Consider the following 144,179-nt stretch of genomic DNA (forward strand, 5'->3'; position numbering starts at 1 on the left):
GCAAATTACTTGAGATGTTCTGGGGAGTACTAATGTCTATGAGGATGACAACTTCAAAGAGTTTGAGATAGCACACACACAAAGATCCTCTGAAAATATGCTTCTGAACATGAGATGGGTGAGGGGAAGTGTGGGTGTGTGTGTGTGTGTGTGTGTGTGTGTGTGTGTGTGTGTGTGTGTGTGTGTGTGTGTGTGTGTGTGTGTGTGTGTGTGTGTGTGTGTGTGTGTGTGTGTGTGTGTGTGTGTGTGTGTGTGTGTGTGTGTGTGTGTGTGTGTGTGTGTGTGTGTGAGAGAGAGAGAGAGAGAAAAACCTCCACCAGATGATTAGAAAAACAGATAGCTTGTATAGGGTAATTGGTTTCAATTTCACTTTAGACTCCTTAAAATAAACACCAGGGCTGGGCTGTTTTCTTTCCTAACACCAGGGCTGGGCTGTTTTCTTTACTAACACCGGGGCCGGGCTGTTTTCTTTACTAACACCAGGGCTGGGCTGTTTTCTTTACTAACACCGGGGCCGGGCTATTTTCTTTACTAACACCGGGGCCGGGCTGTTTTCTTTACTAACACCAGGGCCGGGCTGTTTTTTTTACTAACACCGGGGCCGGGCTGTTTTCTTTACAAACACCGGGGCCGGGCTGTTTTCTTTACTAACACCGGGGCTGGGCTGTTTTCTTTACTAACACCGGGGCCGGGCTGTTTTCTTTACAAACACCTGGGCCGGGCTGTTTTCTTTACTAACACCGGGGCTGGGCTGTTTTCTTTACTAACACCGGGGCCGGGCTGTTTTCTTTACAAACACCGGGGCCGGGCTATTTTCTTTACTAACACCGGGGCCGGGCTGTTTTCTTTACAAACACCGGGGCCGGGCTATTTTCTTTACTAACACCGGGGCCGGGCTGTTTTCTTTACTAACACCGGGGCCGGGCTGTTTTCTTTACTAACACCGGGGCCGGGCTGTTTTCTTTACAAACACTGGGGCTGGGCTGTTTTCTTTACTAACACCGGGGCCGGGCTGTTTTCTTTACTAACACCGGGGCCGGGCTGTTTTCTTTACTAACACCGGGGCCGGGCTGTTTTCTTTACTAACACCTGGGCCGGGCTGTTTTCTTTACTAACACCTGGGCCGGGCTGTTTTCTTTACAAACACCTGGGCCGGGCTGTTTTCTTTACTAACACCGGGGCCGGGCTGTTTTCTTTACTAACACCTGGGCCGGGCTGTTTTCTTTACAAACACCTGGGCCGGGCTGTTTTCTTTACAAACACCTGGGCCGGGCTGTTTTCTTTACTAACACCAGGGCCGGGCTGTTTTCTTTACTAACACCTGGGCCGGGCTGTTTTCTTTACTAACACCAGGGCCGGGCTGTTTTCTTTACTAACACCAGGGCCGGGCTGTTTTCTTTACTAACACCGGGGCCGGGCTGTTTTCTTTACAAACACCGGGGCTGGGCTGTTTTCTTTACTAACACCAGGGCCGGGCTGTTTTCTTTACTAACACCGGGGCCGGGCTGTTTTCTTTACAAACACCGGGGCTGGGCTGTTTTCTTTACTAACACCAGGGCCGGGCTGTTTTCTTTACAAACACCGGGGCCGGGCTGTTTTCTTTACAAACACCGGGGCCGTGCTGTTTTCTTTACAAACACCGGGGGCGGGCTGTTTTCTTTACAAACACCGGGGCCTGGCTGTTTTCTTTACTAACACCGGGGCCGGGCTGTTTTCTTTACTAACACCGGGGCCGGGTTGTTTGCTTTTCAACCAAAGATGTCCAATACAGCAGGTCTCTTTGCGACCTTTGCCCTCACAAGGTTTTGCATTCTAATTTATTTAATTGTGTATTTTGAAGGGGTGAAACACCACCAGTATGGACACAGCCAATGACCTCTGCCCCAGGTCAGGTAAAATCATTCCACATTCATCCCACATGGACCAAGATGTGGCTGCAATTTAGATTTCTTATAACAACCCAATGTCTCTGTTTTGATTATGAAACATAAATTTCATGAATACATTCATATGAGGATATTGAAGTCACAAACACACGCATGCACGCACGCACGCACGCACGCACGCACGCACGCACGCACGCACGCACGCACGCACGCACGCACGCACGCACGCACACACACACACACACACACACACACACACACACACACACACACACACACACACACACACACACACACACACACACACACACACACACACATCCAGCAAATGATGAGTTATGGATCTGAAAACGCAGAGCTGTTGATTCAGGTGCCATCTGATTATTTTTGGCCACCAGGAGTGTCTGGAAAATCGGTGATAGATGTTCCAGGCTCACCTCTTCACCCCACTAAAGAAGCCCAGAGACAGTAAGGGCCCCTGCTGCACAAGGACTTTATGAATCTAACATCTGATACTGCCAGGGGAACCTGATCTTTTTGCTTTTTCCTGAGTTTCGACTAATCTCTCATTAAACGGGCGATAGTGGCTGAAACCCGAGGTGCCAGCAGAACAAAGGGAGAAGCATTAAAGAAGCCCCATACGGAAAAGATGAAATGCTGAGATACTGTATTATACGGGGCTCTTATGTTTTATATTTTGCTCGTCATAAGACAGGATGGGAAGGGAAGACTTTGTCGCCTTAAAGTAGCAAGGAGGCAAACGAGAGTCTAGCACCTCACAGGTTGTGCTGTAGCTGCACGACGGAGCCAAACTTAATGTGCTTCCTGTTGCAGTACAAATTGAATGTTTTTATCAACACCTACTGCTTGATTAATCCAGTGGTGTCTTTCCCCGTTCTTTCTCTGTGTGTGTCTGTGTGTGTGTGTGTCTGTGTGTGTGTGTGTGATTGTGTCTGGCCCAAAATAGGTTTAAAGACAGAAGTAGGCATCAACAGCTCTGTAACCTTACCCTCCCACACAGTAGGCATGAGACCCACCAGCTGTTGTTGTGAGAGGATACCGAGTCACTGTGTGTGAATGCCCACCATGAAATCTCACTGCATTTGAACAATGTTCTGTTTGAGAGCAGCTGTGAAATACCCCCTCTCCATTTTGTGGCTTCATCCGCCCCAAACCTCTTTTGATAGTAAGCAAATATCCAAATCTTTAATTTGCCAGTTAGAAGGGAGCATCTTTCTAACCTTTAAAAGGTGTTCCTATTTAACAATAGTGGTCACACAGGGGGGAAACTATTTAACTAACTTGCAGACTGGTAATCCTAGTAGAAATTAATTTCACATATTCGAGAAATAGACACTGCCATTTCTTATGTATGTTGTTGTTTAAAGTATCAGCCAATCAGCCGTAGCCTTGCTGAGTTGTTAGGCACACACAAAAAGAGGAAAATATATCCCACAGTTCATGCAACACAAGCACCACTGTGTGTGCAATGGAACCTAGCCATGACATCACTGTCCTGGGACTTAGGTTGGACTTTTGAAACGAGCCAAATTAATGTTTGGGTTGTAGTGTGAAGTGCTGAAACATATGTAGTCAGACTCTCAATCTCTAAAATAATCACTACGACTACCTCTGGCTATACCTCTCAACATAAAACTCCCAACATTATTGGTCTACTTGAGAATAAGAGCAAAACTATTGGATAAAACGTTGAGTTTAAAAGCCTGAAAACAGAGTATCCTAGTGGGAAATCTCGACTGGGAGAAATGTCGGGAAAACCCGCCAGCACTTTGATTTATCATACAAACATCAAAACCCAATGTAGGGCTAAATTCGGCAGTAAAAGTAGCCATTAAATGTGTCCAACAAACATTTTACAGAGCGGCAGCACCCACTTCATCATCCATCTACCTCTATACCGCATTGACATAGAAATGATCACAGATACAGGAGTAATGCCTCATTATAAAATGTCCACACCGCTTCGGCTCCGAACGATAGGAAATCAGTGTACCCTCGCCGGCGGCTAGAAAGTGATGCCTGTCCATCTCCTTTGCCTTCAAAGCTGACCCACCATCCCTTCTGAAAGCTAAGCAGTCCGGAGGACTGAGAAGAGCTTGGATTAATTGAGAACCCGGGAGAGTAAAGCCCTTCAGATGGAGAGGGTATGTATTATGAGGAAGGCTTGCCTTGACAAAGCATTCATCTCCTCAATGGTTTCCATTGGAGTATCCTCAGTGGAGGTGGTTCAGGTCAGATAAGGTTAGGTCACCCTTTCTCTAATGTAAGGAGAAGACTGACATAGCTCTCAGCACTTAGAACGTCCCTCAGAGAATGTCAGGAAGACCTCACGGCTTAAGACAAAAATATAAACAAGCTGTACTCCTTTTTTAAGCTGCCTTTCCCTCAGAGAGAGCTTTCTGCTTTTCTTGCAACATTTAGTGTCGATTTGAATAACAAATTCAAAATGCACAGCGCAAATATGTGATTTACAAAAAAATCCCCAAGGCACTTTGTGTCTGTAATTTTTTTATTTATATATCAAACATGGTCAGAGCTAATTTCCCCCCTAAATAAGCAGTACTCACTTTCCAACTGAGATGGTAATGTTGTTTTGTTTTCAAAAGCGTATTAGGAAGTGAACTAGTATAGGACAAACATAGGGTGTACTAGGTTGTTGTACAGTACAATTAGTGATTCCTCTGGATGGCTGCCTGCATGTCAAAAAAATAAATAAATGAAATGGACAGCACTCCAACATATAATCTTCAGTAATTTATTTATTGCCCTGCATGGACACATTTGTGACTCCAATTTTAGCACTCAAAATGAAATAGGCCATCATTATAATTGCCCCCCATTATCACCCATGCCTGTATGGTAAAAATGAAACCGAAATGGATTGTTATTGCTGTACACTCAAATATAGTTGAGGAAAACCATGAATGACAGACAATCAACGAGACACCAAGCAGCTACAACTGTTCTCCAGTGGTCTCCATTCAGTCTTTAGCAAACAGCTGGATGATCCTCTTGGACCTATGGGCACTACAGCCATCAGACGTCTGGCATTGCCATCAACCATCAGAGGGAGTGCTTCCTTTGAAATCAAAGAAAGCTGCTATACTGCCCATGTTGCATTGTGTCCAATGGCAGCAATCCTGCTGGACCTGTAGGCAGCCTTACACTGTGATCCAACATGGTTGACCGACCGGTGGTTATCTCCTGCCAGCTCTGTTTGGATGGATCATGTGGAAACTCAATTGGCTGCTGTCACCATTTTGGAGCTGAGCCAAAAGGTGGATCAATACAGCCCAAATGCATTTCCTGGACGACTGCTGTCATTGAATTAGGCGCTGGGCCATAAACTTCACACATGTCATGAAATAATCATTGTCCAAATTGAAGACCATGATTATTTGAATCAAGTGTGGAACCAACGCAGCTCTCCAGCACCAGAGTTTCCCAGCCCTGATCTCTGGATAGAAGATGCTGTGAGTCTCTGACACATTAAAGATGGACTTGAAAAATCAGTGTCATGGTAGTAGAAGGCTGTCCACAGCTTCATTTCGACTCTTCTCTTTGATATATTTTTATAGAGATTTTTATGTGCGCAACAAGTCACATGATATTCTAGACATTCTGTAATGCAGAACACCCATCCATCTATCCAACCAACCACCTCCCAGAGCCTTTATCCTCCCCCATCCCTCCCCAGTCATTGTTACTCTTAACAACAAAGTCATAATCCCGGGCTTGCGTGTTTCTCACAAAACAACCCACAAATGGACCAGCTGTCGTGGAATCTGGTAGTCTCCTCCAAGATAGCACCATACAAGAGCCAAGAATGGAAAAAAAACACGACTGAGAAAAGTGCTTTACAAACAAGATAGAAATAATAAACAGATACTGAAGCAGACAGCAGCAAATTATTATTTTAGTGCCGAAAGCCAAATATTATTTCCCCCCCAGGAGCGTATCTGTCTCCTATTATAGATTGTATATGAACTGTATCCATCCAAAACTTGGTTTTGTTTTAGCACCCCTTTTAATTACACATCTATTTTCCCTCTTGCATGTTTTCTTATCATTCTGTCACAGTGTAATTTCAAGCTTTATTGTGTGTAGGCCTATTTACAATTGTCTTCAATCTGAATAAACAATGCTGGCCTTGCCAGTTGCCACGCAAAGTTGGGATAATAAAACATAAAAAAATATTTAAATTCAACACCACTCCTAAAGTGCAGGGACATTTGTATGCATCTTGTTGAATTCAGTCAGACTATCTATTATGGTGTTGTTCATCCATCATTGTTAGTCAGTTTCACGTAATTGGTAGGTATATCTTATTTTCCAATCGGGACTGAGAAAGATTGGGAAACAAATAGTACAATATAACTTGACCTACATGCCTGTAGCATTGTAGAGGCGATATTATGCTGCGTGATTTTTTTACACGAGCATTGCATGTCATGTGTCACTGTCCCTTCCACTCTACGTAACCCCTTTTGCTCCCCCACCCTCTCCCATTCCCTCATGCTCACCTACGTCGCTCTCAGCAGTTAGTCCATCCGAGCCACTCTCTCTTTCCCACTTACCAACAGAAAATACGTTCGAAGAGGACTTGCTATCGACGGAGAAAGATCAGCGGCGGGCGACCACAAACTCTCACATACCTGATCCTAGATGTAGCCTAGATAACTTTTCAGGGTCTATAACACGTTTTACATGGTCGTTTTACATAACGATTACGCCCGTATTTTAATGTATTTATGTCCATGACATTTGATTAATCCATCCACTTTTCGGGAAACTTATGGAATTCTGAAACATTTAGTGAACAAGGAGTTTTTTTGGTTATCAATCCCTTTGTAACAATTCAGTCCACTTGTACAGGAGGATGTATTTGAGTGTAATTTCAAAGGTGTAGGTGTAGTGGTGCGTTACCTGGAATCATTTAAACAGAATTTTACATCGGAAATGAAAATGGATCTTTGGGGAGTTTACCTATTTCATCTCGTCTTCTTCGGTAAGTAAACAGGCGTATTTTCTACCTGTACTGCCCTACTAGATATTGCAAGGATTGAGTATTGATAGACACGTTCCTCTGATAAAGATTTAATGGGATACAGAAACCAAGGAGATTTTCAGTTTTGCAACCTGTTCGCAATATGCAGAAAACCCGCATATTTGGATAACTCTTTCTGTTGAGCAAATAGGCTACTAAAGTACATTTAGGAAAATCAAGTATGCTTTTCTTTTCTATCACTGACCTATGTATATTTCAATAAAAAAATGTTACCACTAGGACAATAATATATTTTGGTGGAAATTGATTTTATGGTAGAAATTATGTGAAGTGATTTAGTTGTTGCCGCGCAATAATGTAGCCTACATTTTAGTTGTCGGATATTATGTTTACGCCATTTGGAGAATCTGTGATTACTTCCTTGCAATGTATGCCACATTGAATCTCAATATCAGGTCGAAATTAAGTGACTGACTAGCACTTCATAAGTGTTCTATGGTGTCCTGATACCTAATATAAATAATTTATATGGCCCAATAATCCGCATACACCACTATGACGGGATATTGTCAACATGTAGGCTATTGTAGGAACTCATTGAAATTGTGTGTGTACGTGCATGTGTACGTGCGTGTGTACATCAACTACTCTCTGACAACATTAGGCTACAACCAAGCCCAAAGACCTGCATATGATGATAATGAGTTGTTTCATTTTAGCATTCAAACAGGGCCAGATTAAGAAATTGCCTGACCACAACCCCTGTAAACAAATCCATGCATCAAAATGCAATTCGATGGGTAGTACATTTACTGTTGAAGAAAAAGCCACTTTATAATAAAGCAATAATAAAAATCTGCCTTTTTACAAAAGCAGCTCATGCAATTCTACATCATTTACATGACAGAACACATTTACTGATTTTTTTTAATAACACAAGTTGATATAATGGCTGGTAAAAAACGGGGAAAATTCGCACACTTTTTTTTAATGAAACACCATTTTCCACCACCATGCAAGAGTGGCTAATGCTACTTCCAGATTTTGTGCCTGCTTTCAGCCAGGGGTAAACAACAGACCACTGCAACCTGATTGGCTGAACGCAATACGCAACATCCTGTGCTATCATTCCTAGGCATTAGCCACTCTGTCATTATTGTTGAAAATTGTGTTTCATAAAGAAAGTATGCATATTTTTCCAGATTTTCTTCTGCATTCTCGCCATTCAATCGAGTTAAGGAGGCAATCGAAGCCTTTGTAGCCTGAATGGAGAATGTTTAATGTACAAACTGGTCTACGGGGATACGAGTCTTGTCCAATCTAGCTGTAGCATTCATAGGACTCTATGAATCCTATATATCTCATTCTATCTAATCCTACTTGGGCATATATTTACTCAATTCAACAAGATACATCACATTTTTCCTTCACTTTATGAGTGGTGCTGGTGAAACCTTCACAATTTACTTGTACCCTCATTTACTGCCACTGCATTGAACTTTTCTACTGATCGTTTGACTACCACTGCACTGAACTGTTCTACTGACCGTTTGACTGATTTCAGAGTAACAGTATAGAAAAGGTGACACATTCCCCCATATTAATAATTTCAACCAATTTCACAGAGGTACCTGGGTGGCTTCATCATTGTTGAATGACAGACGCTCTCAGTGTGATTGGATGAAGTCGCAATCGTTTTTTTGCCTCTGATGCGTGCAAGTGAGAAAGGAGAGCCGCAAGTTGTAAACTATCAATGTCTATTAGTCAAGACAACACTGACATGTTAATCCTGACCTTGTTGCAAGGCGGGGGTAATACCATTATGGTTATTGACACGGCCATGGCACCAGAGTTGATAATTCCTATCTCAATTGGGAACTGGCATTCCCAACTCATCAACAGCTGGCTAACAGGAGAACAGCCATTTGCACCAAATCCTGCCTCAGTATTGATATTCTCTCCAGCAACTCCAGGACTGTCTTCATTAGAGAAATGAAGGGGTTGGAGGTGGGGAATTCTGAAAGGAAATTAATACAGTTATGCATTGAGAATCATAACAGGATATGATTCAATGTCTATTCAATTGGCATAAGGTGGAGAAGAGGTCTGTTTAAGCCAATTGGATGGTTTGCCATTTTCTTCTCTGAAAACGCAAGGTCAATGGTCTTAAAATCCTTGAAACTAACCACATCATGTAATTATGCACAAGCGATAGTTAGTTCCTTTGGGTTTCCTTTCAGTATACCAGCCTTTGAATTTGATTTTGAATTCAAGGTAAGGTAGCTAGAACTGATGAAGAAATTAGGTGTTTGCAGTTGTCATCGATAACGGATGGATCTTGCCGGTATGCATCCATAACTGTAGCTTTACCTCAACAGAAGAAAAATGGTGCAATTTTGCAGCTTAAGTATTCAAGCATTGTCTTTTGTTCTGACACAAACTTGCAGTATTTTAGGTGTTTTGTATTTACATTGGCACATTTCTGAGGTAATTGCAGTGTTGTTGAGCCACTTGTCCAAACTAATGAGCACAGGCAACAATTCAATCCATCAGGCAAAGTGTACATAGATCACAATTTCTGTAGATGACATTATGCATTTATGTGGCCTGCTGACGAGGCAGCAGTGTGGTTGATAAGACTGGGGTTTAACTCACATAACCATGTCAAACAACAGCATCTAGCCTCTAACGATTTTCCAAGATGGCGTAGCAGTCAGACGTCCTTTGTCCTCGTCTTGTCCCGTGTATAAATATTTTATATATTTTCATATTTTTCGTATATTTTTTTCTAAAAACTCAATTTCAAAACACTCTCCTGCAACCCGCCTCACCAAATGTGGTGCGGATCTGTTTTTTTACGAAAGTATTATTCACCTCGTATCTGAAATCCACAACAGAAGCTAGCCAGAGTTAGCCAGCTCACTAGCTAACGTAGTATTCAGCTAACCACGGCTAGCGGTCATCAGCTATCCTTTAGCTCGGAAAGCTATCGCCAGTTTTGTACAACGCGATTCAGACCAGAGCATACCTGACCTATTTTCTCTCCATATCCCCGGATATCTACCGCAAGCTCTGGACATTTACACCTGGATCTTGCAGCTAACTAGCTGCTATCCGAGTGACTATTGGCTAACGTCGATTCCGGAGCAAACACCAATTATCCCGGAGCTAGCCAGCTGAAGAGTTCCATCAGCCACTCCTGGGCTACAATCACCTATCCGGACCCGTTTTACTGCCGATGCGGAGCCCCACCGGGCCTTCACAACTGGAATACCGACGTTATCTGCCTGAGGGAGTTATTCAGCTGGCCCCTCCATAGCGACGTAAACTGAACGCCAATCTGCTAACTGCGGCCCGCTAATCGTTAGCTGTCTTGAGCATATCGACTGCTATCTGAACAGGTCTATCGAACAATCTTCTTGGGCCACTATAACTATAACTATTTTGACAATTGGATTGGTCCCCTCTACCACACGGAACCCCACTAATCTACTGACGGAAATGCACGGGGTGGCTAAAAACAGACCTCCATCTTCTGCTAGCTTGCTACCCATGGCTCGGCTAGCTGTCTGAATCACCGTGACCCCAACTAACCTCACTACTCACTACTCACTGGTCCCTTATGATCACTTGGCTAAGCATGCCTATCCTTAATGTCAATATGCCTTGTCCATTGCTGTACTGGTTAGTGTTTATTGGCTTATTTCACTGTAGATCCTCTAGCCCTGCTCATTATACCTTATCCAACCCTTCAGTTCCACCACCCACACATGCGATGACATCACCTGGTTTCAATGATGTTTCTAGAGACAATATCTCTTTCATCATCACTCAATGCCTAGGTTTACCTCCACTGTATTCACATCCTACCATACCTTTGTCTGTACATTATACCTTGAATCTATTTTATCGCCCCCAGAAACCTGCTCCTTTTACTCTCTGTTCCGGACGTCCTAGGTGTCCAATTCTCATAGCTTTTAGCCGTACCCTTATCCTACACCTCCTCTGTTCCTCTGGCGATGTAGAGGTGAATCCAGGCCCTGCAGTGCCTAGCTCCACTCCTATTCCCCAGGCACTCTCTTTTGATGACTTCTGTAACCGTAAAAGCCTTGGTTTCATACATGTTAACATTAAAAGCCTCCTCCCTAAGTTTGTTTTATTCACTGCTTTAGCACACTCTGCCAACCCGGATGTCTTAGCCGTGTCTGAATCCTGGCTTAGGAAGACCACCAATAACTCTGAAATCTCCATCCCTAACTACAACATTTCAGACAAGATAGAACGGCCAAAGAGGGCGGTGTTGCAATCTACTGCAGAGATAGCCTGCAGAGTTCTGTCCTACTATCCAGGTCTGTACCCAAACAATTTGAACTTCTACTTTAAAAAATCCACCTCTCTAAAAACAAGTCTCTCACCGTTACTGCCTCTCTAGACCTGACCACCCTCTGCCCCCAGCTGTGCTCTGGATACCATATGTAAACTGATTGCCCCCCATCTATCTTCAGAGCTTGTGCTGCTAGGTGACCTAAACTGTGACATGCTTAACACCCTGGCCATCCTACAATCTAAGCTTGATGCCCTCAATCTCACACAAATGATCAATGAACCTACCAGGTACAACCCCAAAGCCGTAAACACGGGCACCCTCATAGATATTATCCTAACGAACTTGCCCTCTAAATTCACCTCTGCTGTTTTCAACCAAGATCTCAGCGATCACTGCCTCATTGTCTGCATCCGTAATGGGTCAGCGGTCAAACAACCTCCAATCATCACTATCAAACGCTCCCTGAAACACTTCAGCGAGCAGGCCTTTCTAATCGACCTGGCCCAGGTATCCTGGAAGGATATTGATCTCATCCCGTCAGTAGAGGATGCCTGGTTATTCTTTAAAAATGCCTTCCTCACCATCTTAAATAAGAATGCCCCATTCAAGAAATTTAGAACCAGGAACAGATACAGCCCTTAGTTCTCTCTAGACCTGACTACCTTCAACCAACACAAAACATTCTGTGGCGTTCTGCATTAGCATCGAACAGCCCCCGTGAAATGCAACTTTTCAGGGAAGTTAGAAACCAATATACACAGGCAGTTAGAAAAGCCAAGGCTAGCTTTTTCAAGCAGATTTTTTTTTCCTGCAACACAAACTCAAAAAAGTTCTGGGACATTGTAAAGTCCATGGAGAATAAGAGCACCTCCTCCCAGCTGCCCATTGCACTGAGGATGGGAAAGTCTGTCACCACCGACAAATCCACTATAATTCAGAATTTCAATAAGCATTTTTATACGGCTGGCCATGCTTTCCACCTGGCTACCCCTACCCCGGTCAACAGCACTGCAGTCCCCACAGCAACTCACCCAAGCCTTCCCCATTTCTCCTTCTCCCAAATCCAGTCAGCTGATGTTCTGAAAGAGCTGCAAAATCTGGACACCCACAAATCAACTGGGCTAGACAATCTGGACCCTTTCTTTCTAAAATTATCTGCCGAAATTGTTGCAACCCCTATTACTAGCCTGTTCAACCTCTCTTTCGTATCATCTGAGATTCCCAAAGATTGGAAAGCAGCTGCGGTCATCCCCCTCTTCAAAGGGGGGGGACACTCCTGACCCAAACTGCTACAGACGTATGTCTATCCTACCCTGCCTTTCTAAGGTCTTCGAAAGCCAAGTTAACAAACAGATCACCGACCATTTCGAATCCCACCGTACCTTCTCCGCTATGCAATCTGGTTTCAGAGCTGGTCAGGGGTGCACCTCAGCCACTCTCAAGGTCCTAAACGATATCTTAACTGCCATCGATAAGAAACAATACTGTGCAGCCGTATTCATTGACCTGGCCAAGGCTTTCGACTCTGTCAATCACCACATCCTCATCGGCAGACTCAACAGCCTTAGTTTCTCAAATGATTGCCTTGCCTGGTTCACCAACTACTTCTCCGACAGAGTTCAGTGTGTAAAATCTGAGGGCCTGTTGTTCGGGCCTCTGGCAGTCTCTATGGGGGTGCCACAGGGTTAAATTATTGGGCCGACTCTCTTCTCTGTATACATCCATGATGTAGATCTTGCTGCTGGTGAGTCTCTGATCCACCTCTACACAGACGACACCATTCTGTATACTTCTGGCCCTTCTTTGGACACTGTGTTAACAACCCTCCAGACGGGCTTCAATGCCATACAACTCTCCTTCCGTGGCCTCCAACTGCTCTTAAATACAAGTAAAACCAAATGTATGCTCTTCAACTGATCGCTGCCTGCACCTGCCCGCCCGTCCAGCATCACTACTCTGGACGGTTCTGAATATGTGGACAAATACAAATACCTAGGTGTCTGGTTAGACTGTAAACTCTCCTTCCAGACTCACAAACATCTCCAATCCAAAGTTAAATCGAGAATTGGCTTCCTATATCGCAACAAAGCATCCTTCACCCATGCTGCCAAAGATGCCCTCGTAAAACTGACCATCTTACCAATCCTCGACTTCGGCGATGTAATTTACAAAATAGCCTCCAACACTCTACTCAACAAATTGGATGCAGTCTATCACAGTGCCCTCCGTTTTGTCACCAAAGCCCCATATATTACCCACCACTGCGACCAGTACGCTCTCGTTGGCTGGCCCTCGCTTCATACTCGTCGCCAAACCCACTGGCTGCAGGTCATCTACAAGACCTTGCTAGGTAAAGTCCCACCTTATCTCTGCTCACTGGTCACCATAGCAGCACCCACCCGTAGCACACGTTCCAGCAGGTATATCTCACTTGTCACCCCCAAAGCCATTTCCTCCTTTGGCTGCCTCTCCTTCCAGTTCTCTTCTGCCATTGACTGGAACGAACTACAAAAATCCCTGAAACTGGAAACACTTATCTCCCTCACTAGCTTTAAGCACCAGCTGTCAGGGCAGCTCACAGATCACTGCACCTGTACATATCCCATCTATAAATAGCCCAAACAACTACCTCTTCCCCTACTGTATTTATTTATTTATTTATTTTTCTCCCCAGTATTTCTACTTTGCACACTCATCTACTGTCAAATCTACCATTCCAGTGTTTTAATTTCTCTATTGTATTTACTTCACCACCATGGCCTATTTATTGCCTTTACCTACCTTATCTCACCTCATTTGCTCACAATGTATATAGACTTATTTTTCTACTGTATTAGTGACTGTATGTTTGTTTTACTCCATGTGTAACTCTGTGTTGTTATATGTGTCGAACTGCTTTGCTTTATCTTGGCCAGGTCGCAGTTGTAAATGAGAACTTGTTCTCAACTAGCCCAACTAGTTAAATAAAGGTGAAAAAATGTATAAATAAATAAATACAATTTAGATAGAACAGCCTGTTTGATCAAACTGCTCACATTGCACATCGCTAACACTGGGGATTCATAATGATGTCAATTTCCAGGAATGCAATAAAAGAGCACATACTGTACTAAAGGAAACACTCGGTCTGGGATGGAATCAGTGACCATCTGTAAGAAATAGACCTACACATATCACCATCTTTCCATTTCCATGGAGAGCATTATGAGAATATATGGTTCAATATAGAAGAATATTCTACAGCTGAAGATACAATGAGTGTACATGACATGAAGAATACCTGCTCTTTCGATGACAGACTGACCAGGTGAAAGCTATGATCTCTTATTGATATCACTTGTTAAATCCACTTCAATCAGTGTAGATGAAGGGGAGGAGACAGGTTAAAGAAGGATTTTTAAGCCTTGAGACAATTGAGACATGGATTGTGTATGTTTGCCATTCAGAGGGTGAATGGGCAAGACAAAATATTGAAGTGCCTTTGAACAGGGTATGGTAGTAGGTGCCAGGCGCACCGGTTTGAGTGTGTCAAGAACTGAAACGCTGCTGTGTTTTTCACGCGCAACAGTTTCCCGTGTGAAGAATGATCCACCACCCAAAGGACATCCAGCCAACTTGATATAACTGTCGGAAGCATTGGAGTCAACATTGACCAGAATCCCTGTGGAATGCTTTCGATGACTTCTCGAGTCCATCCCCCGACGAATTGAGGCTGTTATGAGGGCAAAAGGGGGTTCAAGTCAATATTAGGAAGATGTTCCTAATGTTCTGTACACTCAGTGTACAGTATATACAGTGCCTTCATAAAGTATTCACACCCCTTAACTTTATCCACAATTTGTTATGTTACAAAGTAGCAATCAAATAGATTAATTGTCATTTTTGTATTATCATTTTTGTATTATCATTTTTATTAATGGCAAATGAAACACTTCATTAGAGAAGTTTTCAACCCCTTGAGTCAATACATGTTAAAATCACTTTAAGCAGCGATTACAGCTGTGAGTCTTTCTGGATATGTCTCTAAGAGCTTTGCACCCCTGGATTGTACAATATTTGCCCATTATTCTATAAAAATGTGTCAAGCTCTGTCAAGTTGGTTGTTGATCATTGCTAGACAGCCATTTCCAAGTCTTGCCATATATTTTTAAGTTGATTTACGTCAAAACTGTAATTAGGCCACTCGGGAACATTCAATGTAGTCTTGGTATGCAACTCCAATGTATATTTATTTTCCTTTGTCTCTGAACCAGGTTTTCCTCCAGGATTTTTCCTGTGCTTAGCTCTATTCCGTTTCTTAGACTCCCTAGTCCTTACCGATGACACGCATACCCATATCATGATGCAGCCACCACCATTCTTGAAAATATGAAGAGTGGTACTAAGTGATGTGTTCTGTTGGATTTGCCCCAAACATAGCGTTTTATATTTAAGACAAAAAGTTAATTGCTTTGACACATTTTTCGCAGTATTACTTGTATTATATGTTTTATAATATTTTTATTCTGTACTGGCTTCCTTCTTTTCACTCTGTCATTTATGTTAGTATTGTGTAGTAACTACAATGTTATTGATGAATCATCATTTTTCTCTTATCACAGCCATTAAACTCTGTAACAGTTTTAATGTCACCATTGGCCTCATGTATAAATCCCTGAGCGGTTTCCTTTCTCTCCAGCAAATAAGTTAGGAAGGACGCATGTATATTTGTTGTGACTAGGTGTATTGATACACCATCCAAAATGTAAAATTAATAACTGCACCATGCTCAAAGTGATATTCAATGTCAGGTGTCCTTCTTTGCGGACCATACGAAAACCTCCCTGGTCTTTGTGGTTGTGTGCTTGAAATTCACTGCTCGATTTAGGGACCTTACAATTATCTGTATGTGTGGGGTACAGAGATGGGACAGTCATTTAAAAATCATGTTAAACACTATTATTGCACAAAAGTTAAGTCCATGCAACTCATCATGTGACTTGTTAGCACATTTTTACTCCTGAACTTATTTAAGCTTGCCATTACAAAAAGGTTGAATACTTATTGACTCAAGACATTTCATTTCTAATTCATTTCTAAAAACATAAGTCCTCTTTAACATTATGCGGTATTGTGTGTAGATCAGTGACACAAAATATCAATTTAATCAATTAGAAATTTGTAACACAGCATAATTTGGAACAGTCAAGAGGTGTGTGAAGACTTTCTGAAGGCACTGTGTGTATATATATATGCAGTATATATATATATATATATATAATATATATTTAATATTGAAATACCGTATCTTAGGTTACTGTAAACCTCAGTGATTACTCATTAAGACTAGCTGGTTTTGTGAAACTACAGTAATATCTACCTCTTTGGGTTCGAGAGAGATGTAGACCAAGAGGGATGATGATCTTCCGTCCAAGGCCTAGGGTCTCCAAGAAGACATTCATCTAACAGGAAGGCCAGATACTGCATTCAGATGAGTTGGAGCTCAGTGTGAATAACCACCTTGTCCACCCCAATGAGAAAAGAGAAGAATTTGAAAAGCCAGAAGAGACTGTCCAAGCATTGATCATATCTGCATGATGAATGTGCACAAGGTTTGCCTTTGACAGATCCATATGGGGGCCAAAATGATACAGGATTGAATACGTTTGTGCAATGCAATGTTCCCTTTTTGGTTTTTCTATTTATTCGCCCACCATGTTAACTTAGAGATACCATCTATGGTACATCAGTCAGATCACTACCATTTGATATTAAGGAGCCAAGTCCAACTGTAGCGCAAGGTGATTGCATTGAATATTATTGGTTCATATTGAATGGGTAAGAAATGATCTCTGGTGGCATTGAGACTAGGAACCATTTCAATTTGAAAATGATTGACAACTACTCCACAGCAGGAGTAAGAGTTTTGAATTGGTAGGGATTAATCTAATGGCTGAAAATTAGCTTTAAAGCTATCAAATTTATGACATTTCTGCTTTAGAAAAATACAACAGGCACTAATCACGGATAAATGAGCACTTTTAAAGTGTGTAATGTTCACTCCCGATTCTGTCTGCATTTCAATATGAGTCAGACAAACCGAAATGCAGACAGAATCACTTCTAATGGATTCAATGGGTTCCTCACTATTCTAATGGAGTCAATGGGTTCCTCACTATTCTAATGGAGACAATGGGTTCCTCACTATTCTAATGGAGACAATGGGTTCCTGACTATTCTAATGGAGTCAATGGGTTCCTTACTATTCTAATGGGGTCAATGGGTTCCTTACTATTCTAATGGAGACAATGGGTTCCTCACTATTCTAATGGAGTCAATGGGTTCCTTACTATTCTAATTGGGTCAATGGGTTCCTTACTATTCTAATGGAGACAATGGGTTCCTTACTATTCTAATGGATTCAATGGGTTCCTCACTATTCTAATGGAGTCAATGGGTTCCTTACTATTCTAATGGAGACAATGGGTTCCTTACTATTCTAATGGAGACAATGGGTTCCTTACTATTCTAATGGATTCAATGGGTTCCTGACTATTCTAATGGAGTCAATGGGTTCCTTACTATTCTAATGGAGACAATGGGTTCCTTACTATTCTAATGGAGTCAATGGGTTCCTGACTATTCCAATGGAGTCAATGGGTTCCTGACTATTCTAATGGAGTCAATGGGTTCCTGACTATTCTAATGGAGTCAATGGGTTTCTCACTATTTTATGGAGTCAATGGGTTCCTTACTATTCTATCATATAGGTAATGTGAGGTTTAAGGGTTTTGACATTGTGGGGCATGACCTGTGTCTTTAACGGAGACAGATAAGCCATCCCCAAGCATGCTATCACCAAGCATATTGGCTGTGCTCTTGTAAGGGATTTGTCACAAATCTCATTTGAGGCAGGTATTACCCATGATGAGCATATAGCAGATGTGCACGGCTTTCTCATGTGGGAGAAATGGCCAAGTCATTACAATCACATCAGATGCTCATATGTATCATTGTTGATGATAAAAAAAACTCTTATTGTTGTCTTCATAATAAGACTTCTCCTCAGGAGTGAGTGTGACCCTTTGTCCTTGTGAGGTAGAACAATAGAAAATGCATCACTGAAAACTGCAACTGATCTTCACATTATAAAGACATATTAGGAAGCAATCAATTTCAATATTGGATTATAATGCCTATAATAACCAATATAACAATATTATACACTGCTCAAAAAAATAAAGGGAACACTTAAACAACACAATGTAACTCCAAGTCAATCACACTTCTGTGAAATCAAACTGTCCACTTAGGAAGCAACACTGATTGACAATAAATTTCACATGCTGTTGTGCAAATGGAATAGACAAAAGGTGGAAATTATAGGCAATTAGCAAGACACCCCCAATAAAAGAATGGTTCTGCAGGTGGTGACCACAGACCACTTCTCAGTTCCTATGCTTCCTGGCTGATGTTTTGGTCACTTTTGAATGCTGGCGGTGCTTTTACTCTAGTGGTAGCATGAGACGGAGTCTACAACCCACACAAATGGCTCAGGTAGTGCAGTTCATCCAGGATGGCACATCAATGCGAGCTGTGGCAAAAAGGTTTGCTGTGTCTGTCAGCGTAGTGTCCAGAGCATGGAGGCGCTACCAGGAGACAGGCCAGTACATCAGGAGACGTGGAGGAGGCCGTAGGAGGGCAACAACCCAGCAGCAGGACCGCTACCTCCGCCTTTGTGCAAGGAGGAGCACTACCAGAGCCCTGCAAAATGACCTCCAGCAGGCCACAGCAGAACGTTCTCCACGGCGTCTCCAGACTCTGTCACGTCTGTCACATGTGCTCATGTGCTTAGTGTGAACCTGCTTTCATCTGTGCTTACAGCCCAACACCGTGCAGGACGTTTGGCATTTGCCAGAGAACACCAAGATTGGCAAATTCGCCACTGGCGCCCTGTGCTCTTCACAGATGAAAGCAGGTTCACACTGAGCACATGAGCACATGTGACAGATGTGACAGAGTCTGGAGACGCCGTGGAGAACGTTCTGCTGCCTGCAACATCCTCCAGCATGACCGGTTTGGCGGTGGGTCAGTCATGGTGTGGGGTGGCATTTCTTTGTGGGGCCGCACAGCCCTCCATGTGCTCGCCAGAGGTAGCCTGACTGCCATTAGGTACCGAGATGAGATCCTCAGACCCCTTGTGAGACCATATGCTGACACATGCACATTTGTGGCCTGCTGGAGGTCATTTTGCAGGGCTCTGGTAGTGCTCCTCCTTGCACAAAGGCGGAGGTAGCGGTCCTGCTGCTGGGTTGTTGCCCTCCTACGGCCTCATCCACGTCTCCTGATGTACTGGCCTGTCTCCTGGTAGCGCCTCCGTGCTCTGGACACTACGCTGACAGACACAGCAAACCTTTTTGCCACAGCTCGCATTGATGTGCCATCCTGGATGAACTGCACTACCTGAGCCACTTGTGTGGGTTGTAGACTCTGTCTCATGCTACCACTAGAGTGAAAGCACCGCCAGCATTCAAAAGTGACCAAAACATCAGCCAGGAAGCATAGGAACTGAGAAGTGGTCTGTGGTCACCACCTGCAGAACCATTCCTTTATTGGGGGTGTCTTGCTAATTGCCTATAATTTCCACCTTTTGTCTATTCCATTTGCACAACAGCATGTGAAATTTATTGTCAATCAGTGTTGCTTCCTAAGTGGACAGTTTGATTTCACAGAAGTGTGATTGACTTGGAGTTACATTGTGTTGTTTAAGTGTTGCCTTTATTTTTTTGAGCAGTGTACTATTGTCACAAGCGTCACATCATGAAATTATGTGATTTTGATGTCTTTGAGTAGGTCACATGAACAGATTTCATTCAGATCTTGTTTTTATACAGTAGTGGAAACAATTTCCTCCTCAGACTTGTATCATTTCAGTTAAGTACCGTTGCCATTTCATCCCCTGAATAAAAATAAAATAATCAAAATGATACATACTGTAGCATCCACCTAGTTATCCATCCATCCAGACCCAGTCATTAGTGTTTGAGATGTGATCATCATGATGTTCTTCCTGGTAGAACCTGACGTTAAAAGCCGTTAGCTGCCTCTGTTCCCTTGCTATTGTCTGGGCCTTGTAGATGCTTTAAAACCTATTGTCTGGGCCTTATAGATGCTTTAAACCCTATTGTCTGGGCCTTATAGATACTTTAAACCCTATTGTCTGGGCCTTATAGATGCTTTAAAACCTATTGTCTGGGCCTTATAGATGCTTTAAACCCTATTGTCTGGGCCTTATAGATGCTGTAAACCCTATTGTCTGGGCCTTATAGATGCTTTAAAACCTATTGTCTGGGCCTTATAGATGCTTTAAACCCTATTGTCTGGGCCTTATAGATGCTTTAAACCCTATTGTCTGGGCCTTATAGATGCTTTAAACCCTATTCTCTGGGCCTTATAGATGCTTTAAACCCTATTGTCTGGGCCTTATAGATGCTTTAAACCCTATTGTCTGGGCCTAATAGATGCTTTAAACCTTGCTGCCCGGAACTTTGCCATTTATCTAGTGTCAATCAGCTTGATGGCTTTGACCTTTCCTCCTGACATTATTCAATACTACACGTAATCATCTGCCTACAATATTAAACCCTACTAGCTCCAGACAGCACATAATGTAAGGAGTTAGGAGCGAGTCACAGTTGAAGAACTCCTGAGGTCCTTGGCTCAGGATTCATCTTTGTGGTGATTTGGAAATTACTGTTGATACCGGAGCTAAAAATGCGAAGTTGGACTGAAATGGTACTTGTTAAAAGTAGGGCTCTTGGTAGGGCTAAAAGCTGTGGCTCTCCCCTCACCAGGCCTGTTAAGAAATTCAGGAGATGGCTCTGGGGTTATAGACATACAGTGGCCTCCAAGGGCCAAACAGAGCCTCATTAGTTCAGAGTCTGTCGGCGGTTATCCAGAGAGAAAGCCTGTTCCAGACAGGTAGACACAGCTCCTTTGTGACACAACTTCAAATGGAGGGCTTAAGCTCGGCTACCAAATAGCTACCCAGTCTGCCACTGTGTTTCTGGGACACAGCTATCTTGGGATGACTGACTGAAGTTTTATTTAGGTAGATAGGTTTGTTGGAAAGAGAATGGCCGTCAATTGTCCAAGGACTTATATTTCAAAGTTCCTGTAGTAAGCTGTGAAATGTATATTTAGATTGCACAGATTGCACCTAATGCAGACAATATGGTCTTTGAGTGAGAATGAGTATGTTTACCTAATATTCCATCTGTGATGAAGAGGAAATGTGAGGAAGTGTTTCAAGGAAGACTGACCCCCTTCAGATGCGACATCAGCAGCCGGTTTACCTGCGTCAATCGGAAACAGAGCTACGGACCTGTGGTCCACTATAGTTTTGTAAGATCCTCAGAGAAATAATTTATTTAATTAAATGTCAGACTTGAAATTGCAGACTGTTACTGGTTTAAAAAAGGTGAGATTGGAGGTGAAACCATGGACCTCTTTCTGTTCCTGCTGGGATAAATTTGGACTATTTTGATAACTTTCATCATAGTGTTGTTTTAATGGAGTTATTTTTGTTTCATGTTCCTTTTAACTTCTCTTGCATCAGTAAACATGAGAGGTACTGTGTACAGTTGGTATCTTTAGGATGACATTTTTGTTTTCACCAAGTATCCCTCTCATCTTTACTACCAGAAAATCTAAAACAATTTATGACAGTATTCATCCTTTCTTCATCCCTTTTTAATCCCTGAAGTTTTGGAGATGTAAGCCAAAGAAACTGAGGAAACAGGGGGAAGAGTACACAAAATACATAATTGAAAAACGGGAGATAGAGCCCGGGAGTGAGCTCTAAGAAGACATCGCTGGCAAAGCCGTGATGGATGCAGCTGTCTAATTTCATTGTGGTCGCAACACAGCTTTTATGACAGGCAGGATGAATGGGATCCACTAACTGAACAGGTTTTATATCCATCACTATGCATGTATTATTTGGTTTGTTATTATTTTATTAAAAATAAGTGTGGCCTCAATCTCCATGGCATGTAATTACTATGGGGCCATTCAAATGTTTGCCTACATGCACAGTGAAGTGAATTACACTGCAGTTCAGCAACCCAATAAAATCCAGTCTAATCAGTAGGCACAACCAGAATACCAGTCAGGCCATGGCACCAAATATTTTTTTGCCGAAATGAATCCAGTGACGTTTATTTTCATGAGGGGCTCTTCAGTTAATCAAATCCATTAAACCAGTCTAGTGGCCTCATTGTGGTTGTTGATATAAAGTCTGATCTGAAATGTTTGTCTCCAAATAATAAATCGTATCAGTACTGTCTGGCCTGTACCAAGAAATCAGAGATCTTTGCTTGACAGCAGCCCAAATACAGGAAATGGCATAATGGCAACAAGAGACAGACATACCGGTAATCCTTTGACCCCACAGGCCGAACTGTCTTTACTCTGGCCACTCAGTAATTGTAGCCGTTATAAAGCAGAGTCATAGGACACCACTGCCAGCTTTGGAAATTCTGTATAACCTTGTAATGTGGAGATGATAGAGGTTGGAGTGGTGCTGCCTGATTTCTCCAGTGTTCCAGGAAAGGAAACAAACCATTACCAAGGCAGCAGACAGGAACCGGCTGGAGGGCACCTGTCTCTGGAAGATTCCGTGGATTTACAACATCTGGTCCATGCAGGAGAGGCTGCCATCTCCGCTCACCGCTACTTGATTCATTATTTCAGACTCAGGGAAGAGGAGGCAAACTGTAATTGCAAATCCTCTATGCACAGAGCAAGTCTTCCCCTTGTTCAACATTGGGATGTGTCCTAAATATTTCTAAAACTAAAGCATGGTATTTGGGGCAAATCATTCACTAAACCCTAAACCTCAACTAAATCTTGTAATAAGTCATGTGGAAATTGAGCAAGTTGAGGTGACTAAACTGCTTGGAGCTACCCTGGATTGTGAACTGTCATGGCCAAAACATATTGATACAACAATAGCTAAGATGTGGAGAAGTATGTCCATGATAAGGTGCTGCTCTACCTTCTTGACAGCACTATCAATAAGGCAGGTCCTACAGACCCTAGTTGTCGTACCTGGGCTACTGTCGTGTGGTCAAGTGTCACAGAAAAGGAAAATTGCAATTGGTTCAAAACAGGGCAGCACGGCTGGCCCTTGGATGTACACAGAGAGCTAACATTAATAATATGCATGTCAATCTCTCCTGGCTCAAAGTGGAGGAGAGATTGACTTCATCACGGCTTGTAGTTATGAGAGGTATTGACATGTTGAATGCACCGAGCTGTCTGTTTGAACTACTGGCGCACAGCTCGGACACCCATGCATACCCCACAGTACATGCCACAAGAGGTCTCTTCACAGTCCCCAAGTCCACAACAGACTATGGAAGGCGTACAGTACTAAATAGAGCCATGACTACATGGAACTCTATTCCACATCAAGTAACTCATGCAAGCAGTAAAATTAGATTTAAAAAACAGATAAAAAGTCACCTTATGGAACAGCTGGGACAGAAGTAACACAAACATAGGCACAGACACATACGCAATATACACACACGTACACATGGATTTTGTACTGTTTATATGTGGTAGTGGTGGAGTAGAGGCCTAAGGGCACACAGTCTGAATGTATTGTAATGTATTTTATTATTGTATAAACTGCCTTAATTTTGCTAGACCCCAGGAAGAGTAGTTGCTGCCAAGGCAGCAGCTAATGGGGATCCATAATAAATACAAATACAAATTTGGTCTTACTTTCAAAATGATTATGTCGCAGCTATGCTCTTTGTTTCAGTTTTGTGACTGTTTCACAAAGCCATGCAGTGCGTTCACAGCATTACTATAACTGTGATTTGAAATTGAAGCACTCTACCAAAGTATTACAGGGGGAGAAAGCCCAGATTTCCCACAGACGTCACCAGCAAATGTATCCTCTAGGTGAGCCAAGGCACATGACACGAGCCACCAAGTTCCTTCAGCCACCTCATTACTGGGCATCCTCTGAAATGCTGACGGTTGGATCGGTAAAAGGGTTGTGCCTCTGCCATCACTGCATACCCAATCCCGCCCATTCCCATAGCTTGTTAGGCCCTAATTAATTGGATTGAGAGAATGTCAGTAAGCATTTGACAGGTCTGTGTGAGTGGCGGCTAAGAACACAGGCCCACTACCAGGGTTCTGCCCCTGGAGAAGATCACTCCATATTAGGCCCATTGACTCTCTTTCTTAGAGGCAGGGGATATAACACAGATTTTGTGTTAACCAGTCAAATGAAGCAGCACCAACCACACTTTGTTTGCTAATGACTTTCATGACTGGCTTGCGATATAGGTATCAACATTTATGGTCTGGATGACTGGTCATAATGTTGGTAATATTAGAGGGCAGATACTGTATGCTTTTTTCATGCAAGAACAAAGTTTGTTGATAAAGTTCTACAGATTGTGTGATTTTGCACAAATGTATACTTTAATTGCACCGTACAGTCAGTGCTTCTGATCTTCTCGAAAGACGTGAGGAGGAATGACATTTCACAGATTGGGAGTAAGTTGTGCGTGACCAATCCTATGGTCCATATACAGTGCATGGCATCCATCCATATAAGGCAGTAGCTGAGGAAGTTTGGGAGGCCCTCGTGCCAGCCTGGGTCAGCCACCGAGTTAGACTCGATAACATTACCGGTAGGAGCTGTGACATCATGTGGGGAAAAGCCTTCGGCAACCAATCCTTTCATCAGCCTCCCAAAAATGGGCAGTGGAAACTACAAGAGCCTGAGTCTCAGTCCAAGTTTTTGGCAGCGTTGTTATTTCTTTGCGGGGGTTGATCCATTGCCCTGCATTGTAATGAGTCTGCACCTCATATTCCAGCTCACAGCATCACACTCAGGGAAAAAAGGGCGTGCAGTGCCTGAGCCATGTTGGAGGGAGGCAGCAGTGTAGATGAGCCATGTTGGAGGGAGGCAGCAGTGTAGATGAGCCATGTTGGAGGAAGGCAGCAGTGTGGATGAGCCATGTTGGAGGGAGGCAGCAGTGTTCATGAGCCATGTTGGAGGAAGGCAGCAGTGTAGATGAGCCATGTTGGAGGGAGGCAGCAGTGTGGATGAGCCATGTTGGAGGGAGGCAGCAGTGTAGATGAGCCATGTTGGAGGAAGGCAGCAGTGTGGATGAGCCATGTTGGAGGAAGGCAGCAGTGTAGATGAGCCATGTTGGAGGGAGGCAGCAGTGTAGATGAGCCATGTTGGAGGGAGGCAGCAGTGTGGATGAGCCATGTTGGAGGAAGGCAGCAGTGTAGATGAGCCATGTTGGAGGAAGGCAGCAGTGTAGATGAGCCATGTTGGAGGGAGGCAGCAGTGTGGATGAGCCATGTTGGAGGAAGGCAGCAGTGTAGATGAGCCATGTTGGAGGCAGGCAGCAGTGTGGATGAGCCATGTTGGAGGAAGGCAGCAGTGTAGATGAGCCATGTTGGAGGAAGGCAGCAGTGTAGATGAGCCATGTTGGAGGCAGGCAGCAGTGTGGATGAGCCATGTTGGAGGAAGGCAGCAGTGTAGATGAGCCATGTTGGAGGCAGGCAGCAGTGTGGATGAGCCATGTTGGAGGCAGGCAGCAGTGCAGATGAGTCATGTTGGAGGCAGGCAGCAGTGTAGAGAGCCATGTTGGAGGAAGGCAGCAGTGTAGATGAGCCATGTTGGAGGGAGGCAGCAGTGTAGATGAGCCATGTTGGAGGAAGGCAGCAGTGTGGATGAGCCATGTTGGAGGAAGGCAGCAGTGTAGATGAGCCATGTTGGAGGGAGGCAGCAGTGTAGATGAGCCATGTTGGAGGAAGGCAGCAGTATAGATGAGCCATGTTGGAGGGAGGCAGCAGTGTAGATGAGCCATGTTGGAGGAAGGCAGCAGTGTAGATGAGCCATGTTGGAGGAAGGCAGCAGTGTAGATGAGCCATGTTGGGGGGGAGGCAGCAGTGTAGATGAGCCATGTTGGAGGGAGGCAGCAGTGTAGATGAGCCATGTTGGAGGCAGGCAGCAGTGTAGATGAGCCATGTTGGGGGGGAGGCAGCAGTGTAGATGAGCCATGTTGGAGGAAGGCAGCAGTGTAGATGAGCCATGTTGGAGGAAGGCAGCAGTATAGATGAGCCATGTTGGAGGAAGGCAGCAGTGTAGATGAGCCATGTTGGAGGAAGGCAGCAGTGTAGATGAGCCATGTTGGAGGTAGGCAGCAGTATAGATGAGCCATGTTGGAGGGAGGCAGCAGTGTAGATGAGCCATGTTGGAGGAAGGCAGCAGTGTAGATGAGCCATGTTGGAGGAAGGCAGCAGTGTAGATGAGCCATGTTGGAGGAAGGCAGCAGTGTAGATGAGCCATGTTGGAGGAAGGCAGCAGTGTAGATGAGCCATGTTGGAGGAAGGCAGCAGTGCAGATGAGCCATGTTGGAGGAAGGCAGCAGTGTTCATGAGCCATGTTGGAGGAAGGCAGCAGTGCAGATGAGCCATGTTGGAGGGAGGCAGCAGTGTAGATGAGCCATGTTGGAGGAAGGCAGCAGTATAGATGAGCCATGTTGGAGGAAGGCAGCAGTGTAGATGAGCCATGTTGGAGGAAGGCAGCAGTGTAGATGAGCCATGTTGGAGGAAGGCAGCAGTGTAGATGAGCCATGTTGGAGGAAGGCAGCAGTGTTCATGAGCCATGTTGGAGGAAGGCAGCAGTGCAGATGAGCCATGTTGGAGGGAGGCAGCAGTGTAGATGAGCCATGTTGGAGGAAGGCAGCAGTATAGATGCGGAAAACCGGCTGCTGCTTGAGATTACCTGCCTCAGTAGTCTTGTACATGCCCTTCGAACCTGAGAATCACCTGTTTGAGGTGAGAGACAACATATGGCAGTGTTGTGCGAAACAAAAGGTCATCTTGAAATTGCTTAAGCTTGCTCCCTTTTCTGTAAGGCCATTGGTGAAGCAACAAACCTTCCAGACTGGTGTTCCTGCTCCTGAGAGCAACTCTCTCCTGAGAGTTCAGCATTCTTGGTCGATTGGAGAAAACAAACTAACAGTCCAAAATTTTAGAATAGCTATTTAAGAGTTGATTGCTGTTTACCATCATTTTATGACGCAGGTCTAATAACGGAGAAATGTGTCAGGTAAACTTAGGTTGCTGGCTAGCTAGCATTTGCTTAGATTCTTGCTGAAAGCTCTTGCTTTACCTCATTTGATGACTCGCTGTGGGCAGTGATGGACATTAATTTATCTAGTCTGTTACAATAATGCAGTCATTACACAAGTGGCAAAACTAAAACAAGTGAAATAGTCCCATATGTTCCTCGTTTGACCTGCTGTTCCCAAGGTTAGGTGAAAACAACTATATTGGTGAGAGATCCTTGAGTTAGCTAGTGACCTACCTAGCTTGCTAGCTGCAGAGGTGCACAAAGCAAGCTAACAATGAGTTTTCTCTCCAGTGAATAAAATGTGTGTGTGTTAGTAATGTCTTCTGCTGCAAGTAGCTGCGTTATAATCAACTCCGGGCTGTGCAATTAAATACAAATAAAGGCAACCATTTTGGGTTACGATTCGGCATAATTTCGGGGAGCCATATCACACCCGTTGTGGTATAGTTAAGCAAAAAGGTACGAGGGGGTGCGGTATATTTAAGCAATAAGGCACGGTGGGGGTGTGGTAAATGGCCAATATACCACGGCCAAGGGCTGTTCTTAGGCACAAACCCCCGAGGTGCATTATTGCTATTATAACTTCTTTGGGAACGGGGCAGGTATTGAGTAGCTTGGATGAATAAGGTGTCCAGAGTAAACTGCCTGCTACTCAGGCCCAAAAGCTAGCATATGCATTTAATTAGTAGATTTGGATAGAACACACTCTGAAGTTTCTGAAACTGTTTGAATGATGTCTGTGAGTATAACAGAACTCATATGGCAGGCAAAAACCTGAGAAAAAATCCAACCAGGAAGTGGGAAATCTGAGGTTTGTAGGTTTTCAAGTCTTTGCCTATCCAATATACAGTGTCTATGGGATCATATTGCACTTCCTATGGCTTCCACTAGATGTCAACAGTCTTTAGAACCTTGTTTCAGGCTTCTACTGTGAAGGGGGAGAGAATAAGAGCTGTTTGACTAAGAGGTCTGGCAGAATGCCATGAGCTAAGTCAGGCGCGCGGCCGTGAGAACGAGCTCTGTTGCTTTTCATTTCTAAAGACAAAGGAATTGTCCGGTTGAAACATTATTGAAGATTTATGATAAAAACATCCTAAAGATTGATTCTATACATCGTTTGACATGTTTCTACAAACTGTAATATAACTTTTTTGACTTTTCGTCTGAACTAATTGCTCGTGCACTGTTCATTTGGTTTACTGGGCTAAACACGCGAACATAAAGGAGGTATTTGGAACATAAATTATGGACTTTATCGAACAAAACAAACATTTATTGTGGAACTGGGATTCCTGGGAGTGCATTCCGATGAAGATCATCAAAGGTAAGTGAATATTTATAACGCTATTTCTGAGTTTTGTGACACCTCTCCTTCTTTGGAAAATGGCTGTATGTTTTTCTGTGACTTGGCGCTGACCTAACATAATCGCAAGGTGTGCTTTCGCCGTAAAGCCTTTTTGAAATCTGACACAGCGGTTGCATTAAGGAGAAGTTTATCTTTAATTGTGTGTTTAACACTTGTATCTTTTATCAATGTTTATGATGAGTATTTCTGTAATTTGATGTGGCTCTCTGCACTTTCACCGGATGTTTGTTTGAGACAATGCATTTCTGAACATAACACACCAATTTCAAATGAGGTTTTTGGGCATAAAGATGAACTTTATCGAACAAAACACACATTTATTGTCTAACATGGAGTCCTGGGAGTGCCATCCGGTGAAGATCATCAAAGGTTAGTGATTCATTTTAACGCTATTTCTGAGTTTTGTGACACCTCTCCTTCTTTGGAAAATGGCTGTATGTTTTTCTGTGAGTTGACCTAACATAATCGCAAGGTGTGCTTTCGCCGTAAAGCCTTTTTGAAATCAGACACTGTGGCTGGATTAACGAGAAGTTTATCTTTAAAATGGTGTATAATACTTGTATCTTTGAGGAATGTTAATTATGAGATTTCTGTTGTTTTCAATTTGGCGCCCTTCAATTGTAACGGTTGTCCTCCTCCTCTTCAACTGAAGAGGAGGAGTAGTGATGGAACCAAGGCGCAGCGGGTTGTGAACACATAATTTATTAAAAGAAAAGATGAAAAAACACGAACTTCACTATAACTAACAAAACAACAAACGGAGTAGACAGACCTGGACGACGAACTTACATTAAACACGAAGAACGCACGAACAGGGAAAAATAGACTACACAAAATGACGATGTACAAAACAAACCGAACAGTCCCGTATGGTGCGACAAACACTGACACATGAGACAACCACCCACAACGAACACTGTGAAACAACCTACCTAAATATGACTCTCAATTAGAGGAACGCCAAACACCTGCCTCTAATTAAGAGCCATACCAGGCAACCCTTAAACCAACATAGAAACAGAAAACATAGAATGCCCACCCAAACTCACGTCCTGACCAACTAACACATACAACAAACTAACAGAAATAGGTCAGGAACGTGACACCAATTTCATTGGCTGTTGGTTAGGTGGGAAGCGTCCCACATATCCGAGAGAAGATAAACTGATTACCAACGTAATTAGAGCAGTAAAACGAAATGTTTTGTCATACACGTGGTATACGGTCTGATAAACCATGGCTTTCAGCCAATCAGAATTCAGGGCTCAAACCACCCAGTTTATAATGGCCATTATATCGAGGCTAAGGACTGTTCTTACGCACGGCGCGAAGCGGAGTGACTGGATACAGACTTTAGCCGTGGTATATTGGCCATATACCAAAAAACCCTGGAGGTGCCTTTTTGCATTTATGAACTGGTTGCCATCATAAATATTACACTAAACAAGTATTTATTCATCATACCTATGGTATATTCAATGTTTTGTCATTCCCGTGGTATACGGTCTATCAGCATTCAGGACTCGAACCACTCAGTTTATAATTTTATAGAACTGCCCAGCTTGCTGTCTTAGAGTAAAAGGTTCTAAGTTATAGTAAATGGTTCTAAGTTATAGTAAAGGGTTCTAAATTATGGTAAAACGGGAATGCTCTGTGCAGGTCAGAATGTACTAGAGGCTATAGTATGAATACTACATACATTTTTTATGTTTTATCCACATACCAAAGGATGAAGAGGTGAAAATACATCAAGAGATGTTATTTTGTTTATATATATATATATGTTTATATGTATATATATATATATTTCTATATATAATTTTTTTTTTCAATCTTTTCAATTTCAACCCCACCACCCCTACCCTGATTGGAGTATACTAACGGACAACAACACTTATTCTGATGCTTACATCAAGAAGAGTTGAAGGTTTCAAAAGGTTTCACATAAGAATAGCATTATCTGTATGAATTTTAATTGACAACACGTCCCTTACATCATTAAAAAGTATCAAATGGGCCTCCCGGGTGGCGCAGTGGTCTAGGGCACTGCATCGCAGCGCTAGCTGCGCCACCAGAGTCTCTGGGTTCGGGCCCAGGCTCTGTCGCAGCCGGCCGCGACCGGGAGGTCCGTGGGGCGACGCACAATTGGCCTAGCGTCGTCCAGGTTAGGGAGGGTTTGGCCGGTAGGGATATCCTTGTCTCATCACGCTCCAGCGACTCCTGTGGCGGGCCCGGCGCAGTGCGCACTAACCAAGGGGGCCAGGTGCACGGTGTTTCCTCGACACATTGGTGCGGCTGGCTTCCGGGTTGGAGGCGCGCTGTGTTAAGTAGCAGTGCGGCTTGGTTGGGTTGTGCTTCGGAGGACGCATGGCTTTCGACCTTCGTCTCTCCCGAGCCCATACGGGAGTTGTAGCGATGAGACAAGATAGTAATTACTAGCGATTGGATACCACGAAAATTGGGGAGAAAAGGGGGTAAAATATATATATTTTTTTAAAGTATCAAATGAAGGAGGACCATATAAAATAGTATTATATACACAGATAACTTAGAACCCTAATATACATTCGAGTTTCAATACCCAGAATCATTGAAAGGCTGCAGAGGCCTCAAATAAATATGAGCTATAGCCTTGACAGCCTCTGTATTCATGGACAAAGAACCAATGCGGGAAAGCAATCTATGTGATTATCATAAAAATTGTAATATAGAGGCAAATTAAATTAAACCAACTAACCTGTCGGCTGAAGTACAAAATACAATTTTATAGATTTCATTTGAATAGAAGACCACATTTACATTGATTTTCTTTGTATAAGAGTTGGTTGGAAAGTATAGTACCAGTCATAAGTTTGGACACACCTACTAATTTCAGGGTTTTTCTTTATTTTTACTATTTTCTACATTGTAGAATAATAATGAAGACATCAATACTATGAAATAACACATACAGAGGAGGATATACAGTTGAAGTCGGAAGTTTACATTCTCCTTAGCCAAATACATTTCAACTCAGTTTTTCACCATTCCTGACATTTAATCCTAGTAAAAATTCCCTGTCTTAGGTCAGTTAGGATCACCACTTTATTTTAAGAATGTGAAATGTCAGAATAATAGTAGAGAGAATGATTTATTTCAGCTTTTATTTCGTTCATCACATTCCCAGTGGGTCAGAAGTTTACATACATTCAATTAACATTTTGGTAGCATTGCCTTTAAATTGTTTAACTTGGGTCAAACGTTTTGGGTAGCCTACCACAAGCTTCCCACAATAAGTTGGGTGATTTTTGTCCAATTCCTCCTGAAAGAGCTGGTGTAACTGAGTCAGGTTTGTAGGCCTCCTTGCTCGCACACGCTTTTTCAGTTCTGCCCACAAATTTTCCATAGCATTAAGGTCAGGGCTTTGTGATGGCCACTCCAATAGATTGACTTTGTTGTCCTTATGCCATTTTGCCACAACTTTGAAAGTATGCTTGGGGTCATTGTCCATTTGGAAGACCCATTTACAACCAAGCGTTAACTTCCTGACTGATGTCTTGAGATGTTGCTTCAATATATCCACATAATTTTCCTACCTCATGATGCCATCTATTTTGTGAAGTGCACCAGTCCCTCGTATAGCAAAGAACCCCCACAACATGATGCTGCCACCCCGTGCTTCACGGTTGGGATGGTGTTCTTCGGCTTGCAAGCCTCCCCCTTTTTCCTCCAAACATAATGATGGTTGTTATGGCCAAACAGTTCTATTTTTGTTTCATCAGACCAGAGGACATTTCTCCAAAAAAGTGCGATCTTTGTCCCCATGTGCAGTTGCAAACCGTAGTCTGGCTTTTTTTATGGCGGTTTTGGAGCAGTGGCTTCTTCCTTGCTGAGCGGCCTTTCAGGGTTTTTTAAATTTATTTTATTTCACCTTTATTTAACCAGGTAGGCAAATTGAGAACACGTTCTCATTTACAATTGCGACCTGGCCAAGATAAAGCAAAGCAGTTCGACACATACAACACATAGTTACACATATACATTTACATTTAAGTCATTTAGCAGACGCTCTTATCCAGAGCGACTTACATGGAGTAAAACAAACATACAGTCAATAATACAGTGAAAAATAAGTCTATATACAATGTGAGCAAGTGAGGTGAGATAAGGGAGGTGAAGGCAAACAAAATATATAATATATATATATAAATAAATAAAAATATAAAAAAGGCCATGGTGGCGAAGTAAATACAATATAGCAAGTAAAAAAATATATTAAAAAAAAACACTAGAATGGTTGGTTTGCAGTGGAAGAAAGTGTAAAGTAGAGATAGAAATAATGGGGTGCAAAGGAGCAAAATAAATAAATAAATACAGTAGGTAGAGAGGTAGTTGTTTGGGCTAAATTATAGATGGGCTATGTACAGGTGCAGTAATCTATGAGCTGCTCTGACTGCTGCTGCTTAAAGCCAGTGAGGGAGATAAGTGTTTCCAGTTTCAGAGATTTTTGTAGTTCGTTCCAGTCATTGGCAGCAGAGAACTGGAAGGAGAGGCGGCCAAAGGAAGAATTGGTTTTGGGGGTGACCAGAGAGATATACCTGCTGGAGCGCGTGCTACAGGTAGGTGCTGCTATGGTGATCAGCGAGCTGAGATAAGGGGGGACTTTACCTAGCAGGGTCTTGTAGATGACCTGGAGCCAGTGGGTTTGGCGACGAGTATGAAGCGAGGGCCAGCCAACGAGAGTGTACAGGTCGCAGTGGTGGGTAGTATATGGGGCTTTGGTGACAAAACGGATGGCACTGTGATAGACTGCATCCAATTTATTGAGTAGGGTTTTGGAGGCTATTTTGTAAATGACATCACCGAAGTCGAGGATTGGTAGGATGGTCAGTTTTACAAGGGTATGTTTGGCAGCATGAGTGAAGGATGCTTTGTTGCGGAATAGGAAGCCAATTCTAGATTTAACTTTGGATTGGAGATGTTTGATGTGAGTCTGGAAGGAGAGTTTGCAGTCTAACCAGACACCTAGGTATTTGTAGTTGACCACATATTCTAAGTCAGAGCCGTCCAGAGTAGTGATGTTGGACAGGCGGGCAGGTGCAGGCAGCGATCGGTTGAAGAGCATGCATTTAGTTTTACTTGTATTTAAGAGCAATTTATAGGTTATGTCAATATAGGACTCGTTTTACTGTGGATATAGATACTTTTGTACCTGTTTTCTCCAGCATCTTCACAAGGTCCTTTGCTGTTGTTCTGGGATTGATTTGCACTTTTCGCACCAGAGTACGTTCATCTCTAGGAGACAGAACATGTCTCCTTCCTGAGCGGTATGACGGTTGCGTGGTCCCATCGTGTTTATACTTGCGTACTATTGTTTGTACAGATGAACGTGGTACCTTCAGGCATTTGGAAATTGCTCCCAAGGATGAACCAGACTTGTTGACGTCTCCAATTTTAAAGGCTTGTAAGTAATAATTTCACTTGTTGTATTCGGCGCAACTATTTATTTTATTTTATTAGATATTTCCTTGACAAACACTGACCAGTTGGATCCAGGTGAAAGCTACAGTATATCAAAATGGGATTGACAGGTAAATACATCTTGTTAGGCTTTAGTGATGTTAACGATGGTGCATTTCTTTCTCTAAAACACACACACACACGCACGCACGCACGCACGCACGCACGCACGCACGCACGCACGCACGCACGCACGCACGCACACACACACACACACACACACACACACACTAAAACAGAAAAACTGACTATAACATTAACTAAGCAATTCACCCAGATCACAAAGGGGTGGTGAGTTGAGGCTTGTTATGAAACAGCTGTTGATGCTTTTCTGTTCATTTAACTGTCCTTTTCTGGGCATTCACAAAGATTTCTGGTTTCATTTTGCCATTCTGGTGCAAACTCTATAATTAGTCTACCACTTGAATGATTTTTAAATGTCTTATCTTGACCTTTACCAAAACACATCGATAGCGTTAAACCAACCACTTACGGTATCTGCTTATGGTAAAACTTAAGTTATTTTAAGCTACAATGTAGATAATGTGAACCGCCTACCATTACATAGCTGAGCTACAAGTACTATTATATAGCTGAGCTCCAAGTACAATTACATAGCTGAGCTCCAGGTACCATTATATAGCTGAGCTCCTGGTACCATTACATAGCTGAGCTCTAGGTACCATTATATAGCTGAGCTCCAGATACCATTATATAGCTGAGCTCCAAGTACTATTATATAGCTGAGCTCCAGGTACCATTATATAACTGAGCTCCAGGTACCATTATATAACTGAGCTCCAGGTACCATTATATAACTGAGCTCCAGGTACCATTATATAGCTGAGCTCCAAGTACTATTATATAGCTGAGCTCCAAGTACTATTATATAGCTGAGCTCCAGGTACCATTATATAGCTGAGCTCCTGGTACCATTATATAGCTGAGCTCCTGGTACCATTATATAGCTGAGCTCCAGGTACCATTATATAACTGAGCTCCAGGTACCATTATATAGCTGAGCTCCAGGTACCATTATATGCTGAGCTCCAGGTACCATTATATGCTGAGCTCCAGGTACCATTATATGCTGAGCTCCAGGTACCATTATATAGCTGAGCTCCAGGTACCATTATATAGCTGAGCTCCAGGTACCATTATATAACTGAGCTCCAGGTACCATTATATAGCTGAGCTCCAGGTACCATTATATAGCTGAGCTCCAGGTACCATTATATAGCTGAGCTCCAGGTACCATTATATAGCTGAGCTCCAAGTACTATTATATAGCTGAGCTCCAGGTACCATTATAGAGCTGAGCTCCAGGTACCATTATATACTTGAGCTCCAAGTACCATTATATAGTTGAGCTCCTGGTACCATTATATAGCTGAGCTCCAGGTACCATTATATGCTGAGCTCCAAGTACCATTATATAGTTGAGCTCCTGGTACCATTATATAGCTGAGCTCCAGGTACCATTATATGCTGAGCTCCAGGTACCATTATATAGCTGAGCTCCAGGTACCATTATATAGCTTAGCTCCAGGTACCATTATATAGCTGAGCTCCAGGTACCATTATATAGCTGAGCTCCTGGTACCATTATATAGCTGAGCTCCTGGTACCATTATATAGCTGAGACCAGGTACCATTATATAGCTGAGCTCCTGGTACCATTATATAGCTGAGCTCCTGGTACCATTATATAGCTGAGACCAGGTACCATTATATAGCTGAGCTCCTGGTACCGTTATATAGCTGAGCTCCTGGTACCATTATATAGCTGCACTCCAGGTACCATTATATAGCTGAGCTCCAGGTACCATTATATAGCTGAGCTCCAGGTACCATTATATGCTGAGCTCCAGGTACCATTATATGCTGAGCTTCAGGTACCATTATATGCTGAGCTCCAGGTACCATTATATAGCTGAGCTCCAGGTACCATTATATGCTGAGCTCCTGGTACCATTATATAGCTGAGCTCCTGGTACCATTATATAGCTGAGCTCCTGGTACCATTATATAGCTGAGCTCCAGGTACCATTATATAGCTGAGCTCCAGGTACCATTATATAGCTGAGCTCCTGGTACCATTATATGCTGAGCTCCTGGTACCATTATATAGCTGAGCTCCTGGTACCATTATATAGCTGAGCTCCTGGTACTATACTTTATTTTTCATTCTCTTTATTATTAGAAGGCAACACTCCTTGTCTGCTCCTTGCCGTTTGACATTATTTCGTTTTTTTGACGAAGAAAGCTCCAGTTAGAGATCAAAGAGGTAAAATATATAGCTAGTTCCATGTTGAAGTATATTGCAGTGAGTTAAAAAACAACAACAAACAAAAGTTGTTAATTTTCTGTATTGTTGGTGATTCTAGACTTTTCGCAAAACATATAATTGGGCCTTGGCATGTGAATGCATGGCTGCATAGTTGGATCGATGCTTTGTGTTTACAACAGACTATAAAGTAACTGTGAGATTAAAATTGAAAATCAATCCGGAGCCAGAAGATTAAAAAAACTACCCTTTCCTTTCATTTTTACCTGAATGGTTCACTTTCAGAGGCAAGTTCGATAATTTTGATTTATCATGTATATAATTCTGAGAAATGTCAATTATCTTTTTCATATAAAAAAAGGGGGAATAATGATATGCGTAGGAAATGATCCTGAAACTAGTCGTTAGTCGTTAGCATCCCAACAAAATGCACCGAAAATACATAGAGGAACAGTAACTCACCACCTGTCTTAAACTCACAGTGACCAGGTGGCTTCTGTCACATCTTCATGTTATGAATCACTTTCATATTATGCTAATGAGGAGAGGGGAAACTTTGGACTCCATTTTCTCTCTGAGCCAGTTTATGAGTCTGTGTCTCAGCATGCTTTTTATGTTTAACTCTCTGTGTTACAAAAAAATGTGTCACTCCTGAATGAGATTCATGTTTTCCTCCTTAAATAATAGAATCGGTTATCATTCATTCCTTAACTGCACCTTATGATACCGCACCACATTAAATAATCTGTTTGATCAAACAGCCCGATTGACAGACCTCTTGGCCAGACTTTAAAGAAGAGTTTAGAATGTCTTGTACAAAAGCTACTCTGACTCAACTTCTCTGACCTCTGATTACAGCTCGTATTGACTCAGTGAAGTACTTCCTTTTTGATCTTGAGGCTAAAGTTGTATTGGCCCTGCGATCAGTGCTTGACCCTTTCCGTGGGAGCTCTAATGCATTGAATCACGAGAGACCCCAGAGGGACCCCGTGATGGACAATCTCTTCCTCTATATGCCCTCCACTGGATGACCTCACCCATTGAGGGAGACATTGTTTCCTCCAGTGATTGGGCAACTCTCATGCCGTCTAACTGGTCAATTATCTTTTTTTTACCGCGTCCTGGTGTTGACCCAGTTGGAAATGATACTAAACAAAGTCCCAAGTTGAAGCTCCCTGTGCACAATAGGGTTGTTATATAGGGATGACGAGGTGTTGTACAGTAACAATGGCTTGTTAGATAGACAGTGGGGGACATGAGAATAGGAATAAAGCAATGGTGCTATGAGTGGATATTAAGGCCCTGGAATATCTTTGAGCTTTCAGACCGAACCAGATCAAGCCAGATTCTACATTGCCTGACCTCAATTAAAGCTGAGTGTCATCAAGCCTCATAAATGAAGAGTATCACAATTGTCCCTCTCTCTTTTTACCCCAAACACACAAACTTACATGTATTACCCTGGTTGCACTTTTTTATCTAAATGTATATAAGTCCAGGCAATCAAGTGAAAAGCTCTATCTCAAGATCCATGTGAGTGGCCTGATCGTTTCCCCTCACCCCACCATCACATTATGCCTGCTGCCGGTTCCATACCTTGCGGGCCCTTTACCCAGCATGCTCAGTGGCCAGGGGACCACATAGGGCTATGGCGGCGCAAAGTTAAGAGTCTCATCAGCAAGATATAATGGTGTCTGGCTCCTCCCTCCCACTGCAGCCGCAGCTGGAGGCCACGATGGCTCTGTCTTGACACATCACAGACCAGAAGGTCATCACTCGTATTGGAGAACTCAGGACTGAGCTTTTTTTGTGTGTGTTTGTGTGTCACAACCTGTGACATTAAATCATGGTTCTTCTTGGAAGTGATTGGAAAAATGTGACTGCACTGTGCCTGTCACATCACACACAGGGTGAAAGCAATTTACCAATTTAGCGCAAATGATGTTAGACTAAATCTATAACTGTTTAAATCGTGAAAGGTTATTTTATGAGTGTCATTCAGAAGACCCATTAGAGACCCATTGAGGTCGGAAGTGAATAGTGATTAGGCTACTCCTAATGGAATGATTAATGATATAGACAAAGATCACTTGTGGCATATTTTAGTGAGGAAACATAGCGGTCTCATTATAAATGTGGGTGTTAATTGCCCTCCGCTTACTGTATGTTAATATGTGCAAATGCTCTATTGATGATTCAGGGTTAGTGTGAACGTCAGATTCCGAAAGCCTTCATCTTGGCAGTCCAAATAACTGGTGCTCTGGATAGCATGTGTCCCTCTGTTTTGTGCTGGTGGGCGTTCAGTACTTTAACAGGAAGCAATGCGGTGAGTCACGCTCTCACCCTCACGAGCGAAGGACGATACGCTGATAAGTTAATTGCGACCATTACGAACCAATAGACTACGCTGTTATAATGTCACTGTTCCCTGTCTTGAGATAAAGTGCCTTTGTGGCGTGACATTGAGACTGAACTTGACAAGCCATCACACACACAGCATAAGAATTGGCCTTCACTTTCTGCCATCAGACACTTTTTATATCACTGTCGTTTTTAAAATACATCTAACAAAATTAATCAAATTAAAATCTGAAGAAAATATGCTCTATTTTGCATAGAAAAATTAATGCTTCCATGCTTTCACATTCTCATTAACGATTAGTTGTGTCTCCTCGTTAATAAAATGTCAGCAGCTGTTTCAATGTGAAAGGATCCAGGTAGCAATTACAGATATAATATCTGAATTTAAGCCAGTTTGCTACAGCAGGAAAATAATCCTGCAGCAACAGGAAATGTAAATTATTATGTGGATTATAATTCATGGACATTTTTGTAGGGGTTGATCCTTTTTTCGTAAGGGAAAATCAAGTCTGAAATTTCTACGAGGAAATCACACATTACAGGAGCCTTTTTAAACCTCAAATACACTACACGTTTTACATTTCCTGCGTTGTAGGAAATTTCTCCTGCAACAGGATGATCAGATTAATATCTTACATCTGTACTGTTGTTCTAGATGTTCTCTGAATATGTTCCTGTTAACAAATCAACAGGGCTTGAATGAATATCTAATCCAGGGCCAAAGATAGCATGCTAGCTTCACACAATACTCCTCCAATATCTCATGAGAAGAAACACCCTTAGCTTTATTATTATGTGACATTTATTTCATGTTCTCCGCATTGCATTGCTAATTCAGACGCTTCCTTTGCATTGACGTGCTCTGCCATGCCACGTAATGCTCTCATGTACCATTCTCTAGTACAGTACATAAACCATTGAGCCATTGTGCGCACCTGCTCTGTCCTCTCATCGCCTCATGTGTGCCTTTTAGACGGGGGAGATAAATGTTTGCTGTCACAGTCCAACCTCCTACCTATTAGCTTTAGCAAAATGGCTGTGAATGTAGCTCGTTGTCTCACCCTTCTAGGTAGCAAATTGTCTGTTGTTAATTGTATAGACAGGGTCCAGTGTGCCTATTCCAAGGAGACCGGAATCTTCCTTACAGGTCAATAAAAGCGAAGGTGGTTCCGAGAGTTATTAGCCTATCATCTCAGAATGAAGGCTAGGTTTGCTGATGTGCTTGTGTGAGTTGTCCTATGCTGTGTGTTTGACTCTGTTTGGCAACAAGCCCAGGGCACCCTGACCAGGAGCAGCCAGCCTGTGATATAAGCCCCAGGCAGTTCGGAGACCTTTGGAAAACACCTGAAGGGGAACTGGGGGTTAAGGCTTGGGCACACAGGTTGTTACTTGTGTGCACATATGGCAGACTCTACAAACACTCCAACTAGCCGTGCATGAGGCCGGTTACACGGAAACAGCATCAATCATTCATAATCTAGCGTTTGGATCAAGCTGACATGGATGCTTGTTTGAAGCACCCAGTTCAGGCGGAATAATAACCGACATCTCAAGAGTGTCTCTCAATATAATATTTTGTTTACGTTCACACAATTTCAAAGCAGCCAGGGCATTACAAAGCAATTTATAGGCATTTTTGAATGTGCACTGGGGTCTGAAATGTGGAATTTGTTGAATCTTATCAGGGAAAGCGTGCCATGTAGGAAATGAACAGGAAAAGATAGCGAGGTACAGGTGTTTTCTCCTCGTCCTAGAAGAGCCTAGTCTGTATGTATCGAGTCCTTCTTATGGTTGCATGAGATTATGGCAACGACATGCTCCTGCCTCCAGTGATGGGCCATGATTAATAACTAGGACCATGTTTGTCAATGCCAGAAAGCTGTGGGGAAAAGACATAAGAGCATGAACAGAATTAAAGGAGTGTAAGGGGGCGGAACGGCGGTTCATTCCCTGCTACTTGGTTTTTATTACCAAATCATTACATGGATGTGCAGTATTGTGCATTTTCAATATTGCTTATTATGGAAGGACTTGAATACCCCACGGTAATGTAACACAGCTGCACACACCCCGGGATTGTGCTTGTCTGCTCTTCCATCGTACTCCTTTCTGCGGACTCGAAGGTAACGTTTGGAGATACGAACGCTGTGTGTGTTTCAGGTCCGCTTCCTATTGACAAAACCATTGCCTTTCAAATGAAAGCACCTCTAAGCAAAGACTGGAGCTAGAGAGCAGAGATTAGCAGAGACCTACACAGTCGCCATTCTTGACATGATGATCTTATCAAGGTGGAGTGTAAAACGTCAATTAGGGGAATCAAGATCTTTCAATCCCTCTCATTCTTCACCGGATGTGTTGGGGATGTCTGTGGGGGTTTGTGTGAGTGCGCGTCTGGGCGCGTTCGTGTGAGTATGTGCATGTGTTGTTACGATGTCTCAAGCTGCCATCTTTTAAATGGGCCGATGATCTCAAACTTCTAGATTGCATGGACTACAGTACCATTTCATTTTCAGATGTTCAATCGCTTTGATTCATATGGCTGTCCATGCCCATCACACAGTCATCCTTCATTTCTGGATTGCCTTTGTACGAGATCAAAAGCATTGTAGCAATGCTGAAAGTCACAGCACCATTGAATGGATATACTTTATGAGTGCATCATTTTTTTTCAAGAAACTAAGCAATGTTACAGTTGACAAAGAGCTTTTTCGCAAATCTGCTGTGTAATGTCGCATGAGAACACATTTCTCCCTGAAAGTCAGCATGAAAAATAATTGCTTCTCTGTAAAAACAATGCCAGGTTAATCTCTCTTTCCTACCTCTCTCATACCAGAATATGTTTGATGTTGAATATGAAGATTGAGGAGAGCTGACCCTGCCTCCTTTTTAAGAGAACTTCAGTATTTTGCTGTCTCAGTTCTCCAACATCAATCTATTTGCCTTTGATGTCTGTAATTCATGTTTTTTTGTGCCAGAAATGCAAATATTGTTGTCTTATCCTGTGCGCTAATTCACAAGACTTAATTTACAAGAAACAACCCCCCCCCAAGTGAACCCTTTGTGGCCAGACAGTATCATATTACTTTACGGTAGAGAGGAGGTGCAGAAAACTCTATGCAGTAAGTCATTTGTTCTTTTGCAGCACCTCTTTACTGTAAAGTATCCTGATTGATTCATTGAATTCATTAAATAATTAAAAAGTAGTATGTTACTCCAGCCTGAAGACAATATTGCATACTTAAAAAATTATCAAGGACAAAAACACAACACAATAAAGACTGAAGGCTTTTTGGCCACTTAATACACTGTGTGTACTAAATATTAAGAATACCTTCCTAATATTGAGTTGCACCCCCTTTTGCCCCCAGAACAGACTCAATTTGTCAGGGCATGGACTCTACAAGGTGTCGAAAGCGTTCCACCGGGCCCATGTTGACTCCAATGCTTCCCACAGTTGTGTTAAGTTGGCTGTCTGGCTGTCCACAGGAAACTGTTGAGCGTGAAAAACCCAGCAGTGTTGCCGTTCTTGAGACACTCAAACCGGTGCCCCTGGCACATACTACGATACATGTTCATGGCACTACATATTTTGTCTTGCACATTCTCCTCTCCTTCATCTACACTGACTGAAGTAGATTTAACAATTGGCTTCAATAAGGGATCATAGCTTTCACCTGGGTTCCCCTTGTCAGTTTATGCCATGGAAAGAGCAGGTGTCCTTAATGCAAGGTTTTATTTTTAACAATCTCTACAGATTACATTCATGGGGAATTCAAACAAAAAGCAAATTAATGATTCAATCAAACATGCAGCACCATTGCGAGTTAGCATCACCAAATGGATTCAGGAACTGATATCAGGTAGACCCCTCACAGATGCTTCTAGTTCTCTAAGTTAGACACATGTCAGAAGGCACATAGCTAAATATCTCAGGAATCTGAAGTGGTGCTTGTGGATATAATTGTAGATTATGGTACCCATGATTAGATGCCTTTAAGCTCAAAGCATTCTGGGAAAGCTCAATAACCTTTGTAAGATCCATCATCAGTCACTCAAGTACTTTAATTTGTCTTTCCAGTGGCTTAATACAATTATTATTAAGGACTTCAATAAGACCAGCAGGAAATCTGAAGTTGGATTGATGGAAAGTACTAAGTACTTCCACCCCTTGCCATTGCCATTATAATCATACTGCATTTGCCGGTTGTGACAGCAACCGGAAGTTACTTTTCGTAGCAGGTTAGGATAGCATTTTAGCTATCCCTAACCCTTTTCCTAACCTTAACCTAAGCCTCCTAACCTGCCATGTTAATTATCCTAACCTGCTGAGTAAACTCTCTAACCTGCTACGAAAAAGTAACTTCCGGTCTTAGCTGTGCTTCCTCTGATCAAAATCTAATTTGTCAGGGCCCGGTTTCCAAAAAGCATCTTAAGGCTAGGTTCATCGTCAAATCTCCCAGCTTTTTCGGAAAAACCTGCTTTTCACTTATTTGTTGTAATTTAGCAGACACTCTACTTACAGTAGTGAGTGCATTCATTTTCATACAGGTCCCCTGTGGGAATCGAACCCACAACCCTGGCATTGCAAGCACCATGCTCTACCAACTGAGCTACACGGGACTGACATACAAAGAACTAGAAAACGCTCGTATTTCAACGAGACCACTCGTAGAACAGCTAAGCGTGTCCATTGATTATTTTTTGCCATCCCGTGTCACTTTATACACAGAAGATCTCCGCTAAACATAGAATCACATGGTTTATCCGTCTTTGTGACCGTCGATGACTACAATACAAAGTGGCCAATGTCTTTGCAAATGATTCAAACAAGCAAAGTATAAAAATATGCTTCAGACGAAAACCTAGATGACTGCATTAAAATAAACAGTAGGCTATAGGCCTATTTCAATCATATTGAAATACATTTCATGTTCAATCAATTGAGTTATATGTTGCTACTTGTAGGCTACTGTCTGTATTTGTATCAATATATTTCATGATGTGTAGTCTAATGTGAGCAATGATGTGCCAAATCTTGATGTAGTGCAATATCGTAAGCCTAAATTCCATCCCTATCGTTAAGGTCTCATTTGTCTTCTGACCTCAATGGGACTTCCTGTATAAATAAAGGTTAAAAAAAACGTTGACTTTTCGTGACATGTCAGATATTCACACGTGACATGACATAACGTAAACTAAATTAAATAAAATGACACACAGATCCAACATTGTTTATTTGCATTTGGATATTGAAGAAATATTTATCTCACTGGTACTCTATGTCAAAGTCGGTAATTGTATATTCAGAGTGTTGAAACTCTTTCTGATAGGCATTAAGTACACTGATGCATTACCTCTTCCTCACAGCCTTACTGCCTTGCAGGTATATTGTAAAGAGGGATAGGCTAGGCTTAACATTCCACCAGAGTTCATTAAGCTTCATTTTCCATTTTATCTCTTCTGAAGTGGGCCATTAAATGCGTCTGGGAAACTGATCGGCTAATCTCCCAATGATTTATGTGGCAGACAAACTGAGGACTTAACCAAGGCTCCGAAGGCATTGATTACTGACATGGTTAATTGGCTAAACCCACTGGTACATTGAGACGGGATTATTGGAAATGTCAAATCAAGCGCCTCATTTGCATTCCTGATGTATGGTGTCTATTCCAGCTTCTGCCCAGGAAGCACAAATTGACACAAACTATAGAGAAAGGCTGGGAGTTCTGCCTCAAATTTGCAACTGATCATCTGTCCTACCGAGATGTTGGCTCACTTTTGAGATTTCAAGTTTTTTTGTTGCAACAAGGGCTAACATCCCTCTGTACAATGAACTTAGTTGACTTTGGTTGAATAGAGGACAAGTGTTGGGAGTTTCCATGCTATGACTCAGGGTCAATACTCTTATAGGGGAACGGTGTTGTTACACTTAAACCTGACCATTTTAGGTGTCCTTCATCGAACAGTGTGTTGTTCGAAAATCGATAGAACTCTCATGGTGCAATTTTGCTCCACAATTACCCACAGTGTAGAATGGGAGGAAGTCCAGCAAACATGTTCAAATGGAGCATTGTTGTTGACAGGTGTATAAAATCGAGCACACAGCCAAGTCAGTTCGTCAAATTTCTGCCCTGCTAGAGTGGCCCCGGTCAAATGTAAGTGCTGTTATTGTGGAAACGTCTAGGAGCAACAATGGCTCAGCTGTGAAGTGGTAGGCCACACAAGCTCACAGAATGGGATCGCCGAGTGCTGAAGCACGTAGCGCGTAAACATTTTCAGTACTGAGTTCCAAACTGCCTCTGGAAGCAACGTCAGCACAACAACTGTTCATCAGGAGCTTCATGAAATGGGTTTCTAAGGCCAAACATCAGTGCCCGACCTCACTAATGCTCTTGTGGCTGAATGGAAGCAAGTCCCTGCAGCAATGTTCCAACATCTAGTGGAAAGCCTTCCCAGAAGAGTGGAGGCTGTTATAGCAGCAAAGATGGGACCAACTCCATATTAATGCCCATGATTTTGAAATGAGATGTTTGACGAGCAGGTGTCAACATACTTTTGGTCATGTAGTGTAGGTGGTGTTATTGTTGTGGCACCTCTTGTCATCTCAGGAAGTTACTGTAGTTCCACACAAGCTGTCTCACATGCCTTGAGGGCATGAGGTAAACTTTTGATTTATTTAACAATGTAACAAACTCGTCATCTAAAACTACATTTTTCTCTATAGATTTGGTATCCATAGAACCTCTGTGAAGTATGTGGAGCTTTCGTGACTGACTGGGTTCAACTTGATATCTGTATGCCACAAGACTTTGTAAGTCCGCTAAATGAATGACTAGACGTTATGTCGGGGAGCTAACCCAATTCTTCAGGTCTTCAGCAACACAGTACCACCTGGGTCCCCCCCCCCCCCCCGTTGTCCTCCACTTCACAGAGAACCATCTGGGTTACCCTTCACCCCACGTTAACCTCCACTTCACAGAGAACCATCTGGGTTACCCTTCACCCCACGTTAACCTCCACTTCACAGAGAACCATCTGGGTTACCCTTCACCCCTCTTTGACCTCCATTTCACAGAGAACCATCTGGGTTACCCTTCACCCCACGTTAACCTCCACTTCACAGAGAACCATCTGGGTTACCCTTCACCCCACGTTAACCTCCACTTCACAGAGAATCATCTGGGTCAAGGCACAGGGTATTGTGTTCGCCAGCTGAGCTAAAGCCTAGGCATGAGCTCAGGGAACTAAAGGCATGAGCTCGGGGAACTAAAGGCATGAGCTCGGGGAACTAAAGGCATGAGCTCGGGGAACTAAAGGCATGAGCTCAGGCAACTAAAGGCATGAGTTCAGGGAACTAAAGGCATGAGTTCAGGGAACTAAAGGCATGAACTCAGGGAACTAAAGCCTAGGCATGAGCTCAGGGAACTACAGCATAGGCATGAGCTCAGGGAACTAAAGCCTGCACTCTTAGAAAGAATTGTGCCATCTAGAACCTAAAATGGTTATTTGACTGTCCCCATAGGAGAACCCTTTGAAGAACCCTTTTTTTTAAACTTTAAAGTACTACTTAAGTCGTTTTTTTGGGGATCTGTAATTTACTTTACTATTTAAATGTTTGATAACTTTTAATTTTACTTCATTACATTCCTAAAGAAATAATGTACTTTTTACTCTATACATTTTCCCTGACACCCAAAAGTACTCGTAATATGTTTCATGCTTAGCAGGACATGAAAATGGTCCAATTCACACACTTATCAAGAGAATCAGTAAACACACATGCTTCGTTTGTAAATTATGTTTGTGTGTTGTAGAGTGCCCCTATCTATCCGTAAATTTAAAAAACAAGAAAATGGTGCTGTCTGGTTTGCTTAATACAGTATAAGGAATTTGAAATGATTTAGACTTTTACTATTGATACTTAAGTATACTTTAGCAATTACATTTACTTTTGATACTTAAGTATATTTGAAAACCCCGACAAAGGCTACTCTTAAATTAGACAGAGAAATACAAATTAAAAGAGTACGAAGAGTAGGTTAATGATTGTATTTGAAAATCCCTCATTAATATGCTTCAAAGCAGTGTGGAATAGAGAGGGAATGAGGAAGTCGGGTATAAATAATGCATTGTCTCATCATGTTTCATTTGATGAGCGCACCACCGGCCAGGGTTGTATCAAATATTGTTATCCCTCCTTAATCCTCTACACTCTTAGAAAAAAAGGTGTTATCTAGAACCTAAAAGGGTACTTTAGCTGTCCTCATAGGAGAACCCTTTGAATAACTCTTTTTGGTTCCAGGTACAATCCTTTTGTGTTTTATGTAGAACCATTTCCACAGAGGGCTCTACATGGAACCCAAAAGGGTTCTACCTGGAACCAAAATGTGTTCTCCTATGGGGACAGCTGAATAACCATATTGGAAACCTTTTTTCTAAGAGTGTAAAGAAACAGCAGATTCAGAAGAACACTCGAAGAAGATAGAAGCCTAATTTTTCCAGCTGTCATGTCGTTGTGTTGAGACAGATAGAGAGCTGTGAAAGGACTTGGGACAGGCTCCCCAAAGCAGAGATAGATTGTTATGGGGGAGTTGGCCCCACAATAGTATATGCATTGGTGGAAGCTCAATATTAAAATCAAAACACCCTACCATATCTAAGCCAATATGACACCAGGGTCGATGAAAATTTGATTGGAGGTACACAACACACTCCCTGCCTCTCAGCCATTACAGAGAGACACATACCGGATTTTTAACAGGGTCATTAGCATTAGGAAATATCTAGGCGTCAGATAAGAACGAGACTGCAGCGTCCATAGAGTGACGATTAGACTTGCCACCTTTCGGACTGAATAAGTTTGTAGGGGCAACAGTTTTGATTAAATGTATTGTTTATCACTCTCACGTGCTCATTTATGTTCATTAAGAACCAAATATATGCTACCTTTTTGTAGCATTTCTGACAAGGCTAAAACAAATTCAGCGGAATCTCAGATTTCTAAAACCAGACAAAAGAACTTGGGTTGTGCAGCAACAGAGCTAGTAGCTAGCTAACACCAGTCAAATGAGAGGCAAGCTACAAGCATAGGAAGCTAGCTATATTTGGCTATGGAAGCTTTTTCCCATTGCTGAAGTCATCTGTGTCAACTGTTGGCCTTGACACTTCCGTGTAATCAGAGCACAATCAAATAAGCACAGATAAGATGCCGAAAATCCTTGGCTGCTATTGCCAGTTAGCTAGCTACAAGCCAACAAGGCTGTAACGTTAGCTGTATGGACAGATCGCGATGCACTGGCACAACTCAATATTTACAACATCTCCCATTCTTCCACAAAGTACAGCTAGTTGCTAGCTAGGTAAAGCTCATAGTCAACACCAAACTTTGGGAAACTGCCACGCTCCTAGTGTATAATACATGCAATGGGCATTGCTCATTTAACGTTAACGTTAGCTAACGTTTCTCCATACGCTAATCAACCTGGCTTGCTTAGCAATGTAGCAAGCTAACATAACAGCCCTTACCTTATGCATTGATTCAGTCCACTCCCTCCTGTCAATGCATTTTTTTCTTGTCTTTATAATCCACATATGCGCTGACTGATTAACACAGTGTGAAGTTACTATGTAATGTATTCCTGAAAACCTGAAGTTGCCCTCCAAGTGAAAGGTAGCCAGTGGGGTGCAGGGGCAGCCAGGTTAAACACCACCAACATCATTGCTTGCTTGCGTGACCTTTGCCCAATCAAAATAACTTGGTTAGTTATATGACTGTTTTCAACACATCAACTGTTTAAGTCCCCCAAAAATTGCCAAGCAAAAGAAAGAAATGTTTAGTCAGTACTGAGTAATTGAACAACAAGAAAAGCTTCCTGTCATCACCAGACTGTCTCCAGATTATGCGTTCATGACAGTGTTCGTAGCATAAGCGTTAACGTCACCACCATGGAATCTGAAGGTCCATGGTTTGCCTCTCGGAGGAGATATTTTGACCATTGTTTTGACACCCCTCTCCCAGTCCCGTCACACACACACCGGCCCGCACACGCATGGTCTGTGCTTATTTCCCAACCCCGAGCACGCCATTGTCATGCTTGTGTGACACTTTTGATATTCTGGATTTCCCCTGATTGTCTATGCAATTAAAATGGAGGTCAAAATAAAAGGGAAATGAAAGTATTATCTGAGTTTTTGGGTGGGGCGAAGGACACTGTCTCCCGGTGTCCTATCTAGCTACCGGTTTTTGCCCCCACCTCCTACCTGCTGTGTACTGGAGTCCTTCTAGCTAGCTAACTAGCTGGCTAGCTAGTTAACTAACTAGCACACTGTGTCCTTTGCTCCCGCCTGTCCTCGCTGTTGTTAACAGAACTGCGGGAAAGCAGTGCCCGACAGGCGGGGGTAAAGGACACTGTCTACTGATGTCTTAGCTATCGTTAGTTAGCTAGCTACCTATCCCGCCTGCCCTGTACCGGAGTCCAAGCTAGCTAACTAGCACCCAGTGTCTTTTGCTAACGACTGCCGAACACCTGCCCTCGCCGTCGAAAACGTGCCCGAAAGGCGAGAGGGAAGGACACTGTCTACCATTGTCCTAGCTAGCTACTGGTGTTGTCGCCCCCTCGTCTTCTTCTGTGGTGTTTATTGGCGGTTAGCATCCAATGTTATGGTGCATTACCACCACCTATTATACTGGAGCCCTCCCGCCAGTGTACCGGGTCCTAGCGTAAATATTGACCAATTATAAGTATAAGTATAAGTATAAAGAGGGGTTCCTGCAGATGCATTAATGCCCACATGCAAGAACGCCCGGATTTGTTGGCTGCAATTGCACCGTTCTCTGTCTTGTTACTACGGAGGAGAGAACGGTGGAGAATGGAGATACCAACTCTCATCTCTCAAGTAATACGTCATTGCCCTCTTCCGTCAGATGCACTCTACCCCTACGGTACATCCCAGGGACACACTTCTTAATGTCAGGGTGGAGAATTCCCTGAAATGCATACACTGGCTGATTGACGGCACTGATTGCACTTGTTTATCTAATGGTCCCACTGGAACATCTAGCGCCTCTGCGCGATGTCAGAGAAGACCACTGTTGTCCCGGGAAACATTCGGATGACCACCTCTAAATCCACACACCTGCCGCACCAGTGCTGACCCCTTGGTGTATCCCAAGTCGTTTCTACCGAGGTGGATGACTAAGATGTCAGGGGGAGAAGCAGCACAGGCCCTCTGCTGGCCCAGAACACCGAGCAGTTTGTTCCATTTCATGCCTTGCTCACTGAGCGACCTAATGTGACAGTCAATAATGTATGTAAATAGTTAATGGGTAGGCTACATGTTGATTATTTGTGTATTTTCCAGGAGCTTTGTTGATTGCCTTGTTAAACGAGATCAGGGAAATGTTTTCCAGTTTTACTACCTATTGGCTTGAAGGGGTTTCTGTTTTTTGTCTTCCCTCTGGACAATCAGCTATTAATATCATTTCTAATAACTACATTATTTATGTTGCCATTTGTCATTATTGTTTACTTTTACTTAACTTGTATTGCTGTTAAGCTGTTGTATGAAAAATGTTGCATGATCACCTTCTGGTGTAAAATCCATGGCAATTAAAAACAAAAAGCTCAGTTTTAAGTGAGACGTAGGCATTGGTCTGAAACCAAAAAATAAAGGAAATTCACATGAGCACCACAATGCCTACTCCACCTATGCTATACCAAGGTTTTCCAGCACACACATTTGACCTACTACAGTAGTTATTTTGGTCTATTGTACTTGTTTACAATGTGTATGTAGGTTGCTTAAGTTTCAAACTATAGTTTTTTGTTTTTAATAACATATACAGTGCTGCTACAGTCATTATGTCCTCTGAATGCTCCGCAAAAAATGGTTGTCAACCCCAACATCCACTAGTGTCCTAATGTTTCAGCCCGGTTCAATCAGAGAGTCAGGGACGGGGTCAAATAGAATGTCTTCCTGTCACGCCCTGACCGTAGAGAGCTTTTTATGTCTCTATTTTGGTTTGGTCAGGATGTGATTTGGGTGGGCATTCTATGTTCCTTTTCTATGTTTAGTATTTCTTTGTGTTTGGCTGGGTGTGGTTCTCAATCAGAGGCAGCTGTCTATCGTTGTCTCTGATTGAGAACCATACTTAGGTAGCTTTTTTCCATATGGTTTTTGTGGGTAGTTATTTTCTGTTTTGTGTTTCTGCACCTGACGGGACTGTTTCGGTTCTCATTTATTCTTTGGTTATTTTTGTTTTTGTGTTCAGTTCTGAAATAAAAGCATGAACACTTACCACGCTGCGCTTTGGTCCACACCTTCTTCAACAGACGTTCGTTACACTTCCCAATGAGGATTTTTCATTCAACATGAACCAAATTGAATATTTAATTGTAGCTTAAATGATGGCATTAGAGTGCCACTCAGTCAATAGCTCTAAAACAGACATATTAAATCTGGGTAACTTACATTGCCAGAGAAATTCAGTGGGAGATTAGAGCAGAGGACTATGAAAATACAGCACATGAATATCTGTTAGAGGTGAAGAATACCTCATATATAGACTTAATTGATTCAGCCTCAAAGCTCTTTCCGGACAGATGAAAGGTTCCGGTGGTAATAGACCAACAGAGAAAGGGTTCTGGTGGTAATATTAGCCCAACAGAAAGGGTTCCGGTGGTAATAGACCAACAGAGAAAGGGTTCTGGTGGTAATATTAGCCCAACAGAAAGGGTTCCGGTGGTAATAGACCAACAGAGAAAGGGTTCCGGTGATAATACAGTAGACCAACAGAGAAAGAGTTCCGGTGGTAATAGACCAACAGAGAAAGGGTTCCGCTGGTAATACAGTAGACACACAGAGAAAGGGTTCCGCTGGTAATACAGTAAACCCACAGAGAAATGGTTCCGGTGGTAATAGACCAACAGAGAAAGGGTTCCGGTCGAAATAAAGTAGACCAACAGAGAAAGGGTTCCGGTGGTAATACAGTAACCCAACAGAGAAAGAGTTCCGGTGGTAATAGACCAACAGAGAAAGGGTTCCGCTGGTAATACAGTAGACAAACGGAGAAAGGGTTCCGGTGGTAATACAGTAAACCAAAAGAGAAATGGTTCCGGTAATAATAGACCAACAGAGAAATGGTTCCGGTGGTAATACAGTAAACCAACATAAAATGGTTCCGGTGGTAATAGACCAACAGAGATAGGGTTCCGGTGGTAACAGACCAACAGAGAAATAGTTCCGGTGGTAATAGACCAATAGAGAAAGGGTTCCCTGTGGTAATGAAGTAGACCCACAGAGAAAGGGTTCCAGTGGTAATACAGTAGACCAACAGAGTAAGGGCTCCGGTGGTAATGCAGTAACCCAACAGAGAAAGGGTTCCGGTGGTAATAGACCAACAGAGAAAGGGTTCTGGTGGTAATAGACCAACAGAGAAAGGGTTCCGGTGGTAATAGAGTAAACCAACAGAGAAATGTTTCCAGTAGTAATGGCCCAACAGAGAAAGGGTTCCGGTGGTAATACAGTAGACCAGCAGAGAAAGGGTTATGGTGGTAATAGACCAACAGAGAAAGGGTTCTGGTGGTAATAGACCAACAGAGAAAGGGTTCCGGTGGTAATAAAGTAGACTAACAGAGAAAGGGTTCCCTGGTTGTACAGTTGACCAACAGAGAAAGGGTTCTGGTGGTAATACAGTAAAACAACAGAGAAAAAGTTCCAGTAGTAATAGACCAACAGAGAAAGGGTTCCGGTGGTAATACAGTAGACCAGCAGAGAAAGGGTTCTGGTGGTAATAGACCAACAGAGAAAGGGTTCCGGTGGTAAGAAAGTAGACTAACAGAGAAAGGGTTCCCTGGTAGTACAGTTGACCAACAGAGAAAGGGTTCTGGTGGTAATACAGTAGCCCAACAGAGAAAGGGTTCCGGTGGTAACAGACTAACAGAGAAAGGGTTCTGACGGTAATACAGTAGACCAACAGAGAAAATGGTCTGGTGGTAATACAGTAGACCAACAGAGAAAGGGTTCCTGTGGTAATACAGTAAACCAACAGAGACATGGTTCCGCTGGTAATACAGTAGACCAAATGAGAAAGTGTTCCGTTGGTAATAGACCAAAAGAGAAAAGGTTCTGGTGGTAATACAGTAGACCAACAGAGAAATGGTTCCGGTGATAATACAGTAGACCAAACAGAGAAAGGGTTCTGTTGGTAATAGACCAACATAGAAAGGGTTCCGGTGGTAATACAGTAACCCAACAGAGAAATGGTTCCGGTGGTAATAGACCAATAGAGAAAGGCTTCCGGTGGTAATCCAGTAGACCAACAGAGAAATGGTTCCGGTGATAATCCAGTAGACCAACAGAGAAAGAGTTCTGGTGGTAATAGAACAACAGAGAAAGGGTTCCGGTGGTAATACAGTAGACCAACAAAGAAAGGGTTCTGCTGGTAATACAGTAATCCAACAGAGAAAGGGTTCCGGTGGTAGTAGACCAACAGAGAATGGGTTCCGGTGGTAATACAGTAGACCAACAGAGAAAGGGTTACGTTGGTAATACAGCAGACCAACAGAGAAAGGGTTCTGGTGGTAATAGACCAACATAGAAAGGGTTATGATGGTAATTCAGTAGACAGACAGAGAATGGGGTCTGGTGGTAATACAGTAGACATACAGAGAAAGGGTTCCGCTCGTAATACAGTAGACCCACAGAGAAAGGGTTCCGGTGGTAATACAGCAGACCAACAGAGAAAGGGTTCCGGTGGTAATACAGTAGACCAGCAGAGAAAGGGTTATGGTGGTAATAGACCAACAGAGAAAGGGTTCCGGTGGTAATAAAGTAGACTAACAGAGAAAGGGTTCCCTGGTAGTACAGTTGACCAACAGAGAAAGGGTTCTGGTGGTAATACAGTAAAACAACAGAGAAAAAGTTCCAGTAGTAATAGACCAACAGAGAAAGGGTTCCGGTGGTAATACAGTAGACCAGCAGAGAAAGTGTTCTGGTGGTAATAGACCAACAGAGAAAGGGTTCCGGTGGTAAGAAAGTAGACTAACAGAGAAAGGGTTCCCTGGTAGTACAGTTGACCAACAGAGAAAGGGTTCTGGTGGTAATACAGTAGCCCAACAGAGAAAGGGTTCCGGTGGTAACAGACTAACAGAGAAAGGGTTCTGACGGTAATACAGTAGACCAACAGAGAAAATGGTCTGGTGGTAATACAGTAGACCAACAGAGAAAGGGTTCCTGTGGTAATACAGTAAACCAACAGAGACATGGTTCCGCTGGTAATACAGTAGACCAAATGAGAAAGTGTTCCGTTGGTAATAGACCAAAAGAGAAAAGGTTCTGGTGGTAATACAGTAGACCAACAGAGAAATGGTTCCGGTGATAATACAGTAGACCAAACAGAGAAAGGGTTCTGTTGGTAATAGACCAACATAGAAAGGGTTCCGGTGGTAATACAGTAACCCAACAGAGAAATGGTTCCGGTGGTAATAGACCAATAGAGAAAGGCTTCCGGTGGTAATCCAGTAGACCAACAGAGAAATGGTTCCGGTGATAATCCAGTAGACCAACAGAGAAAGAGTTCTGGTGGTAATAGAACAACAGAGAAAGGGTTCCGGTGGTAATACAGTAGACCAACAAAGAAAGGGTTCTGCTGGTAATACAGTAATCCAACAGAGAAAGGGTTCCGGTGGTAGTAGACCAACAGAGAATGGGTTCCGGTGGTAATACAGTAGACCAACAGAGAAAGGGTTACGTTGGTAATACAGCAGACCAACAGAGAAAGGGTTCTGGTGGTAATAGACCAACATAGAAAGGGTTATGATGGTAATTCAGTAGACAGACAGAGAATGGGGTCTGGTGGTAATACAGTAGACATACAGAGAAAGGGTTCCGCTCGTAATACAGTAGACCCACAGAGAAAGGGTTCCGGTGGTAATACAGCAGACCAACAGAGAAAGGGTTCCGGTGGTAATACAGTAGACCAGCAGAGAAAGGGTTATGGTGGTAATAGACCAACAGAGAAAGGGTTCCGGTGGTAATAAAGTAGACTAACAGAGAAAGGGTTCCCTGGTAGTACAGTTGACCAACAGAGAAAGGGTTCTGGTGGTAATACAGTAAAACAACAGAGAAAAAGTTCCAGTAGTAATAGACCAACAGAGAAAGGGTTCCGGTGGTAATACAGTAGACCAGCAGAGAAAGGGTTCTGGTGGTAATAGACCAACAGAGAAAGGGTTCCGGTGGTAAGAAAGTAGACTAACAGAGAAAGGGTTCCCTGGTAGTACAGTTGACCAACAGAGAAAGGGTTCTGGTGGTAATACAGTAGCCCAACAGAGAAAGGGTTCCGGTGGTAACAGACTAACAGAGAAAGGGTTCTGACGGTAATACAGTAGACCAACAGAGAAAATGGTCTGGTGGTAATACAGTAGACCAACAGAGAAAGGGTTCCTGTGGTAATTCAGTAAACCAACAGAGACATGGTTCCGCTGGTAATACAGTAGACCAAATGAGAAAGTGTTCCGTTGGTAATAGACCAAAAGAGAAAAGGTTCTGGTGGTAATACAGTAGACCAACAGAGAAATGGTTCCGGTGATAATACAGTAGACCAAACAGAGAAAGGGTTCTGTTGGTAATAGACCAACATAGAAAGGGTTCCGGTGGTAATACAGTAACCCAACAGAGAAATGGTTCCGGTGGTAATAGACCAATAGAGAAAAGGTTCTGGTGGTAATCCAGTAGACCAACAGAGAAATGGTTCCGGTGATAATCCAGTAGACCAACAGAGAAAGAGTTCTGGTGGTAATAGAACAACAGAGAAAGGGTTCCGGTGGTAATACAGTAGACCAACAAAGAAAGGGTTCTGCTGGTAATACAGTAATCCAACAGAGAAAGGGTTCCGGTGGTAGTAGACCAACAGAGAATGGGTTCCGGTGGTAATACAGTAGACCAACAGAGAAAGGGTTACGTTGGTAATACAGCAGACCAACAGAGAAAGGGTTCTGGTGGTAATAGACCAACATAGAAAGGGTTATGATGGTAATTCAGTAGACAGACAGAGAATGGGGTCTGGTGGTAATACAGTAGACATACAGAGAAAGGGTTCCGCTCGTAATACAGTAGACCCACAGAGAAAGGGTTCCGGTGGTAATACAGCAGACCAACAGAGAAAGGGTTCCGGTGGTAATACAATAGACCAACAGAGAACGGGTTCTGGTGGTAGTAGACCAACAGAGAAAGGGTCCGGTGGTAATACAGAAGACCAACTGAGAAAGCGTTCCGCTGGTAATACAGTTGAACAACAGAGAAAGGGTTCTGGTGGTTATACAGTAGCCCAACAGAGAAAGGGTTCCGGTGGTAACAGACTAACAGAGAAAGGGTTCTACTGGTAATACAGTAGACCAGCAGAGAAAGGGTTCCGGTGGTAATACAGTAAACCAACAGAGACAGAGTTCCAGTTGTAATACAGTAGACCAACAGAGAAAGGGTTCCGTTGGTAATAGACCAACAGAGAAAGGGTTCTTGTGGTAATACAGTAGACCAACAGAAATGGTTCCGGTGATAATACAGTAGACCAACAGAGAAAGGGTTCTGGTGGTAATAGACCAACAATGAAAGGGTTCCGGTGGTAATAAAGTAGACAAACAGAGAATGGGGTCTGGTGGTAATACAGTAGACCAACAGAGAAAGGGTTCAGGTGGTAATACAGTAGACCGACAGAGAAAGGGTTCCGCTGGTAACAGACCAACAGAGAAATAGTTCCGCTGGTAATGTAGTAGACCAACAGAGAAAGGGTTGCAATGGTAATAGACAAACAGAGAAAGGGTTCCGGTGGTAATACAGTAGACCAACAGAGAAAGGGTTCAGGTGGTAATACAGTAACCCAACAGAGAAAGGGTTCCGGTGGTAACAGACCAACAGAGAAATAGTTCCGCTGGTAATGCAGTAGACCAACAGAGAAAGGATTGCGATGGTAATAGACAAACAGAGAAAGGGTTCCGGTGATAATACAGTAAACCAACAGAGAAATGGTTCCAGTTATAATACAGTAGACCAACAGAGAAAGGGTTCTGGTGGTAATAGACCAACATCGAAAGGGTTCCGGTGGTAATACAGTAAACTAACAGAGAAAGGGTTCTGGTGGTAATACAGTAAACTAACAGAGAAAGGGTTCTGCTGGTGTTACAGTAGTCCAACAGAGAAAGGGTTCCTGTGGTATTAGACCAACAGACAAAGGGTTCTGGTGGTAATACAGTGGACCAACAGAGAAAGGGTTCTGGTGGTAATAGACCAACAGAGAAATGGTTCCGGTGGTAATACTGTAAACCAACAGAGAAAAGGTTCTGGTGGTAATACAGTAGACCAACAGAGAAAGGGTTCTGGTGGTAATAGACCAACGGAGAAAGGGTTCCGTTTGGTAATACAGTAGACAAACAGAGAAAGGGTTCTGCTGGTAATACAGTAGCCCAACAGAGAAAGAGTTCCGCTGGTAATACAGTTGCCGAACTTAGAAAGGGTTCTGGTTAGTACTAGACCAACAAAGAAAGGGTTCCGGTGGCAATACAGTAGACCAACAGATAAAGGGTTCCACTGGTAATACAGTAGACCAACATAGAAAGGGATCCAATGGTAATAGACCAACAGAGAATGGATTCCGGTGGTAATACAGTAGACCAATAGAGAATGGGTTCCGGTGATAATACAGTAGACCAACAGAGAAAGGGTTCCACTGGTAATACAGTAAACCAACAGAGACATGGTTCCGCTGGTAATACAATAGACCAACAGAGAAAGGGTGCTGTTGGTAATAGACCTACAGAGAAAGGGTTCCGGTGGTAATACAGTAGACCAACAGAGAAATGGTTCCCGTGATAATACAGTAGACCAACAGAGAAAGGGTTCTGGTGTTAATAGACCAACATCGAAAGGGTTCCGGTGGTAATACAGTAGACAAACAGAGAATGGGGTCCGGTGGTAATACAGTAGACACACAGAGAAAGGGTTCCACTGGTAATACAGTAGACCAACAGAGAAAGAGTTCTGCTGGTAATACAGTAGCCGAACTTAGAAAGGGTTCCGGTTGGTACTAGACCAACAAAGAATGGATTCCGGTGGTAATACAGTAGACCAACAGAGAAATGGTTCCCGTGATAATACAGTAGACCAACAGAGAAAGGGTTCTGGTGGTAATAGACCAACATCGAAAGGGTTCAGGTGGTAATACAGTAGACAAACAGAGAATGGGGTCCGGTGGTAATACAGTAGACATACAGAGAAAGGGTTCCGGTGGTAATACAGTAGACCACCAGAGAAAGAGTTCTGCTGGTAATACAGTAGCCGAACTTAGAAAGGGTTCCGGTTGGTACTAGACCAACAGAGAAAGGGTTCCAGTGGCAATACAGTAGACCAACAGAAAATGGTTTCCGCTGGTAATACAGTAGACCAACAGAGAAAGGGATCCAGTGGTAATAGACCAATAGAGAAAGGGTTCCGGTGGTAATACAGTAGACCAACAGAGAAAGGGTTCAGGTGGTAATACAGTAACCCAACAGAGAAAGGGTTCCACTGGTAATGCAGTAGACCAACAGAGAAAGGATTGCGATGGTAATAGACAAACAGAGAAAGGGTTCCGGTGATAATACAGTAAACCAACAGAGAAATGGTTCCAGTTATAATACAGTAGACCAACAGAGAAAGGGTTCTGGTGGTAATAGACCAACAGAGAAATAGTTCCGCTGGTAATGCAGTAGACCAACAGAGAAAGGATTGCGATGGTAATAGACAAACAGAGAAAGGGTTCCGGTGATAATACAGTAAACCAACAGAGAAATGGTTCCAGTTATAATACAGTAGACCAACAGAGAAAGGGTTCTGGTGGTAATAGACCAACATCGAAAGGGTTCCGGTGGTAATACAGTAAACTAACAGAGAAAGGGTTCTGGTGGTAATACAGTAAACTAACAGAGAAAGGGTTCTGGTGGTAATAGACCAACAGAGAAAGGGTTCTGCTGGTATTGCAGTAGACCAACAGAGAAAGGTTTCCGGTGGTATTACAGTAGTCCAACAGAGAAAGGGTTCCTGTGGTATTAGACCAACAGACAAAGGGTTCTGGTGGTAATACAGTGGACCAACAGAGAAAGGGTTCTGGTGGTAATAGACCAACAGAGAAATGGTTCCGGTGGTAATACTGTAAACCAACAGAGAAAAGGTTCTGGTGGTAATACAGTAGACCAACAGAGAAAGGGTTCTGGTGGTAATAGACCAACGGAGAAAGGGTTCCGTTTGGTAATACAGTAGACAAACAGAGAAAGGGTTCTGCTGGTAATACAGTAGCCCAACAGAGAAAGAGTTCCGCTGGTAATACAGTTGCCGAACTTAGAAAGGGTTCTGGTTAGTACTAGACCAACAAAGAAAGGGTTCCGGTGGCAATACAGTAGACCAACAGATAAAGGGTTCCACTGGTAATACAGTAGACCAACATAGAAAGGGATCCAATGGTAATAGACCAACAGAGAATGGATTCCGGTGGTAATACAGTAGACCAATAGAGAATGGGTTCCGGTGATAATACAGTAGACGAACAGAGAAAGGGTTCCACTGGTAATACAGTAAACCAACAGAGACATGGTTCCGCTGGTAATACAATAGACCAACAGAGAAAGGGTGCTGTTGGTAATAGACCAACAGAGAAAGGGTTCCGGTGGTAATACAGTAGACCAACAGAGAAATGGTTCCCGTGATAATACAGTAGACCAACAGAGAAAGGGTTCTGGTGTTAATAGACCAACATCGAAAGGGTTCCGGTGGTAATACAGTAGACAAACAGAGAATGGGGTCCGGTGGTAATACAGTAGACACACAGAGAAAGGGTTCCACTGGTAATACAGTAGACCAACAGAGAAAGAGTTCTGCTGGTAATACAGTAGCCGAACTTAGAAAGGGTTCCGGTTGGTACTAGACCAACAGAGAAAGGGTTCCAGTGGCAATACAGTAGACCAACAGATAATGGTTTCCGCTGGTAATACAGTAGACCAACAGAGAAAGGGATCCAGTGGTAATAGACCAATAGAGAAAGGCTTCCGGTGGTAATCCAGTAGACCAACAGAGAAAGGTTTCTGGTGGTAATAGACCAACAGAGAAATGGTTCCGGTGGTAATACTGTAAACCAACAGAGAAAAGGTTCTGGTGGTAATACGGTAGACCAACAGAGAAAGGGTTCTGGTGGTAATAGACCAACGGAGAAAGGGTTCCGTTTGGTAATACAGTAGACACACAGAGAAAGGGTTCCACTGGTAATACAGTAGACCAACAGAGAAAGAGTTCTGCTGGTAATACAGTAGCCGAACTTAGAAAGGGTTCCGGTTGGTACTAGACCAACAGAGAATGGATTCCGGTGGTAATACAGTAGACCAACAGAGAAATGTTTCCCGTGATAATACAGTAGACCAACAGAGAAAGGGTTCTGGTGGTAATAGACCAACATCGAAAGGGTTCCGGTGGTAATACAGTAGACAAACAGAGAATGGGGTCCGGTGGTAATACAGTAGACATACAGAGAAAGGGTTCCACTGGTAATACAGTAGACCACCAGAGAAAGAGTTCTGCTGGTAATACAGTAGCCGAACTTAGAAAGGGTTCCGGTTGGTACTAGACCAACAGAGAAAGGGTTCCAGTGGCAATACAGTAGACCAACAGATAATGGTTTCCGCTGGTAATACAGTAGACCAACAGAGAAAGGGATCCAGTGGTAATAGACCAATAGAGAAAGGCTTCCGGTGGTAATCCAGTAGACCAACAGAGAAAGGTTTCTGGTGGTAATAGACCAACAGAGAAATGGTTCCGGTGGTAATACTGTAAACCAACAGAGAAAAGGTTCTGGTGGTAATACAGTAGACCAACAGAGAAAGGGTTCTGGTGGTAATAGACCAACGGAGAAAGGGTTCCGTTTGGTAATACAGTAGACAAACAGAGAAAGGGTTCTGCTGGTAATACAGTAGCCCAACAGAGAAAGAGTTCCGCTGGTAATACAGTTGCCGAACTTAGAAAGGGTTCTGGTTAGTACTAGACCAACAAAGAAAGGGTTCCGGTGGCAATACAGTAGACCAACAGATAAAGGGTTCCACTGGTAATACAGTAGACCAACATAGAAAGGGATCCAATGGTAATAGACCAACAGAGAATGGATTCCGGTGGTAATACAGTAGACCAATAGAGAATGGGTTCCGGTGATAATACAGTAGACCAACAGAGAAAGGGTTCTGGTGGTAATACAGTAAACCAACAGAGACATGGTTCCGCTGGTAATACAATAGACCAACAGAGAAAGGGTGCTGTTGGTAATAGACCAACAGAGAAAGGGTTCCGGTGGTAATACAGTAGACCAACAGAGAAATGGTTCCCGTGATAATACAGTAGACAAACAGAGAAAGGGTTCTGGTGTTAATAGACCAACATCGAAAGGGTTCCGGTGGTAATACAGTAGACAAACAGAGAATGGGGTCCGGTGGTAATACAGTAGACACACAGAGAAAGGGTTCCACTGGTAATACAGTAGACCAACAGAGAAAGAGTTCTGCTGGTAATACAGTAGCCAAACTTAGAAAGGGTTCCGGTTGGTACTAGACCAACAGAGAATGGATTCCGGTGGTAATACAGTAGACCAACAGAGAAATGGTTCCCGTGATAATACAGTAGACCAACAGAGAAAGGGTTCTGGTGGTAATAGACCAACATCGAAAGGGTTCCGGTGGTAATACAGTAGACAGACAGAGAATGGGGTCCGGTGGTAATACAGTAGACACACAGAGAAAGGGTTCCACTGGTAATACAGTAGACCAACAGAGAAAGAGTTCCGCTGGTAATACAGTAGCCGAACTTAGAAAGGGTTCCGGTTGGTACTAGACCAACAGAGAAAGGGTTCCGGTGGTAATACAGTAGACCAACAGAGAAATGGTTCCCGTGATAATACAGTAGACCAACAGAGAAAGGGTTCTGGTGGTAATAGACCAACATCGAAAGGGTTCAGGTGGTAATACAGTAGACAAACAGAGAATGGGGTCCGGTGGTAATACAGTAGACATACAGAGAAAGGGTTCCACTGGTAATACAGTAGACCACCCAAGAAAGAGTTCTGCTGGTAATACAGTAGCCGAACTTAGAAAGGGTTCCGGTTGGTACTAGACCAACAGAGAAAGGGTTCCAGTGGCAATACAGTAGACCAACAGATAATGGTTTCCGCTTGTAATACAGTAGACCAACAGAGAAAGGGATCCAGTGGTAATAGACCAATAGAGAAAGGCTTCCGGTGGTAATCCAGTAGACCAACAGAGAAAGGTTTCTGGTGGTAATAGACCAACAGAGAAATGGTTCCGGTGGTAATACTGTAAACCAACAGAGAAAAGGTTCTGGTGGTAATACAGTAGACCAACAGAGAAAGGGTTCTGGTGGTAATAGACCAACGGAGAAAGGGTTCCGTTTGGTAATACAGTAGACACACAGAGAAAGGGTTCCACTGGTAATACAGTAGACCAACAGAGAAAGAGTTCTGCTGGTAATACAGTAGCTGAACTTAGAAAGGGTTCCGGTTGGTACTAGACCAACAGAGAATGGATTCCGGTGGTAATACAGTAGACCAACAGAGAAATGGTTCCCGTGATAATACAGTAGACCAACAGAGAAAGGGTGCTGTTGGTAATAGACCAACAGAGAAAGGGTTCCGGTGGTAATACAGTAGACCAACAGAGAAAGGTTTCTGGTGGTAATAGACCAACAGAGAAATGGTTCCGGTGGTAATACTGTAGACCAACAGAGAAAGGGTTCTGGTGGTAATAGACCAACAGAGAAGGGTTCCGTTTGGTAATACAGTAGACATTCAGAGAATGGGGTCTGGTGGTAATACAGTAGACAAACAGAGAAAGGGTTCTGCTGGTAATACAGTAGCCAAACTTAGAAAGGGTTCCGGTTGGTACTAGACCAACAGAGAATGGATTCCGGTGGTAATACAGTAGACCAACAGAGAAATGGTTCCCTCCCGTGATAATACAGTAGACCAACAGAGAAAGGGTTCTGGTGGTAATAGACCAACATCGAAAGGGTTCCGGTGGTAATACAGTAGACCAACAGAGAATGGGGTCCGGTGGTAATACAGTAGATATACAGAGAAAGGGTTCCACTGGTAATACAGTAGACCACCAGAGAAAGAGTTCTGCTGGTAATACAGTAGCCGAACTTAGAAAGGGTTCCGGTTGGTACTAGACCAACAGAGAAAGGGTTCCAGTGGCAATACAGTAGTCCAACAGATAATGGTTTCCGCTGGTAATACAGTAGACCCAACAGAGAAAGGGATCCAGTGGTAAAAGACCAATAGAGAAAGGCTTCCGGTGGTAATCCAGTAGACCAACAGAGAAAGGTTTCTGGTGGTAATGGACCAACAGAGAAATGGTTCCGGTGGTAATACTGTAAACCAACAGAGAAAAGGTTCTGGTGGTAATACAGTAGACCAACAGAGAAAGGGTTCTGTTGGTAATAGACCAACGGAGAAAGGGTTCCGTTTGGTAATACAGTAGACAAACAGAGAAAGGGTTCTGCTGGTAATACAGTAGCCCAACAGAGAAAGAGTTCCGCTGGTAATACAGTTGCCGAACTTAGAAAGGGTTCTGGTTAGTACTAGACCAACAAAGAAAGGGTTCCGGTGGCAATACAGTAGACCAACAGATAAAGGGTTCCACTGGTAATACAGTAGACCAACATAGAAAGGGATCCAATGGTAATATACCAACAGAGAATGGATTCCGGTGGTAATACAGTAGACCAATAGAGAATGGGTTCCGGTGATAATACAGTAGACCAACAGAGAAAGGGTTCTGGTGGTAATACAGTAAACCAACAGAGACATGGTTCCGCTGGTAATACAATAGACCAACAGAGAAAGGGTGCTGTTGGTAATAGACCAACAGAGAAAGGGTTCCGGTGGTAATACAGTAGACCAACAGAGAAATTGTTCCCGTGATAATACAGTAGACCAACAGAGAAAGGGTTCTGGTGTTAATAGACCAACATCGAAAGGGTTCCGGTGGTAATACAGTAGACAGACAGAGAATGGGGTCCGGTGGTAATACAGTAGACACACAGAGAAAGGGTTCCACTGGTAATACAGTAGACCAACAGAGAAAGAGTTCTGCTGGTAATACAGTAGCCGAACTTAGAAAGGGTTCCGGTTGGTACTAGACCAACAGAGAAAGGGTTCCGGTGGCAATACAGTAGACCAACAGAGAAAGGGATCCAGTGGTAATAGACCAATAGAGAAAGGCTTCCGGTGGTAATACAGTAGACCAACAGAGAAATGGTTCCCGTGATAATACAGTAGACCAACAGAGAAAGGGTTCTGGTGGTAATACAGTAAACCAACAGAGAATGGGGTCCGGTGGTAATACAGTAGACATACAGAGAAAGGGTTCCACTGGTAATACAGTAGACCACCAGAGAAAGAGTTCTGCTGGTAATACAGTAGCCGAACTTAGAAAGGGTTCCGGTTGGTACTAGACCAACAGAGAAAGGGTTCCAGTGGCAATACAGTAGTCCAACAGATAATGGTTTCCGCTGGTAATACAGTAGACCAACAGAGAAAGGGATCCAGTGGTAATAGACCAATAGAGAAAGGCTTCCGGTGGTAATCCAGTAGACCAACAGAGAAAGGTTTCTGGTGGTAATAGACCAACAGAGAAATGGTTCCGGTGGTAATACTGTAAACCAACAGAGAAAAGGTTCTGGTGGTAATACAGTAGACCAACAGAGAAAGGGTTCTGGTGGTAATAGACCAACGGAGAAAGGGTTCCGTTTGGTAATACAGTAGACAAACAGAGAAAGGGTTCTGCTGGTAATACAGTAGCCCAACAGAGAAAGAGTTCCGCTGGTAATACAGTTGCCGAACTTAGAAAGGGTTCTGGTTAGTACTAGACCAACAAAGAAAGGGTTCCGGTGGCAATACAGTAGACCAACAGATAAAGGGTTCCACTGGCAATACAGTAGACCAACATAGAAAGGGATCCAATGGTAATAGACACACAGAGAATGGATTCCGGTGGTAATACAGTAGACCAACAGAGAATGGGTTCCGGTGATAATACAGTAGACCAACAGAGAAAGGGTTCTGGTGGTAATACAGTAAACCAACAGAGACATGGTTCCGCTGGTAATACAATAGACCAACAGAGAAAGGGTGCTGTTGGTAATAGACCAACAGAGAAAGGGTTCCGGTGGTAATACAGTAGACCAACAGAGAAAGGTTTCTGGTGGTAATAGACCAACAGAGAAATGGTTCCGGTGGTAATACTGTAGACCAACAGAGAAAGGGTTCTGGTGGTAATAGACCAACAGAGAAGGGTTCCGTTTGGTAATACAGTAGACATTCAGAGAATGGGGTCTGGTGGTAATACAGTAGACAAACAGAGAAAGGGTTCTGCTGGTAATACAGTAGCCGAACTTAGAAAGGGTTCCGGTTGGTACTAGACCAACAGAGAATGGATTCCGGTGGTAATACAGTAGACCAACAGAGAAATGGTTCCCTCCCGTGATAATACAGTAGACCAACAGAGAAAGGGTTCTGGTGGTAATAGACCAACATCGAAAGGGTTCCGGTGGTAATACAGTAGACCAACAGAGAATGGGGTCCGGTGGTAATACAGTAGACATACAGAGAAAGGGTTCCACTGGTAATACAGTAGACCACCAGAGAAAGAGTTCTGCTGGTAATACAGTAGCCGAACTTAGAAAGGGTTCCGGTTGGTACTAGACCAACAGAGAAAGGGTTCCAGTGGCAATACAGTAGTCCAACAGATAATGGTTTCCGGTGGTAATCCAGTAGACCAACAGAGAAAGGTTTCTGGTGGTAATGGACCAACAGAGAAATGGTTCCGGTGGTAATACTGTAAACCAACAGAGAAAAGGTTCTGGTGGTAATACAGTAGACCAACAGAGAAAGGGTTCTGGTGGTAATAGACCAACGGAGAAAGGGTTCCGTTTGGTAATACAGTAGACAAACAGAGAAAGGGTTCTGCTGGTAATACAGTAGCCCAACAGAGAAAGAGTTCCGCTGGTAATACAGTTGCCGAACTTAGAAAGGGTTCTGGTTAGTACTAGACCAACAAAGAAAGGGTTCCGGTGGCAATACAGTAGACCAACAGATAAAGGGTTCCACTGGCAATACAGTAGACCAACATAGAAAGGGATCCAATGGTAATAGACACACAGAGAATGGATTCCGGTGGTAATACAGTAGACCAACAGAGAATGCGTTCCCCTGATAATACAGTAGACCAACAGAGAAAGGGTTCTGGTGGTAATAGACCAACATCGAAAGGGTTCCAGTGGTAATACAGTAGACAAACAGAGAATGGGGTCCGGTGGTAATACAGTAGACACACAGAGAAAGGGTTCCACTGGTAATACAGTAGACCAACAGAGAAAGAGTTCTGCTGGTAATACAGTAGCCGAACTTAGAAAGGGTTCCGGTTGGTACTAGACCAACAGAGAATGGATTCCGGTGGTAATACAGTAGACCAACAGAGAAATGGTTCCCGTGATAATACAGTAGACCAACAGAGAAAGGGTTCTGGTGGTAATAGACCAACATCGAAAGGGTTCCGGTGGTAATACAGTAGACAAACACAGAATGGGGTCCGGTGGTAATACAGTAGACATACAGAGAAAGGGTTCCACCGGTAATACAGTAGACCACCAGAGAAAGAGTTCTGCTGGTAATACAGTAGCCGAACTTAGAAAGGGTTCCGGTTGGTACTAGACCAACAGAGAAAGGGTTCCAGTGGCAATCCAGTAGACCAACAGAGAAAGGTTTCTGGTGGTAATAGACCAACAGAGAAATGGTTCCGGTGGTGATACTGTAAACCAACAGAGAAAAGGTTCTGGTGGTAATACAGTAGACCAACAGAGAAAGGGTTCTGGTGGTAATAGACCAACGGAGAAAGGGTTCCGTTTGGTAATACAGTAGACAAACAGAGAAAGGGTTCTGCTGGTAATACAGTAGCCCAACAGAGAAAGAGTTCCGCTGGTAATACAGTAGACCAACATAGAAAGGGATCCAATGGTAATAGACACACAGAGAATGGATTCCGGTGGTAATACAGTAGACCAACAGAGAATGGGTTCCGGTGATAATACAGTAGACCAACAGAGAAAGGGTTCTGGTGGTAATACAGTAAACCAACAGAGACATGGTTCCGCTGGTAATACAATAGACCAACAGAGAAAGGGTGCTGTTGGTAATAGACCAACAGAGAAAGGGTTCCGGTGGTAATACAGTAGACCAACAGAGAAATTGTTCCCGTGATAATACAGTAGACCAACAGAGAAAGGGTTCTGGTGTTAATAGACCAACATCGAAAGGGTTCCGGTGGTAATACAGTAGACAGACAGAGAATGGGGTCCGGTGGTAATACAGTAGACACACAGAGAAAGGGTTCCACTGGTAATACAGTAGACCAACAGAGAAAGAGTTCTGCTGGTAATACAGTAGCCGAACTTAGAAAGGGTTCCGGTTGGTACTAGACCAACAGAGAAATGGTTCCGGTGGCAATACAGTAGACCAACAGATAATGGTTCCGCTGGTAATACAGTAGACCAACAGAGAAAGGGATCCAGTGGTAATAGACCTATAGAGAAAGGGTTCCGGTTGTATTACAGCAAACCAACAGAAAATGGGTTCCGGTGATAATACGGTAGACCAACAGAGAAAGGGTTCTTGTGGTATTAGACCAACAGAGAAAGGATTCCAGTGGTAATACAGTAACACAACAGAGAAAGATTTCCGCTGGTAATACAGTAGCCGAACTTAGAAAGGGTTCCGGTTGGTACTAGACCAACAGAGAAAGGGTTCCAGTGGCAATACAGTAGACCAACAGATAATGGTTTCCGCTGGTAATACAGTAGACCAACAGAGAAAGGGATCCAGTGGTTATATACCAATAGAGAAAGGCTTCCGGTGGTAATCCAGTAGACCAACAGAGAAAGGTTTCTGGTGGTAATAGACCAACAGAGAAATGGTTCCGGTGGTAATACTGTAGACCAACAGAGAAAGGGTTCTGGTGGTAATAGACCAACAGAGAAGGGTTCCGTTTGGTAATACAGTAGACATTCAGAGAATGGGGTCTGGTGGTAATACAGTAGACAAACAGAGAAAGGGTTCTGCTGGTAATACAGTAGCCGAACTTAGAAAGGGTTCCGGTTGGTACTAGACCAACAGAAAATGGATTCCGGTGGTAATACAGTAGACCAACAGAGAAATGGTTCCCGTGATAATACAGTAGACCAACAGAGAAAGGGTTCTGGTGGTAATAGACCAACATCGAAAGGGTTCCGGTGGTAATACAGTAGACAAACAGAGAATGGGGTCCGGTGGTAATACAGTAGACATACAGAGAAAGGGTTCCACTGGTAATACAGTAGACCACCAGAGAAAGAGTTCTGCTGGTACTACAGTAGCCGAACTTAGAAAGGGTTCCGGTTGGTACTAGACCAACAGAGAAAGGGTTCCAGTGGCAATACAGTAGACCAACAGATAATGGTTTCTGCTGGTAATACAGTAGACCAACAGAGAAAGGGATCCAGTGGTAATAGACCAATAGAGAAAGGCTTCCGGTGGTAATCCAGTAGACCAACAGAGAAAGGTTTCTGGTGGTAATAGACCAACGGAGAAAGGGTTCCGTTTGGTAATACAGTAGACAAACAGAGAAAGGGTTCTGCTGGTAATACAGTAGCCCAACAGAGAAAGAGTTCCGCTGGTAATACAGTTGCCGAACTTAGAAAGGGTTCTGGTTAGTACTAGACCAACAAAGAAAGGGTTCCGGTGGCAATACAGTAGACCAACAGATAAAGGGTTCCACTGGCAATACAGTAGACCAACATAGAAAGGGATCCAATGGTAATAGACACACAGAGAATGGATTCCGGTGGTAATACAGTAGACCAACAGAGAATGGGTTCCGGTGATAATACAGTAGACCAACAGAGAAAGGGTTCTGGTGGTAATACAGTAAACCAACAGAGACATGGTTCCGCTGGTAATACAATAGACCAACAGAGAAAGGGTGCTGTTGGTAATAGACCAACAGAGAAAGGGTTCCGGTGGTAATACAGTAGACCAACAGAGAAAGGTTTCTGGTGGTAATAGACCAACAGAGAAATGGTTCCGGTGGTAATACTGTAGACCAACAGAGAAAGGGTTCTGGTGGTAATAGACCAACAGAGAAGGGTTCCGTTTGGTAATACAGTAGACATTCAGAGAATGGGGTCTGGTGGTAATACAGTAGACAAACAGAGAAAGGGTTCTGCTGGTAATACAGTAGCCGAACTTAGAAAGGGTTCCGGTTGGTGCTAGACCAACAGAGAATGGATTCCGGTGGTAATACAGTAGACCAACAGAGAAATGGTTCCCGTGATAATACAGTAGACCAACAGAGAAAGGGTTCTGGTGGTAATAGACCAACATCGAAAGGGTTCCGGTGGTAATACAGTAGACAAACAGAGAATGGGGTCCGGTGGTAATACAGTAGACATACAGAGAAAGGGTTCCACTGGTAATACAGTAGCCCAACAGAGAAAGAGTTCCGCTGGTAATACAGTAGCCGAACTTAGAAAGGGTTCCGGTTGGTACTAGACCAACAGAGAAAGGGTTCCAGTGGCAATACAGTAGACCAACAGATAATGGTTTCCGCTGGTAATACAGTACACCAACAGAGAAAGGGATCCAGTGGTAATAGACCAATAGAGAAAGGCTTCCGGTGGTAATCCAGTAGACCAACAGAGAAAGGTTTCTGGTGGTAATAGACCAACAGAGAAATGGTTCCGGTGGTAATACTGTAAACCAACAGAGAAAGGGTTCTGGTGGTAATACAGTAAACCAACAGAGACATGGTTCCGCTGGTAATACAATAGACCAACAGAGAAAGGGTGCTGTTGGTAATAGACCAACAGAGAAAGGGTTCCGGTGGTAATCCAGTAGACCAACAGAGAAAATGTTCCCGTGATAATACAGTAGACCAACAGAGAAAGGGTTCTGGTGTTAATAGACTAACATCGAAAGGGTTCCGGTGGTAATACAGTAGACAAACAGAGAATGGGGTCCGGTGGTAATACAGTAGACACACAGAGAAAGGGTTCCACTGGTAATACAGTAGACCAACAGAGAAAGAGTTCTGCTGGTAATACAGTAGCCGAACTTAGAAAGGGTTCCGGTTGGTACTAGACCAACAGAGAAAGGGTTCCGGTGGCAATACAGTAAACCAACAGAGAAAAGGTTCTGGTGGTAATACAGTAGACCAAAAGAGAAAGAGTTCTGGTGGTAATAGACCAACGGAGAAAGGGTTCCGTTTGGTAATACAGTAGACAAACAGAGAAAGGGTTCTGCTGGTAATACAGTAGCCCAACAGAGAAAGAGTTCCGCTGGTAATACAGTTGTCGAACTTAGAAAGGGTTCTGGTTAGTACTAGACCAACAAAGAAAGGGTTCCGGTGGCAATACAGTAGACCAACAGATAAAGGGTTCCACTGGTAATACAGTAGACCAACATAGAAAGGGATCCAATGGTAATAGACCAACAGAGAATGGATTCCGGTGGTAATACAGTAGACCAACAGAGAATGGGTTCCGGTGATAATACAGTAGGCCAACAGAGAAAGGGTTCTGGTGGTAATACAGTAGACCAACAGAGAAAGAGTTCTGCTGGTAATACAGTAGCCGAACTTAGAAAGGGTTCCGGTTGGTACTAGACCAACAGAGAAAGGGTTCCGCTGGTAATACAGTAGACCAACAGAGAAAGGGATCCAGTGGTAATAGACCTATAGAGAAAGGGTTCCGGTGGTATTACAGCAAACCAACAGAAAATGGGTTCCGGTGATAATACGGTAGACCAACAGAGAAAGGGTTCTTGTGGTATTAGACCAACAGAGAAAGGATTCCAGTGGTAATACAGTAACACAACAGAGAAAGATTTCCGCTGGTAATACAGTAGCCGAACTTAGAAAGGGTTCCGGTTAGTACTCGACCAACAAAGAAAGGGTTCCGGTGGCAATACAGTAGACCAACAGATAAAGGGTTCCGGTGATAATACGGTAGACCAACAGAGAAAGGGTTCTTGTGGTAATAGACCAACAGAGAATGGATTCCGGTGGTAATACAGTAACCCAACAGAGAAAGGGTTCCGGTGGAGACAGACCAACAGAGAAATTATTCCGGTGGTAATAGACCAATAGAGAAAGGCTTCCGGTGGTAATCCAGTAGACCAACAGAGAAAGGGTTCTGGTGGTAATAGACCAACCGAGAAAAGGTTCCGGTGGTAATACAGTAGACCAACAGAGAAAGGGTTCTGCTGGTAATACAGTAATCCAACAGAGAATGGGTTCCGGTGGTAATACAGTAGACAAACAGAGAAAGTGTTCTGGTGGTAATAGACCAACAGAGACAGGGTTCCGGTGGTAATACAGTAGACAAACAGAGAATGGAGTCTAGTGGTATTACAGTAGACATACAGAGAAAGGGTTCTGGTGGTAATACAGTAGACAAACAGAGAATGGAGTCTAGTGGTATTACAGTAGACATACAGAGAAAGGGTTCTGGTGGTAATAGACCAACAGAGAAAGGGTTCCGGGGGTAATACAGTTGACCAACAGAGAAAGGGTTCTGGTGGTAATACAGTAGCCCAACAGAGAAAGGGTTCCGGTGGTAACAGACTACCAGAGAAAGGGTTCTGATGGTAATACAGTAGACCAACAGAGAATGGGTTCCAGTGATAATACATTCGACCAACAGAGAAAGGGTTCCGGTGGTAATACAGTTGACCAACAGAGAAAGGGTTCTGGTGGTAATAGACCAACAGAGAAAGGGTTCCGTTTGGTAATACAGTAGACATTCAGAGAATGGGGTCTGGTGGTAATACAGTAGACAAACAGAGAAAGGGTTCTGCTGGTAATACAGTAGCCCAACAGAGAAAGAGTTCCGCTGGTAATACAGTAGCCGAACTTAGAAAGGGTTCTGGTTAGTACTAGACCAACAAAGAAAGGGTTCCACTGTTAATACAGTAGACCAACAGAGAAAGGGATCCAATGGTAATAGACCAACAGAGAAAGTGTTCCGGTGGTATTTTAGCAAACCAACAGAGAACGGGTTCCGGTGATAATATGGTAGACCAACAGAGAAAGGGTTCTTGTGGTAATAGACCAACAGAGAATGGATTCCGGTGGTAATACAGTAACCCAACAGAGAAAGGGTTCCGGTGGAGACAGACCAACAGAGAAAGGGTTCTGGTGGTAATAGACCAACAGAGAAAGGGTTCCGGTGGTAACACAGTAAACCAACACAGAAAAGGTTCCGGTGGTAATACAGTAATCCAACAGAGAAAGGGTTCCGGTGGTAGTAGACCAACAGAGAAAGTGTTCCGGTGTAATACAGTAGACCAACAGAGAAAGGGATCTCTTGGTAATAAACAAACAGAGAAAGTATTCCGGTGGTAATACAGTAACCCAACAGAGAAAGGGTTCTTTGGAGACAGACCAACAGAGAAATTATTCCGGTGGTAATAGACCAATAGAGAAAAGCTTCCGGTGGTAATCCAGTAGACCAACAGAGAAAGGGTTCTGGTGGTAATACAGTAATCCAACAGAGAATGGGTTCCGGTGGTAGTAGACCAACAGAGAAATGATTCCGGTGGTAATAGGCTAATAGAGAAAGGCTTCCGGTGGTAATCCAGTAGACCAACAGAGAAAGTGTTCTGGTGGTAATAGACCAACAGAGACAGGGTTCCGGTGGTTATACAGTAGACAAACAGAGAATGGAGTCTAGTGGTAATACAGTAGACATACAGAGAAAGGGTTCTGGTGGTAATACAGTAGACAAACAAAGAATGGAGTCTAGTGGTAATACAGTAGACATAGAGAGAAAGGGTTCTGGTGGTAATAGACCAACAGAGAAAGGGTTCTGGTGGTAATACAGTAGCCCAACAGAGAAAGGGTTCCGGTGATAATACAGTAGACCAACAGAGAATGGGTTCCAGTGATAATACAGTCGACCAACAGAGAAAGGGTTCCGGTGGTAATACAGTTGACCAACAGAGAAAGGGTTCTGATGGTAATAGACCAACAGAGAAAGGGTTCCGTTTGGTAATACAGTAGACATTCAGAGAATGGGGTCTGGTGGTAATACAGTAGACAAACAGAGAAAGGGTTCTGCTGGTAATACAGTAGCCCACCAGAGAAAGAGTTCTGCTGGTAATACAGTAGCCGAACTTAGAAAGGGTTCTGGTTAGTACTAGACCAACAAAGAAAGGGTTCCACTGGTAATACAGTAGACCAACAGAGAAAGGGATCCAATAGTAATAGACCAACAGAGAAAGTGTTCCGGTGGTATTTTAGCAAACCAACAGAGAATGGGTTCCGGTGATAATATGGTAGACCAACAGAGAAAGGGTTCTTGTGGTAATAGACCAACAGAGAATGGATTCCGGTGGTAATACAGTAACCCAACAGAGAAAGGGTTCCGGTGGAGACAGACCAACAGAGAAAGGGTTCCGGTGGTAATAGACCAACAGAGAAAGGCTTCCGGTGGTAATCCAGTAGACCAACAGAGAAAGGGTTCTGGTGGTAATAGACCAACAGAGAAAGGGTTCCGGTGGAGACAGATCAACAGAGAAAGGGTTCCGGTGGTAATAGACCAACAGAGGAAGGGTTCCGGTGGTAACACAGTAAACCAACACAGAAAAGGTTCCGGTGGTAATACAGTAATCCAACAGAGAAAGGGTTCCGGTGGTAGTAGACCAACAGAGAAAGTGTTCCGGTGTAATACAGTAGACCAACAGAGAAAGGGATCTGTTGGTAATAAACAAACAGAGAAAGTGTTCCGGTGGTAATACTGTAAACCAACAGAGAAAAGGTTCTGGTGGTAATACAGTAGACCAACAGAGAAAGGGTTCTGGTGGTAATAGACCAACATAGAAAGGATTCCGTTTGGTAATACAGTAGACATTCAGAGAATGGGGTCTGGTGGTAATACAGTAGACAAACAGAGAAGGGGTTCTGCTGGTAATACAGTAGTCCAACAGAGAAAGAGTTCCGCTGGTAATACAGTAGCCTAACTTAGAAAGGGTTCCGGTTAGTACTAGACCAACAAAGAAAGGGTTCCGGTGGCAATACAGTAGACCAACAGATAAAGGGTTCCACTGGTAATACAGTAGACCTACAGAGAAAGGGATCCAATGGTAATAGACCAACAGAGAAAGTGTTCCGGTGGTATTACAGCAAACCAACAGAGAAAAGGTTCTGGTGGTATTACAGTAGACCAACAGAGAAAGGGTTCTTGTGGTAATACACCAACAGAGAATGGATTCCGGTGGAAATACAGTAACCCAACAGAGAAAGGGTTCCGGTGGAGACAGACCAACAGAGAAATGATTCCGGTGGTAATCCAGTAGACCTACAGAGAAAGGCTTCTGGTGGTAATAGACCAACAGAGAAAGGGTTCTGGTGGTAATAGACCAACAGAGAAAGGGTTCCGGTTGTAATACAGTAGACAAACAGAGAATGGGGTCTGGTGGTAATACAGTAGACCAACAGAGAAAGGGTTCCGCTGATTATACAGTAGACCAACAGAGAAGGGTTCCGGTGGTAATAGTCCAACAGAGAGAGGGTTCCGGTGGTAATAGACCAACAGAGAAAGGGTTCTAGTGGTAATACAGTGGTCAAACAGAGAAAGGGTTTCAGTGATAACAGACCAAAAACGAAAGGGTTCCGCTGATTATACAGTAGATCAACAGAGAGAGTGTTCCGGTGGTAATAGAGTAGACCAACAGAGAAATGATTCTGCTGGTAGTACAGTAGACCAACGGAGAAAAGGTTCTTGTGGTAATAGACCAACAGAGAATGGATTCCGGTGGTAATACAGTAACCCAACAGAGAAAGGGTTCCGGTGGAGACAGACCAACAGAGAAAGGGTTCCGGTGGTAATAGACCAACAGAGAAAGGCTTCCGGTGGTAATCCAGTAGACCAACAGAGAAAGGGTTCTGGTGGTAATAGACCAACAGAGAAAGGTTTCCGGTGGTAACACAGTAAACCAACACAGAAAAGGTTCCGGTGGTAATACAGTAATCCAACAGAGAAAGGGTTCCGGTGGTAGTAGACCAACAGAGAAAGTGTTCCGGTGTAATACAGTAGCCCACCAGAGAAAGAGTTCTGCTGGTAATACAGTAGCCGAACTTAGAAAGGGTTCTGGTTAGTACTAGACCAACAAAGAAAGGGTTCCACTGGTAATACAGTAGACCAACAGAGAAAGGGATCCAATAGTAATAGACCAACAGAGAAAGTGTTCCGGTGGTATTTTAGCAAACCAACAGAGAATGGGTTCCGGTGATAATATGGTAGACCAACAGAGAAAGGGTTCTTGTGGTAATAGACCAACAGAGAATGGATTCCGGTGGTAATACAGTAACCCAACAGAGAAAGGGTTCCGGTGGAGACAGACCAACAGAGAAAGGGTTCCGGTGGTAATAGACCAACAGAGAAAGGCTTCCGGTGGTAATCCAGTAGACCAACAGAGAAAGGGTTCTGGTGGTAATAGACCAACAGAGAAAGGGTTCCGGTGGTAACACAGTAAACCAACACAGAAAAGGTTCCGGTGGTAATACAGTAATCCAACAGAGAAAGGGTTCCGGTGGTAGTAGACCAACAGAGAAAGTGTTCCGGTGTAATACAGTAGACCAACAGAGAAAGGGATCTGTTGGTAATAAACAAACAGAGAAAGTGTTCCGGTGGTAATACTGTAAACCAACAGAGAAAAGGTTCTGGTGGTAATACAGTAGACCAACAGAGAAAGGGTTCTGGTGGTAATAGACCAACATAGAAAGGATTCCGTTTGGTAATACAGTAGACATTCAGAGAATGGGGTCTGGTGGTAATACAGTAGACAAACAGAGAAGGGGTTCTGCTGGTAATACAGTAGCCCAACAGAGAAAGGGTTCCGGTGGAGACAGACCAACAGAGAAAGGGTTCTGGTGGTAATAGACCAACAGAGAAAGGGTTCCGGTGGTAACACAGTAAACCAACACAGAAAAGGTTCCGGTGGTAATACAGTAATCCAACAGAGAAAGGGTTCCGGTGGTAGTAGACCAACAGAGAAAGTGTTCCGGTGTAATACAGTAGACCAACAGAGAAAGGGATCTGTTGGTAATAAACAAACAGAGAAAGTGTTCCGGTGGTAATACTGTAAACCAACAGAGAAAAGGTTCTGGTGGTAATACAGTAGACCAACAGAGAAAGGGTTCTGGTGGTAATAGACCAACATAGAAAGGATTCCGTTTGGTAATACAGTAGACATTCAGAGAATGGGGTCTGGTGGTAATACAGTAGACAAACAGAGAAGGGGTTCTGCTGGTAATACAGTAGTCCAACAGAGAAAGAGTTCCGCTGGTAATACAGTAGCCTAACTTAGAAAGGGTTCCGGTTAGTACTAGACCAACAAAGAAAGGGTTCCGGTGGCAATACAGTAGACCAACAGATAAAGGGTTCCACTGGTAATACAGTAGACCTACAGAGAAAGTGTTCCGGTGGTATTACAGCAAACCAACAGAGAAAAGGTTCTGGTGGTATTACAGTAGACCAACAGAGAAAGGGTTCTTGTGGTAATACACCAACAGAGAATGGATTCCGGTGGAAATACAGTAACCCAACAGAGAAAGGGTTCCGGTGGAGACAGACCAACAGAGAAATGATTCCGGTGGTAATCCAGTAGACCTACAGAGAAAGGCTTCTGGTGGTAATAGACCAACAGAGAAAGGGTTCTGGTGGTAATAGACCAACAGAGAAAGGGTTCCGGTTGTAATACAGTAGACAAACAGAGAATGGGGTCTGGTGGTAATACAGTAGACCAACAGAGAAAGGGTTCCGCTGATTATACAGTAGACCAACAGAGAAGGGTTCCGGTGGTAATAGTCCAACAGAGAGAGGGTTCCGGTGGTAATAGACCAACAGAGAAAGGGTTCTAGTGGTAATACAGTAGTCAAACAGAGAAAGGGTTTCAGTGATAACAGACCAAAAACGAAAGGGTTCCGCTGATTATACAGTAGATCAACAGAGAGAGTGTTCCGGTGGTAATAGAGTCGACCAACAGAGAAATGATTCTGCTGGTAGTACAGTAGACCAACGGAGAAAAGGTTCTTGTGGTAATAGACCAACAGAGAATGGATTCCGGTGGTAATACAGTAACCCAACAGAGAAAGGGTTCCGGTGGAGACAGACCAACAGAGAAAGGGTTCCGGTGGTAATAGACCAACAGAGAAAGGCTTCCGGTGGTAATCCAGTAGACCAACAGAGAAAGGGTTCTGGTGGTAATAGACCAACAGAGAAAGGTTTCCGGTGGTAACACAGTAAACCAACACAGAAAAGGTTCCGGTGGTAATACAGTAATCCAACAGAGAAAGGGTTCCGGTGGTAGTAGACCAACAGAGAAAGTGTTCCGGTGTAATACAGTAGACCAACAGAGAAAGGGATCTGTTGGTAATAAACAAACAGAGAAAGTGTTCCGGTGGTAATACTGTAAACCAACAGAGAAAGGGTTCTGGTGGTAATAGACCAACAGAGAAAGGATTCCGTTTGGTAATACAGTAGACATTCAGAGAATGGGGTCTGGTGGTAATACAGTAGACAAACAGAGAAGGGGTTCTGCTGGTAATACAGTAGCCTAACTTAGAAAGGGTTCCGGTTAGTACTAGACCAACAAAGAAAGGGTTCCGGTGGCAATACAGTAGACCAACAGATAAAGGGTTCCACTGGCAATACAGTAGACCAACAGAGAAAGGGATCCAATGGTAATAGACCAACAGAGAAAGTGTTCCGGTGGTATTACAGCAAACCAACAGAGAATGGGTTCCGGTGATAATACGGTAGACCAACAGAGAAAGGGTTCTTGTGGTAATACACCAACAGAGAATGGATTCCGGTGGAAATACAGTAACCCACAGAGAAAGGGTTCCGGTGGAGACAGACCAACAGAGAAATGATTCCAGTGGTAATCCAGTAGACCTACAGAGAAAGGCTTCTGGTGGTAATAGACCAACAGAGAAAGGGTTCTGGTGGTAATAGACCAACAGAGAAAAGTTCCGGTGGTAATACAGTAAACCAACAGAGAAAGGGTTCCGGTGATAATACAGTAGATCAACAGAGAAATGGTTCTTTTGGTAGTAGACCAATAGAGAAAGGGTTCCGGTGGTAATACAGTAGACCAACAGAGAAAGGGTTCTGGTGGTAATAGACCAACAGAGAAAGGGTTCCGGTTGTAATACAGTAGACAAACAGAGAATGGGGTCTGGTGGTAATACAGTAGACCAACAGAGAAAGGGTTCCGCTGATTATACAGTAGACCAACAGAGAAGGGTTCCGGTGGTAATTGTCCAACAGAGAGAGGGTTCCGGTGGTAATAGACCAACAGAGAAAGGGTTCTAGTGGTAATACAGTGGTCAAACAGAGAAAGGGTTTCAGTGATAACAGACCAAAAACGAAAGGGTTCCGCTGATTATACAGTAGATCAACAGAGAGAGTGTTCCGGTGGTAATAGAGTAGACCAACAGAGAAATGATTCTGCTGGTAGTACAGTAGACCAACGGAGAAAAGGTTCCGGTGGTAATTTACCAACAGAGAAAGGGTTCCGGTCGTAATACAGTAGATCAACAGAGAAAGGGTTCCGCTTGTAATACAGTGGTCAAACAGAGAAAGGGTTTCAGTGGTAATAGACCAAAAACGAAAGGGTTCCGGTGGTAATAATGTAGACAATCAGAGAAAGGGTTCTGTTGGTAATACAGTAGCCCAACAGAGAAAGAGTTCTGTTGGTAATAAACCAACAGAGAAAGGGTTCCAGTGTTAATACAGTATACCAACAGAGAAGGTGGTTTGGTGGTTAAACAGTAGAACAACAGAATAAATTGCTCCTCTGGTAATACAGTCGATCAACAGAGAAAGTGTTCCGGTGGTAATACAGTAGCCCAACAGAGAAAGGGTTCCGGTGGTAATAGACCAACAGAGAAAGGGTTCCGGTGTTAATACAGTAGACCAACAGAGAAAGTGTTCCGGTGGTAACAGACTAACAGAGAAAGGGTTCTGATGGTAATACAGTAGACCAACAGAGAATGGGTTCCGGTGATAATACAGTAGACCAACAGAGAAAGGGTTCCGGTGGTAATACAGTAAACCAACAGAGACATGGTTCCGCTGGTAATACAGTAGACCAACAGAGAATGTGTTCCGTTGATAATACAGTAGACCAACAGAGAAAGGGTTCCGGTGGTAATACAGTAAACCAACAGAGACATGGTTCCGCTGATAATACAGTAGACAAACAGAGAAAAAGGTGCCGTTGGTAATAGACCAACAGAGAAAGGGTTCCGGTGGTAATACAGTAGACCAACAGAGAAAGGGTCCCGTGATAATACAGTAGACCAACAGAGAAAGTGTTCTGGTGGTAATAGACCAACATCGAAAGGGTTCCGGTGGTAATACAGTAGACAAACAGAGAATGGGGTCCGGTGGTAATACAGTAGACATACAGAAAAAGGGTTCCACTGGTAATACAGTAGACCAACAGAGAAAGGGATCTGTTGGTAATAAACAAACAGAGAAAGTGTTCCGGTGGTAATACTGTAAACCAACAGAGAAAAGGTTCTGGTGGTAATACAGTAGACCAACAGAGAAAGGGTTCTGGTGGTAATAGACCAACATAGAAAGGATTCCGTTTGGTAATACAGTAGACATTCAGAGAATGGGGTCTGGTGGTAATACAGTAGACAAACAGAGAAGGGGTTCTGCTGGTAATACAGTAGCCCAACAGAGAAAGGGTTCCGGTGGAGACAGACCAACAGAGAAAGGGTTCTGGTGGTAATAGACCAACAGAGAAAGGGTTCCGGTGGTAACACAGTAAACCAACACAGAAAAGGTTCCGGTGGTAATACAGTAATCCAACAGAGAAAGGGTTCCGGTGGTAGTAGACCAACAGAGAAAGTGTTCCGGTGTAATACAGTAGACCAACAGAGAATGGGGTCTGGTGGTAATACAGTAGACCAACAGAGAAAGGGTTCCGCTGATTATACAGTAGACCAACAGAGAAGGGTTCCGGTGGTAATAGTCCAACAGAGAGAGGGTTCCGGTGGTAATAGACCAACAGAGAAAGGGTTCTAGTGGTAATACAGTAGTCAAACAGAGAAAGGGTTTCAGTGATAACAGACCAAAAACGAAAGGGTTCCGCTGATTATACAGTAGATCAACAGAGAGAGTGTTCCGGTGGTAATAGAGTCGACCAACAGAGAAATGATTCTGCTGGTAGTACAGTAGACCAACGGAGAAAAGGTTCTTGTGGTAATAGACCAACAGAGAATGGATTCCGGTGGTAATACAGTAACCCAACAGAGAAAGGGTTCCGGTGGAGACAGACCAACAGAGAAAGGGTTCCGGTGGTAATAGACCAACAGAGAAAGGCTTCCGGTGGTAATCCAGTAGACCAACAGAGAAAGGGTTCTGGTGGTAATAGACCAACAGAGAAAGGTTTCCGGTGGTAACACAGTAAACCAACACAGAAAAGGTTCCGGTGGTAATACAGTAATCCAACAGAGAAAGGGTTCCGGTGGTAGTAGACCAACAGAGAAAGTGTTCCGGTGTAATACAGTAGACCAACAGAGAAAGGGATCTGTTGGTAATAAACAAACAGAGAAAGTGTTCCGGTGGTAATACTGTAAACCAACAGAGAAAGGGTTCTGGTGGTAATAGACCAACAGAGAAAGGATTCCGTTTGGTAATACAGTAGACATTCAGAGAATGGGGTCTGGTGGTAATACAGTAGACAAACAGAGAAGGGGTTCTGCTGGTAATACAGTAGCCTAACTTAGAAAGGGTTCCGGTTAGTACTAGACCAACAAAGAAAGGGTTCCGGTGGCAATACAGTAGACCAACAGATAAAGGGTTCCACTGGCAATACAGTAGACCAACAGAGAAAGGGATCCAATGGTAATAGACCAACAGAGAAAGTGTTCCGGTGGTATTACAGCAAACCAACAGAGAATGGGTTCCGGTGATAATACGGTAGACCAACAGAGAAAGGGTTCTTGTGGTAATACACCAACAGAGAATGGATTCCGGTGGAAATACAGTAACCCACAGAGAAAGGGTTCCGGTGGAGACAGACCAACAGAGAAATGATTCCAGTGGTAATCCAGTAGACCTACAGAGAAAGGCTTCTGGTGGTAATAGACCAACAGAGAAAGGGTTCTGGTGGTAATAGACCAACAGAGAAAAGTTCCGGTGGTAATACAGTAAACCAACAGAGAAAGGGTTCCGGTGATAATACAGTAGATCAACAGAGAAATGGTTCTTTTGGTAGTAGACCAATAGAGAAAGGGTTCCGGTGGTAATACAGTAGACCAACAGAGAAAGGGTTCTGGTGGTAATAGACCAACAGAGAAAGGGTTCCGGTTGTAATACAGTAGACAAACAGAGAATGGGGTCTGGTGGTAATACAGTAGACCAACAGAGAAAGGGTTCCGCTGATTATACAGTAGACCAACAGAGAAGGGTTCCGGTGGTAATTGTCCAACAGAGAGAGGGTTCCGGTGGTAATAGACCAACAGAGAAAGGGTTCTAGTGGTAATACAGTGGTCAAACAGAGAAAGGGTTTCAGTGATAACAGACCAAAAACGAAAGGGTTCCGCTGATTATACAGTAGATCAACAGAGAGAGTGTTCCGGTGGTAATAGAGTAGACCAACAGAGAAATGATTCTGCTGGTAGTACAGTAGACCAACGGAGAAAAGGTTCCGGTGGTAATTTACCAACAGAGAAAGGGTTCCGGTCGTAATACAGTAGATCAACAGAGAAAGGGTTCCGCTTGTAATACAGTGGTCAAACAGAGAAAGGGTTTCAGTGGTAATAGACCAAAAACGAAAGGGTTCCGGTGGTAATAATGTAGACAATCAGAGAAAGGGTTCTGTTGGTAATACAGTAGCCCAACAGAGAAAGAGTTCTGTTGGTAATAAACCAACAGAGAAAGGGTTCCAGTGTTAATACAGTATACCAACAGAGAAGGTGGTTTGGTGGTTAAACAGTAGAACAACAGAATAAATTGCTCCTCTGGTAATACAGTCGATCAACAGAGAAAGTGTTCCGGTGGTAATACAGTAGCCCAACAGAGAAAGGGTTCCGGTGGTAATAGACCAACAGAGAAAGGGTTCCGGTGTTAATACAGTAGACCAACAGAGAAAGTGTTCCGGTGGTAACAGACTAACAGAGAAAGGGTTCTGATGGTAATACAGTAGACCAACAGAGAATGGGTTCCGGTGATAATACAGTAGACCAACAGAGAAAGGGTTCCGGTGGTAATACAGTAAACCAACAGAGACATGGTTCCGCTGGTAATACAGTAGACCAACAGAGAATGTGTTCCGTTGATAATACAGTAGACCAACAGAGAAAGGGTTCCGGTGGTAATACAGTAAACCAACAGAGACATGGTTCCGCTGATAATACAGTAGACAAACAGAGAAAAAGGTGCCGTTGGTAATAGACCAACAGAGAAAGGGTTCCGGTGGTAATACAGTAGACCAACAGAGAAAGGGTCCCGTGATAATACAGTAGACCAACAGAGAAAGTGTTCTGGTGGTAATAGACCAACATCGAAAGGGTTCCGGTGGTAATACAGTAGACAAACAGAGAATGGGGTCCGGTGGTAATACAGTAGACATACAGAGAAAGGGTTCCACTGGTAATACAGTAGACCAACAGAGAAAGGGATCTGTTGGTAATAAACAAACAGAGAAAGTGTTCCGGTGGTAATACTGTAAACCAACAGAGAAAAGGTTCTGGTGGTAATACAGTAGACCAACAGAGAAAGGGTTCTGGTGGTAATAGACCAACATAGAAAGGATTCCGTTTGGTAATACAGTAGACATTCAGAGAATGGGGTCTGGTGGTAATACAGTAGACAAACAGAGAAGGGGTTCTGCTGGTAATACAGTAGCCCAACAGAGAAAGGGTTCCGGTGGAGACAGACCAACAGAGAAAGGGTTCTGGTGGTAATAGACCAACAGAGAAAGGGTTCCGGTGGTAACACAGTAAACCAACACAGAAAAGGTTCCGGTGGTAATACAGTAATCCAACAGAGAAAGGGTTCCGGTGGTAGTAGACCAACAGAGAAAGTGTTCCGGTGTAATACAGTAGACCAACAGAGAAAGGGATCTGTTGGTAATAAACAAACAGAGAAAGTGTTCCGGTGGTAATACTGTAAACCAACAGAGAAAAGGTTCTGGTGGTAATACAGTAGACCAACAGAGAAAGGGTTCTGGTGGTAATAGACCAACATAGAAAGGATTCCGTTTGGTAATACAGTAGACATTCAGAGAATGGGGTCTGGTGGTAATACAGTAGACAAACAGAGAAGGGGTTCTGCTGGTAATACAGTAGTCCAACAGAGAAAGAGTTCCGCTGGTAATACAGTAGCCTAACTTAGAAAGGGTTCCGGTTAGTACTAGACCAACAAAGAAAGGGTTCCGGTGGCAATACAGTAGACCAACAGATAAAGGGTTCCACTGGTAATACAGTAGACCTACAGAGAAAGTGTTCCGGTGGTATTACAGCAAACCAACAGAGAAAAGGTTCTGGTGGTATTACAGTAGACCAACAGAGAAAGGGTTCTTGTGGTAATACACCAACAGAGAATGGATTCCGGTGGAAATACAGTAACCCAACAGAGAAAGGGTTCCGGTGGAGACAGACCAACAGAGAAATGATTCCGGTGGTAATCCAGTAGACCTACAGAGAAAGGCTTCTGGTGGTAATAGACCAACAGAGAAAGGGTTCTGGTGGTAATAGACCAACAGAGAAAGGGTTCCGGTTGTAATAAAGTAGACAAACAGAGAATGGGGTCTGGTGGTAATACAGTAGACCAACAGAGAAGGGTTCCGGTGGTAATACAGTAGACCAACAGAGAAGGGTTCCGGTGGTAATAAAGTAGACCAACAGAGAAAGGGTTCCACTGGTAATACAGTAGACCAACAGAGAAGGGTTCCGGTGGTAATAAAGTAGACCAACAGAGAAAGGGTTCCACTGGTAATACAGTAGACCAACAGAGAAGGGTTCCGGTGGTAATAGTCCAACAGAGAGAGGGTTCCGGTGGTAATAGACCAACAGAGAAAGGGTTCTAGTGGTAATACAGTAGTCAAACAGAGAAACGGTTTCAGTGATAACAGACCAAAAACGAAAGAGTTCCGCTGATTATACAGTAGATCAACAGAGAGAGTGTTCCGGTGGTAATAGAGTAGACCAACAGAGAAATGATTCTGCTGGTAGTACAGTAGACCAACGGAGAAAAGGTTCTTGTGGTAATAGACCAACAGAGAATGGATTCCGGTGGTAATACAGTAACCCAACAGAGAAAGGGTTCCGGTGGAGACAGACCAACAGAGAAAGGGTTCCGGTGGTAATAGACCAACAGAGAAAGGCTTCCGGTGGTAATCCAGTAGACCAACAGAGAAAGGGTTCTGGTGGTAATAGACCAACAGAGAAAGGTTTCCGGTGGTAACACAGTAAACCAACACAGAAAAGGTTCCGGTGGTAATACAGTAATCCAACAGAGAAAGGGTTCCGGTGGTAGTAGACCAACAGAGAAAGTGTTCCGGTGTAATACAGTAGACCAACAGAGAAAGGGATCTGTTGGTAATAAACAAACAGAGAAAGTGTTCCGGTGGTAATACTGTAAACCAACAGAGAAAGGGTTCTGGTGGTAATAGACCAACAGAGAAAGGATTCCGTTTGGTAATACAGTAGACATTCAGAGAATGGGGTCTGGTGGTAATACAGTAGACAAACAGAGAAGGGGTTCTGCTGGTAATACAGTAGCCTAACTTAGAAAGGGTTCCGGTTAGTACTAGACCAACAAAGAAAGGGTTCCGGTGGCAATACAGTAGACCAACAGATAAAGGGTTCCACTGGCAATACAGTAGACCAACAGAGAAAGGGATCCGCTGATTATACAGTAGACCAACAGAGAAGGGTTCCGGTGGTAATTGTCCAACAGAGAGAGGGTTCCGGTGGTAATAGACCAACAGAGAAAGGGTTCTAGTGGTAATACAGTGTACAAACAGAGAAAGGGTTTCAGTGATAACAGACCAAAAACGAAAGGGTTCCGCTGATTATACAATAGATCAACAGAGAGAGTGTTCCGGTGGTAATAGAGTAGACCAACAGAGAAATGATTCTGCTGGTAGTACAGTAGACCAACGGAGAAAAGGTTCCGGTGGTAATTTACCAACAGAGAAAGGGTTCCGGTCGTAATACAGTAGATCAACAGAGAAAGGGTTCCGCTTGTAATACAGTGGTCAAACAGAGAAAGGGTTTCAGTGGTAATAGACCAAAAACGAAAGGGTTCCGGTGGTAATAATGTAGACAATCAGAGAAAGGGTTCTGTTGGTAATACAGTAGCCCAACAGAGAAAGAGTTCTGTTGGTAATAAACCAACAGAGAAAGGGTTCCAGTGTTAATACAGTATACCAACAGAGAAGGTGGTTTGGTGGTTAAACAGTAGAACAACAGAATAAATTGCTCCTCTGGTAATACAGTCGATCAACAGAGAAAGTGTTCCGGTGGTAATACAGTAGCCCAACAGAGAAAGGGTTCCGGTGGTAATAGACCAACAGAGAAAGGGTTCCGGTGTTAATACAGTAGACCAACAGAGAAAGGGTTCCGGTGGTAACAGACTAACAGAGAAAGGGTTCTGATGGTAATACAGTAGACCAACAGAGAATGGGTTCCGGTGATAATACAGTAGACCAACAGAGAAAGGGTTCCGGTGGTAATACAGTAAACCAACAGAGACATGGTTCCGCTGGTAGTACAGTAGACCAACAGAGAATGTGTTCCGTTGATAATACAGTAGACCAACAGAGAAAGGGTTCCGGTGGTAATACAGTAAACCAACAGAGACATGGTTCCGCTGATAATACAGTAGACAAACAGAGAAAAAGGTGCCGTTGGTAATAGACCAACAGAGAAAGGGTTCCGGTGGTAATACAGTAGACCAACAGAGAAAGGGTCCCGTGATAATACAGTAGACCAACAGAGAAAGTGTTCTGGTGGTAATAGACCAACATCGAAAGGGTTCCGGTGGTAATACAGTAGACAAACAGAGAATGGGGTCCGGTGGTAATACAGTAGACATACAGAGAAAGGGTTCCACTGGTAATACAGTAGACCAACAGAGAAAGAGTTCTGCTGGTAATACATTAGCCGAACTTAGAAAGGGTTCCGGTTGGTACTAGACCAACAGAGAAAGGGTTCCGGTGGCAATACAGTAGACCAACAGATAATGGTTTCCGCTGGTAATACAGTAGACCAACAGAGAAAGGGTTCCGCTGGTAATACAGTAGCCAAACTTAGAAAGGGTTCCGGTTGGTACTAGACCAAAAGAGAAAGGGTTCCGGTGGCAATACAGTAGACCAACAGAGAAAGGGATCCAGTGGTAATAGAACCAACAGAGAAAGGGTTCCGGTGGTATTACAGCAAACTAACAGAGAATGGGTTCCGGTGATAATACGGTAGACCAACAGAGAAAGGGTTCTTGTGGTAATAGACCAACAGAGAATGGTTTCCGGTGGTAATACAGTAGATCAACAGAGAAAGGGTTCTGTTGGTAGTAGACCAATAGAGAAAGGGTTCTGGTGGTAATCCAGTAGACCAACAGAGAAAGGGTTCTGGTGGTAATAGACCAACAGAGAAAAGGTTCCGGTGGTAATACAGTAATCCAACAGAGAAAAGGTTCCGGTGGTATTAGACCAACAGAGAAAGTGTTCCGGTGTAATACAGTTGACCAACAGAGAAATGGTTCTGTTGGTAATAGACAAACAGAGATTGGGTTATGGTGGTTATACAGTAGACAAACCGAGAATGGGGTCTGGTGGTAATACAGTAGACCAAAAGAGAAAGAGTTCTGGTGGTAATAGACCAACATAGAAAGGGTTCCGTTGGTAATACAGTAGACATTCAGAGAAAGGGTTCTGCTGGTAATACAGTAGACATACAGAGAAAGGGTTCTGCTGGTAATACAGTAGACAACCTTAGAAAGGGTTCCGGTTGGTACTAGACCAACAGAGAAAGGGTTCCGGTGGCAATACAGTAGACCAACAGAAAAAGGTTTCCGGTGGAGACAGACCAACAGAGAAAATATTCCGGTGGTAATAGACCAACAGAGAAAGGGTTCCGGTGGCAATACAGTAGACCAACAGATAATGGTTTCCGCTGGTAATACAGTAGACCAACAGAGAAAGGGATCCAGTGGTAATAGACCTACAGAGAAAGGGTTCCGGTGGTATTACAGCAAACCAACAGAGAAAGGGTTCCGGTGGTATTACAGCAAACCAACAGAGAATGGGTTCCGGTGATAATACGGTAGACCAACAGAGAAAGGGTTCTTGTGGTATTAGACCAACAGAGAATGGATTCCAGTGGTAATACAGTAACACAACAGAGAAAGGGTTCCGGTGGAGACAGACCAACAGAGAAATGATTCCGGTGGTAATAGACCAATAGAGAAAGGCTTCCGGTGGTAATCCAGTAGACCAACAGAGAAAGGTTTCTGGTGGTAATAGACCAACAGAGAAAGTGTTCCGGTGGTAATACTGTAAACCAACAGAGAAAAGGTTCTGGTGGTAATACAGTAGACCAACAGAGAAAGGGTTCTTGTGGTAATAGACCAACAGAGAATGGATTCCGGTGGAAATACAGTAACCCAACAGAGAAAGGGTTCCGGTGGAGACAGACCAACAGAGAAATGATTCCGGTGGTAATCCAGTAGACCTACAGAGAAGGGGTTCTGGTGGTAATAGACCAACAGAGAAAGGGTTCCGGTGGTAATACAGTAAACCAACAGAGAAAGGGTTCCGGTGATAATACAGTAGATCAACAGAGAAAGGGTTCTGTTGGTAGTAGACCAATAGAGAAAGGGTTCCGGTGGTAATAGAGCAACAGAGAAAGGGTTCCGGTGGTAATAGTCCAACAGATAAAGAGATCCGATGGTAATACAGTAGACCAAAAGAGACAGGCTTCCGATTATAATACAGTAGTCCAGCAACGTATGGGTTCCGGTGGTAATAGACCAACAGAGAAAGGGTTCCAGTGGTAATAGCACAACAGAGAAAGGGTTCTGGTGGTAGTACAGTAGACCAACGGAGAATGGGTTCCGTTGGTAATACAGTAGACCAACATAGAAAGTTTTCGGTGGTAATATACCAACAGAGAAAGGGTTCCGGTGGTAATAGTCCAACAGATAAAGAGTTCCGATGGTAATACAGTAGACCAAAAGAGACAGGCTTCCGATTATAATACAGTAGTCCAGCAAAGTATGGGTTCCGGTGGTAATACACCAACAGAGAAAGGTTTCCGGTGGTAATACAGTAGACCAACAGAGAAAGGGTTCCGCTGGTAATACAGTAGACCAACAGAGAAAGGGTTATGGTGGTAATACAGTAAACCAACATAGAAAGGGTTTTGGTGGTAATAGACCAACAGAGAAAGTTTTCCGGTTGTAATACAGTAGACCAACAGAGAAAGGGTTACGCTGATTATACAGTAGACCAACAGAGAAAGGGTTCTGGTGGTAATAAAGTAGACCAACAGATTTTAGGTTCCGGTAGTAATACAGTAGACCAACAGAGAAATTATTCCGGTGGTAATAGACCAATAGAGAAAGGCTTCCGGTGGTAATCCAGTAGACCAACAGAGAATGGGTTCCGCTGGTAATACAGTAGCCAAACTTAGAAAGGGTTCCGGTTGGTACTAGACAAAAAGAGAAAGGGTTCCGGTGGCAATACAGTAGACCAACAGATAAAGGGTTCCACTGGTAATACAGTAGACCAACAGAGAAAGGGATCCAGTGGTAATAGACCAACAGAGAAAGGGTTCCGGTGGTATTACAGCAAACTAACAGAGACTGGGTTCCGGTGATAATACGCAAGACCAACAGAGAAAGGGATCTTGTGGTAATAGACCAACAGAGAATATATTCCAGTGGTAATACAGTAACCCAATAGAGAAATGATTCCGGTGGTAATAGACCAATAGAGAAAGGGTTCCGGTGGTAATACAGTAGACCAACAGAGAAAGGGTTCTAGTGGTAATAGACCAACAGAGAAAGGGTTCCGGTGGTAATACAGTAAACCAACAGATAAAGGGTTCTGGTTGTAATAGACCAACATAGAAAGGGTTCCGGTGGTAATACAGTAGACAAGCAGAGAATGGGGTCTGGTGGTAATACAGTAGACCAACAGAGAAGGTGGTCTGGTGGTTAAACAGTTGACCAACAGAAAAAATTGCTCCTCTGGTAATACAGTAGATCAACAGAGAAAGTGTTCTGGTGGTAATACAGTAGACCAACAGAGAAAGGGTTCCGCTGATTATACAGTAGACCAACAGAGAAGGGTTCCGTTGGTAATTGTCCAACAGAGAAAGTGTTCCGGTGGTAATAGACCAACAGAGAAAGGGTTCCAATGGTAACACAATAGACCAGCAGAGTATGTGTTCCGGTGGTAATAGACTACTAGAGAAAGGGTTCCGGTGGTAATACAGTAGACCAACAGAGAAAGGGTTCCAGTGGTTACACAGTAGACCAACAGAGAAAGAGTTCCGGTTATAATATAGTAGACCAACAGAGAACGGGTTCCGGTGGTAATACAGCAGACCAACAGAGAAAGTGTTCCGGTGGTAATAGACCAATAGAGAAATTGTTCCGGTGGTAATACAGTAGACCAATAGAGAAAAGGTTCCGGTGGTAATAGACCAACAGAGAAAGGGTTCCTGGTGGCAATACAGTAGAACAACAGAGAAAGGGTTCTGGTGGTATTACAGTAAACCAACATAGAATGGGTTCCGGTGAGAATACTGTTGACCAACAGAGATAGAGTTCTAGTTGTCACGTTCCTGACCTATTTATGTTAGTTGTTATGTGTGTTAGTTGGTCAGGACGTGAGGTTGGGTGGGCATTCTATGTTTTCTGTTTCTGTGTTGGTTTTGGGTTACCTGGTATGGCTCTTAATTAGAGGCAGGTGTTTGGCGTTCCTCTAATTAAGAGTCATATTTAGGTAGGGCATTCTCACTGTTTGTTTGTGGGTGATTGTCTCCTGTGTCCGTATGTATTTTCGTACCACATGGGACTGTAGCGTTTGTTTGTTTCGTTTCGTTTCGATGTCGTCTGTTTTCCTGTACGTAAGTTTATGTTTAGTTATGTAAGTTTATGTTCAGGTTTCGTCAACGTCGTTTTCTTGTTTTGTAGTTTTGAAAGTGTTTTGTTTCGTTTCGTGTTGCCATCGTATTCTTAATAAAGATGGCTTATTTCCCAAATGCTGCGTTTTGGTCTGAAGATCCTTCTCTCCTCACCTCATCCGAGGAAGAGGAGAGCGTCAGTCGTTACAGAATCACCCACCATGCTAAGACCAAGCGGCAAGGGAAAAATAAACGGAGTAAGGGACAGGAGAAAAACAAGGATTTCTGGACATGGGAACAGATAATGAATGGAGAAGGTCCCTGGGCTAAGGCAGGAGAAAATCGCCGTTCTCAGGAAGAGAGGGAGACAGCTAAAGCCCAGGAGCGGTGGTTTAAGGAGGCAGCAAGGAGACGTGGCTGGAAGCCCGAAAAGCCATGGGAGCAGCTGGAGGCACTGGGGAGTGCAGAGGCTACCGGAGAGAGGAACCGGAGCTATGAGGGAACGCGTCTGGCACGGAAGCCCGAAAAGCCCGTAAGTAATTCCCAAAAATTTCTTGGGGGGGGGGGCTAGGAGGTAGTGGGCCAAGGGCAGGTAGGAGACCTGCGCCCACTTCCCAGGCTTACCGTGGAGAGCGGGAGTACGGGCAGGCGCCGTGTTACGCAGTAGAGCGCACGGTGTCTCCTGTACGAGTGCATAGCCCAGTGCGGGTTATTCCACCTCCCCGCACTGGTAGGGCTAGATTGGGTATTGAGCCAGGTGTCATGAGGCCGGCTCAATGCGTCTGGTCTCCAGTGCGTCTCCTCGGGCCGGCATACATGGCACCTGCCTTACGCATGGTCTCCCCGGTTCGCCTACATAGCCCGGTGCGGGTTATTCCACCTCCCCGCACTGGTCGGGCAACCGGGAGTATTCAACCAGGTAAGGTTGGGCAAGCTCAATGCTCAAGAGTGCCAGTACGTCTCCACGGTCCGGTATTTCCGGCACCACCTCCCCGCCCCAGCCTAGTACCTACAGTGTCTACACTACGCACTAGGCTACCAGTGCGTATCCTGAGCCCTGTTCCTCCTCCACGCACTCTCCCTGTAGTGCGTGTATCTAGCCCGGTGCCTCCAGTTCGGGCACCACGCACTAAGCCACCTGTGCGTCTTCAGAGCCCTGAACATACTGTATCTTCTCCCCCTACTAATCCTGATGTGCTTGTCCTCAGCCCGGTGTCACCAGTGCCGGTACCTCGCATCAGGGATAGAGTAGGCTTTGAGAGTACAGTGTGCCCTGTTCCTGCTCCCCGCACTAGTAGGAAGGTGCTTATCCTTAGCCCGGTGCCTCCAGTTCCGGCACCACGCACTAGGTCTACAGTGCACCGTATCCGGCCAGAGCCATCCGTCTCCCCAGCGCCATCTGAGCCATCCGTCTCCCCAGCGCCATCTGAGCCATCCGTCTCAGAGCGCCATGAGCAGCCAGAGCCGTCAGAGCGCCATGAGCAGCCAGAGCCGTCAGAGCGCCATTAGCAGCCAGAGCCGTCAGAGCGCCATGAGCGTCGAGAGCCGTCAGAGCGCCATGAGCGTCGAGAGCCGTCAGCCTGCCATGAGCGTCGAGAGCCGTCAGCCTGCCATGAGCGTTGAGAGCCGTCAGCCTGCCATGAGCGTCGAGAGCCATCAGCCTGCCATGAGCGTCGAGAGCCGTCAGCCAGCCATGAGCGTCGAGATTCGTCAGTCAGCCATGAGCTGCCCTTCAGCCTGAAAAGGCTAGATACCCAGAACTGCCCATCAGTCCAGAGCTGTCTCTCTGTCCGGAGCTGCCTTTCAGTCCGGAGTTGCCCCTCTATCCTGATCTCCCTCTCTATCTTTATCTACCTCTATATTCTTATCTATCCCTCTGTATTGATTTATCTCTCTGTCCCGGTGTTGTCCTTATTGGGTATGTTATTAAGAGGATTTTGTGGGGGAGAAAAGAGGGTGGACATTCTTGGAGGGAGGAAGCTAGGATGGATTATGGTGGGGTGGGAACCGCGCCCGGAGCCTGAGCCACCACCGTGGTTAGATGCCCACCCAGACCCTCCCCTAGTCCTTGTGCTGGTGCGTCCGGAGTTCGCACCTTGTGGGGGGGGGGGGTACTGTCACGTTCCTGACCTATTTATGTTAGTTGTTATGTGTGTTAGTTGGTCAGGACGTGAGGTTGGGTGGGCATTCTATGTTTTCTGTTTCTGTGTTGGTTTTGGGTTACCTGGTATGGCTCTTAATTAGAGGCAGGTGTTTGGCGTTCCTCTAATTAAGAGTCATATTTAGGTAGGGCATTCTCACTGTTTGTTTGTGGGTGATTGTCTCCTGTGTCCGTATGTATTTTCGTACCACATGGGACTGTAGCGTTTGTTTGTTTCGTTTCGTTTCGATGTCGTCTGTTTTCCTGTACGTAAGTTTATGTTTAGTTATGTAAGTTTATGTTCAGGTTTCGTCAACGTCGTTTTCTTGTTTTGTAGTTTTGAAAGTGTTTTGTTTCGTTTCGTGTTGCCATCGTATTCTTAATAAAGATGGCTTATTTCCCAAATGCTGCGTTTTGGTCTGAAGATCCTTCTCTCCTCACCTCATCCGAGGAAGAGGAGAGCGTCAGTCGTTACACTAGTGGTAATACAGTAGACCAACAGAGAAGGGTTCTGTTGGTAATAGACCAACAGTTACAGGGTTCCGCTGGTAATACAGTACACCTACAGAGAAAGGGTTCCAGTGGTAATACAGTAGACCAACAGAGAAGGGTTCTGTTGGTAATAGACCAACAGTTACAGGGTTCCGCTGGTAATACAGTACACCTACAGAGAAAGGGTTCCAATGGTAATACAGTAGACCAACAGAGAAAGGATTCTGGTGTAATACAGTAGATTACCAGAGAAAGGATTCTGGTAGTAATACAGTAAACAAACAGAGAAAGTGTTCCGGTGGTAATGGAACAACAGAGAAAGGGTTCCGGTTATAATACAGTAGAACAACAGAGAAAGGGTTCTGTTGTAATAGACCAACAGAGAAAGGGTTCCTTTGGTATTACAGTAGACCAACAGAGAATGGGTTCTGGTGTAATAGACCAACAGAGAAAGGGTTCCGGTGGTAATACAGCAGACCAACATAGAAAGTGTTCCGGTGGTAATAGAGCAATAGAGAAATGGTTCCGCTGGTAATACAGTACACCAACAGAGAAAGGGCTCCAGTGGTAACACAGTAGACCAACAGAGAAAGGATTCTGGTAGTAATACAGTAAACAAACAGAGAAATGTTTCCGCTTGTAATACAGTAGACCAACAGAGAATCGGTTCTGGTGGTAATTGAACAACAGAGAAAAGGTTCCGGTTATAATACAGTAGACTAAGAGAGAACGGGTTCTGGTGTAATAGACCAACAGAGAAAGGGTTTGTGTTGTAATACAGTAGACCAACAGAGAATGGGTTCCACTGGTAATACAGTAGACCAACAGAGAAAGTGTTCCGGTGGTAATACAGTAGACCAACAGAGAATGGGTTCTGGTGTAATAGACCAACAGAGAAAGGGTTCCTTTGGTAATACAGTAGACCAACAGAGAATGGGTTCTGGTGTAAATGAACAACAGAGAAAGGGTTCCGGTGGTATTACAGCAGACCAACAGAGATTGGGTTCCTGTGATAGTACAGTAGACCAAGAGAGAAAGGGTTCCGTTGGCAATACAGTAGACCAACATAGAAATGGTTCCGGTGGTAATTCAGTAAACATACAGAGAAAGGGTTCTGGTGGTTATAGACCAACAGACAAAGGGTTCTGGTGTAATAGACCAACAGAGAAAGGGTTCCGGTGGTAATACAGTAGACCAACAGAGAATGGGTTCGGGTGATAATACAGTAGACCAACAGAGAAAGGGTTCCTATGGTAATACAGTAGACCAACAGAGAAAGGGATTTAGTGGTAATACAGTAAACCAACAGAGAAAGAGTTATGCTTGTAATACAGTAGCCCAATAGAGAAAGGGTTCCAGTGGTTATAGACAAACAGAGAAAGGGTTCTGGTATTAATACAGTTGACCAACAGATAAGGTGGTATGGCGGTTAAACAGTAGACCAACAGAGAAATGGTTCCTCTGGTAATACAGTAACCAACAGAGAAAGGGTTCTGGTGGTAATAGACCAACAGAGAAAGGGTTCCGGTGGTATTCCAGCAGACCAACAGAGAATGGGTTCCGGTGATAGTACAGTAGACCAAGAGAGAATGGGTTCCTTTGGTAATACAGTAGACCAACATAGAAATGGTTCCGGTGGTAATACAGTAACCAACAGAGAAAGTGTTCTGGTGGTTATAGACCAACAGAGAAAGGGTTCCACTGGTAATACAGTATACCAACAGAGGAAGGATTCCGGTGGTAGTAGACCAACAGAGAAAGGCTTCCGGTGGTTAATAGACCAACAGAGAAAGGGTTCCGGTGGTAATATAGTAGACCAACAGAGATAGGGTTCCTCCTGTAAAACAGTAGACCAACAGAGAAAGGGTTCCTGTGGTAATACTGTAGCTCAACAAAGAAAGGGTTCCGGTGGTAATGGACCAACAGTGAAAGGGTTCCGGTGGTAGTTCAGTAGACCAACAGAGAATGGGTTCTGTTGGTAATACAGTAGCCTGACAGAGAAAGGGTTCCGGTGGTAATACAGTAAACAAACAGAGAAAGGGTTCGGGTGGTAATAGACCAACAAATGAAGGGTTCCGGTAGTAATTCCCTAGACCAACAGAGAACTGGTTCTGGTGTAATAGACCAACAGAGAAAGGGTTCCGGTGGTAATACAGTAGAACAACAAGGAATGGGTTCTGGTGTAATAGACCATCAGAGAAAGGGCTCCGGTGGTAATACAGTAGACCAAGAGAGAATGGGTTCGGGGGATAATACAGTAGACCAACAGAGAAAGGGTTCCTATTGTAATACAGTAGACCAACAGAGAATGGGTTCGGGGGATAATACAGTAGACCAACAGAGAAAGGTTTCCTATGGTAATACAGTAGACCAACAGAGAAAGGGATTTGGTGGTAATACAGTAAACCAGCAGAGAAAGAGTTATGCTGGTAATACAGTAGCCCAAAGAGAAAGGGTTCCAGTGGTAATAGACCAACAGAGAAAGGTTTCCGGTGGTAGTACAGTAGACCAACAGATAAGGTGGTATGGCGGTTAAACAGTAGACCAACAGAGAATGGGTTCTGTTGGCAATACAGTAAACAAACAGAGAAAGGGTTCCGATGGTAATAGACCATCAGGGAAAGGGTTCTGATGGTAATAGACCAACAGAGAAATGGTTCCGGTGGTAATTCAGTAGACCAACAGAGAATGGTTTTTTTTGGTAATACAGTAGCCCAACAGGGAAAGGGTTCCGGTGGTGACACAGTAAACAAACAGAGAAAGGGTTCCGGTGATATTAGACCAACAAATGAAGGGTTCCGGTGGTAATTACCTAGACCAACAGAGAAATGTTTCTGGTGGTAATAGACTAACAGAGTTAGTGTTCTTGTGGTAGTACAGTAGACCATCAGAGAAATGGTTCCGGTGGCAATAGACCAACAGAGAAAGGGTTCCGGTGGCAATAGACCAACAGAGAAAGGGTTCCGGTGGCAATAGACCAACAGAGACTGTAGCCTGTTGTTGTAGCTACATATTTTCTACCAGACATTTTCACGAGCCTCATACTTTTCATTTAATTTGATTATACAAGGTAATCACCGATGGTTTAGTTGATGGGTTGTGTGGTCTGCGTAATGATAAATGAGATTTCCCAAATTAACAGCGACCTGAAATAATCTGTTACGATAAGTGTATCATTATGAACTGGCACTGAATATTAGATTAGTCTTTTTGTTCCTCTACAGCAGTTTCAGGTCAAGACCTATTCTTACCATATCTATAAAGTACATCTTAATTGTCCTCGACTTTCTTCCCCTCCACCCTCCCCCTCCCCTCCTCTGACCTGTAGCCCTGCAGGTAGTTCTGTCAGCAGGCAGAGACTGTCTGGTGGCGGGGGACTCGTGCTCCAGCGACGAGACCTGCAGCCCACGTCTGCGGACCCTGCGTCAGTGTGTAGCGGGCAATGGTAGCATGAAGCTGGGCCCCGGGGCCCGGAGCCAGTGCGCCAACGCCGTGTCGGCCCTGCTCTCCAGCCCCCTGCACGGTTGCCAGTGCAAGCGAGGCATGAAGAAGGAGAAGAACTGCCTCAGCATCTACTGGAGTCTCCATCAGTCTGTCATACACGGTGAGCAATTTAGCCAGGTGCTCAGTTATTTGTATTGGATGGGACAGCGGCCAAGTCCATTTATGTAACACAGGTTACAGTTATAACTCTCTACCCAGAACATAATGTGGCTGATGCAGCTTAGTCATGATGCCTGGCAAACAGTCAGCTATCAGTCACTACACCTGGTGTCACTGTGGAACAATTGACTGAAGGTCCTTCTAGAGGGGTATTTTTTTCTGTATTAACCTGCACGAGAGCTAGTAAACGACTACAGGAAATGAATAATGTGTGAATTAGGCTTGGCCATTATCCAGAGTGTCATGCCTTCTATACCACTATACCGGGATATTCAGTAATACCAGCCCTGTTTTCAAACCCCATTAATACTCTGTAATCCGAAGGCTAGCATTGCCAACAACTACATGTAAAATCCCATAGAGAATGCTAACTAAATGTTAATGCGCACATTGTGAATATTTTGTACAGTTTCTGACCTAAACTATACAAGTAACTCGAAAATGCGACCCACAGTTTGCTGCACGCACCAAATAAATATTAGCCAGCAAGGCTCTTGATCCAGGAGGGGATTCTCTCCTGTTGGAAGAAGCTAACCACTTAGCTAGATAGCTAACTAGTTACTAAATTAGCAAGCCCAATGCACAACTGAAGAGCATTTAGCACATTTTGGACAGTTAACTTAATAGTTCTACGATATCCAGCTGGCAAACATTTAGTAGGGAATTCCATACTTTAATTAGATCATCTGGTGCATGCTGTACAACAGTGAGTGACTCACAAGGCTCCGGTCTCTAATCTCAACCCCACTTGACTGCTTCATAATAATGACTGGTGAAATTAAGAACACAATGTTCTTTCTCTCCTATTGCACAAGTTGACTGCAGGTATTTATTTAAAAAAGTAGCTACAAATATTCAAATGTCCCCCCAAAAATTCTAATAAATAGTTTCAATGGTATTGATGGTATTGAAAAACCATCCCATGGCTTATTCCAAATACCCCGGTATACGGTATATACGGTATACCAACCAATCCTAGTGTGAATCCTGTTCATTAGCTCCAAAGGGATAATGTGTCATTACCGTGTCATGCAATGTGTCATTTTATATACTCTCAGGACTCAACCTGGTAGAGAGTTACCCTTATGAAGCCATGGAGAGAGACTACGACTACGTTCGTCTGGCCTCCATCACGGCTGGTAAGTACAGTGACCTCGGTTCGTTTTGATCTTACCTCAACCTTTTCACCATGAACCAAAGGATTAATGTTGAAAAGAACCCGTCTTGTATCGTTTAGGTCCCCTGGAAGGCAGCCTTAGGCATAGAATAGTCCACATTGTGTCCTGGAGGCATAGTTAAAAATGAAAGCATTTTCCAAGAGTCTGAACACAATTAGCAATATTACAAATTATATGTTTGTTTCAAAGACCCTCATTTACATCTGATTCATCATTTCATTTTGAAGAAGATATGTACAGAAGAACAATGAACCAGACCAATAGAGGAACTAGATTAGAAATTATTCCCCTTCACTTTTCCACATTTTGTTGTGTTACAGTCTGAATTGAAATTAGATTACATAATGACAAAGTGAAAACATGTTTTTAAAAATGATTGCAAATTTATTGAGAATGAAATACTGAAATATTACATTTACAGACGGTACCAGTCAAAAGTTTGGACACACCTATTCATTCCGGGGTTTTTCTTTATTTTTTACAATTTTCTACATTGCAGAATAATAGTGAAGACATCAAAACTATGAAACAACACATATGGAATAATGTAGTAACCAAAAAAGTGTTAAACAAATCAAAATCTATTTTATATTTGAGATTCTTCAAAGTAGCCACCCTTTGCCCTTTGCCTTGGCATTCCCTCGACCAGCTTCATGAGGTAGTCACCTGGAATGTATTTAAATTAAACAGGTGTGCCTGTTAATATGATATGATAAAATATGATAAAATGTCATTTGTGGAATTTCTTTCCTTCTTAATGTGTTTGAGCCAATCAGTTGTGTTGTGACAAAGTACTGGTGGTATACAGAAGATAGCCCTATTTGGTAAAAGACCAAGTCCATATTATGTTTTGCTCCCCTGAGGTAGAGTACCTAATGATAGGCTGTAGACCTCACTATCTACCTAGAGAGTTTTCATCTGTATTTTTTGTAGCTGTATAATTACAACCACAGACATCGGTCTGTGGCTGGAACTAAAACCGTGCTCAATGAGCTGTATAAGGCCATAAGCAAACAGGAAAACGCTTATCCAGAGGGGGAGCTCCTAGTGGCCGGGGACTTTAATGCAGGGAAACTTAAATCAGTTTTACCTGATTTCTATCAGCATGTTAAATGTGCAACCAGCGGGAAAAGTTCTAGACCACCTTTACTACACACACAGAGATGCGTACAAAGCTCTCCCTCTCCCTCCATTTGGCAAATCTGACCATAATTCTATCCTCCTGATTCCTGCTTACATGCCAAAATTAAAGCAGGAAGTACCAGTGACTCGGTCTATAAAAAAGTGGTCAGATGAAGCCGATGCTAAACTACAGGACTGCTTTGCTAGCACAGACTGGAATATGTTCCGGGATTCTTCCGATGGCATTGAGGAGTACACCACATCAGTCACTGGCTTTATCAATAAGTACATCGAGGATGTTGTCCCCACTGTGACTGTATGTACATACCCCAACCCGAAGCCATGGATTACAGGCAACATTCGCACTGAGCTAAAGGGTAGAGCTGCCGCTTTCAAGGAGCGGGACTCTAACCCGGAAGCTGATAAGACATCCCGCTATGCCCTCCAACAAACCATCAAACAGGCAAAGAGTCAAAACAGGACTAAGATCGAATCGTACTACACCGGTTCCGATGCTCGTCAGATATGGCAGGGCTTGCAAACTATTACAGACTACAAAGGGGAGCACAGCCGAGAGCTGCCCAGAGACACAAACCTACCAGACGAGCTAAATCACTTCTATGCTCGCTTCGTTGGCAAGTAACACTGAAACATGCATGAGAGCATCAGCTGTTCCGAAAGTCTGTGTGATCAGGCTCTCCACAGCTGATGTGAATAAAACCTTCAAACAGATCAACATTCATAAGGCCGCAGGGCCAGACGGATTACCAGGACGTGTACTTCGAGCATGCACTGACCAATTGGCAAGTGTCTTCACTGACATTTTCAACCTCTCCCTATCCAAGTCTGTAATAACAACATGTTTCAAGCATACTATCATAGTCCCTGTGCCCAAGAACACTAAGGTAACCTGCCTAAATGACTACCGACCCGTAGCGCTCACATCTGTAGCCATGAAATGCATTGAAAGGCTGGTCATGGCTCACATCAACACCATTATCCCAGAAACCCTGGACCCACTCCAATTTGCATACCGCACGAACAGTTTCACAGATGATGCAATCTCTATTGCACTCCACACTGCCCTTTCACACCTGGACAAAAGGAACACCTATGTAAGAATGCTATTCATTGACTACAGATCATAGTTCCCTCAAAGCTCATCACTAAGCTACGGACCCTGGGACGAAACACCTCTCTCTGAAACTGGATTCTGGACTTCCGGATGGGCTGCCCCCAGGTGGTAAGGGTAGGTAAGAACACATCCGCCATGCTGATCCTCAACATAGGGGCCCCTCAGGTGTGCGAGCTCAGCCCCCTCCTGTACTCCCTGTTCAACCATGACTGCACGGCCAGGTACGACTCCAACACCATCATTAAGATTGCTGATGACACAACAGTGGTAGGCCTGATCACCGACAACGATGAGACAGCCTATAGGGAGGAGGTCAGAGACCTGACCATGTGGTGCAAAGATAACAACCTCTCCCTCAACGTGATCAAGACAAAGAAGATGATTGTGGACTACAGGAAAAGGAGGACCAAGCATGCCCCCATTCTCATCGACGGGGCTGTAGTGGAGCAGGTTGAGAGCTTCAAGTTCCTTGGCGTCCACATCACCAACCAACTAAACTGGTCCAAGCACACCAGGACAGTCGTGAAGAGGGCACGACAAAGCCTGTCCCCCCTCAGGAGACTGAAAAGATTTGGCATGGGTCCTCAGATGCTCAAAAGGTATTACAGCTGCACCATCGAGAGCATATTGACTGCTTGCATCACTGCCTGGTATGGCAACTGCTCGGCCTCCGACCACAAGGCACTACAGAGGGTTGTGCGTACGGCCCAGTACATCACTGGGGCAAAGCTTCCTGCCATCCAGGACATCTATACCAGGTGGTGTCAGAGGAAGGCCCTAAAAGTCGTCAAAGACTCCAGCCACCCTAGTCATAGACTGTCCTCTCTGCTACCGCGCGGCAAGCGGTACCAGAGCACCAAGTCCAGGTCCAAGAAGCTCCTAAATAGCTTCTACCCCCAAGCCATAAGACTCCTGAACAGCTAATCAAATGGCTACCCAGACTATTTGCACTGCACCCCCTCCCCCTTCCCCTGGATCACTGCTGCTACTCTCTGTTATTATCTATCCATAGTCACTTTAATATCTCTACCTACCTACCTACATGTACATATTACCTCAATTACCTCGACACCGCGGTGCCCCCGCACATTGACATTGACTCTGTACCGGTACCCCCTGTATGTAGCTCCGCTATTGTTATTTACTGCTGCTCTTTAATTATTTGTTATTCTTATCTCTTACTTCCTTTGTTTTTGGTATTTTCTAAAAACTGCATTGTTGGTTATTAAGGGCTTGTAAGTAAACATTTCACTGTCTACACCTGTTGTATTGGGCGCATGTGACAAATACAATTTGATTTGATTTGATGTCAAGAACAGCTCAAATAAGCAAAGACAAATGACAGTCCATCATTACTTTAAGACATGAAGGTCAGTCAATCCGGAAAATTTCAATAACTTTGAAAGTTTCTTCAAGTGCAGTCGCAAACACCATCAAGCACGATGATGAAACTGGCTCTCATGAGGGTTGCCACAGGAAAGGAAGACCCAGAGTTACCTCTGCTGCAGAGGATAAATTCATTAGAGTTACCAGCCTCAGATTGCAGCCCAAATAAATGCTTCACAGAGTTCAAAGTAACAGACACATCTCAACATCAACTGTGTGAATCAGGCCTTCATGGTCGCGTTGCTGCAAAGAAACCACTACTAAAGCACACCAATAAGAAGAAGAGACTTGTTTGGGCCAAGAAACACGAGCAATGGACATTAGACGGGTGTAAATCTGTCATTTAGTTTGATGAGTCCAAATTTGAGATTTTTGGTTCCAACTGCCATGTCTTTGTGAGACGCAGAGTAGGTGAACGGATGATCTCCGCTTGTGTGGTTCCCACTGTGAAGCATGGAGGAGGAAGTGTGACACTGTCTATGATTTATTTAGAATTCAAGGCACACTTAACCAGCATGGCTACCACAGCCTTCTGCAGCGATACTCCGTCCTACCTGGTTTGCGCTTAGTAGGACTATCAATTGTCTTTCAACAGGACAATGACCTAACACATCTCCAGGCTGTGTAAGAGCTATTTGACCAAGGAGAGTGATGGAGTGCTGCATCAGATGACCTGTCCTCCCCAATCACCCGACCTCAACCCAATTGAGATGGTTTGGGATGAGTTGGACCGCAGAGTGAATGTCACGTCCTGACCTTAGTTCCGTTTTTGTGTCTCTATTTTAGTTTGGTCAGGGCGTGAGTTAGGGTGGGCAGTCTATGTTCTTTTTTCTAGGTTGTTGTTTTTCTATGTGTTTGGTCTGGTGTGGTTCCCAATCAGAGGCAGCTGTTTATCGTTGTCTCTGATTGGGAGCCATATTTAGGTAACCTGTTTTCCATTGTGTGTTGTGGGTGATTGTTTCCTGTGTTAGTGTTTGTTTCACATTTCAAGACTGTTTCAGTTTTCGTTATCATTCACTTTGTTATTTTTGTATTTTGTCGTGTTCAGTTTTATTAAACTATCATGGACACTTAGCACGCTGCGTATTGGTCCGATTCTTCATACTCCTCGTCTGAAGAGGAGGAAAATCGTTACAGAATCACCCACCAAAAAAGGACCAAGCAGCGTGGTAACCAGGAGCAGAGGGTTCTGAACTCCCGGACTTGGGAGGAGATTTTGGATGGTAAGGGACCCTGGGCACAGGCTGGGGAATATCGCCGTCCCAAGGAAGAGCTGGAGGCAGCTAGAGCGGAGCGGCGCCACTACGAGGAATTAGCGCGAGGTAACGGGCACGAGAGGCAGCCCCAGAATTTTTTTTGGGGGGGGGAAACGGGTCTATTGGCGGACTCAGGTAGGAGACCAGAGCCAACTCCCCGTGCTTACCGTGGCGAGAGAGTGACTGGGCAGGCACCGTGTTATGCGGCGAAGCGCAAGGTGTCCCCAGTGCGCACGCATAGCCCGGTGCGCTACATCACAGCTCCTCGAATCTTCCGGGCTAGAGTAGGCATCGAGCCAGGAGGGATGATGCCGGTTCAGCGCATCTGGTCTCCAGTGCGTCTCCTCGGCCCGGGGTATACTGCACCAGCCCTACGCACGGTGTCTCCAGTTCGCCAGCACAGCCCAGTGCGGCCTGTTGCAACTCCCCGCACTTGCCGGGCTACAGGGGGGATCCAGCCAGGACGAATGGTGCTAGCTCTGCGCTCGAGACCGCCAGTGCGCCTCCAAGGTCCAGTGCATCCGGTCCCTCGGCCAAGGACAAGGCCTCCTGCATGTCTCCCCAGCCTGGTGAGATCTGTGTCTGTGCTAAGCACTAACCCTCCAGCATGTCTTCCCAGCCTCGTGAGTCCTGTGCCTTCTCCCAGAGCCAGGCCTTCTGTGTGTCTCTCCAATCCAGTGATAATCCATGGCAAGAAGCCTCCAGTGATAATCCATGGCACGAAGCCTCCTATGATGATACATGGCAAGAAGTCTCCAGTGATAATCCATGGCACGAAGCCTCCAGTGGTGATCCATGGCAAGAAGCCTCCAGTGGTGATCCATGGCAAGAAGCCTCCAGTGATGATCCATGGCATGAAGCCTCCAGTGATAATCCATGGCAAGAAGCCTCCAGTGATAATCCATGGCACGAAGCCTCCAGTGATGATCCATGGCACGAAGCCTCCAGTGATAATCCATGGCAAGAAGCCTCCAGTGATAATCCATGGCACGAAGCCTCCAGTGATGATCTATGGCAAGAAGCCTCCAGTGATAATCCATGGCACGAGGCTTCCAGTGATGATCCATGGCACGAAGCCTCCAGTGATGATCCATGACACGAAGCCTCCAGTGATGATCCATGGCACGAAGCCTCCAGTGATGATCCAGGGCACGAAGCCTCCTGTGAGGATCCATGGCACGAAGCCTCCAGTGAGGATCCATGGCACGAAGCCTCCAGTGAGGATCCATGGCATGAAGCCTCCAGTGAGGATCCATGGCATGAGGCCTCCAACGAAGGAAGCTAGTCCGGAGCCTCCAGCGACGCCCTCTAGTCCGGAGCCTCCAGCGACGCCCTCTACTCCGGAGCCTCCAGAGTCTCCCTCCTGTCCGGAGCAGCCGGAGTCTCCTTCCTGTCCGGAGCAGCCAGTCTCCCTCCTGTCCGGAGCAGCCGGAGCCGCCCGTCTGTCCTGAGCTGCCAGAGCCGCCCGTCAGTCAGGAGCTGCCTGAGCCGCCCGTCAGTCAGGAACTGCCCTTCACTCCGGCGCAGTCTCCCGCCTGTCCGGCGCTGCCGGAGTCTCCCGTCTAATCGGGGCCCGCTGAAAGGGTCCCCAGTCCGAGGTCGGCGGCGAGGGTCACGGCTCCAAAGGCGCCACTTAAGTGGGCCAAGACTATGGTGGAGTGGGGTCCACGGCCAGAGCCGCCATCGCGGACAGATGCCCTCCCAGACCCTCCCCTATGGGTTTAGGTTTTGCGGCCGGAGTCCACACCTTCGGGGGGGGGTACTGTCACGTCCTGACCTTAGTTCCGTTTTTGTGTCTCTATTTTTGTTTGGTCAGGGCGTGAATTAGGGTGGGCAGTCTATGTTCTTTTTTCTAAGTTGTTGTTTTTCTTTGTTGGGCCTGGTGTGGTTCCCAATCAGAAGCAGCTGTTTATCGTTGTCTCTGATTGGGAGCCATATTTAGGTAGCCTGTTTTCCATTGTGTGTTGTGGGTGATTGTTTCCTGTGTTAGTGTTTGTTTCACATTTCAGGACTGTTTTGGTTTTCATTATCATTCACTTTGTTATTTTTGTATTTTGTCGTGTTCAGTTTTATTAAACTATCATGGACACTTACCACGCTGCGTATTGGTCTGATCCTTCATACTCCTCGTCTGAAGAGGAGGAAAATCGTTACAGTGAAGGAAAAGCAGCCAACATGAAACGTGTGCGCTGGAAGTCGGGAAGCAAGATCAGGGAGTGAGTAAATAAATAAATAAATTAAACAAAATACAAAACAAGAAACACGAACAACACACAGACAGGAAACTGAAAGAGAAACAATAGCACCTGGCGAAGGAACCAAAGGGAGTGACATACACTGCTCAAAAAAATAAAGGGAACACTTAAACAACACAATGTAACTCCAAGTCAATCACACTTCTGTGAAATCAAACTGTCCACTTAGGAAGCAACACTGATTGACAATAAATTTCACATGCTGTTGTGCAAATGGAATAGACAAAAGGTGGAAATTATAGGCAATTAGCAAGGCACCCCCCAAAACAGGAGTGATTCTGCAGGTGGTGACCACAGACCACTTCTCAGTTCCTATGCTTCCTGGCTGATGTTTTGGTCACTTTTGAATGCTGGCGGTGCTCTCACTCTAGTGGTAGCATGAGACGGAGTCTACAACCCACACAAGTGGCTCAGGTAGTGCAGTTCATCCAGGATGGCACATCAATGCGAACTGTGGCAAAAAGGTTTGCTGTGTCTGTCAGCGTAGTGTCCAGAGCATGCAGGCGCTACCAGGAGACAGGCCAGTACATCAGGAGACGTGGAGGAGGCCGTAGGAGGGCAACAACCCAGCAGCAGGACCGCTACCTCCGCCTTTGTGCAAGGAGGTGCACTGCCAGAGCCCTGCAAAATGACCTCAGGTAGTGCAGGATGAACTGCACTACCTGAGCCACTTGTGTGGGTTGTAGACTCCGTCTCATGCTACCACTAGAGTGAGAGCACCGCCAGTATTCAAAAGTGACCAAAACATCAGCCAGGAAGCATAGGAACTGAGAAGTGGTCTGTGGTCACCACCTGCAGAATCACTCCTGTTTTGGGGGGTGTCTTGCTAATTGCCTATAATTTCCACCTTTTGTCTATTCCATTTGCACAACAGCATGTGAAATTTATTGTCAATCAGTGTTGCTTCCTAAGTGGACAGTTTGATTTCACAGAAGTGTGATTGACTTGGAGTTACATTGTGTTGTTTAAGTGTTCCCTTTATTTTTTTGAGCAGTGTAAATAGGGAAGGTAATCAGGCATGCGCTGGTGTGCGCAGTGATGGTGACAGGTGTGCGTCATAACAAGCAGCCTGTTGACCTAGAGGCCAGAGAGGGAGTATACGTGACACAACAAGTGCTCAGTATATGTGGGAACTCATTCAAGACTGTTGGAAAAGCATTCCAGGTGAAGCTGGTTGAAAGAATGCCAAGAGTGTGCAAAGCTGTCATCAAGGCAAAGGGTGGCTTCTTTGAAGAATCTCAAATATAAAATAGATTTTGATTTGTTGAACACTTTTTTGGTTACTACATGATTCCATATGTAATATTTCATAGTGTTGACGTCTTTACTATTATTCTGCAATGTAAAAAACAGTAAAAATAAAAATAAAAAACCTTGAAGGAGTAGGTGTGTCCAAACTTTTGACTGGTACTGTAAGTAAATGCACCTTTGGCATTTGCACCTTTGAGCCTTTGCACCATTGCACCGATTACAGCTGTGAGGCTTTCTGAGTAGGTCTTTAAGAACTTTTCACATCTTGATTGTGTAACATTTGCCCAGTATTCTTTTCAAAATACTTCAAGCTCTGTCCAATTGGTTGTTGATCATTGCTAGACAACGATTTTCAGGACCTGCCGTAGATTTAAATCAAAACTGTAACTCGGCCACTCAAACATTCACTGTGTTCTTGAGATGAGGTAGTCATTCAAAAATCATGTTAACCACTATTATTTCACACAGAGTGAGTCCATGCATCTTATTATGTGACTTGGTAAGCACATTTTTACTCCTGAATTTATTTAGAAATACCATAACGAAGGTGTCAAATACTTATTGACTCAAGACATTTGAATTGATTTGTAAAAAATGAATAAAAACATGATTCCACGTTGACATTATAGGGTATTGTGTGTAGGCCAGTGACCCAATTTTTTTTAAATTTAATCAATTTTATGTTCACGCGGTATCACAAACGAATGTGGAAAAAGTTAAATTTCTGAAGGCACTGTATCACTGATAGGTGATATACCATTTACCCAAAAAGTATTTCTCTGTCTTTCTCTTGTTATTGTATGGTTCTCTGATCCCTCCTTCCCCTTCCGCCAATAGACTCCGAGGCTGGCATGGTGACGGTGAACCGCTGCCTGGATGCAGCCAAGGCGTGTAATGTCGACGACCTGTGCCAGAAGCTCCGCACAGAGTACGTATCTGCCTGCATCAAGCCCTCAGGAAAGTCTGGCCTCTGCAACAAGGCCAAGTGCAGCAAGGCCTTACGCCGGTTCTTTGATCGCATCCCTCCAGACTACACGCATGAGCTACTCTTCTGCCCCTGCACGGACACGGCATGCGCAGAGCGACGCAGGCAGACCATAGTTCCCGGCTGCTCCTTCGAGGGCTCGGAAAAACCCAGCTGCCTGACACAGATGCGTATTTGCAAGGCTGACTATGTGTGCAGGTGAGTGAGACGCTCCAATAACACAACATACTGACCTATATCCTTTGGGACATAGAGCACAATGAGCTGCTACTGTACCACTTCTTTCTGTTCTTGGTCAAGTTGTGCCTCAGCTCGCTCCCAGAGAGGTAGATCTCTGCGAGCTCATCTATTCCAGTCTTGTACTCAGAGTGTAAGATGTTTAAAAGTGCATCCCAAACACATCACTTTTAAAGAAAAACTGTAGTTGTTTGTATTATCTTGTAACCCACCAACTCAACCAAACAAAGACATTCTTTAGTCCTGACCCAGACAGTACCAGCTGTGACCAACCAGTGGGGCCATGACCCATTATTTGGGAACCACCCCTCTATCAACACACAAAACAGAACAAGCAAACCACTCAATCAACAAAATGGTTCAATATTCTACCCCCAAACCCCCTGGAGAGTGTGCTGCAATAACACATAAAATATTTAACACAGATAAAACATAAGATGGATTAGAGTTATCGCTCATTGCAATCGTTGGTCATGAACATTATTTTCACCACCCCTTTTACTGCTCTGGGGCTGAACTAATGATTCTGGCTTGTGGAATGAAACAAATAAAATAAACCAATGCCCCTCACTGCAGTTTGCCACATAGCCTTAAACATACGAGTGTTGTACCAAATCTATAGCACATGGAGATAGCGAAACCCTCTCTTCCTCCAGTGAAAACCATTCAATTCAACATGCTATCTTTACGGTATGCCATCATTGTAATTGGTGTCCGACCCTTTCTCACTGCTAAACAGTGCTAGTTGTATTGGCTCTGTATAGGTCCCGCCTGGCTCAGTTCCAGTACGACTGCCAACCAGCCGAGTCATCTGCCAACGGTTGCAAGCAGGGGAACTATGGAGCCTGTCTACTCGCCTACACAGGCCTGATAGGTGGGTACAGAGATGGAGAGAGCGAATGTGAAACGGATGGGAGAAAGCCGAACATGTGGAGGAGAGGGTAAATCGATGAATAAAGAACAGGAGAAAGAGAAAATTAAGTGTTTAACATACAGAATGTGAGTGGAGAAAATGTAGCTAGCCTACAGTGTACTGAAATGGAGAAAACAGATAGATACTGGGGAAATGAGGAGTGAGGGAAGGATAGAAAAGGTAAACTAATGAAAAAAAACAGGAGAAAGAGTGAAAGAGTGAAAGGAAATGATTACTTTGGAGGGGAAAGGACAGTTGCTATTTAAAGGAGCTACATGTAACAATTTAGCAATAATTCAGATTCCCTTGTGGTTTTCAAAGTATATCTTAGAAATAGCATAAATAGCTTATGCACTGCTTTCTGACCTTATCATAACCCTAATTACATCTGCTGCATGGGCGTAAGGTAATGTTATGTTGTTTATGTTTGCAACCTTACGAACGAGAACCAATCATGAAACAGGAAGATGCTGATGCATGTACCTACATGGAAACTATTTGCTATTTGCAGGTGGAAATGCTAGATGTACCTTCTTTAATACTGTAGGCCTATAATTAATGAGTATGAGTAGGATTTGAGTCGATCTTATTTGTGGAGGTTTAAAGCAGTACAGATGTAGGATCTTAATTTGAACCGTATTGTCTTAGAAAAACAATCCTGCAGCGACAGGATTTCAAAGTTTAGTCCATAATGTTGCTTGATCAGTGATTAGGCTATTAGCTTTGTTTTATGCACTCGCTCAAAGAACGTCCATTTCTTTTTCATGCTCTTCAAAAGAGCACAAAGCGACCTAATGCATTTCAAGAGCTTCCTATGGTGCCCTTCAGCACAAACAAACACTTGGCATTTTCATTCCTGGCCTGTATTTATTAAGCACTTGAAAACTTTCCACTCCATTTCAGAACTTGGGAGAGAAATGGCACAACAAACACTTCTAAACCTTTTCAAAGGAAGCACAAATTGAACCATCTTTGACTTCATAAAAACAAGAAACAGATAACTGTCAAGAATTACCCTCAACACACTTGCATTTCTGCTAATTTCTTGAACAGTATTCCACCTTACATTGTGCGAGTGAACTGTGAATTGCAAATACTGTTCATAAATGTTTTAGTTTGTATAACATTGTAAAAACAGTCTTGTAACAATCGGTCTTTGGAGGGAATAAATATTTGATACTGAACTGAGCACACATTGTTTCTACAGGCAGCTCGATAACTCCCAACTATGTGGATAACTCCACGTCTAGCGTGGCCCCATGGTGCTCCTGCTCTGCCAGTGGGAACCAGAGAGAAGAGTGCTCCGACTTCCTGGAATACTTCACCGACAACGTCTGTCTCAGTGAGTGGCTCCCAATGGCTCCTAATCCATCAAGTCATCACTGAAAGCAGTCTCCAGTGACTTAGGCTGGAGGTTCCATAGGGCTCTGGTCAAAAGTAGTGCACTATATAGGGAGTAGGGTTTAATATGGGATGCAGCCTTAGTGTAGGGTTGTATTCACTAGGCATGAAATGAAGGAAAACAGCCCAAGGTACTATCTGAACTTTTGGAAATATTTTGAAACATTTTTCTGCGGTGTTCCCTAATGAACATGTTTGCAAGGTTTAGACTGGGGAAGAACAAGAGCAACATCATCTTGTATCTCAAAAAAGCGCTATTTCTATAAAGTATTGTTCCTTATGTTCTAATGGTACATGATATGGGGCGGTTTGGAGGAAGGTAGTGATCACTTACAGTTGAATAGCCATCGTGATTGTTAGTGTGAATGTGTGACATCTGCAGCATGTTTTAGAGGATAAAGCAGAACTCCATGAGTTCTGGGGATTTTGCCTTTCAGTGTTTTGTCATGTCTCATGTGCGGTAGCCTACACTCTTAGAAAAAAGCGTTCCAAATGGTTCCTCGGCTGTCCCCATAAGGAGAACCCTTTTTGGTCCCAGGTAGAACCGTTTTTGGATCCAGGTAGAACTATTTTGGGTTCCATGTAGAACCCTCTGGGGAAAGGGTTCTACATGGAACCACAAGTGTTAGGTTCTAGATAGAAAAATAGGTGCTAACTATGTACTGGTAAATGTATTTACTATACTTGATTTAGATTTTTGCTTAGATGTATTTTCTCTCTGAGGAATGATTCATCCAACACTGTGGTTTTCTATTACAATAATTGGTCTGCGCAACAATGCCTTTGGAATTATTCAACTTGTTTTTTTCTTGATGATGGAAATAAGGGATGATGTTACTCCTTGTTGAACCTAGCCTATTTTCATTGATGAATACCTGCTGTATCCTTGGTAATTACACCTGGGTGTTCACAGTGCCTTCCCTGAGTGAAAAGGAAATAGGTTGTCCCTGTGATTCTAAAGTAATCACTTATTTATGAATTCACCCTCTCCGTCTTAACGGCTTGTGCATTTATTCCTGTTTTAACAGTTGATGTAAATATTGGCATAAAAGACTCAACCTTAACCCATAATGGCACAGTAATAATTGCGTTATTACATGTAATCAGTGTAATATCACCTCACATGATGGGAGACAAGCTAGTTCCACCTTCTGATGGTTTACAGAGAGGGAAACAAGGATGAAAGACAATATGGTGCTTGTGCGATATGTTTATGATCCCTTATAGAAGACGAAGAGTGCTTTCAACCACATGAACCAGACTTTCAGCTTTATTTCAGGAGCATCATGCGTCAGCACCGTGACTCAGCACACACATTTCCCTGGGATTTTTTCTCTCTCACCCTAATGGTCTTCCATCTCTATTCCAATTTTGCTTATGCCCTTTCTATGTAGTGAATACTTAATTGTCCTTATTATTGACTTTGCTACAGTGTTTTTCATCTGACCTGTTTAAACAGACAGGGGCTATCTTCCTCCCGGAGAGCGCAAGGTAGATCTGGTTTCCACCTGATAGTATGGGCACAAAGTCTAAATGTGCTTTTTGGTCTTCATTTAAGGTTAGAGAGAGACATAAGGTTTGAAGCATGGATAAGGTTATGGTTAAGGTTAGGTTTAAAATGAAATTGTAGAAATAGGCAGGCTTTATGACTTTGTGGCTGTGGTAAACAGTGACGACCAGTAACTCTAAAGCTATCTCCTCTCCTCTCCTCTCCTCTCCTCTCCTCTCCTCTCCTCTCTTCTCCTCTCCTCTCCTCTCCTCTCCTCTCCTCTCCTCTCCTCTCCTCTCCTCTCCTCTCCTTTCCTCTCCTCTCCTTGGTGGCCTCTCCTTTCCTCGCTTCGCCTCTCCTCTCTTCTCCTCGTGACCTCTCCTCTCCTCAGTGGCCTCTCCTCTCCTTGGTCGCCTCTCCTCTCTTCTCCTCGTGACCTCTCCTCTCCTCAGTGGCCTCTCCTCTCCTTGGTGGCCTCTTCTCTCCATGACAAAAAAGGACACATAGCGAGGTTCCAGTCTTGTTTGGCCAATGCCACTCGTCTGTGAGTTAATGAGAGGATGTGGAGAGGCAGGTGCAGTTGGGGAAACCTGAAGAGAATACTGAGTATTCGCCTTTTCTTCTCCACCGAGCAAATCCAAACTTGCCCGAGCCAAGCCGCTCAGGCAGAATGCAGAATGGGTCCTGACTGTGCAGTAACTGAATGTGGGCGTGATTGGAAATTGATGAAGACGTGTCAGGTCCATTTCGGGAGCCTTGAGTCAAATTGTCTCTTCTCAAACTGTGCCTGTTGTCATCTTGTTAAACAGGGAATGCCCTCCTGGCATTTGGGAGCGGGACAGATATGGCGCCCACTCCCAGTCTATCGGGACTGCTCAGCCCTGCCGCAGGCAGAGAGAATCATGCCACCACCCCTCTGCCTGCTACCGTGGAGACCACACGGAATGTTCCGGACCCAATTATACCAACACAGGTGTGGTGATTGTTTCATCAGGGTCAGAGCTAGAATGGGATAAAATAGATACTTGTTCAGTTGTTTGTACAGTATAAAAAAAGAAGATTTGCCAAGAGTTGAAACCTTTGCCAGTTAAGTTCAGGGAGGTTACAGTTGCATATTTACAGTACTCCCACCCGATCACCTTTAACCTTTGAAATTTGAATCAGAATGATGTCTTAGATTTGGCCCTCGACAGTGAATAATACATCCCTAGTTTTGTTCTGTTCTGTTTCAGGCTAACCATGTGGGCTTCAATGTTTTTTGGTCAACATTGATTTCTCTTTCTCACCCTTAGGCCAGCGGAAATGACCGACTGTGGGGAGATTCTACCCTCCCATTGGATGGGCTCCCAAACTCTGCCCCCGCACTTCGCCTTCTGGCTCCAATTGCCTTTACCGGCCTTGTGCTCCTACCTTTGCTCTTATATGGACACTAAAGGAGGAAGCACTGCCAATGACCACCCATAGAGCAGATGGGATGATTTGTTGACAAATTCTAGAGAAATTTGACTCTTTGGCCAATAGGTTTCTCCTCCTCCGAAACATGTACAGCATAGTCGTTTTTATATTTTTGTGTCTTAGTGGTTCAACTGCATCTGCGAGCCCTTTAAGTGTACAGAGAGGGACTGAGACAGATTGAAACCAATCTGTACACTGTACATTGTTATCGCTTCAAGTCAAGATAAAAGTACTTTTTATGTGGACTAACCTACCATCCAGCTATCCAAGCACATCCATTGTTTTCAAGAGTGAATTTAAAAAGCACCATTGGAAACTACGCAGTTATTCTTTAAGATCTATATATAAATGGAAAGCTCTTACCTAAAATGTTGTCAATGAACAGCGAACTTTGTCTTTATTTGGTACTCAACTGCACAAACTGATTGGAAAAGACCCTTGAGGATATAAGTGCTTTAATACCGTTCACTTTGACTTGACTGAAGGAGGAACATTATTTCTAATCAATACTGGAATGGTAGAGATGGACAATGGAGCTATGGCTTATTCAGCCATTCTGGACAAATTCCCTGACTCAGATCATTCCGAGTGCTGTCGGCTGCAAGAGATGTGGACACCTCAGAATACCTGGACCTAATGATTATCATGCCCGCAGTGAAGATTGGGCTCTTTGTCTACTGCCAGTTCATTTGTTCTCGCTAATGATTAGCTAAGTGTTCATTATAAAACACTTTCTTCTCCTTTGTTGAAATGAAGTTATGAGCAAACAGATTCTCTTTATGTGTACAGTACCATTGTTCTGCGTTTGTGTGGAAGCACTACCCTCTGTTCCTCATTGTGTAGATGGACATTGTTTTAAAGGGTGTCGGAATCGGTGTGCCATATAGGAAGGACTTGTGTCTCAACAATTCGGGCAAAATTTGACCCTTTTCACACTACTGAGCCTAGCCAAGAGAAGCCGAGCTGTACTGTGCTGGCCTCTTAACGCAGTCACCATAGTTGCTGAAACCATGCTGGAATGCACAATGTGAAAAGAAAATGCCAGAGCCAATAGCAGAGTACAGTTTGGGTCAGCACAATAGTGTGAAACGTGGTATATGTTACCTGTTCATAATAAAAGATGGTCATGAATGATGTTATCGGGAGGACGGAAATTTTCCAATGTCATAGGAATCATTTGAATTGCTGCCAATAAAAGCTGTCAGAAAATCCAATGCTTCTCTCTTTCCTAATATACAGTAAATGTCCTGTTCAGTGATTGGACAATAAACATCCTTATCAGTTCTTCAAAAAAGCAATTAGATTATAACATTTCAAGCAGATTTCTATCCCATAGAGCTTTTGCTGAGTACAGTAATATGTGTATTTGTTTATGTTTGTTCGAATATTAATTGGACTATAGGGGTTTGGGTTGGACGCAATTAACGGCTTGATTAATTAAAGTTGAAAAGTTGAGGCTTATCAGGCACAGTATACGCAAAGAACACTAATGACAACTCTAAGTATTCTGCACATTTCAATAATGGAAGAGAAGGATGCCTTGGAGAGCGCCATGATTAGAAAATAAACAGAGAAGTAGCTGTGAGGTAGAATCAGTCAGGTGAATCCAAGCCGTTTCACTCTCAAAAACAACCGTCTGGTGGCCAGCTCTTCTATGAAAAATTACACTGCTCAAAAAAATAAAGGGAACACTTAAACAACACAATGTAACTCCAAGTCAATCACACTTCTGTGAAATCAAACTGTCCACTTAGGAAGCAACACTGATTGACAATAAATTTCACATGCTGTTGTGCAAATGGAATAGACAAAAGGTGGAAATTATAGGCAATTAGCAAGACACCCCCCAAAACAGGAGTGATTCTGCAGGTGGTGACCACAGACCACTTCTCAGTTCCTATGCTTCCTGGCTGATGTTTTGGTCACTTTTGAATACTGGCGGTGCTCTCACTCTAGTGGTAGCATGAGACGGAGTCTACAACCCACACAAGTGGCTCAGGTAGTGCAGTTCATCCAGGATGGCACATCAATGCGAACTGTGGCAAAAAGGTTTGCTGTGTCTGTCAGAGTAGTGTCCAGAGCATGCAGGCGCTACCAGGAGACAGGCCAGTACATCAGGAGACGTGGAGGAGGCCGTAGGAGGGCAACAACCCAGCAGCAGGACCGCTACCTCCGACTTTGTGCAAGGAGGTGCACTGCCAGCGCCCTGCAAAATGACCTCCAGCAGGCCACAAATGCGCATGTGTCTGCTCAAACGGTCAGAAACAGACTCCATGAGGGTGGTATGAGGGCCCGACGTCCACAGGTGGGGGTTGTGCTTACAGCCCAACACCGTGCAGGACGTTTGGCATTTGCCAGAGAACACCAAGATTGGCAAATTCCCCACTGGCGCCCTGTGCTCTTCACAGATGAAAGCAGGTTCACACTGAGCACATGAGCACATGTGACAGACGTGACAGAGTCTGGAGACGCCGTGGAGAACGTTCTGCTGCCTGCAACATCCTCCAGCATGACCGGTTTGGCGATGGGTCAGTCATGGTGTGGGGTGGCATTTCTTTGTGGGGCCGCACAGCCCTCCATGTGCTCGCCAGAGGTAGCCTGACTGCCAATAGGTACCGAGATGAGATCCTCAGACCCCTTGTGAGACCATATGCTGACACATGCACATTTGTGGCCTGCTGGAGGTCATTTTGCAGGGCTCTGGCAGTGCACCTCCTTGCACAAAGGCGGAGGTAGCGGTCCTGCTGCTGGGTTGTTGCCCTCCTACGGCCTCCTCCACGTCTCCTGATGTACTGGCCTGTCTCCTGGTAGCGCCTGCATGCTCTGGACACTACGCTGACAGACACAGCAAACCTTTTTGCCACAGTTCGCATTGATGTGCCATCCTGGATGAACTGCACTACCTGAGCCACTTGTGTGGGTTGTAGACTCCGTCTCATGCTACCACTAGAGTGAGAGCACCGCCAGCATTCAAAAGTGACCAAAACATCAGCCAGGAAGCATAGGAACTGAGAAGTGGTCTGTGGTCACCACCTGCAGAATCACTCCTGTTTTGGGGGGTGCCTTGCTAATTGCCTATAATTTCCACCTTTTGTCTATTCCATTTGCACAACAGCATGTGAAATTTATTGTCAATCAGTGTTGCTTCCTAAGTGGACAGTTTGATTTCACAGAAGTGTGATTGACTTGGAGTTACATTGTGTTGTTTAAGTGTTCCCTTTATTTTTTTGAGCAGTGTATTTGGAAACCAGGGAGTGGGATGGCAGTGTGTATTACTACTGTAAGCAAGGGCTCTATCCGTATCACGGAAATTCAGCGTTACAGCGTGATTGAAATTGAAATGCAATCCCACTCATCGCTAATGGAGTGGTGAGCACGCTCCGGCACTCCACATCCTTTTAAACCGCTCCGCGCTCACATGAAAAGAAACTGCTGCTCCGAATTCGCTCCATTCATTAAAATCACAATTTAACCAACACCCATCTATTTTTGTGACTAGCTGGAACTACCATTTGGTTTTGGATTTCTGAAACAAAACCATATGATATGAATCAAAAGTATTTTAATAAACATGAAAAGGTGAATGTAAGAAGCACTCATAATTTCATGTCATAATAAACAGCATATTAACACTCTAAATAGGTCAGGAACCAGACAAGGTGCCTATTATTTCAATTATTTCAAGGCTATGGCCTACAAAGAAATACATTCTGAAGCATTTGCGAGTGTGACACTAGGCTGGTAAGTTTACAATTGGCTCATTCATCCCCCTCCTCTCCCCTGTAACTATTCCCCAGGTCGTTGCTGCAAAGGAGAACGTGTTCTCAGTCAACTTACCTGGTAAAATAACGGTAAAATAAAATAAAAATAAATAAAAATAAAAAATCTAAAGGAAGTTTGTTCTGAAGTGTCTATTCTATATCTGAGAGATATAAGAAAGATCAGGAAACATATACTGTGTATATTTTATTTACACCCCTTATTTCTGTCACTAAACAGTCTCCATATATACTTCCATAATTTCGACTGGCACCGGGGGACCGTTAGACGTGTGTAGAGCAAAACAACCAACATATACGTGTTTGTGAGAGTCTCACCTTTACACAGAGGGGACATATTTGTGTGTAGCCCAAACTGTTCGGATGCTAGAGACGGAAGTTGGCAGATCGCCTGTACCAACTTCAAATGAGTCGTAGAGCAAAACGGAGAACACCATCGTGCTCGTGAGAGTCTCATCTTTCCGTAGAAGGGTTATAATAGTTTGAAGACCAAACCGTTCGGACGCTGTAGATGATTTTGTGTGAAGACCGATTTTTTTGATGTCTCATGGTCTAAATCACATTTCACCGCAGATGCGGAAGTTGTCACATCTGCTCCTGCCACACCCCCTAGTGGACATCCATTGTCTCCTTGACCAGCAGCCATTCCCCTACTTCTCCCTCTGTGTGTGATTGTGTGGTTGGAGACAGGTGTGCTGGAGTCAGAGCAGTTCCCCACCAGCTGCAACCCGTTCCATAATCAAGACCAGTCCTGCCACTTCCACTCTGCCAGATCGTAATCTCCGTTCAGTCAGTCATGCTTCCACCTATTTGTTATTATTTAAGATCCTGTGTCCTGCTGTGCTTGTTTCCTTGCCTGACACTGTTTCTCCTCTCACTACAGTCTTGCTGCTCTGACTCTCATTCCTGTCTCCTGTTCCACATCTCACCATCACTCCCTTGGATTCCCCTCCGGACCTGTTTACCTGTCCCAACACAGCTCACTCCAAACTCAGCCTCCACATCTGGTTTCCTACAACTCATCTGAACTTCCCTGGATCCGCACTTCATTTCTCCCTGTTACAATAAATATCTTGGTTCATTCATCCCTGTTTTCTGGTCTGAATCTGCTCTTGGGTTCCCCTGTGCTGCTCCGCTTAACAGAAGTGTTACATAGGCAGATTTGGTGGATTGAGACCTATCCAATGCAAAGAAAACAGATATCTCTAATTTAAATGGACAGATTTTTATGTTTTTTCATTATTATTATACTAATTAGATTTCCACGGGGGCGCGGACATCAACTCAACCATAGGGAGTTCAACATTTGATTGTATTAAATCATTATAGTCAATAAATTGTGCATATAGGCTGTGACTTAGAATTAAATACAAATGAAACAAAAAATGCCTTATTAGGCTCAGTCTACAGTGCCTTTGAATTAATTTGTAGAAAAACGAGTTTGACCAGAGTCTGTGGCTTGAAGCTCATGCGATGGTGTCTAGAGAGCAGGCCGGCAGCTGAGAATATCCTCTCTATGCTTGCAGAGCCACTGGGGATGCTGAACACTTAAAGGTATAACCCTATCAAAATGGAAAGCTCCTTGAAAGTGGGAATAAAGGGAAAGGGAAGTGTTACGGTCGTCTTGTGGTGAATGAGCGGACCAAGGCGCAGCCGGTGATGAATACATGATGATTTATTTAAACAAAGACGAAACACGAAGAACACTTTAACTACAAAACAATAAACGACTAGACCAAACCTGAACTAGAGAACATATAACATGAACGCACGAACAGGAAGGAACACACGAAAAGAAATGAAAGAACGAACGAAACGAAACAGTACCGTGTGGTGCGACATACACAGACACAGCAACAATCACCCACAAACAAACAGTGAGAACAGCCTACCTTAATATGGTTCTCAATCAGAGGAAACGTCAAACACCTGCCTCTAATTGAGAACCATATCAGGCAACACATTAACCCCAACATAGAAACGCAACACATAGAATGCCCACCCCAACTCACGCCCTGACCAACTAAACACATACAAAACAACAGAAAACCGGTCAGGAACGTGACAGGAAGGGGATACCTAGTCAGTTGTACAACTGAATGCATTCAACTGAAATGTGTCTTCCACATTTAACCCAACCCCCCTGAATCAGCTGCCTTAATCGTCACCCACGTCATCGGTGCCCAGTGAACATTGTGCCTTGCTCAGGGATGTCAAGCCTATTGGGCCAAAATCAATTGTGGCCTATTTTATAGATAATAGAACAAAAATGAACTACATTTTTAAGAGATCTGATTTTTTATTTATAAATACAGTGATGAACTTAGTTAGCTACCAACCTCGTTCCTTTCTGTTAGCATGTGCATGAAGTAAGTACACCATCATGCTATTTCGCAAACTCCGTGACAGTAGCTGAAGCAAGGGGCTATAGCGGCACACAAGTACACTACAAACGCATGCTCGTGAAGTGAGCGCTACTGGAGCGAAATTGGAGCTGGCGAGAAGGCCGACATGCTCCAGTCCTCGCTCTGCTCTAGTTCCGCTCACATACTCTGTTGGAGACTGCATTCACAGTTAACGCTGCATACAAGGGTTATTCCTTTAAAAGTTACGAGCTTATGCCGCAACCGTTAGTTTTAGATGGTGGCATTCTGTCATTGCACCACACTATCACAAGGGGGAGTTAGAGCGCTGATCTATCAATAGTATAAACTGTGGCACAAATTGACTATCTTTTTGTAAATTAATTGAGGAATTTTAAGAGTCTCTCTTCTCTGGCACTGGAGTCCTGCATCAGGCAACAACAACAAAAACTGTCGGCGGTCCTGGAGTTTTAAGAGAGAATTTGTGTAAATACAATGGGGGAATTACACTTGACATGTGGACTGACGATTTTCGAAAAATAGGCATGGTGGGCTTTTGGTTTCTCTCCCTCTAAAAACAGAAATAAATCATTCTAAATAACGAACTGCCTTTATTTACAAATTAGTAAGAATGTCTCAGCCCATGTTCAAGAATGGCATTTTTCCCTTTATTAAGATTACAACCGCTCACTTTTGGTTATTTGAAAACGAAATAATCTCCAAAATATTGTTATTTTTTAAACAAGCCATAGAAAGTTGGTTGCAAATTCAGTTGATCCACCAAAAAAGACAGAACAAATAATACAACAAATATTGTGGTTAAACTCAAATATACCAATTGATTAAAAAAAACATCATCAATTGGAACCTTTATCAAGTGGAAGGAGGAAAAAGTAAGGAACTTGTCTGTCGGCCCTGAATTAAAGACCAAAATTGGTTTAAGAAAATTGTGATAAATAAAAATATATACCAGTTTCATTTTAGGACCAAAAAATTGACAGCTGTGCCATATAGATTGCAAAATGGTTGGGAAGAGATTTCGATGTACCGATTCCATGGCACATGGTTTATGAATTGACACGCAATGTTCCGTTTATTATAACCTACTGCAGGCCAAAAATCTATGGGTTTAACCTTCTGAATGAATGATTATATTGAAGATAGAAGCCGCTTCTTAATGAGTTCCGAGAGCCGATCTGTTATCCAACAATTATTAATATTATTAACCCTGCAGTATAATTATATAAAAGCCCCTTAGATATTCTGTGTTTTTATCTACAGTAGTGATGGACAGCAGGAGGCATTTTGTTTTTCACAAGAGTAGCAGGCTGTGAATTCTGCAAACAACATTTCCAGGATGGGCTATTAGCAGGACAATAGACTCTTCAACCTTTACAAAAGGATAATCTGATAGCTCGGCTACTGTAGGAGTGAGAAAAAAATCCCCCCAACTTGCAATGTATTAAGTACTCTAAAGTTTTACATTTCTAACTCCAAACCTCATGTCGGATCAAGCATATACTGTAGAGTTTTTATGCTTTCATTAATAAAATAATGATAAAAATACTCTTTCAAAATGCAGATGTTTATTTCAACTATCAGCAGGATAATAGGGAATACATATCACTGAATGACAGAGCATGGGGACTGGTCTTGATAAATCAATCAGATTTTTATTTGGAAATGTTAGGATTATTTTGCTCTTCATTTGCAGTCACTTAGTAGCTTAGGCCTACTCCCGACCGCTCCCGCTGTACAGCGCCATATTTTCTTAACTGAAACCCTTAATTAAATCGCTTTAGCCGTGATTGTAAAATGAATCATCTGATGCATTGTTCCAGAGCCAGGTGGTATTGGCAGTGAGTCACTCGTCATCGGCGGAGAGTCAGGTGGCATTGGCAGAGAATGACGCGTTGAAGAAGGCGAGGAACGAGATGTTGTCTCAATTGGAAATTACCTTAATTACTCTTCTATCCCTCAATCTGTAACGCTTCAGCAATCCAGATTGGATAGAGCCGTAAATCAAGGATACCTTGTTTACGTCAATGTGAGATTGTGGCAAGGGTATCAGTGGTTAAACCACTCTCAAGAGGTGACTCCAAAAGACAGTACTACAGGGAAAACCCCTGTTTGCATTTGTAGGCCTACTTTGTTGATGTGAAACAGATTGTAGCAATCAATATGAATACTCAGTTGGAGTGGTTCGGATGATTTCCAGTGAGAGGGATGTATTGGCTTGGTGCGACTGTATACTCAAATCATCACATTGCATGACTGATGGCTTTTAATTTAACGTTCTGTGAGAAAAACATGGAACAGGTCCACAAGGCTTACCTTGAATGACCTGGCTACAATTGTATTCAATGGATTTTGTATCCCAGAAAAGAGGTCTCTCTCTCTCCAAAAAAGAATTACACTGACCTTTCATTGTGGTGTATCATGCCATGAGGCCATAACACACCACAAAATAGAACAATGGTGTGGCTATGATTCTGAATGCGGCTGATAGTAATATTGGAAGTGTGGTGTTGAGAGGATATCAGCGCTGCCAGGTTTGTTTCACCATACACCACTGGACTTGGCTGCACTCCCAGGTATGCGTCGGCATTTCTTTCACTATCCTCTCTGACAATGCTTTTGATTAGCCCAAGAAAACATGTATGGTGTGATAAGGAATGAAGAAAGCCCACAACATCAGAGGGAATATAAAAAGAACATTTATAATTTTTATGATGAGTCTAGGCCTCAATTTTTTTTTTACTGAGCAGAAAATTGCTTTTGACATTTAAAGACTACAGAAGTAATAGCCGTCCTCTGAGAATGGGAATAGGCTATTTCCCATTTATTTTTGTGGATCCGTTTTACTTTCGGCTTCCGTTGCAAACACAAATGCACAAAAACGTCAGGGGAGGAGGAGATAAGAGTAGTCTTTGAACCCAGAGAGCTTACTGAAGGAGCTACCATAGAACCAACATAAAAACCTGGTTGGAAGTCGCCGAAAGAAGACTTTTACTTTAAAATAAAAGAATCAATTCATATTGCCATTGAAATTGCTTAATATTCATTGGGATATACAAGTGTAAACACATATCAAATGTATGCTTGCTTTTTTTTAATATAATTTGATAGACATTACTCATCCCAAAATTCACAAACCAGAATATGTAGTTTTGTGTAGCCAAGAATCCTATGAAACATTCACTGTATCATATTTCTCTTGTCCAATATGGAAAACATTTTTTTTTTTAAGTTACCTGAAATACAACAATATGGGCAGAGTTTAATTAATTGGATAGCTGCAAAACTGCAATCAAAGTCTGTTGGGGGGTTACGAACTTCACAAGTAATTGAAATGGTTATGCTATCTCCCATGTAAAAGCTCCAAAGTAATGTGCAATTAATGGACATTTCATGGTAGGACTTCAGTTATGGATTGATGTTGCTACACATGATGTTGCTACACGCCCTCAATTACTTATTACCAGACAGTGCAGAGGCACTGCTCTGGCCTCCCTTTAAGATGGGTCTAATATTTCATGATATAGGTACCACATGGTGATGACATAACCCTCTGCAAGAAGATACAACCTATATACAGTACTCTACAGGATGAGTGAATATTGCCACAGCACTTGTTTTAGCCCAACAGTGATGAAACTCAGTGGCAGCTAGTGACCTACAAATTTCCAGAGGATGATGGGATGAAAAATATTTTAAAGAATAATAAAGCTAATGGGGTCGCAATCTTTCATGTTCCAAGCCATCCTCTTTCAATCTTTTATGTTCCAAGCCATCCTCTTTCAATCTTTCATGTTCCAAGCCATCCTCTTTCAATCTTTCATTTTCCAAGCCATCCTCTTTCAATCTTTCATTTTCCAAGCCATCCTCTTTCAATCTTTCATGTTCCAAGCCATCCTCTTTCAATCTTTCATGTTCCAAGCCATCCTCTTTCAATCTTTTATGTTCCAAGCCATCCTCTTTCAATCTTTTATGTTCCAAGCCATCCTCTTTCAATCTTTCATTTTCCAAGCCATCCTCTTTCAATCTTTCATTTTCCAAGCCATCCTCTTTCAATCTTTCATTTTCCAAGCCATCCTCTTTCAATCTTTCATGTTCCAAGCCATCCTCTTTCAATCTTTCATTTTCCAAGCCATCCTCTTTCAATCTTTCATTTTCCAAGCCATCCTCTTTCAATCTTTCATGTTCCAAGCCATCCTCTTTCAATCTTTCATTTTCCAAGCCATCCTCTTTCAATCTTTCATGTTCCAAGCCATCCTCTTTCAATCTTTCATTTTCCAAGCCATCCTCTTTCAATCTTTCATTTTCCAAGCCATCCTCTTTCAATCTTTCATTTTCCAAGCCATCCTCTTTCAATCTTTCATGTTCCAAACCATCCTCTTTCAATCTTTCATTTTCCAAGCCATCCTCTTTCAATCTTTCATTTTCCAAGCCATCCTCTTTCAATCTTTCATGTTCCAAGCCATCCTCTTTCAATCTTTAATGTTCCAAGCAGCCATCTAGAATTACAAATAAGAATACAAATTGAAGACTGACATCATAAACAGCTAGGTGAAAGAAAATAACAGTAATTATTTGTACCTGACTTTTTCCCTCTGCCATTCCCTTGCTTCCAATATACATGTATTCCCCCCAAAAGCTGCAGGGACCTTTGGGACTATCAGTTGGGCCAATGCCCGATTCACCTCAATTTCTACCCAATGACGGTTTCGAATTCAGACACCATCAATGGAAACAATCAAGTATTGCCCTGGGAGTCTTGCAACCCTTTGCCATTTCTTGCAGAGTCCCGAGTTCACCTGCAAATATCTACCCAGGGTTTTTTACAAATCATATTTTTGTATTCCAAGGAGTTGCTTGCTTTTTCCATTACCTTCTAAAGCCCGCCTTTGCAAAGGAGAATTGGGATCGATTTGGTCCAGCTCATTGCTGTAAACACTGCAACAAAGTAGAGCCTGTGTTCATGAAACATGTCAACTTAATTTTCTCTGAGCTCTACTCTCCTGAGTAATGAGTTGTTTGTAGCCATTTTATGAGTTCAACCCCTAACAATGAAACACAGAGGTAAACCCCATTGCTTGCCTTCTCTAAAGTCTGTGACAAATGCTCACATCAACTTAGTATTTACTCTCAATTTGTAAATTGGGGAAAGGTAATACTATATTGACCTTGCACGTTCACAAAAAAAACACATTCAAAACCATGCCCCTCTATTCATTGTCGTCCATTGAGATGGGTGACTGTTTGCTTTGCACAGTTTATGAAATTTCCGTCATACACTCAAATAACTAATTGAACTTCATTGAGATGGGGTGAGTTTTATGTGTTTTGCACAGCTTTCATCATAAATTATGATAACTATTTTCTCTAGTTGTCTAAGGGGACACCCTTAGACAACTATGCCAAGCTGTGCCTTTGTGTTTGAGCTTTATTTGGTTGAAAATGTAATCCACATACTGTAGCCTGTTTGCACAGTTTGGCTTTAATCAGTCCAACTCAGTGTTAATAATCTGTCTGAAGGGCATTGCTGTGTTTCCCAAGCAGGAGCTTCATCTTTGCTCTAGCTCAGTCCTCAACACTGACTGGGTTGAGGCTAATGCAAACCTGTCACTGCACTGCACAGTCTGGAACAATCAACTAGCATTCAATGACATTTGAAACTAAGTATTTTTGGAACGTCAGCCTACTGTAGTCGACCTGGGTCACATGCATGTCAAACGTGTTCAAATATTTGTGCTGAGCTTGATTTGGTTTTGTCACAGATCCCTCCGGAACTTTCATTACGCACACCTGTCCCCTATTCCCACTGATTGTATTTGTATAAATGTGCCCTTTGTTCACCATTGGGCTGTCGATTATTGTTACAATGTCCGTTGGTCGTGTGAGTACCTGTGCCTTGTTGTTTTGGCTTTTGTGCCATTGTGGAGTACGCAGATGATTACGGGTCTCGTCCCGTGTGAAAATCATCGTGCGCTTGTGTTATTTATTCAAGGTACTACTCGATCTTTTGTTTGGTTTTCAACCCTGTGTTTTGTTACGTGTTTGTTTGGTCTTCGTCCCCGTGCCTTTACACGGCATGCCGTAATTTGGGCTAAATAAAAAATCCTATTACGCATTCCTGCGCCTGTCTCCCGAATCATTCATACCAACGTGACAGAATAATCGACCATTAAGGGAGACAGCTGGAATGACCCATCCGACGATGCTGCGATTGGTCCGTCCGGCGCGGCTGCAACTTCTGCAGCTGCAACTAGCCTGTCCGATGCAGCGCCACTGCTACTGGTCCGTCCGACACCGCAGCAACTTCGGCAACTGCATCGGGTCCTGATCTACCCGCACTGCATTCCTGTGATCGTCCTCGAGGCCGGTGTCGTTGCAGCGCATCAGGGGGGAGGGGGTACTGTCACGGATCCCTCCGGAACTTTCATTTCGCACACCTGTCCCCTATTCCCACTGATTAGTACTTGTATAAGTTGTTCCCTTTGGTTTCCATGGTCTTGGCGATTATTGCTACAATGTCTGTTGGTGCGTGTGAGTATCTGTGCTGTGTGTTTTGGGCTTTCAAGCCCTTATGGATTGCGCAGATGATTACGGGCCTCGTCCCGTGTGTTAATCATCGTGCGCGCGTGTGTATTTAGGTACTCCTCGCTGTTTTGTTTGGGTTTCAACCCTGTGTTTTTGTTACGTGTTTGTTTGGTCTTCGTCCCCGTGCTTTTACACGGCACGTTGTAATTTGGGCTTAACCCCTATTACACATTCCTGCGCCTGTCTCCCGATCCTTCATGCCAACGTGACAGGTTTGCCCGATGTAATGGAACCAATGGAAGAGTCCCCAAAGTACAAACTCCAAGATAAGTCAAGCTCATCTCAAATACATTCAAGTATTTCACATAGGGCCAGGTCTTACCCAAATCTAGCGTCATTCAGTGATATAGGTGTTCTACAATAACATTTTCAGAGATTGTATTCAATACAAGTGCATGTCAGTGAAAGACTATGAAATGTAGGGTATGTGAAATAATCAATCTTTCTGTGCTCCCCCATGTATAGCAATAAAATCCATCATTCATGAATAACAGCTGTCTGTATGTGTGTGTGTGTGTGTGTGTCTTGCAGACCAGATCTCCATGTTTGTGTGTGTTTGTGGCTGTCTCCTGTCTCCTGTCTCCCAGCTGGCTTTCTGTGGGAAGTTGAAAAGTCACACACAGGTTACAGTGGGGGTTCAGGAAATGGGTCAGAGTGGCTCCATATGAGCACATGCTTGTGTGTGTGTCCGGCAGTGGGTGTGTATGCACGTGCATATCTTGTGTTTATCAATCTCTCTCCCCTCTCTCTCTCTGTGTGTGTGTGTGTGTGTGTGTGTGTGTGCTTGCTTGCGTGCATGCATGCGTTTGTGTGTGGTGCTCTTATCACAGCGGCCAGCGGCTGCAGTGTGGCACATGCACTTATGTCCCTGAACAGAGAGGAGTCATGGGGGGATCAGCTGGACTGGGTTGGCTGCCCACTCCCTCTCCCCCTCTATCTGCTGGCCCATTGGTCCCTGTGGGGCCCCACTCACACTACCCCTGAGCCCTCCATCTGAGACTAGAGACTCCCTGGGGGCCGACCAGGTTGGCCAAAGACATAAAACTCTGCCTGCAATGGGCCATTTAGCCAGACACTGCCGCTCTTTTGGGTTACAGTACATTCATTAATCATGACATGTAATGTCATGGTGCCCTTGTTGACGCACTGTACAGTTAACACAGTATCACCATCCAGACTCATGAACACTGTACAGTTAATACAGAATCCCCACCCAGACTCATGACACTGTACAGTTAATACAGTATCACCACCCAGACTCATGACACTGTACAGTTAATACAGAATCCCCACCCAGACTCATGAACACTGTACAGTTAATACAGTATCACCATCTAGACTCATGGCACTGTACAGTTAATACAGTATCACCATCTAGACTCGTGACACTGCACAGTTAATACAGTATCACCACCCAGACTCATGGCACTGTACAGTTAATACAGTATCACCACCCAGACTCATGGCACTGTACAGTTAATACAGTATCACCATCCATACTCATGAACACTGTACAGTTAATACAGTATCACCACCCAGACTCATGGCACTGTACAGTTAATACAGTATCACCACCCAGACTCATGGCACTGTACAGTTAATACAGTTCACCACCCAGACTCATGGCACTGTACAGTTAATACAGTATCACCATCCATACTCATGAACACTGTACAGTTAATACAGTATCACCACCCAGACTCATGGCACTGTACAGTTAATACAGTATCACCATCCATACTCATGAACACTGTACAGTTAATACAGTATCACCACCCAGACTCATGAACACTGTACAGTTAATACAGTATCACCACCCAGACTCATGACACTGTACAGTTAATACAGTATCACCACCCAGACTCATGACACTGTACAGTTAATACAGTTTCACCACCCAGACTCATGATACTGTACAGTTAATACAGTATCACCATCCAGACTCATGACACTGTACAGTTAATACAATATCACCACCTAGACTCATGGCACTGTACAGTTAATACAGTATCACCATCCAGACTCATGAACACTGTACAGTTAATACAGTATCACCACCCAGACTCATGACACTGTACAGTTAATACAGTATTACCATCCAGACTCATGGCACTGTACAGTTAATACAGTATCACCACCCAGACTCATGACACTGTACAGTTAATACAGTTTCACCACCCAGACTCATGACACTGTACAGTTAATACAGTATCACCACCCAGACTTATGACACTGTACAGTTAATACAGTATTACCATCCAGACTCATGGCACTGTACAGTTAATACAGTATCACCACCCAGACTCATGACACTGTACAGTTAATACAGTATCACCATCCAGACTTATGACACTGTACAGTTAATACAGTATCACCACCCAGACTTATGACACTGTACAGTTAATACAGTATCACCACCCAGACTCTTGGCACTGTACAGGTAATACAGTATCACCATCCAGACTCATGAGGCTTGTATGTAGCTATTGCATGGCTTCCTTGAAATGGGTTGCAATAAGGTTTAACATTGAATCTGTTTCCTGAATCCAGTCTTGTGAAGTCTTTGTGAGTGAAGACATGGCGAGAAGGCACGATAGTGCATATTAAAGTGACATCTGAATTCTGGTACAATACATCTACAGTGTGAGATCTCTGCTCTATGGCTCCTTACTGCTGGTTTGCATTCTGTACAGGAGAGGACAAAAGGCCCAACAATACATCAACACAACTCCCACCCTCACATCCTTGGCGACTTCTGTATTATATGCATTGCTTGTTTTCCCACCGTTGACTCTGCCTCAGAAGAGTTGCTAACAGGCACATAGCAATATGTGTCAAACCTGTGTCACTGAAAGGGTGCACTCTAATTAAGCCGGTCCAAGGTAACATACGCTTGCACTGTAATAACCAGCGAGAAGAGTGCGAACAAATCAATAAACAGACTGAATAGAGACACGTCGCAGGAATTCTCATCTCACAGAAGACGAAAGTAGGGGTCAATACACCCTTGATGGGTGTTGAAGAGCTCTATTCCAGATAATATGGACTTCCAGTTTTGCACATTTAAATTGGAAAGCACCACGGTATCATCAAATTGAGCATAAGAATAGAGAAGCAGAATGTCAACAGCGTGCTTGACAGTTGAAAAAGCCCCAGACTCCCATTAATTGGCTGACGAAGCTGAGAAACCCCTTGACTTTACACAACTCTCAAGTGGGAAGTCGAGATTTCCAGCCACCATTAGAATACTTCATTGGGAAATTACTTTGAAGTTTCTCAAGTAATTCATCGCTTAATCTACATCTGTCGTCTTTCTCGACAGATCAACAGTGGGCTTTGAGCTATTCCTGCTTGAAAAGAGAGAAAAAACTAACCTAGTTCTCAGTCTGTGGCTCAATCTCAATTCATCTTTCCACGATTCCTTGATCGCCAGTGCTTGCACTATTTATATATTTTTTATTATATTTTCAACCTATATACGGAACTCAAGCAGTAAACAAAGTGAGGTTCTGGTACTCAATACTGATGTGTTCAAGCTGAATTCAAGTACTGTCGGTCGCATAATCGCCATGCCTCTTGAATTAAAGGTCCCAGGTCCTTCCCCTCGGACATTCTTCTCCAATGCGTTTTAATAAGGAAGTGAGGAGAGAGAATACGAGGTATCAAGGAAAGATGAATTGAGAAAGAGCCTTTGTTTCGGTTTCGATGTCTTGACTCGAAACGATTCGCTGACCGTAAATCTCTTTTGAGCGTTGTTTGTGCATTTCTGGTTGGTTGCGAAATAAGACATTCTGAACGGAACAGGCTGGTGAGGTCAGTGCACGGGGATGTCAGTTCACATGACAACTGATCCCCTGGATGTCCTCGCTTGGTCAGTATTGTTATGAGGGAAGCTGTGCTGAGTGGAGCCGCATAGTATTTTGCCCAGGGCAAAGACTCTGGATAGGTAAAGATATGGGCTGGGGGTTGGCATGATGACTCTGTCACTCGCCCTCTTCTACGTTCTGAGACAGACATCAATCACTGCCGTGTATTTCCATCCATATGGCTCCAGCTGCAAGCCAAAACCAGCAGCTGTCTGTAATGTATAAAGAGCCTGACCCAGGCTCACCTAGAGCTAACAATGAAACCAGGGTTAGCTAAACAGATGTGTCTGCTCTATACCTAACAAGAGCCAGAATGACATTGCACAACACAATGAAACCAACTGCCTTGATTTCAACTCATGACCTATTACTGAGCTGAATGTTAAAGATGATAGCCTAGTAAAAATATAACATGTTTCCGGTCATCAAAAGCAAACTTTTCTGATTGTATTTGATTGTGTTGAATCTTTATCAGACTGTTTGTTTCTTCTTTTTACAGATTTGTGCAGTATACAGATGACAAATGCTTTTGGCTTGCCAATATTTTTGTCAAGATGCAAAGGCAATACTCATTGTATGTTTTCAATTGTATGATTGTAATTGTGATCCGCAGCTAAGCTAAGTTCAGGTGGCGTGAACTTTTGTTAGAACACAGGCAGGGTGCAATTAGCAATCAAAACAAACGGAACAGGCAATCAGTAGAGTACCTTAGACAATCAAACACTGATATAGGTCATTAAACGCTTTAGCAACACAGGTCCGCTTTAGGCTACTGCTATTTGCTGAGATACCCAGGCAACAATCTAATTTCCATGCTCTCTTATTCAAAGGCAAGACCTTAGTTAACAAAAGAAGGAAGAAACAGAGTGAGACAGGGTAGGAGCTCTTGCTTAGGTGACTCATATGAATAACACACTTGGGCTCTGTCTCAGATGCTTGAAAATCCATTCTCTCCTCATCTCCTCCCCCTAATCAAGGCTGGACAGGTGAAAACAATGTAGTGGAAGCTCATAAGGTTAGCTTTCACCTGGTCAGTTCCTTTAGATGGGAGTGTTGAAGGAGAGGCAAGGAGAGGAATAATTGCGACAGAGCCCTGGAGCTGTTAGTGGGGAAAACGAGGCTGTTGCTAGACTGCCCTCTTCTGTTTAGAAAGTGCACTGCAGACCTACTCCAACAAACTATCGCATTCAATGGAATACAGAAGTGATTCAATAATAACTTTGAATCCGGTTCACTCCAGTTCAGAAAGATTTTGCTTTCTTTTATCACTTAGTTCTAAAATTAAAAAACATAATTACTTGGAATGTACTCGGCAGACCACAGTGTGTCATTTGTTCATTACAAGGTTATGGAATAGTCCCTGTAGCTTTTTTACATTAGAGGTCTGTAATAAGCACACTCTAGGGCTAGGCAGCAGGTGGCCAATCAACCTCACTGCTGTCATGGTAACCCAGGGGGTGGAGAGAGGACATCCTTCACAGGTGGTCAGACACTCATATCAAGAAATGTCAAGTTTAATGCAGGCCACCAAAGGTTGATATCTGCAAATGGCAAACTGCACTTATTAGAAAATAACTTCCAGGTAATCTCATGGAAATAAATTACGCATTTCTCTTGTGGTACATTTCAGTCACCATAAACAATGCTCTGATAGCTTTTATTTGAAGCAAGCCTGGACCAGAAGTTGATACTGACATCTGGGACATCTGGGAAGTAGTGTTAAAGTAACGGGAAACACTGACTGGCAAATTGTGCGACCACTGAGTGTGACTATCAGTGGTCATTTAGGGTTTATTGCACATATCGCAAGAGTAGCGTCGTTAACCCCAGTGCACAAGTGGAATTCCTAACCTGGATACTACCATGGCTGTCTGATAAACCTCTGCTTGACTTGACTTCTCTTCTCTTCTCTTCTCTTCTCTTCTCTTCTCTTCTCTTCTCTTCACTTCACTTCACTTCACTTCACTTCACTTCACTTCACTTCACTTCACTTCACTACTCTTATCTTCTCTTCACATGTTACTCTGGTTGTTGTTGTAAATGAGGATGAGTCCTCAATCAACCTACCTGGTAAAATAAATTAAATCTGCAAAATTGAGTTAATGCAGAAAATTTATTCATTTTTGAAACAACACAAAATATCAGAGAACACTGATATCCTAATCAGATTTTGGAAAGTATACGGATTGTAATCCTGGAGTGGCCTGCTGGAGTACCATCAAGATGGCACTGTGGTAAGTGGTGGCATCACTAGTTTTACACCCAGCACCAGCTGGAGTGTACCAACAATGCCATGCCACTTAAGTCTCAGCACTCACCTGATCTAGGGGGTGTGGAGTGGGAGAGGGCACTGAACACTATCCCAGCATGCACAGCAGTGTGGAGGGAGGGAAGGAGGGAGGGAGGGAGGGAAAGCCACATGCTGGGGCTATTACTTTACTATCACTGACCCCTGTGGGAGCAGAACCACATGGGACTCTGTACTGCTCGTAACCTCACTGACCTTGGCCTCCAGCTCTTAGGCAACGTGACAGACATTCCCTCCAGGTTACTAGCTATGAAGCTGAAAGTGTGGTTTAGGGGGCTGATAGTATGGGGCTTGAATATTGTTCTTCAGCTGGCACAAGGGAAGGTTTGAAATTTACAGAATGGGGACCTGTACATAATAGGGGGAGGGTTATGCTTTTTCAATTTCGGTTAAGGGGACGGTTTAGTATTTTTTTAATCTAGTCCAGGGGAGGGTCATGTAATTTGTAATTGATAAAAACATTTTTTGAATTAGTTGCTTATTAGGCTATATACAGTGGGGAGAACAAGTATTTGATACACTGCCAATTTTGCAGGTTTTCCTACTTATAAAGCATGTAGAGGTCTGTCATTTTTATCATAGGTACACTTCAACTGTGAGAGACGGAATCTAAAATCCAGAAAATCACATTGTATGATTTTTAAGTAATTAATTTGCATTTTATTGCATGACATAAGTATTTGATCACCTACCAACCAGTAAGAATTCCGTCTCTCACAGACCTGTTAGTTTTTCTTTAAGAAGCCCTGTTCTCCACTCATTGCCTGTATTAACTGCACCTGTTTGAACTCGTTACCTGTATAAAATACACCTGTCCACACACTCAATCAAACAGACTCCAACCTCTCCACAATGGCCAAGACCAGAGAGCTGTGTAAGGACATCAGGGGTAAAATTGTAGACCTGCACTTGGCTGGGATGGGCTACAGGACAATAGGCAAGCAGCTTGGTGAGAAGGCAACAACTGTTGGCGCAATTATTAGAAAATGGAAGAAGTTCAAGATGACGGCCAATCACCCTCGGTCTGGGGCTCCATGCAAGATCTCACCTCGTGGGGCATCAATGATCATGAGGAGGGTGAGGGATCAGCCCAGAACTACACGGCAGAACCTGGTCAATGACCTGAAGAGAGCTGGGACCACAGTCTCAAAGAAAACCATTAGTAACACACTACGCCGTCATGGATTCAAATCCTGCAGCGCACGCAAGGTCCCCCTGCTCAAGCCAGCGCATGTCCAGGCCCGTCTGAAGTTTGCCAATGACGATCTGGATGATCCAGAGGAGGAATGGGAGAAGGTCATGTGGTCTGATGAGACAAAAATAGAGCTTTTTGGTCTAAACTCCACTCGCCATGTTTGGAGGAAGAAGAAGGATGAGTACAACCCCAAGAACACCATCCCAACCGTGAAGCATGGAGGTGGAAACATCATTCTTTGGGGATACTTTTCTGCAAAGGGGACAGGACGACTGCACCGTATTGAGGGGAGGATGAATGGGGCCATGTATCGCGAGATCTTGGCCAACAACCTCCTTCCCTCAGTAAGAGCATTAAAGATGGGTCGTGGCTGGGTCTTCCAGCATGACAACGACCCGAAACACACAGCCAGGGCAACTAAGGAGTGGCTCCGTAAGAAGCATCTCAAGGTCCTGGAGTGACCTAGCCAGTCTCCAGACCTGAACCCAATAGAAAATCTTTGGAGGGAGCTGAAAGTCCGTATTGCCCAGCGACAGCCCCGAAACCTGAAGGATCTGGAGAAGGTCTGTATGGAGGAGTGGGCCAAAATCCCTGCTGCAGTGTGTGCAAACCTGGTCAAGAACTACAGGAAATGTATGATCTCTGTAATTGCAAACAAAGGTTTCTGTACCAAATATTAAGTTCTGCTTTTCTGATGTATCGAATACTTATGTCATGCAATAAAATGCAAATTAATGACTTAAAAATCATACAATGTGATTTTCTGGATTTTTGTTTTAGATTGAAGTGTACCTATGATAAAAATTACAGACCTCTACATGCTTTGTAAGTAGGAAAACCTGCAAAATCGGCAGTGTATCAAATACTTGTTCTCCCCACTGTATCAATGTGTGCCCGATGCCATCCCTCATGTCTGATTCTCTGCTGGGCGTGCAATATCAAGTGAGCTTACAGGCTATTTATTGTAGTATGATTTAGTACTACGAAGTGCATGCTCGGAGAAGCACAGAGCAAAGTTATATTTCTTAGAAAATATACTTCCTTTCCAAGTATTTTGCACTGCTGGTATTGTGTAAATAAAACTAGGCTGCATTACACACTTCAATGGATATTCCAACCCGTAACCCTGGCCTGCTCTGCTCTTGCTGATCAAAAATGTGTTTTGTGATACCTAATCATTGGCTGTGCTGTGTAGGCCTATAATGGCAGTTCAGGAGAAGTCCAAGGCTTCTTCACAAAAATAATTTTTGATTAGACCTAGTCAAAAAACATCAATATTGTTGTTCTGTTCAGTTTGGAAAGGATAGAGCGATGATGAGAAGGACCAGAGGTCAACTTTCATAACTTGCTACTGCTATAATATATTTTATTAAAAATAATGTTTCTTGTCCATTATGTATTTTTCAGAGTTATTGATCTCACAATAAGACAGATTTGAGTAACTTACTGTACGTAGTGGTGCTGAAACTTGAAGTGGCATCCGCAGCACAATAATTTGGAAATGGACAGCGCATGTTTTTATTTTAATTGTATTTATTTCACCTTTATTTAACCAGGTAGGCCAGTTGAGAACAAGTTCTCATTTACAACTGCGACCTGGCCAAGATAAAGCAAAGCAGTGTGACAAAAACAACAACATAGAGTTACACATGGGATAAACAAACGTACAGTCAATAACACAATAGAAAATCTGTATACAGTGTGTGCAAATGAAGCAAGGAGGTAAGGCAATAAATAGGCCTTAGTGGTGAAGTAATTACAATTTAGCAATTGACACTGGAGTGATAGATGTGCAGATGAGGCTGTGCAAGTATAAATACTGGGGTGCAAAAGAGCAGAAAAAAACAAAAACAAATATGGGGACGTGTTGGCGTGTTGGCTTTGGTGATGACCAGTGAGACGTACCTGCTGGAGCACGTGCTACGGGTGGGTGTTGCTATGGTGACCAGTGAGTTGAGATAAGGCGGAGCTTTACCTAGCAAAGACTTATGGATGACCTGGAGCCAGTGGGTTTGGCGACGAATATGTAGCAAAAGAAGGCAAATTTGAGTAGGCATAATTCATTTCAACCGTCTTAATTTTAAATGGACTTTACTAGCAACAAGTTGGCTTTGTGTTGAAGCCTATTTCTTCTTATACTTGTTTGACAGACAAAATTAGGCTATAGGCTGCTATCTATAGATTTGTCGGCCAATTCCACCCACCATGCACTCTATAATAGCCTAGCCCAGTGTCAGTGAAGGGCTGTTAAGTTAAAACCAGGACTCGAATTGAGTGGGTATGAGAGGGTACGCCACCTTTTATTACAGAAAATGGCAAAAAGCATAGACCTACCCCTTTTTAGCTTAAGATTTTGAAGACAATTAAACACATTGATTATATAAAGGGATCTATAAGAGCACTTTGGTCCGTGATGCTTTATTCTAGAAAGACAGTGACTTCAATGCATATGGGGAGATCATTGTTTTGTTTCTTTGACAACCATCTATAGCCGAGGAGACAAAAAATGTACTTTGCTTGGGCAGTAATTTAATTCTGTCACTATCAATTGATTAAGCTATTCACTTTCTGTAGAATAGAAGATGTTTAAACCCAGACAGATTTTAAAGAAACACTTGTGACCTTCTCTCGTTGGGTTAAGCCACAGAAGAAGAGTAGCCAGCAGATAAAGCTTACATTATTCTGTGTCGGTAGGCCTACTCTGTCTGGGGTGGAAAGTTAGGCCTAACTTTTGAAAGTACCATGCTCAGATTCATAATGTCATAACATCAGTTTTGTGGCAAACAAGACACACTGATTTGGCATTGGAGAAATTAGATAAGATGAACACATAGACCTATCTCTCTGTCCATTCTTAGCCTGTAATTTAAAAAATGTGTGTGGTATTAAAACATATTCGGCTTAATTCTCCAGTCCTGTAAAAGGATGTAGAATTGTATGAAATATTTTATGCTATGTTTTATTGGACCCGCAAGTACGATGATAGGTTCATGGAATGCTTTTACTTTAAAGGAGATCTTTCCACCGCTACTCTTGTCCATGGTGGTCTGTGAACCTGCAATCTTCTGGCCCGCAGTCCTGTACACTAGCAAAAGTCCTGTGTTACCATATAATGCTCACAGGGTGAAGAACCGTTTCTAAAACTGCCTATCTAAGTATCTGGTCTGTCCTAGTAGTGAGGGTAAACCGTAGACATGTTCTCTGCTATCCACTTTGTTTTAATTATTATTTTGGGTATTATTTATATATATACACTGCATTTGGAAAGTATTCAGACCGTGTGACTTTTTCCACATTTTGTTACATTACAGCCTTACTCTAAAATTGATTACATAAATATTTTTCCTCATCAATCTACACACAAAACCCATAATGACAAAGCGAAAACAGGTTTTAAGAAATGTTAGCAAATTTATTACAAATGAAAAACAGAAATACCATATTTACATAAGTATTCAGACCCTTTGCTATGAGACTGGAAGTTGAGCTCAGGTGCATCTTGTTTCCATTGATCATCCTTGAGATGTTTCTACAACTTGATTGTCCACCTGTGGTAAATTCAATTGATTGGAGATTATTTGTAAAGGCACACACCTGTCTATATAAGTTTCCACAGTTGACAGTGCATGTCAGAGCAAAAACCAAGCCATGAGGTTGAAGCAATTCTCTGTAGAGCTCCGAGACAGCATTGTGTCGAGGCACAGATCTGGGGTAGGGTACCAAAACATTTCTGCAGCATTGAAGGTCCCCAAGAACACAGTGGCCTCCAGGGAGGTGACCAATAGGCCAATGGTCATGCAGACAGAGCTCCAGAGTTCCTCTGTGGAGATGGGAGAACCTTCCTGAAGGACAACCATTTCTGCAGCACTCCACCATTCAGGCCTTTATGGTAAAGTAGCCAGACAGAAGCCACTCCTCAGTAAAAGGCACATGGCAGCCTGCTAGTAGTTTGCCAAAAGGCAAATAAAGGACTCAGACCATGAGAAGCAAGATTCTCTGGTCTGATGAAACCAAGATTGAACTCTTTGGCCTGAATGCCAAGCGTCACATCTGAAGAAAACCTAGTACCGTCCCTACGGTGAAGCATGGTGGCGGCAGCATCATGCTGTGGGGATGGTTTTCAGCGGCAGGGACTGGGAGACTGGTCAGGACTGAGGGAAAGATGAATGGAGCAAAGTACAGAGATATCCTTGATGAAAACCTTCTCCAGAGTGCTCAGGACCTCGGACTTGGGGGCAAAGGTTCACCTTCCAACAGGACAACGACCCTAAGCACACAGCCAAGACAACACACGAGCGGCTTTGGGAGAAGTCTCTGAATGTCCTTGAGTGGCCCAGCCAGAGCCCGGACTTGAACCCGATCAAACATCTCTGGAGAGAAGATCTCGTACAAATAGCTGTGCAGTGACGCTCCCCATCCAACCTGATGGCTTGAGAGGATCTGCAGAGACAAATGGGAGAAATTCCTCAAATACAGGTGTGCCAACCTTGTAGCGTCATACACAAGAAGACTAGAGGCTGTAATCGCTGTCAAAGGTGCTTCAACAAAGTACTGAGTCAAGGGTCTGAATACTTATGTAAATGAGATATTTCGGTTTTTGCTTCGTCATTATGGGGTACTGTGTGTAGATTGATCAAGGGAAAACAATTTTTTATACATTTTTAAATAAGGCTGTAACGTAACAAACCGCAGAAAAAGTGAAGGGGTCTGAATAATTTCCGAATGCATTGTATATTCACTACCGTTCAAAAGTTTGGGGTCACTTAGAAATGTTCTTGTTTTTGAATGAAAAGCACATTTTTGGTCCATTAAAATAACATCAAATTGATCAGAAATACAGTGCACATTAATCAACATTTCAGTAAAAGTGCCGGTTTTAGCCAGCCGGCTAATTTTCAACCGCAGTCCCTGGGCAGGTTATTAAAAATAATGACATTAACAATATAGACAATAATTGAGCAGTGATCACACACAGAGCAACATAGGACAAGCAAGACGTAGCATGCAGACAGAGCAACATAGCACAAAAAGCAACAAGACAAAATCCATAAAAGCAACAAAGTGTATCCACACCTCACAAGCTACAGACAACATGGAAAGCGGCAATACAAAACTGTTCACAAATCTGATTGGCCTTTAGCCATGTCTTCATGTTTTTTGTGAAAGTGTGATAGGTGGTGCAGTTATGTGAGTCCTAAGTCAATGGATACTGTAATGGCATTGAATAGAAAACTACAAAACCCCCCAAAAAACTACTTCCTGAAATGATTTTTCTCAGGATTTCGCCTGCCAAATCCGTTCTGTTATACTCACAGACACTACTTCCTATCAAGCACTTTGAGAGCCTGTTTGTAGACAGACTGAATAGGTTTTATTGTTGTACCCAACTAGTCAAGCAGTATGTTAAGTGGGGGAGTACCATAGATTTGAAGTACAGTTTTGCTGCCTCTGTAGTCAAAAATTTCGTAAAATCGGAAATTAGCTAGGTTGAATTTGGTTACTTGAATGACCTTTTTCACCTGCTTTTAAAAAGAGAGGTTGGAATCAAGTATGATGCCAAGGCACTTAAACTCAGATACCACCTGGAGCTTCTCCCCTGACACGTAGACATCTGGCTCAGTAGCATCAGTTGCCCTCTTTGTGAAGAACATGCAGAGAGTTTATTTCACATTGAGATGCAAACATGAGTCGCTGAGTCACTTTGTAACCTGGACCATTCCAGTAGTGAGTTCTTGTGCAACTTATTGTTTGCTCTTTGCATGCACATATATCACTGTATCATCTGCATACATTTGAACTTCAGACCCAGTACAGACAGAAGGCAGACCCATGTACAGGCTGAACAGGAGGGGCCCCAGTATTGACCCTTGGGGCACGCCCACATCATAGCTAAGAGTGGGTGACAACTCATTGCTCACTCTGACACAGTGAGTTCTGCCTTCAAGGTATGATTTCATCCATCGCAAGGCATCGGGGGAAAAGTTGAACTTGGACAATTTTGTGATGAGAACCTCATGGTTAACAGTATCAAAAGCCTTCCTTAGGTCCAGAAACACAGCCCCAACAACGCCCCCTTTGTCCATCTTGGACTTCACATTTTCCAGAAGAAGCAGTTGGCTGTTTCTTTGGAGTGTTTTGCTCTGAAGCCAAACTGCATGGAGTGTAATGTGAAGGGGCTGTTGTTGAGGTGGGAAATCAGTTGCTCTGCTACACACTTTCCAACAACCTTCGACACCACAGGTAGTATACTAATGGGCCTGTAGTTACTCACGTCAGCAGGGTCGCCCGATTTAAAGATGGCCGTTATTATGGCCGACTTCCATACCCTTGGAAACACCCCCTGACCAATAGATGTGTTGGTGACCTTAGTAATGGGGCCAATAAGTGACTCTTTGTAGTTTTTAAGAAAAGTAGAGTCCAGCCCAAACACATCTTTGGCTTTAGAGTTCTTTAGTGAGCTAATCACCTTGTTCACCTCTGACTCAGAAACCTCCCTTATAATGAAGACAGGTTGAGTGTCATTCACTAGCACTGAGCCCAATAAACCAGTGGAGGGGTTCTGTGTCAGTACCCTGACAGAGTCAATAAAGTAGGAATTGAAGGCTATTGCTATTTCGACTGCATCCTGTGTTAGATTGTCATTCACCATGATTTCTAGTCTTTTTGCAGTGTTACTATGCTCTTTCCCTGTTAACTTTTTTAGATTCTCCCAGATCAATTTAGAATTTCCCTTTGCTTCACCAATTATGTGAATAAAAAAGTTTGCCTTGGCCTCTGATTTCTTTCATCACCTTATTTCTCAACATGGTAAAGTCTGTCATGCTCTAATTTGGACTTTAGGGCTGTTTTTAGAGCATAATCGCGTTCTTTCATCAGTTCCCAGATTTCTCCATTTAGACAAGGAAGAGTGCTCTTTTGGCCAGGTTTGGATTTGATTTTCTTTAGGAAGCCATTTATTGTAGTCTGAATTGTGGATAGAAAAACCTGACTATCAGCTTCCACATCTGTAAAGGACAAGAGATCATTCCAGTTAATTCCCTTAATTGCGTTTTCAAAATAATGTAATTCACTCTTCACTCGTATTCTGAGTTGATCAGGCTTTCTAACAGAAGTGATGTTAAACCTGTTCTTAGACAGCTCTCTGGCTATAAGTGTCAAATTATGATCAGATAGCCCAGTAACCATATTGAATGATTTAGTCACTCTCTCTGGTTTATTACTGAACACCAATTCAGTCTGTGTTTTAGAGCAACAAGTCACCCTGGTTGGCCCTTTAACTAGCTGTGTAAGGTCAAAGGTATTAGTGATCTGTTTGAGGGTTTTCCTACAAGACTTGTCTTCATAATTAATGTTAAAATCTCCCGTTAAGATGACCTCTTTCCCAAAATCACATTCGCTAAGCATGTTATCAAACTGTTCAAAAAACACTTTTGGTGGAAGGTGGTCTATACATTCCAATAAGGGTAAAAGATATTTGGGGAGACAGTGTAACGTTCAGGCCAATATATTCTAGTTCATTATCACATGACCACTCAATTTGTTTACATCGGATATGTTCTTTAATGTAAATCGTTAGACCCCCTCCTCTTCCTTCAATCCTGTCTCTCCTGAAAACATTGTAGCCAGGCACAATCAAAGCAGCAGATGGAGAGTTCTTATGGAGCCATGGCTCTGAAAGGAAGAGGAAGTCAAGGTTGGAGTTTGGAATGACACTGCGAATGTTCAAGTGCCCCCCTAGTTGTCACGAATACCACCGAAGGTGGCTCCCCTTCCTGTTCGGGTGGCGCTCAGCGGTCGTCGTCGCCGGTCTACTAGCTGCCTCCGATCCCTTTTTCCTTTTCGTTTATGTCTGTCTAATTGTTTTCACCTGTTCCTTGTTGGGTTTTTGGGATGGGTGCTATTTAGTTTAGTTTTGCCCACTAGTGTTTGTGCGGGCTTATTGGTTGTTACGTTTGGTGATGTCTTGTTTTGGGTTTTTCGCTGTCCAGTGTTTTTAACAAGGTTTAGGGTTTGTTTAGCGCATTCACCCATGTTTGGACCTGTTACTTTTTTGAAGGACATAAAGCGTTTTCCCGTACATTTCGCTCTCTGCAGTTGACTCCTCACTCATTCACTCACCCGGCGTTACACTAGTAGTCCCTTGGGCTTAGCTCGTGGGTCCCAGATGACTCGAGAGGGATTGACACACTGAAAAAAGTTTAATTTTCTGTGTTTTCTGACAGCTAGGTTTAGGCCGTTTTGTTTTGTTTTGATTAGGGGCAGTTCGGTAGTGCAATTAACGATCCCTCCCGCTTGCACTTAATGTTGTAAATGACTATTGTAGCTGGAAAAGTCTGATTTGTAATGCAATATCTACATACGTGTACAGAGGCCCATTATCAGCAACCATCACTCCTGTGTTCCAATGGCACGTTGTGTTAGCTAATCCAAGTTTATAATTTTAAAAGACTAATTGATCATTAGAAAACCCTTTTGCGATTATGTTAGCACAGCTGAAAACTGTTGTCCTCATTAAAGAAGCAATAAAACTGTCCTTCTTTAGACTAGTTGAGTATCTGGAGCATCAGCATTTGTGGGTTCGATTACAGGCTCAAAATGGCCAGAAACAAAGAACTTTCTTCTGAAAATCATCAGATAATTCTTGTTCTGAGAAATGAAGGCTATTCCATGCGAGAAATTGCCAAGAAACTGAAGATCTCGTACAACGCTGTGTACTACTCCCTTCACAGAACAGAACAAACTGGCCCTAACGAGAATATAAATAGGAGTGGGAGACCCCGGTGAACAACTGAGCAAGAGGACAAGTACATTAGAGTGTCTAGTTTGAGAACAGACGCCTCACAAGTCCTCAACTGGCAGCTTTATTAAACTGTACCCACAAACCACCAGTCTCAACGTCAACATTGAAGAGGCGACTCCGGGATGCTGGCCATCTAGGCAGAGTTGCAAAGTAAAAGCCATATCTCAGACTGGCCAATAATTTAAAAAAAGATTAAGATGAGCAAAAGAATACAGACACTGGACAGAGGAACTCTAACTAGAAGGCCAGCACCCCGGAGTCACCTCTTCACTGTTGATGTTGAGACTGGTGTTTTATATTTTGATTTGTTGAACACTTTTTTGCCAACTACATGATTCCATATGTATTATTTCATATTTTTGATGTCTTCACTATTATTCTACAATGTAGAATATAGTAAAAATAAAGAAAAAAGTAGGTGTCCAAATTTTTAACTAGTACTGTACGTATATATTGCTAAAGGGAGGGACATACATTTTCAATTCAGAGAGGTCTGTCTTTCTCCATGTAACCCTTATTATAAATAATAATAAAGCTCACTCCCTTATGTTGTACCTCTACCTCACACCACTGTCCTTTTTGGATTGATCCTTATGTCATATGTTTTATTTTCAAATGTTATGATACGTGTCAAAGTTATCCGAATGACACTCATGATCATCCCAACAGAAACAATCAGTCTCGGTTCAGTGCATTTGAGAATGAATGGTCAAATGTGTGGTTGAACTGCAGTGATAGGAGTTCCTCCAGTCACCTCATTAGTGCTGCTTCACAGCGCCGGGCCTGCTAGTTCAGCAAATATGTCACCTTTGTGTCACATCATGTCCTCACGTCTCTGAGCTCACAGTCCACAACTCACCCCAATTCACATCCATTGTCTTGCTGTAAAGGTCCAATGCAGCCTATTTTAAATCTCAGTATCAAATCATTTATGGGTTACAATTAAGTACTTTACTGTGATTATTTTCAATTGGCAAATTTCTCATTCAATCATTTTTCTAGGACTGTATGGGAGTAGTCTGTGTGGGGAGGGGAAAACTGAAAACTAGCTGTTATTTGCAGAGCGTTTAGGAACTCTGAAATTGCAGGCTGTCTTTTCAAACAGATCTTTTCAAGCAGGGGATTATCATCATTTGTACAATTTCACAGTATTATTCCAAACTCATAGTGTGCAAATATATTTAAAACACAATAAATTAATGTTTTTGGCAGCACTGGGCCTTTAACCAGCCACCAAGGATACCTCCATTCTCTGCACAATTCAGCAAACCTGAGTCACTGATTATCTCATCCTCTCTCATTAACTCGGAAAGACATTTGATACCTCTTCGTAACAGTTACATAGACCTGTTCCAGCAAGCCAACTGATGGCATTCTGAAAAAAGGTTTAGGTAGCACTTCATGGGCCGGTTTCCCAGACCTAGATTAAGCCTAGTCCTGGACCAAAAATAATGGGCAGTAAAGAGTTGAAGAGAAACCGTCGCTAGGGGTCCTAGAAAAACAACTTCTGTTGAAGGCCCAATGAATATCAAGTAATCATGTGGCCCTATGTAGCATGTCTAAGCAAAACAGAACACTTTCAGAAACGGCATGTTTGTGGGCTGCAATAGGTCCTAGTTATTGGAATACATACAAATGGGAATAAGGCACTTGTCCAGTCCACCATGTGTTGAAACAGAGTAAGATTCCTAGCAGCTCTGTGTTTGTCAAGCTGAGGCAAGTTTCAAGTTTTATTGTCACACGCACAAGTACTCTTTCCCAACAATGCAGTAATCAATATCAGCAGCATTATATAAAATAAATGAAGTAAAGTAGATCAAAAACACACAAGAAATAGAAATAAGAAGAACGTGAGAAAGTACTGTAAGTAGGCTATATACAGGGTCAGTTCCAATACCATACAATGTGCAGGGATACTGGACTGATAGAGTTAGATATGTATAGGGGTAAGGTGACTAGGCATCAGGATATATGTTAAACAGAGTAGCAGCAACATATTATGTGTGTGTGTGTGTGTGTTGAAGTGTAAGTGTGAGTGTGTATGAGTGTGTCAAGTCCTGTGAGTGTGTATGAGTGTGTAGAGTCCTGTGAGTGTGTATGAGTGTGTAGAGTCCTGTGAGTGTGTATGAGTGTGTAGAGTCCTGTGAGTGTGTAGAGTCCTGTGAGTGTGTATGAGTGTGTAGAGTCCAGTGAGTGTGTATGTGTCACAAGCCGGCTCATAGCCTGTGACAAAAATGAGGGGACACGAACAACAGGTATAGGCCAATTAAAAGTGTTCTTTATTATAAACAAAACTATTAACTTAAACTAAGAAAAAGGAATGAGGTGTGGAAGTATCATGATGTAAGGTGTATGTAAAGTGCATGGATGCGTGAATATGTGTGTGTGAACATGACTGAGTGAAAACTATGCAAAACTACAAAGGAACAAACAAAACATGATCATACCTGGAGGAGCAGAGAGAGAGAGAGAGAGAGAGGTGATTAGTGAAACAGTTTATAAATACCCTGAGCCCAGGTGACTCCAATCACTAACGACCCTCCTCTGCCTGCAGGAGGAACCGCCCCCTGCACTGCAGAGGAGGAGCCGTGACAGTATGAGTGTGTAGAGTCCTGTGAGTGTGTATGAGTGTGTAGAGTCCTGTGAGTGTGTATGAGTGTGTAGAGTCCTGTGAGTGTGCATAGGGTCAATGCAAAACGAAAATAAAAGGTTCAATGCAGCTAG

The 144,179-nt window shown here is 43.5% G+C and overlaps 1 protein-coding gene across 1 annotated transcript; it reads left to right on the top strand.

The window, feature by feature from the left end:
- Positions 1 to 6,394: 6,394 nt before the first annotated feature.
- On the top strand, positions 6,395 to 113,755 carry gfra4b (GDNF family receptor alpha 4b). Its single transcript, XM_055927206.1, has 8 exons — positions 6,395 to 6,915; positions 96,144 to 96,419; positions 97,537 to 97,617; positions 106,899 to 107,244; positions 108,048 to 108,157; positions 109,404 to 109,538; positions 111,896 to 112,059; positions 112,379 to 113,755. The coding sequence occupies exons 1-8, from the start codon at positions 6,867 to 6,869 to the stop codon at positions 112,517 to 112,519; spliced, it is 1,302 nt and encodes a 433-aa protein (XP_055783181.1). The 5' UTR covers positions 6,395 to 6,866; the 3' UTR covers positions 112,520 to 113,755.
- Positions 113,756 to 144,179: the final 30,424 nt, after the last annotated feature.

The sequence above is a fragment of the Salvelinus fontinalis genome, chromosome 6 (assembly GCF_029448725.1).
Source record: "Salvelinus fontinalis isolate EN_2023a chromosome 6, ASM2944872v1, whole genome shotgun sequence".
Taxonomy (NCBI): Eukaryota; Metazoa; Chordata; class Actinopteri; order Salmoniformes; family Salmonidae; genus Salvelinus; species Salvelinus fontinalis.

Coding starts and splice junctions, on each gene's coding strand:
- gfra4b (XM_055927206.1), top strand. CDS start 6,867: ATGAAAATGGATCTTTGGGGAGTTTACCTATTTCATCTCGTCTTCTTC. Junction 6,916..96,143: donor ATTTCATCTCGTCTTCTTCG/GTAAGTAAACAG, acceptor TCTGACCTGTAG/CCCTGCAGGTAGTTCTGTCA. Junction 96,420..97,536: donor CCATCAGTCTGTCATACACG/GTGAGCAATTTA, acceptor ATATACTCTCAG/GACTCAACCTGGTAGAGAGT.